Source organism: Rousettus aegyptiacus, unplaced genomic scaffold (genome assembly GCF_014176215.1).
Source record: "Rousettus aegyptiacus isolate mRouAeg1 unplaced genomic scaffold, mRouAeg1.p scaffold_m13_p_5, whole genome shotgun sequence".
NCBI lineage: Eukaryota > Metazoa > Chordata > Mammalia > Chiroptera > Pteropodidae > Rousettus > Rousettus aegyptiacus.
Genome location: NW_023416308.1, coordinates 112,995,393 through 113,137,843, shown reverse-complemented (window position 1 = coordinate 113,137,843; position 142,451 = coordinate 112,995,393). Strand labels below are relative to the sequence as shown.

Sequence of the window (142,451 nt, the reverse complement as noted above, 5' to 3'; positions counted from 1 at the left end):
AGTGACATTACTACAGGCATGACGACAAAATGTAAAAGATGAATGACTACACTCACCTTCTCTCCTCTTCGTTCCGTCTATCCTGGAGCGGATACCTATCTTGAGTTCTGCTTTGGAAGGAGTCTAATCCCGCTTCAGTAACTGCTTCCAATCCCCAAAGTGCTAATGAGTTTTGAGAGCAAACTTGAGGCTCATTGGTTCATCAAAGAAAAAAATATCTGCCTGGTGCATAAAATATGTGTTTGTGGGCGGAAGAGAGCAGGGAAAGGTATATAGGGAGAAGAGGGGGTATGTGATCTTCAAGGAGTTCTTCTGGTATCTGCTAATATCTGCCTTCAGGGTCATTCTGGAAGTGTTTCAATTCTGAGGTTGGGGATGAATTTGAGAGATTTTTTCCTCTCTCCTTTGAGATGTTTCATTACCTTTGCCCTTGAGGGTCTCCTTTGAAAGAAAAAGGAATGTATCACCCCAACTTTGCAGACTTGTAGTTAATTGATCTCTGGGGTGGGATGGAGTACACATGCTTATCTAAATGCTCTGAAAGCAATGCTTATTAAATGCCATCCCCATGGCCAGCTCCCTCAATCCCCCAAGGCTAATCAAGCTCTCTTCTGCTAGGGCATGACTAACAAACCCTGGATAGCCACAGGACGCAGGACGTAAACACCTGGCCATATTGCCTATATACTTCTTCTCACTTCTTTATATAACTTCTCTGGCCTGAAGGATGTTAAATGGGAGAAAACTCGAACATATGAAGCTCCTACTAATGCTCAGTGCTGTACTAGGTGATTTATGTATGTTAAATAATTAAATCCTCCAATCCTCCCCCCACCACCGCAGAAGAAAAATCTGAAATCCAGAGAAGCTAAATAAAGTGCTCAAAATATTACACCTAGTAAGAGATTGAGGCAATATTTGAACCCATGATTATGTAACACAAAGCTCCGCATATGAATGTAAGGTACATCCATTTACTTCGGAACTCAATCGCACATAAATGTGTTATATCCCTCAATTTATAAACCCACTCTCTTTTCACAGAAACCTACTCTCTTTCTCCAAAAAAGAGATATTAGATATTACGCTTCCCCCCCTAAATTATTTTTTTAATTTACTGTGATACAGCATGATATAGCATAAAGATGTAGGACTTTTATTGTATGCATGGCAGGCCACATAAAATAAAAAATAACTTGGGACCAGTCACTCAACAGAAAGGAAGCCACTAATTCATGTTTTTGGAGAGGGAGGGAGAAAAATAAAAGGTTTGAGTCACTTGTTTCTTAAACTGAATTTTGTTGAGAATTAGAACAGGGACATTTGAGTTGGCTCAAATGAAGCTGATATTCTTGAACCCCCAAATACTCTGAGCCTTCCTAGCCATGAGAAGGGTTTCTCTTAGCCTTTCTAAGTGACTAGCCTTTCTTTGCTCAATGACTGTTTCTTAACCTCATGTGAAGCAATTGCCTCACAAAGGGGATGCTACTCACCTCAAGACCTACCGACCATCCCTCATTGCTGCCAGGCCTTAATGAGACTCAAAAATAAGGATGCTCCCAGAGGACAACTGACCTTTGAGAAGAGAAATGATTCTTCACAGGCTTGAAAGAGATCAGTGAATTATTTGGGGGAAAATCCTAGGGGAATATATTTAGAATGGACTCTAAAAGTGTTAGTGAGAAAAATAGACTATAACATTAGATTGGGTAAAATTTATTGATCCGCTCTGGATTTTGCATTTATTGATCACTGGGGAGTGACTGCAGCACTTCGTTTATTAGATTAGACCGTAGCTTGTATTCGGTAGGTTGAGATGGCAAATTTTCCCTGACCCAATTCGGAGAAAGAATTCAAAGTCTTAGGGAAATAGATGTTGAAGACAGTTTGTCATGTATGATCAGCACACTAAGCCTCTTCCCAACCTTGCTTACCTAGAAGGCTAAGGCGGAAGTCCCTTCCTTAAGGCATCCAGGACCAACTGAGAGAGGGGAGAACCAGCATCTCTGAAAGGCGGCATGGTGGGATGACTGTGAGAGATGCTGTCATTGAGAAGATGTTCTGACTTCATCGTGAAGGCAGGTGGCAGTGCTGAACCTCCAGAGATTGGATGGGCAAAATTAACGCAGCAGGATTTATAAGTCTGAGTCTAGCTTCGTACACTTATCATCACGCATTTGCAGTTCACCCATATCGTCGTGTGTATAAACCATCCATTACTTTTGATCACTGAGTAGCCTTCCATTGTATGGATAGGACTCCATTTGCTTAATCACTCTACAGTTGAGGGACATTTGAATTATTATTATTTTTTCCCTTATGGGTCATTTTTAAAAATAAACTTTTTACTTTGATAACATTGTAGATTTGTTTAAAATGGTACCATGCATGTGCACCTGTGACTTACCTGTTCTCAGTGATATTGCCCTTATCTTTAGTCACCATTTTCATTATATGCTCAGGGAGTTGCCCATCATCCCGTTCTGGTTTCTGTTCTAGAATTGAACTGCATGATAATATTGAGTTCGGGTACTTGAAGAGCACATGGTACAGGGCTTAGACCATGGTGTGCGTATAATGCGTTCGAGGATGATCAATTACTATTGCAACGCTGGGTTCTCATGCGGATGGATGGATATTAAACCCTGGTCACTCTTAAAACTGACCCTACAATTTAGGCATATGTCCACCAGGTGGCAGCACGGTTCCATAGCGGCGTCTAAACTAGTAGGCGTCCCTGCACATAAAGGTTTATTGATAAGTTATCTCTGTTGTTATGCTATTTGGGTTCTTAGAGGTATTCTGCCTTAGCTCTTGTTTCAGAGTAAAAAACCAAGGTCAAGAGCCTGAGCTCCCACAGTAGAATAAGAATTCTATGGCTTCTATGACTTCCATGACTTCTCACATACTACTTTTCTCTTGAATATATATTTAAAAGATCTCCAAAACCTCTAAATGTAATTTTACCTTGTACCTTATTTTTGTTTGGAATGCCTGGTGAAAAGACTTTGGATCTATATCAGATCGGTTTTTTTTTTACCCGTCATTAGTGAAGGAAATGCAAACTGAGATAACTTTTCAAACTCCAATTTGAGAATCAAGATTGTAACACCTCTGGATTTTTCTCTGGGCTTTCCTCTGAAACAATTAAAATAGCTTCATTAAAATAACTGCTGAAATGTTAAACAGAGATGAAACTAATCATATTTTAGGAGAAGCTGCCAGCGAGCAAACCCTAAGATGCATAGAATCCTAGTGGGATAAATTTTGAGTTGAATCTCAACAAAATGTCTACTAAACATTTGTAATTCTCTATGGAGTTAATATCCTTTTATGTGCTAATTGGTTTCATACTTTTTGATGTTCATTGAAAGTACTGCCTTAAATTCTTAAATTTAATCATATTTGAAATTTGATATTTTAAAGTAAGGGTATGGAGAGTTTAGTTAAATCCAGGTGAATTTAATAAGGAAACTTTCTTCCTCATGCTTAAATTTCTTCTAGAATAGGGTAACAGATCAAGTGTCCTCTTCATTTTCCATATTGCCGAATTATTTTGAGAAAAGCCTGGGGGGATATATTTAGAATGGAGACATTGCTAATTTACAATTTGTTCTTCATTCCTGAGCATCTCAATCTTACTTTGTTAAGTCATCATTATTGCTATAATCAGAGTTGGCATGACAGATGAAATATCTTATCCTCCTATTTTATCAGCCTTTTCTAATCCTAAGAAAATGTACAGATCATAATTAGTTTACTTTTTAAATTATCCTGGATCTTAATTCAGAATCAGAACTCCCCTGTAGTTAGTTGGGCTTGAGTCTCCCAGCCTCAGTTTCTCCTGTTCATTGCCAATGCTAGCTAAGAATGCTTCTCCTGACCAAGAACTTTCTCTCCTCTTGTTCGCAGTTGATTTTGGAAGGCACTTGACCCTTTTTCTTTCATTGATCTCAGTTGCTGAGTTTCTTTCCCTAAATTCAGCCTCCTACATTGTATGTCAAGAATCTTAGTATAGTCCTTCATATAGGAGATCTTTCTGTCATTTAAGTAATTTTTCAGACTAAGGATTGCTAACTTGATCTCTATGAAATAGATTAGCTCCTTTTTGTAGACTTTATTCCTGTAGGAAAAAAGTTTCAAAAAAAACCCCCAGAAAATCAGCATCTTGAAATTTCAGATTTTCAGCGCTTGAGAGATCCTTGGGGAGTGAGCCCCATTTCCTCAGCCCCGGCAGCAGTGGGAGGGGTTAATTGACTCACTCACAATGTCAAGTACAGGTAGTGGCAGCACCCCAAATATTAAAGAGTAAAGGAACCGTCTCATCAATAAAAATGAGTGCCGGTGAAAAGAAGAGCAGCTTTGGGCCGTGACCCTAGAGACAGAGTTAATAATATTTTTAGTTAATTCATGGGTTGATTTCTGTGCATCAGGCACTATACTAAGACCCTCTTATTCACATTCCATTTCGTTATCACAATAACCTTTTAAGGCAGGTTATTCCAGTTATGACAGCAGTTTTATAAGAAAGGCAATTGATATTTAAGATATTTAAAAGCTGTACATGGTTTTACTGTACCATGTGTATATGTTTAACTGTATGTGGATAAACTGTTCATGTTTGACTATACACAGATAAAGTGGCAGAGCCAGAATTTGAATCCAACTCTCTCATTTTAAGCACTGTATTTTCGTACAAGGCTTAGTCTGTTTGTGTGACGTTTGCTTGCAAGGAAAGGTCTCTTAAAGCAGGAGGCTGTCCACCAGTACGAGACGGAGTCTTCCTGGACTCGGATCAGGGAAAGCTCCAGGGAGACTGAGGAAGGAGACTGTCAGGAAGACTCTGGTGAGGGGTGCTTGGCCCCACTCCCCATCACCCCCAGAGAACAATTAGCACTTAGAAATATTTGGCTCTAATGAGCTGCTGGGCTTTTATTTTGGACCCAGGAGTGAGTGACAGGGCAGCCACGAGGAGAAAGAGTGTGGCAACCCCTGTCCATTCAAATAATAAACTCCCAAAGGCCATTCTGAAGACATGGTAATAAAGGAGCAGGGATTCCAAAAGTAGATATTACTGTTTGCATGCGGGCAAACTATAAAAAACTGACCCAGAAACCAGGCACAGAACAGTGGGAGATGCATGTGAACTGAGGTATGCAAATAATATATTTTTTTTTTTGGAGCAAAGCAAACAATAATTTCGTAGAGTGAGATTCTCAGGACACTTCTGCCTGAAGTAATTCAGTAAGTCCCAGCTCCTTCCCCTCCACCTCATTCATTCAAAAAATGACAGTTATAAGCTTACAGCCTATTCTACATTTTATCTGTAAAAGGGGCCGAGTAACTCTACCCACTTCCTGGGAGGATTAAATGAGTTAATAGAAATCAAGTCCTTAAGAACTGTGCCTGGTGCTCAAAAGCTCTAAGTAAGTGATTCTATCATATGTTATTATTATAATTACATAATATTATAATTAAGCATGCTTATAAACCAAACACTCTGCTAAGCTCTGAGGTGAAGCAGTGAAAAAAATCTATTTATTCAACAAATATTTACTGTGGCTGTGTCCCATACACTGTTCTAGGGACTCAGGACAGATCAATAAACAGAACAGACAAAACTCCTTGCCTGCCTTTGAGTGGTTTATGTCCTCTGTGGCAGGATTAATAGATTAATATCATAGTGAAGTGTAGTGTCGGCTCTTCTTGGTTTTGACTGCTCAGTCAGTGATGATTGTGGGAGATTTAAAATTTTTAGAAAACACAAAGCTAGAAGGAGTATTAATTTTATTTTAACAGCTTTATCGAGATATCTTTAACACATAGAAATTGTATATGGTTAAGGTATACAACTCGATGTTTTTATATACATGCATACATTATGAAAAAATCACCACAATAAAGCTAAATACCTTATCCATCACTTCTTTGGTGTTACCCTATGTGTGAGTGGTGTGTGTGTGTGTGTGTGTGTGTGTGTGTGTGTGTGTCTGCATGCACATGCATGTGCAGTGAGAAGACTTAAATTAAGATCTATCCTCTCAGGAAACAAGTATACAAAACAGTTAATATTAACTATTGTCACCGTGCTGTTCATTAGATCTCCAGAACTAATTCACTCTGAATAACTGAACCTCTGTATCTTTTGGCCAACATGTCTCCACCCCCCACTCCTACCCCCACCCCAGCCCCTGGAAACCACTATTCTACTCACAATTTCTATGAGTTGGACTTTTTAGATTCCACGTATAAGTGAGATGATGCAAAATTTGTCTTTCAGTGCCTGGCTTATTTCATTTAGCCGAACGTCCTCCAGGTTCATCAATGTTGTAAATGACAAGATTTCCTCCTTTTTTAAAAGGCTGAATAATATTCTATTATGTACTTCTCTATAGATACCTGTCTTATCTCACATTTTCTTCACCCATTCATCTGTCTATGGATGTTTAGGTCATTTTCATATCATCATGGCTATTGTGAATAATACTGCAATAAACATGGGTGTGCAGGTATCTCTCTGAAGTATTGATTTTGTTTCTTTTGGATACATACCCCAAAGTGGGATTGCTGGTTGTTTGGTAGGTCTATTGTTGATTTTTTTGAGAAACCTCCATACTGTTTTTCTGTAATGGCTGGACCAATTTATATTTCCACCAGCACTGTACCAGGATTCCTTTTTCTCTGCATCCTTGCTAGCACCTGTTATTTTTTTGTCTTTCTAGTCATAGTCATCCTGAAAGGTGAGGCAACCTCTCACTGTGGTTTTGATTTGCATTTTGATGATGGTTAGTGATGCTGAACACCTCAGGTTGAACAGTTTTTACTGTGATAAACAATAAACACAATCAGGTAGCTGCAATTGGTTGCAAACGTGCATGGGCAATCGATCAAGTTTTATAAGTTGACACGGTTCCTAGCAACTTTAATTTTGCCATCGAGTCTTCCCCAGGGCGCGGCTGCCTTTTTACATCTATTTACGTCTCCTCCTTTTGACCTGACATCAGTGCCAGCCTGACTTTCTTAATGCGAAAGGTGGATGAGCTTATCTCATGTGTTGAAAATAATAATCTGGTCTGGCTTGATGACATCAAAGTTGTCCCTTACCTGCCCTTAAATATTTAATGAATCCTCTCCAGCTTTTCTTGCTCAGGAAATACTGATGTCTGCTTGCTCCTGACCTCATGGCTTAGGCAATTTCAGTCAACTTTGGTGTTGCTTCCCCACTAAAAGGTTTGTTCAAAGCCCTTCTATCCCATAATGGTGCTGGTTGGCTTAGTCCGAATTTTGACCCTTGTATGCAGTAACTTGTATAAAAACTTATCATATAATTAGAAAAAATTTCTACTTCTAAGTATATACATATGTATATGTATATATATGACATATATGCATATATACTTTTTTTCTCTTAGTCCTATAACCTGAAAGAATGGATTATTTTTATTATGGGTTGAATTTCCTCTCTCAAGATGAAATATGTCAAATATTATAGCTTGTTGTCTTTAGCTCCTCTTCTGGATTCTTATACTAAAAATATGTAAAATATAACTTTACATATTAATAACTTTGTCATTAATCTGGATTTGTATTTTCCAAGTCAAAAAGTCTCACAAGTCCAAAGGAAACCCAAGTCCAAAGGAAACTTGAAACTCATTTGATTCAACCTTCCCATTTTTCAGTTGAGAAAATGAGGCTCCAAAGAGGCCAAGTGACTTTCCCACAGTCCCCAGAAAGTGGGGAACGGAGCTGCTGACAAGACTCCGATCGCTGCCCGTCAGTCACTCTCTACTCACTAGACCGATTCCTGGTTAAAAAGCTATGCAATATATGGCTTTTAAATAGTGCCAAGAGATTGTCATAGGCTGACTTTGCCTAGCAGGTGGCTGGGACGTTAGTTCACTTGGTGTGAAGCGTTCATATGATCTTCCAGGAAATACCACTCACATAATACCACACACAGTCGAATTGCTCATAGGATTGCTTCTTTCCTTTGTGGAAGAAGCAGGTCTATGGCTGGAGGAAGGAACAGCACAATTGTGACAAAATTTACCCTCCTGGGATTTTCAGATCATCCTCAGATGAAGATATTCCTCTTTGTGTTCTTTCTGGGGATTTACCTCCTGACGCTAGCCTGGAACCTGAGCCTCATTGCCCTCATCAGGATGGATTCCCACCTCCACACGCCCATGTACTTCTTCCTCAGTAACCTGTCCTTTCTAGATACCTGCTACGTGTCCTCCACAGCCCCCAAGATGCTCTGGGACAGCATCACAGGACAGAAAACCATTTCCTTTGTCGGCTGTGCCGCGCAGTACTTCGTCTTCTGTGGGATGGGGCTGACGGAATGCTTTCTCTTGGCCGCCATGGCATACGACCGGTATGCTGCGATCTGCAACCCGTTGCTCTACATGGCCGTCATGTCCCACACCCTTTGTGTAAAGATGGTGGCTGGGGCCTATGTGGGTGGGTTCCTTAGTTCTTTCATTGAAACATACTCTGTCTACCAGCATGATTTCTGTGGGCCCAACGTGATCAACCACTTCTTCTGTGACCTTCCTCCCGTCTTAGTTCTGTCATGCTCTGATACCTTCACCAGTCAGGTCGTGAACTTCATCGTGGGGGTAGTTGTTGGAATATTATCGATCCTAGTGATCCTCATTTCTTATAGTTACATCGTCGCTGCCGTCCTGAAGATCAGCTCAGCTAAAGGTAGGACCAAGGCCTTCAGCACCTGTGTCTCTCACCTGTCTGCTGTGACCCTCTTCTACGGTTCTGGTTTCTTCATGTATATGCGACCTAGTTCCAGCTACTCTCTAAACCAGGACAAGGTGGTGTCTGTGTTCTACGCTCTGCTGATCCCTATGGTGAATCCCATCATCTACAGTCTTAGGAACAAGGAGATTAAAAACGCCATGAGGAAAGCTGTGGGAAGGGATCGAATGCTTTGCCATGGGCGTTCATTTTTCTCACCCTGAGTTGATGTTTGCAGTGAGCTGTGAGCTGAGTCACTTGTGCAGACTTTAATGTGGTTTTGGACTAGTTGATCTACACAGTGATTTTTTCCCCCCGTTTTTCAATATTCCCTTAGCCAATTTGCCTATTGGTTATTGGTAAACAGTTTGGCCTTTCTTGGTTTCTAGAGCAAATAACATTGCATAGATTGAGATTATAAATCAGTTTAGCAGAAAACTTCACCATGACAAAGACTGAACAACCTGGAACATCAAAATAGAGTTTGTGTCTGTGGGAGGAAAACGTTGAAGAAATGTTAGTCCAGCATTTAGGATGGTGATTCTCAAGGTAGGATCGGACAATATGGCATGATAACCTGAGGCGGGAGATACTTTCTCCAAAAACAGTTGTCTTCTCCTCTCGCGAGGTTCTAACCTGCTTCCTTTAGGGTACATGAGCTGCACAAGACAGACACCCTCCCCTGTTTCAGGATCGTGGCTGTCGAGAACCATTGTGATTGATGGGGATATGGGACTGACTTAACGTGTTCAGACAGGAAAGAGATTGAAAACTTCTGGTTAGGGCCTTAATGGCTGAACAAATGGGGCAAGTCCCTGGCTAATTCAATCAACTATACAAAAAAGTGGCCACTGATGATTTCTCAACTAGAGGATCATCATTTAAGCCCAAAGTGACAGCTTTCTGACCAACACTCAAAGTTCCTTAGGAATGTACAGGAGAGGAGCACACCTTCATCGGGGGTGAAAGGTGCTCCGATTTCGCCCATGCTGTGATAAGTTCCAGAAGAGAATTTAGCCAAGGATTTGAAGAGAATGATTTTTCTTCTCCACATTTCCTCAGAACTTGTTATTTGTCCTTGAACCAGCAGTAAAGAACTGGAATAAAGTTATTCAGCTGTGGCCTCTGTTGGGTAGGCTGTAAATGAGTACATAAGTGTCTACTTGTGTGTCCTTGGACAAGTTACTTGGGCTCCAAGCACCTTAATTCCTTATCTGTAAATAGTAATAATAATAGAAATTATCTCATAGGCTTGTTGTGAAGAATTAAATGAGTTGAGACATGCAAACATGTAGAATAGTGCTAGGTATATAGCAAATGCTCAAGAGGTGATATTATTATTATTATTATTATTAATTATACTGATTTATCACCATCTGAGTCAAAGAAATAGAAGACATTTACTTAGTTTGGTAAAAAAATCTCATCTTTGTAACGGCTTTGATGCAATGGAAAGTGGGCCTGCAGAGACTATAGCAAAAAGTAATTAAGAGTATTCACTAAGTATTAGTATCCTCAGACCTGAGAGTCATCTCATCGCTGTCATTTTGCAGGCATGTGGCCTTATGCAAGTTACTTACAAGCTCCATTTTTCTCATCTGCACAATTAGGACAATAATTGTATCTGCCTCATAAAATTCACACATCGATTAAGTGAGACAATGCATGAAAAGGGATTAGCCTGTTGCCTGGTATATGGTAATACTTAATAAATGTCAGCTCATATTATTAGTCAATTAGTCAACATTATTAATCAATTTTGTGTGAATTAAGAGAAATCTAAGATCATGTGATAAAAAGAGACAAATTAAGTAGCTTTGCAACGTCTACTCAGCTTGGGACATAGTGGTCTCGGTAAAAGGCACGCCACACACCCCTCACCTCTGCTACTTCCTTTGCATATAGGAAATTGAAAGAACTCAAGTTCACTGAACCTCTCCCCTTCAGCTTACCTTCGGTGGCTAATCTTAAATTCACCTAATGCTAAAAGTCACTGGAAAACAAACAAATAAATAATACCTCATTTTAGAATTAAATGGAGCTGTCACTAATTTACTATAATCTGTAATTTTTTTTTTTTTAATGAACAAAGATTCCGACTATAAGATCTTTATACTATCTCTCTTGTTTGGCCACACATATGTTTGTCAATAATGGAAATATTTCTTTGCATTTGGAAGAGATAAGTTAAGGTACTTTGTAGTCTGCCCAACTACCAAGGAGGAAATCATGTTTATTCATTAACAATCATTAAATCTAGTGGGGATTGATTGCAAGGCTTGAATAAAGCAAAAATGATCTGGGTTTTACTGTAAGCCACATGTTAAACAAAACTTCCCAAATGAGTGCATTTATTATGGAACATACAAACAGACATACACTAAACAGAATATTTTGGGCACTAAGAAAACCAGGCGTTTTACAGCTATTCGAAGCAGGACCAGGTAGAGCTCTTTTCAGGCAGGATTAACTAGCTGGACGTGAATTCGGTTCAGCAACATGACCACACTCCAGGGCGTGGCACTCATCTTTGCAGCCTCTGAAAATCTTTTCCAGATGGGCTGATGTTTACCAAGCTCGGAATGGCAAGCTGCATAAACCACGATGCCACTTTTAGTTCTGAGTAAAGACCAGAGCTGCCAAGCTTGTGCTTGCGCCAGTGGCGCAATTCTGTCTTGTTGAGGAAACCGCGTGGAAAAACAAATTACAACTGAAAGTCTAATTGGAGAGAAAGGAGTCGCAGTGGGTAACGTGTACCGTTGCCCGATGAGCCCAGCGGTGTGGTCCATGTAGATTGAGGGCCTGGGTCAGGGCACTCCCAGGTTTCTCCCCAGACATTCATTGTCCTGTTTTCTAAGTGACCATCTTCCCCTCTAACCACTATGTTATTTGCAGATTGATTAATTGACAACTTTCTCTCTCTCTCTCTTTTTTTTTGGTCTAAGAAATCTTTTGTCTTCAAAATGCCTCTGCTACACATTTTTATTTATTTATTTATTTATTGTTATTTGATTTTTCCATTTAATTTTTAGAATTTTCAGAAACCTGGCTATTGTCCGTATGTACCACTAAGTTTTTGGGCAGACATATATGATTACTCACTCACATACTCACAAGTCAGTGACTGATGCATGAAATGGGCTCTGATGAGATTTTTAACTTCTTTCTAAAGACTGATATGATAGTCTCATGATTCTAGTTTTAAACCTTGGTTTAAACCTAAAGTTTGCCTATTCTGTGATCATTTATGCAAATGAGGAAACACTTGCCTTTTATTTTCCCGTGTCCAGATAACTGATTTGGATCTTCCTGACCTACAATTGAGCAGGAAGAGCCTGACTGTCTTGCACATAAGGAAATATACCACATATCCTAGCATTATCCCGTCAGCTCGATCTATGGCTACCTTCCCTGAATTCTTGGTGGAATGGGTCTGCAGAGACTATGGCAAAGAGTGCTTTGCAACATCTCCTAAATAACTGGGGAAGAGAAACCAACCGTTTATACGTGCCCTTTGCTGCTTTTTATTCCGTCTTCACTCTTCTCATGCTTGCCTCCGCTCTTCTAATGCTGACCTCCTACATGCCATGCTGCTCATGGATCCGGCCGGGGATGAGACCCCGCTCTTTTCTACAAATAAGGAAATAGCCATCGCAGGCTCTTGCAGTCGTGGCTTGGAACCGTTCTAAACCAGATGTGGCAGCATCTCCCATCTGCGTTGCCAGGCTAGATGACAGGCACCATCGAGCTGGAGACAGACGAACCACACCCTTTGGTGAGACCACGCTCTAGAAATAAACAAGCATCTGGAACTCAGGGAGATCTCAGGGGAGAACAGTGGTTTCATCTCTCAAAACGAAGTTTTTCTGAAATAGAAACATGATATCAGATTAAACTTAAATGTCAACATAAATAGAAAAAGTGGCATGTGTGAAAAACTATCACATTGACATTGGTATATTCTTATTCTAATAAACCTATTTTTAATGCAAAGGGAGGCTGGGTTGTTTTCATCTTAAAAAAATACTTAAGGAGCAAAAATACTTAAGGAGGTCCCTGTATCAGACATACACTGAAACTCATCGTTCATTTTCTAACAACTGTCAGTGAAGGCAGTAGCCTGGCAGGGCCGCCCTCATCCATCAGTCGAGAATACAATTGGAAACGAGACTCTATCTGGGGCCGAGGTGCAGCCGGGAGGTGTCCTGCGAGCCTGACGGAGGAGAGGTGGGCTCTGTGAACCCGCCTCTTGGCGCACCTGCCCATCCAGTCAACCTCCACTTCCACTTCCTTTTCCTGTCATATCCCTTCTCCGAGGCTTGAGAACCTAACAACTTAACCTGCCTAAAAGAAGGGAATGGTCAGGGAGGTGAAGATAATATTTCAAAAATAATATCTAGTAGCTGCTGCATACAGCAAAGTGAAAAAAAAATTTTAAGTGTTGGATGTAGATAAAACAATGACTAAAAACATGTTAGAAGCATGAGCACAGCTTATTTTTTTTAATGTATTGCAACTGAGTGTTCAGCTTTCTCCATAGTCTGGCCTCTTCTATCTTTTTGAAGATGTCCTTTCTCTGTAGTGTCTAGGGAAGAAAAGCCCAGACCTGGAGGACCAAACGACCAAGGCTTAGTCCCCTTTGGTGTTGAGTTACAAAACTAGAATTGCTTCTCTTTCTTGCATGTTTGGAGAGAGAATATAGCACAGTGGGGAGGAGCGAAATGGAAAGGGTATTTTCTTGGCATGTGTTTGGGGAAATTGAATATATTTACTTTGAAAAAGTTTCCTACACACTTTGCCTAGTTCTCCCTCTTTTCCTCCTTTCTCTGTCCATCTTCATTCAATCATTTTCTCTTCTCATCCTTCCTCTCCTACCCAGCAGCTAAAGCCATGGGAAGGAAAGACAGAGCTATTTATGTTTCTTTCCTCCTACTCCACATCACTGTAAGATCCTTCTGAACATGATCCATCCATCTAAAAGTAAAAGAAGAAGAAGAGGAGGAGGAGGAGGAGGAGGAGGAGGAGGAGGAGGAGGAGGGGGAGGAGGAGGAGGGGAGGAGGAGGGGGAGGAGGAAAGGAAGGAAGGAAGGAAGGAAGGAAGGAAGGAAGGAAGGAAGGAAGGAAGGAAGGAAGGAACCTCATCCGAGAGAAGAAGGTAGAGAGAGTTGAAACTATCTCTACTGTAGTGTATGACTCAGCTTTGCTGGAGGTTTGCTGTTTCCTGGTGTTTTTCCCAGATGGTGGTCTCTGATAATTGTTCTTATCCTTTGGTGATGTGATGTATTTTATGGATGGCAAGACTGAAGTTGGAAGGTTGATATCTCGGTATCAGCCCCATGATTCTTACAGAGTAAAAGGAGGTTTCCTTGATAACAAATGTCTCAGCAGATTAATAATATGAAGGGACATCATGGAGCCTAAGTAAGGGACCCATGAACACAGTTGGCTTTTCTCTGTCACCTAGGAGGGAGGTTTTGTACAGCTTGCATGGTTTTAATTGCTCCTTCTTTGTTGTGGGTTGTGCTCCCAAGTCCTCTTAGAAGTGGTACAGAAGACTCATGGCATTTGAGGTCTTTTCTTCCACAAAGAGGTCATTTCTGAAGGAGGCTGAATGAGTCAGATATTGCTAACAAAAGACTATGCCCTCATCTTAGAGTACTGATGGCGTGGGATCCTCTCAGAAGCCAGGGGCTAAAATATCTGTTGGCCATTTCCGAACACCTGAGTATCCCACAAAGCAACAGGAGTTGGGTCACAGGAGAGTTAATCTTTTCAGAACACTTCTGCGAGCCATTGGGGGAGGGGCTCTGCTCTAAAGAGTATCAAGGGCCGGGAGGATCCAGGAAGAATTTCAAAGATTTATAAATAGCTGAGTATCATTGTCCCGGAAGTCTAAGTTTTATAAGGGGTGTCTTCCTTGGCAGCTCGTTTAGCCTGAAAAGCAAATCTGCCGAAGTGTGATGTAAATATGTAAGCTGCGCCGGTACACTTCGGCATAAAGCTGAGCTGGAAAACCTCTGACTCATTTGATCAGTGTCTGCGATGAGAGGACACAGACCCAGAGGAATAGTTGTGGGTTATTTTTGAGGGACCTATACTTTCAGAATTGTTCCACTTAAAAAAGGCCAGTGGGAGCTGTCTGCAGAAGACTGTGGAGAGCGTTGCTCCTGAATCGGGCTTTCTGTCTGAGGCAGTGCCACTGACATTGAATCCAGCATAAAAACCCGTTGCTATGATTAGACCCAGGTAGACAACAAAACCCTGTTTTAAGAAGAGAGGTTCTGCTAGCTGTTATATGCAGAGAAATGATAAGAACCTAGGGAGCCACACAGACTGGTCTTTTCCTCACTGATTTTCTTTATTTCTTTTAAAATGTTAACCATCCATTTGTATTTCATTAAAAATAAAATAATGTATAAAATTAAATATGTGAAAGCTAGAGATAATTTTAAAAGAAGCACTTTGTAACTTTAGTCCTGAACAGAGTCAGAGATATGAGAGAAAGAAAGAGACAGAGGGACAAAGATACAGGGGAGGGGAGAGGAGGGAGTGAGAGATTAATTCGGGTTTATTACCGAATAACTTGTTTCTTCCACCTTCCACCTTAATCCTCCATGTGAAGTGGATTGTGAAAAAGAGATGGAAGGAAGGAATGGAAGGGAGAAGGGGGACGTTAAAGTAAAGGTTGGGGAGATTCTCAGAGGCTGGAAAGATGTCAAAGCCGTTAGTTTCTGGGCATAGGAGGGCCTGGAGCATGATCCGCAGTGGCTTCCCAGGGACCATGCAAGCCCTCTGAAATGGTGGCCGTCATGGTGTGTGGGTAGGCATGACCCGAGTCCCAATCTGAGGCCTTAGGTTTGAACAGGGAACAGCAGAGCCACCAGACTTGGTGTTACCATGGAGACTCAGAGTCCAACCAAGAGGATTTAAAGAAAACTTAAGATTTTTTTTAGATGAGAGTTATGGACAAAGTTTCATACATGTTACATTAGTATTTATAGAACACTTTACACTTCATATACTTTCAGTGATAGATTGGATGTTGCTTTCTATTACCATGTGAGGTTGGCGGGTGAGAAATTATCACCACTTTACAGGTAGGAACCTTGCACATGTTGAGGTCTGCCATGTTCTTTTGAATGTAGCAACAATACATCATGAATCTCACAAAGAAAGATTTTTGAAATATAAATGGTTCTTATTGGTAAGGAACATGTCTCCCATTGCTTGGCCATGGCGCCCAAATTCTATGCTTTTAGAATTATATCACCAAAAATCTGTTCAATTCAAAGGATTAAATTATCACTGTTCTTACCAGGAGGACTATAAAACTACTAACCTGTTTTTAAGGGTTCAGTGAAATAATTAACTCATTGCCCAATCTCTTCCTTTTCTCTAGAAGTAGGACTAGCTGAAGTAAATTAAAACAAGAATGAGATCTTCCTAAAATATCTCTGTATCTCTATAATGGCAGGATACAGGAGTTCCATTTAAAAAAAAAATAGAAAACAATGGTGTGGGAATGATCTTAAGTAGATATTTTTAATGAAGGTTTAGTATGTCAGAAAGAGAACTCCAGTTGAGACCGCAAAAATTATACCTGCTGTTAATAGAGATGTGCCGTGTGCTACACACTCTGATAAATGCTTCATAATTTTATCTAACTTGATTTTATGATGAACTACTCTATGAAGTAGCTATTGTTATCAGCCCCATTTTATAGTTAATAGCACTGAGGCTTGGAGAGATTAATTTCCTCAATTTGCTCCAGAAAGAGCTGGAAGAGCTGGAATTCAATCCAGATTGCCTGATACAAATGCTCATCGTTGTATCATAACCATGATAAATCATGGCTCTGTCATAAATTATTTTTATTTTTATTTTATTTCTCACTGCCTCGGTTTCTTCACTTATTTGTAGGAAATAATGCTATGTCTGTCTCACAGGGCAACTGTGAGGATGATTCAGGTCAGGGCGTTGAGAAAATGTATATCTAAAAATGAAAGTACTTTGTAAACAGGAATGTGTCCACAGATGTAATTTATTGTTATCAAGCTGTATTACCAGCTAGCATGTCACCTTGGGCAAATCCCTTAGCTACTCTGGCTTCACATTCCTCACTTAAAAATTGAGGATATGGAACCTGATGATCCGGAGGTGTTTTTTGGCTCAAAAGACTTCAAGTTCATTAAAAGAGAAGTTACAATCATGAGGTCATGATTGGACTATGGGGAAGTGGGGAATAGATCCAGAAGGGACACAGCAAAGCGGGGCATGAAATTAGCAGGGACAAAAACTCCATGACAACCATGACTCCTGAGAACAAGTCTCTGGAGACTTTTCTCCCTTTAATTGTCTTTACTCCTATCGTATTGGCCCTTAATAACACGTTTATGCCAGTTGCAGGCACCGCTCTTGCCATGGGTGGACAGCCAGTTTTGTGACCCAAATTTCCCATCTTGGAGTGCAGTAGGGCCCACCTGGAAAGTTCTTTTGAAAAGAAATAAGTGATTTCAACCTTTGGCAAGAACTCTGTCTTCCTGGGCCATCTGGGTCAAGGTGAGAGGGAAAAATTTAGAGAGAACAGGGGATTCTGTGCTATGTCAATATGCATGTAAATTTTCTGTAGGACCTTGGTGGAGCAAGGTGATGGTCTCCAGTCTCTTCCAATCTCCAGCCTTCCCTCTCCCTCACTTCTGCACCCCCAATAAATGGCTCTTTCTTGGGTTCTCTTTCTCTTCACCTAAATTATCTGATGTTCAGTGAAAAGATTAATCTCTAACCTAAAATTTCAGGTTTTACTCTAGGATGATGGGAGGATGCTGAGTTCTAGTTTGCAATTTCTTCATGATGCAGTCTGAAACTCTGTTACCTTCTGATTTTCACCTGTACAATGGGGATAACAGGATCATCTAAAACCTCATGGAACAAGGTCTATAAAGTATAATACATTATAGAAGTTATTAAGAGAAGGCTGAATCAAAAATAATATTTTATTGAATTTTAGGGATATTTCCTAAGATCAAAGCATGCTCATCTATGTTTCCCAACTTTGTCCATCCCAAGGACCCTTTTCACTTAATTTTTCCTTGAGAATTCTATTTTTTAAATAATTAATTTGATTTCCATTTAAATATATAGCTTGTATTCATAATTTCTGAGTAGCAAAATAATGCTGGTCGCTCTAGTACTTATGTACAATTTCACTGGCCTTTTGAAATACTTCAAATAGTTATCCATTGTCACTGGTGGGTCTGGAGACACTAGTGTGGGTGACATAGATATCAGAGATGCCCCACTCCAGGCACAGGGAGTGTTGGTATCACTGACCCTCTTAGCCTACTTTTACTTACATTGTTCTTTATTTAGCAACATTCCTGGTTTTCTTAACATGATTTTTATATCTTGCACAGCCTTGCAAACTCTCCATGCCCTTAGTAGATCAGAACCAGAAAGGGTTTTGGTTAGCTAGATCCACATATCCAACAAATATTTGTATCAGTCACCTTTCCTTCTCCAACTGTCTTGGGAGATGGTAAAGACATGCTAAAAATTAATCAAAGATATTGAGTATATTCAGAATATTTTTTCTTCCTCTAGCTTACTAAATTTTAAGAAGATAAATTTTATTGTGAGGAAGTAAAACAATCCCCACTTTTGATTGTTTCTCTTTCTTTGTTGAACTTCTCGTTTTGTTCATGTATTGTTTTTTTAATTTCATTTAGTCGCTTTTGTGTTCTCGTAGTCCACTAAATTTCCTTAAGAGAATTATTCTGAATTCCTTGTCAGTTTGTAGATCTCCATTTCTTTAGGGCCATTTATTAGAACATTATTAATTCCCTTTGATAGTGTTATAGTTACCTGAGTTTTTACAATCTTTGATTCTTTACATTGGTGTCTGCACATTTAAGCAAATGGACTGTACTAGTTGTTTTAGAAGAGGCAGTTCTTTACCAGTCAGCTCAGCTTGGGCTTTGGATAGTAGCTTCCAACTGGTCAACTGGTAACCTCAACTGGTAGCATCCTTGGGCAGGTGGGGCTTGCTTTTGGAGTCTGATTTTTGGTGAGGCCACTGCACTAGTTCTGAGGGCATATCATTGGCTGTGAACAGTTAGATAGCACTGTTGGTTTGGTTTTCTGGCCACACGTGTCTGTAGGATGGAATCTGTTGTTACCTAGCAAGACAGAGCTGGTGCCACACTTCGCAGGAGGGCAGACCTGTGACTTAGCTTCACTGCCTGGGCAGGGCTGAAGAATGAGCCCCAAGGATGGTATAGGTCATTGACTGGGGTCCTGAATCAGGCACAACTGCGCACCAAGTGTCCTGGCCACATGGAGCCATCACCTCTGCTCTGCAGGCAGGCATCGCCACTGGCTGGGCTCTCTGCTCATGTGGCACTGCAAGCAGGGCTAGGAATGGGCTCCATAGCTTCCTAGGTGCTTTGGTAGGTTTTCTACGCAGGCGGGGCCGAAGGCTGCATTCAGCAGTGGATAGGGCACTGAATTAGCTTCCCTGTCTGATCATGGCCACAGAACTGACCCCGTGACTGGCAAGTCTCCTTGTTATGGACCCAATCAGGCAGAATGTGCACCAAACGTCCTGGCCCTATGGGGTCAGTGGCTTGGCTCTGCAGATGGGCAGAGCCATGAACCAGGCTCTCCAGTCAAATGCTGCTGAGCTATGCAGCTTCTGGGGTGGTCTGGCCAGGTTTCATGCTTGGGCAGGGCTTGGGGGTGGCACTCAGCAGTAGACAGGGCTCTGCATTGCAGGGCTATGCATTAACTTCCCTGCCTAGGCACAGTGGCATAACAGGCTTCAAGGCTGGCAGCGCTCATTTATTGGGGTCCCCAATTAGACAAAACTGTGCAGACAGGGCCACTGGATCAACTCTGTAGAAGGTCAGAGCCTCAGGCTTGGCCCTCTGCTCAAGTGCTGCTGGGCTATACAGCTTCCCACATGCTCCAGCCAGGCTTTCTGTCTGGGCGAGGTCAGGGAATACACTCAGCAGTAGGTGGGGCTATGAATTAGCTTCCTCGTCTGAAAAGAGTGTTTTTTGGGGGCCCACAGCTTTGTGCGCTATGTTAAGATGTGCAAATTATGACTTTCTGAACGAAGAGGCACAATCCACTCACATGGGGTTGACAGATAGCTCGCTCAGCATCTGAGCTCTCACTTTGAAGAAGTGAAAACCCTAGAGCCATGTTGACTGAAGGCACAGTTTCAGTACACTCATACAAAGGAAATAACGTGACAATGGTTTTTACTTATGTATTCCAGAAATGAGAAGTTGGGGTACAATGAGCCAGGGGTAGTCATCTGTCCCAGGCCATGAGTGAGAGCAGACAGGGAATCTTCGACCCCGACAGTGAAAAGTTTTCTCGTTTCTGCTGCTCAATGGAGGGAAGAGAATGGCATACCTGAGAATTGTAACGCTATCATTTCATTCGAGTCAGCGACAGATTCTCTTGTCTCTTCTCTGATTTTGGGAGCACCAAGCTAATGACTGGCAGAGGAAATATTACAGATGTCACCTATTTCATCCTCTTGGGGTTCTCAGATTTCCCCAGAATCTTAACAGCTCTGTTCGTTGTCTTCTTGTTTATCTACATGACAACTGTGACTTGGAATCTGAGCCTCATTATCTTAATAAAGATGGATTCCCACCTCCACACACCCATGTACTTCTTCCTCAGTAACCTGTCCTTCATAGATATCTGCTATGCGACCTCCACAGCCCCAAAGATGCTCTCCAAATTCTTCCAGGAGAAGCAAATGATCAGCTTTGTGGGTTGTGCTGTTCAGTACTTCAGCTTTTCAACCATGGGACTGAGTGAGTCTTGTCTCATGACGGCCATGGCTTATGACCGATATGTTGCCATCTGTAATCCACTTCTCTATTCGTCAATCATGTCACCTGCCCTCTGTGTACGGATGCTGCTGGGGTCCTATATGATTGGTCTCTCTGCTTCTTTACCTCAATTGTGCGCCATCCTTTGGCTCCACTTCTGTGGGCCCAATACCATCAACCACTTCTTCTGTGACCTGCCCCAGCTATTAGCCCTGTCTTGCACTGACACTTTCTTTGTATATATCATGCTTGCTATAATAACACTGATCTTTGGGATAGTAAATGCCCTTGTTATCATGATATCGTATGTCTACATTGTCATCTCCATCATGAAGATCACGTCAGCTAAAGGCAGGTCCAAGGCTTTCAACACCTGTGCTTCTCACCTGACAGCAGTTAGCCTCTTCTATACCTCAAGCACATTTGTCTATTTGATGTCCAGCTTTGGTGGTTCCTCCAAATTCGACAGATTTGCATCGGTCTTCTACATTGTGTTGATTCCCATGTTGAATCCCTTGATTTACGGTCTGAGGAATAAGGAAATCAAAGATGCCTTGAACAGGTTGCGAAAGAAGGAGTGTTGCTGAGGTTAAAGATTCTGAGATTTTTGACAGATTTGTCTTTGTCAGAATATCACCTTAACCCACAATATTATGCACATGAATGGATTATAACAAAACTCATAACCCTTTCAGACAGAGAATATAAATTTTGACACAGATAATATAACAAAATGGAGCAAAGCTTGCTCAATGCCACACAAATACAGTACCTTCAAGTCCCAGGGGTTCATTACTTTCACCGTACATGAAGAATGGCCTTGTCACTTTGTGAAACACCAAGGTTTAGAAGCTTGTCATTTTTTATTTGGCACTGAGATCGAGTCCTGTTTCATCTCAGACCCCTGACCCTAAAGGGGAGATTCCTGACAGAGGCATCCCGGAGGATAGGAACTTTGTCTCCAAAATATTCTGATGAAGAATAATCCAGACATGGTGGTGACCAGTGTTTGTTCTATGTTTTCCACCAGGATGTGAAGAGGTGGAGAGAGGGGACGTGCTTTTGTAGAGAAACCAATCCATACAACTTTCTTGGCCATGCATCCTGGGAAGATGGGTCTGAGATAGTTAATGTTTTTCTAAGGCCTCTCTCAGGGGCTAATCATCTAGTACCTGTTTGGTCACGTCCTAGTCTCCACCAGCTATAATCTAAGAAGGAGGAGGTGATTTGAGTCTTAAAGAAGAATGGCAGGAAGTGTGTAGTCCCTTTAGTGCCGTTTACTTATGAGTCTGATGGTGTAATTTCTTACATCTAGTGTCCAATGGGGATTTCTGATGGGAGATGATGTTCAAAATCCATGTCACAGCCAATAGCAATTTCCGATATTATGGGACTCAAATGTCTTTTTCTCTTCCCCTATTAAATCTGGAAAATTAACCCTTGGTTTACACTACCAAGTCATTTCTGATACTTTAATCATATGTCCAAGTTTGGTGCGAGGAGACTTGTGTGAAAATTCATTGCAATAATAGAGTTACTGAATACTCAATATTGCAGAGACTGATAACAGATTCTTTTCTATTTTCTGTGTTCAACATTTTATGTCCTAGAGATTTATGGTTGTATGGGGCGATATGAAGAATGGAGTGGTAGGATGGTTATGGTTACTTTCATGCTGATATTTCACAGGAGACCTCAAGGGCCAGGAGAGTAATAAATAGTGGGATAGGCAAGGTTCTCAACTCTGGCCAGTTACCACCATCCAAAAGAGGAAATAAAGCTTGTGGTCTTAATGGTCTGGTTAAAATGAGGGACAAGATGTATAACAACTTGTTGATTTGACAAATTGTCTAGACTCGAATAAACTGATATAAACAAGATATCATAACCTTTACATATTATTCTTGGAGATTCATTGGTTTCTTAATGAATGTTTTTGATACTATAGATAAAAAGGTACATGAAGCCTTTGCCAAATCTTCCATGAGTTTACACATGAACAGTGTCGAGAGAGAAGATTGTCGAACCACTGGGAGAGAACATGTGAAATTACCCTATGCCAAGGAAACTGTACCATGAATAAAGCATGTTTCTCCCCCACCGCATATCCATGCATAGGCATGTTCTTTGAAGCACCGCTCTTTAAAATGTGTAAAAATGTATGAGATGCCTATTCCTCAGGGGCCACGAGGGATTCCTCAGGATAGAGAACTCTGTTAGGTGTTAGTGGATGATATTTCCATAATATGGTACAGATGAACCTCTTGATGGGTTCAGATGAGCTCATGGAGGTGATGACTAGGAGCTGCTGATGGTGATTGGAAGTTAATATTCTGGGAGCAGCTGTGGGTGGGTGAGGTTCCTGAGAACTGCTGTCTTCCAAGAACTGCCTCCATGAGATGCTGTTGAGAATAATCGGCTAAAGATACTGATGGGGAAATACCATTAAAGTATTATTTTAAAGAAAAAAAACTGGGGAAAACAAAATATGGTTGCCCCTGAAGAACATTTAGACCCAGTGGTACATTCCGGATTCTACTCTTAGATGAACCACGTGTTCTAGACTAGGTCAGTCTCCGGAACAAACAAGATAGTTTAGCTTGCCTGCAGTAATTGTACAGAGATTTGGCCATGGAATATCACAGGTGTACAGACTTCACTAAGGGTTTTTAGACAAATACACCAAGGTAGATGGTAAGGATGAAAAGAGAAATAAGAAAAGTTTCCTGTCCTTAGGTCTAGTTAGGAGACAGACCCATGTATAAAATAATAACTTTTACATTTTAAGTGTAGTTCAGGGCAAGACGATTAAAACAGACCCACAGATATGCAAATCAAAACCACAGTGAGATCCCATCTCACACCTGTGAGAATGGCCATCAGCAATAGGACAAGTAATAACAAGTGTTGGTGAGGATGTAGAGAGAAAGGAACCCATATACACTACTGACGGGACTGCAAATTGGTATAACCACTATGGAAAACAGTATGGAGGTGTCTCAAAAAATGAAGAATTGGTCTACCATATGATCCAGCAATCCCTCTACTGGGTATTTACCCAAAAGACTGGAAAACATTTATCACCAAATATATTTGCACAGCAATGTTCATAGCAGCATTATTCATGGTAGCCAGGACATGGAAGCAATTGAAGTATCCTACGAAAGATGTTTGGATAAAGAAGATGTGGTACATGTATACAGTGGAATATTACTCAGCCATAAGAAGAGATGAAATACTGCCAATTGCGACAACATGGCTGGATCTTGAGAGAATCATACTAAGTGAAATAAGATAGACAGAAAAAGTTTAAAACCACATGATGTCAGTTATGTGTGTGATATAAATCTAAAAGTAACAACAAAAAAACTAGAAAAACAGACTCAGGGACATGGACAATAGAATAGTGGTTACCAAAGGGTAGCGGTGGGGTGGGGAGGTAGAAGAGGTAAAGGGGATAAAATATGTGGGGACAGAAATAAATCTAACTATGGATGGTGAACATACAATGCAATATATATATATATATATATGACTTACTGTTGAACTGTACACTTGAAACTTAAGGTGTACCACATGTCAATTAAATACATTTACATGTTGCAGTACAATTACCACTGGAACATTAGCTAACAACTCTATCACCATAGAATTATCGTTACTATTTTGCAGTGGAAACATTTAAGATCTGAACATTTAGCAATACAGGATTGTTGACTATAATAATCACAGTGCTGTGCATTAGAGCTCTGGAAATTATTTATCTTTTAACAGCAAGTTTGTACCCTTTACAAACACTCCAGGATTTCCCTGTTCCCTGGCCCTGGTTACCACCATTCTACTCTCCCTTTCTACAAGTTTGGCGCTTTTAAATTTCAGATATTAGAGATGTCATACAGCATTTATCTTTCCCTTCATGGTTTATCTCACTTAGCTTCATGCCTCAAGTCCCATCCATGTAGTTGCAAATGGCAAAATTTCCTTTTTGCACATAGCTGGATAGTATTTCCCTATTGGGTATTCCTGGCTCCCTTGCCAACTATTAGTTGACCATATATGCAAGGTTTATTTCTGGGCTTTTTATTCTGTTCCATTGGTCTGTGTGTCTATTTTTATGTTACCATCGTCTTGTTTTAATTACTGCAGCTGTAGAGTATAGCTTGAAATAAGGAAGTACGATGCCTACAGCTTTGTCCTTTCTCAGTAATACTTTGGCTCTTCAAGATCATTTGTGGTTGTATACAAGTTTTAGGTCTGTTTTTCTATTTCTGTGAAAAACACTGTTGGAATGATGATAGGGATTATACTGAATCTATCAATGGCTTTGGTTAGTGTGAACATTTTAACAATATTCTTCTGATCTATGAACAAAGATTATCTTGGGTCTTCTTCAGTCTCTTTTACTAATGTCTTGTAATTTGCAAGCACTATTTCACTTTCTTGGTTAAATTTATTCCCAATTATGTTATTGTTTTTAATGCTACTGTGAATGGGATAGTTTTCTTTATTTTTTTCAGATGTTTTATTGTTAGTGTATGGAAACAACTGATTTCTCTGTGTCGATTTTATATTCCGCAATTTTACTGAACTTGATTTTTAATTTTAACAACTTTTGGTGAAATATTTAGGATATTATATATATATATATGTAAGATAATATCATGTGTAAATAGTGACAATTTAACTTCTTTATTTTTTCCAATTTGGATGCCTCTTATTACTTTATTTTGCCTGATTGCTCTAGCGAGTACTCCCAGCACGTTGAATAAGAGTAGGGAGAGTGGGCATCTTTGTTTTATTCCTGATTTTACAGGAAAAGCTCTCAACCTTTCATCATTGAGTATGATGCCAGCTGTGGATTTGTCATATACAGCCTTTATTATGTTGAGGTATATTTCTTTTATACACAATTTGTTGAGAGTTTTTATTATGAAAGAATATTGTGTTTTGTCAAATGCGTTTCCCCTTCTATTAAGATGATCACAGGATTTTAATTTTAATTTAAAAGCGAGAGATCACATTTATTGATTTGTGTATGTTGAACCCTCCTTGCATCCCACAGATAAATCCCAGTTAATCGTGGTGTTCGATACTTTTAATGTGTTATTAAATTTGGTTTGCTAATATTTTGTTAAGAAATTTTGCCTCTATATTCGTGAAATATATTAATCTTCAGTTTTCTTGTAGCATCCTTTCTGGCTTTGGTATCGTGGTAATTTTGGCCTCATAAAATGTGTTTGGGAGTATTCCCTCTTCTTAAATTTTTGGGAATATTTTGAGAAGGATTTTCATTAATGTTCTTTAAATATTTGGTAGAATTCACCAGAGAATCCATCTAGTTCTGAGTTTTTTTTCTGTGGGTTTTTGATTACTGATTAAATCTCCCTATTGTTATTGATCTGTTCAGATTTTCTACTTTTTTTTTGTGATTCAGTCTTGGTAGATTTTGTATTTCTAGAAATTTATTCATTTCTTTTAGGTTATCCAGTTTGTTGACGTATAATTGTTCCTACTAGTCTTTTATGCTCTGTTGTATTTCTGCGGTATTGGTTATAATATCTCCTCTTTCATGTTTGATTATATGTATTTGAGTCTTCTCTTTTTTTCTTAGCCTAGCTCAAGGTTTGTCATTTTGTTTATCTTTTCAAAAACAGCTTTTAGTTTCATTAATCTTTTCTATTGTTTTTCTGATTTTTATTTTATTTCTGCTCTAATCTTTGTTATTTTCTTCATTCTGCTAACTTTGGGCTTAGTTTGTTCTTCTTTTCTGGTTCCTTGAGGTGTAAATTTAGATCGTTTATATGAGATTTTTCTTTTTCTTAATATATGTGTTTATCACTATAAACTTCCCCCTCAGAACTGCTTTTACAGCATACCATATGTTTTGGTGTGCTGTGTTCCATTTTCAAGTGTTTCAGGATTTTTTAAAATTTCTGTTTTGATTTATCTTTGACCCATTGGTGGTTCAAGACTGTTTTGTTTAGTCTCCACATGCTTTAAAAATTTCCAACTTTCCTCTTGTTGTTTTTGAGTTTTTTATCATTGCGGTCAGAAAAGATACTTGGTATGCTTTTAATCTTCTTAAATTTGTGAGACAGGAAGAGAGCTCTCACTAGAAACTGACCACATTGGTACCTCGATGTCACATTTCCAGCCTGCAGAACTGTGAGAAAATAAATTTCTGTCATTTAAGTACTCAGTCTGTGGCATTTTGTTATGTTAGCCTGAGTTGACTAAGACAAATAGTAATATAAATACTTAAGATAAAAATAAAGGAAATTGATGATAATCTTCTGGAAAATTGTATGTTATGAAGATTGACTCAATTGCTAGAGAACAAAAATATACCAATAACCATAAGATAAAAATTGAAGTGATTAAATAACTTTCTGCAAATAGACTGTGATGCTGGACAGCTTTGCTGGTTTTAAGAACATCTCGTGCCAATGTTATGGGAAAATTACCAGAATGTTGAGAATGATTAAAAGCTACCGATGTGTTTTAAAATTGGCTTTCTTTTACCCAAGAGGCTTGTCCTCTCTGACAGAGTAGAGATTCGGGAGAAACAATTAAGTTTTAGGGGAGAGATAGAAACAACTGACTGGCTAACCCAATAAGCCAAATCAACCATGGAAATATATATTTTTTAAGTCAGAATTCCCTCTCAATGGGTAGGGCTTGGAGCAGTGAACCTGGTCATTCACTTTGCATAAATGAAGGTTCTGTGAGTAGAATATATACAGGCACATGGGGAAGGCAAATGGCCTGAATGGCTGCTCAGGGATATGAAAGGAAAAACATGGAAAGATTAGGACAAGGAGGTCTGGGGTAGAGGCATATGGATGAACATATGGGAGTGGGGATAAGTGTAAAGATCTTAGTGTCATACTTTAACACCCACCAGAGTGACTCACCAGAGAAGAGACACTGAACAACCAAGTAGAGAGATTCAGCCTGGCGACCAGAGCCAGCCTTGATTGTTGGCCACATGATGGGCGATGATGAAAATGACCACAGCAGGGTGGAGGTCCTTCACGAGCCCTAGACCATAGGTTTTTAGTTACTCGGGTTGCTGCCAAATGGATCAAAAGGCTCAATGGCTCAAAAGACTCATCCTTGTAAAGATTTCTCTTCTCCCCAATTAACATATGGATTTAGTGAAATCCCAATAAAAATCCCAACGTATTTGTTTGTAGAAACTGAAAAGTCGATTACAATGAATAAGGAAATGCAAAGGGCAAAATATACCCAAGATGTTTTTTCCTTATGAGATACAAATTATTGAGAAGCTGCATTAATTACACAGAGTTGCATTGCTTCAGAGACAAATAAATAGACTAGTAGAAAAGAGAGTGTCGAAAATTGAGTCCTGCGTACATAGATGCTTGATTTATAGCAACGCTGGGACTGCAAGTGAGTGGGGGAAGGACAGGCTTGTCAGTAGAAGGTGCTCAGACAATTAGGTATTCACATAAAAGAAAATAATGTATCTTTACACATACAAAGCACAAAAATCATTTCCAGGTGGATTCAAGAGGCAAAGGTTAAGGTAAAATGAAAATCTAAAAGAACACTAACTATAAGAAAAAAGATTCATAAATTCGGTTACATTAAAATTAAGAATCAATTTCCACCAAAAGATACCACATGAAAGTGAAAAAACAAATCAGAATCTGGAAGAAAATATTTGAACACAAATACTTGACAAAGGTCTTGTGCCTAGAGTATATAAAGAAATGCTACAAACCACCAAGAAGATGTAAGACACAATAGAAAAATGAGTAAATACCCTAAGCAAACATGTCACAAAACAGGTAATCCAAATTGCCTGTAAACATATGGAAAGGTGTTCAGCTTAATTAGCAAATGGAGATATTGAATTTAATACCATAATTTGATATTCTGTTGGAGAACTAAGAGATGGGTGAATGTTAAACAGTCTGATAACACAAGTATTAAGGATATGGAGCAACAGAAACTCTCCTAAGCTACTTTGTGAAAGTGTAGAAGCACACAATCAGTTTGGAAAACAAGTTGAAACACTTTGGAAAAGTTGAAGATAATGCATTCAGTACAACCAAGGAACTGAGCTCCTACGTGATCGTGTTGGAAAAATTTTCACATGTGTGCAAGAAAAGGCACAAAAAAGAATGCTTATAGCAGCACTGTTAGTAATAGCCTGTAATGGAAACAGCACATGCCAATTAACAGTAGAGAGGATAAATTGTCATGCAGTCATATAATGGAATAACACACAGCAGGAAAAACATGAATGAATTAGATGCACACACAGCAACATGGATGAAACAATATTTAGAGCAAGAAGGCAGACACAAAAGAATATATACTAAAGACTTCCATTTATATGAATCCATTTATTTAATGTACATTATATAAAATATACATTCAATGTAAATACGTGGTAAAATTATTAAGAAAATCAAGAACATATTTTCCCAAAGCCAGGATGGCGTTTTCCTCTGGGCGAAGGGGAATTATGATAAAGAAGAGGCTTAGAGTGTGTTCTGGGTCATTGGCAATGTCCTGTTTCTTGATCTGGATGTTTGCTTTAAAAATGTTTTCAAAAAATGGTCCATATATATTTTATGTCCGTTATGTACTCATCTGTATTTTTATTTACAATAAAAATGAAAATAAATACATAAATTAAAAAATAGTACAATATTTCTAAAAAGGCAACCTCATAACAAGAGCCCTTAACATACTCTGTTCCTTTTATCACATTTTATCACATTTCAAGGAAATGTCCTTGTGTACTATACAGACAGAATTTACACACTGGGCTAAAAACCAGACTGGAGCCAAAGTGCTTGCCTTTGATCCACGGCTGTCACTGATGAGTGAGACAGCCTTGGGAAAAGTCACTTAACTGCTCTGTTTTCGCATCTGTGACAATGAGCATCCTAACAGTACCCACCACCTAGGCTGCTGTAAGCATTGTTACTACATGTGAGTATTGATCTATGTATTCTGCGAGAGCTTAGAATAGTGTCTGCATTTAGCAAACACCATAAAATGATAACTTTTAATTAGACCGTGAGAGGGTGAGAAAAGGATAGAGAAATGGGACCAGTTGAGAAAATTCCCCACTAGTTTCCTTCACTCAACACTCATGAGAATATGCAAAAGAAAATATTATCTTCTGCTAATTGCCTCTTCTCCCTACTCAATGGACCCTAAGGAAACATTTTAGAGAATTGCTAGTTGGAAGCGCCTCTGTTGAAAAAACTATGCTTTCTTGAGGACCAAGGGAAGGCAGCAGCGTGGGCAATGCCCCAGATTTTACCCAGGCACAGAATTGTGAAGAGCATCTGGGTAAGCAGGGACATGTTAGAACAATTTGTCTTCACTGCCTCCAATTCACCATCACCGTTTGTTTACCTTGTCTGCATTTTCCTCCTACCTCTCACTGTCCTGCTCTCTTAAGCCCCCCATGGTCTTCAAGATAGCGTTTTGCAGTCCCCTCTCCCCCATCATCTTCTGTCCTTCTTCCCTTCCCAGATATCTGTTATTCTTCTTGTTTTGTTTTGTTTTGTTTCATATCACCTCCACTTCTCCCAATACAAGATTACCCATATTTTAACAGGAACCAAGATCTTTCAGCTAAAAGTAAGACTACTTGTGTGGAATGTAAAACATTAGCCAGTTTGTAGGGTGGGCACGGAGGAGTCCATGGCATGTTATCAAATGACCCTCCTTTTTGCTTTTATTAACCCCAGATTTGAAAGATTCATCTGCCATGTTGCCTCATGATGATGACAGTGATCTCTTACTATAATAACAACTCTGTGGGAATCTCTGCATTAGGCACTATTCCAGAGCCTAAGTAAGCACTCACAAGAGCCCTGTGAAGAGTGGGCTATCACCATGTTATACAGGATGAAAACGAAGCTCAGAGGGAGTAAGACATTTAGCCAAATTCAACACTATAAAATGTTGGAGAAGTTTAACCTCCCTCTTAATAATGAATTTCTCCATTTTTATTAAGGACCAATAATTTTTCTTCTTAGTCTGAAATAGAGAAACCACTGTAAATTGCTACTATTCTCATACAAAGCAAATGAGTTGGGTTGTTTAATTTCTCTATATGGTATAATTTATAATAAATGTACACATTTCCATTGGCTTTTGAAATTTTGGTAATGGCTTTCTATTGGCATTTTTGTGGCCGCTGATAATTGATAAATATGATTCTTTTAAAAATAAATTTATTTATGTTTAAATATTTTTTTAATTGAAGAAACGATATAATTTTTTTCTCCTATCTACCTCCCCACTCCCTACTCCCCTCCGGTAACCACTAATCCATTGTCCATGTCCATGGGTCTCTGCTTGTTTGTCCTGTTCATTTGTTGCTTTTAGGTTTATATCCCACATAGAAGTGATATCATGTGATTTTCAACATTTTCAGTCTGGCTTATTTCGCTTAGTATGATTATTTTGACTCACCAATAATTGATATTGGATCTTCATGTCTCTTTTGACCCTTAACCTTCTTTCTTTGTTCTAATTAAAATAATTGGGGTGACATTGGTTAATAAAACCATATAGGTTTCAAATGTACATTTCAATAATACAGCATATGTATATTGCATTGTGTGTTTACCACGCAAAGTTAAATTTCTTTCGTCATCATCTATTTGAGCCCCTTTATCCTTACCTACTTCCCCTCTCCCCATTCCCTCTGATAATCACTAATCTGCTGTCTGTGTTCGTGAGTCTCTGTTAGTCATATTCATTTGTTGCTTTCAGTTTTAAATCCCACATATGAGTAAAATCATAGGGTTCTCAACTTTTTCTGTCTGACTTATTTAACTTAGCATGATTATCTTAAGATCTTTCATGTTGTCACAAATGGCAGTATTTCATCTTTCCTTATGGCTGAGTAATATTCTATGGTATATATGTACTATATCTTCCTTATCCATCATCCATTGAAAGGCACTTGGGTTGCTTCCATGTCTTGGCCACTGCGAATAATGTTGTTATTAACATTGGGGAGCACATATCTTTGCAGAGAAATGTTTTCAAGTTTTTTTTGGGTTGAATACCCAGAATAAGGATTGATGGGGGAAAAAAATCACCATCTCAGATATTATCTAATATGTTTATTTTTCCAAAAAAATCTTGGATGGGGCTAGTTTAAGTCTATTTAAAGGCAGAAGGTGACAAAATGCCATCTGAACATTCCCATTTAGTATGAGGAATGAGATGTTATTTTCAAGGACTGAGAAAACCCAACATTGTTTCATTCGTGTAGGTCATTTATGTTGGAAGGGTTCACTTTACTCTTAGGCTCTGACAAAGGCTGTGTATTCCCACAAGAAACCCATGCTCGCTCCTCTATAGAGTGTGCAGACTACTGAAGGTGTTCACAGAAAGTAGCAGGAGTGAATATGACCCCATTTTTTAATAAATAATACTACTTGCCTCCATTCTGTTCTGGTTTCCAGTTTTAAAACATATCTTTACACAGTGGTGTTAAAAGTAAGTTGAATCGCTTATTTTTAAAATGTTTTTTATTTTTATTTTTTATTGTAAAATTGTCACACATGTTCAGAAATACATACAGCATAATTGTACACAATAATGGTATAGAGAGAACACTTGCATAACCACAACCGATATCAGGAAATGTAGCATTATCACCATTCCAGACGTCGTCTCTGTTTTTCTGAATCTCAAAAGGCTCTGTCTCCAGCAGATGTAACAATTTCATTCCTTTGCTTTATAATTTTACTGTTTGTGTAAACGTCACTAAACAATGTTGTTTGGTTTTGCCTGTTCCTGAGCCTTTGATTTTTGCAATCCTATTGAAGTATTATTTTGTGTCTTGCTTCTTTCGCTTCATTTTATATTTGTAACTTTCTTCCATGTAATCGCACAACTCTAGTTTGTTCATTTTTATTTTGATATAGCATTGCATGTGTGATAAGACCACAATTTCCTTATCCATTCCACATGTTTCCATGTTTCCAATTTGAGGTTAATACAGTGTTGCTATGGGCAAATCCACATATGTGCCCAGTGCATATGTGCATCAGTGTCTTTAGGTTATGGAGTAGAATTCCTGGGTCATAGGGAATTACTTTGCCACTGAGTGTATCTTCAGTCTTCCTGCTTTTAAAGTGATTATCTTAGGTCTAGATCCTGGGAAACAAGCTGTGAGGCTAAGAATTGCCTGCAGGAAATCTATTGGAGAATGCTCTCAGGATCAATACTCCAGAGGCCATAAAAGCAGAAAGTGAGGTGTTGCATTGTGATGCAAAGACCTCAGTTGGTCCTATGGGGATGCTTGAGACCTGGAGCCTCTAGCCGACCTGCCTTGAGGTGGGGCATGACCTTCAGAGAGGTCCCAGGAAAGGCGCACAGCCGAGAGTTAGCAGCTATGAAAATCTGTCCAGAACAAATGCCTTAGTCCCGAAGGTGAACTGTGCACGGCGCATCACTGGAGCCTCCAGTACAGTCCATCACTTGCACATTCAGATGTACTTGCTTGTGTAATAAACATTTTCTCCCAATTCTGGTTAATCTCTTTTCCTGGAGAAAATTAGAAGATTAGTGGGATAAACTACAGCTCCAACACTGCATCAGGTATTGAGTCAACTGATATCATTGTTTGCTCCTTTATCGTCCGTCCATTCTAAATCCCTTTAAACCTCAGCTTCTGCTGGTTTAGGTGGCTTAGGGTGTTGAGTTGACCCAGACTTTCATCCCTTAGGATTCTGAGTCCCTGGTCACCATGCTTTTCTCAGGCCATGGCTCCTTCACTTGTCTATTTATTGTGAAAATTGGGCAAGGGGTTAAGTACAAAAAGATTCCCCATTAGATCACGTCAGTACAAAAATATTCTTGCTTGCCCTCATCATATAACAAGCAAATTAGTTTCCTGGTTCATGATAATGGCTTCTTTCCTTGCTTGCTCTGTCTTGGCAAGGGATCCAAATGTGATGGAGCAGCAGGTATTGTTTTAAAGTTTCTTGCTGTGTTCCTTGTGGAACCGTTCCTCTTGAGGAAATCAGGAGGGTTTTTTTCTGGTGTGTGTGTGTGTGTGTATTTGTTTATTTATTCGTTTGTTTGTTTTCAAAGAGAACAGAGTGTTCAGTTCTATGTTTCTACTCGGGAACAAATATTGGTGTGTGTGCGTGTGTGTGTGTGTGTGTGCGCGCGCGCGTGCGCGCGCTCCTGTTCCTATGTTAGGTTTCTTTTCTTTTTTAATGGGAAGAAGAAAAATATCTCTTTCCTCCTCCCCTTTCCTGGTTCTCGCTATCTGCCTTCCTTCTGAGACCCCCTCCTTTTGTGCTTTTTTCTGTTTTTGTTTAGCTAGGAGCCCATATTCCCACATTCCTGTTTATAATCCTTGGTTCACCCAGTTTTCTGTTTTCAGTAAAGTCTTGTTACATCAACAGAACAAAACAAAACCCCTCAAGCTCCAGATCTTTCTTTACTATGGGCACAGAACCCAGAATTATAGGTACTGGAAGAACAAAATCACCAAATATGTCACCTCGAGTAGGAATGATGATAAGTACGTTCACTCTGCTTCTACCTTTTGATTTCCAGACCTACGCAGTCTACCTCGGTTGGATAAGGCAACAGAGAGTGGTTGTAGATTTAGTGCATTTATGATGGCTTCTAGAGGATACCCGGCCTCACGTGTCTTCTTACACTCGGCACCTGAGTTATCCCTGGGGTTCTTTGCTCCATCACTCTATCAGTCCAGCAGCTTCTGGATGATGTGGTATAGGAAGCATCAGTGGATGCCATGGTCATGTGCTCATTGTTGCCCTTCCTCTGCTACAAGGTAGATGCCTCGGGTGGGTGTGATGTTATGTGATCACCCTTGTGGCGGGAGATGAAAATAAAATCAAGTAATTCCAAAGATGAAATAGTAGTATTTTTAAAAAGGGGATGGTTGATAGATGAGCTTTTCTTGTATTATCGATCTTAATGAATGATATTTTATATGTGTTAATTATTTTATGAAACCATAACAAGGCAGAACAATGTTTTGTTGGCCTGTACTCTCTATACAGGAATCGGTGCCTTAAAGCAGGTGCTCCTTCCTCCCATTACAGAAATTGAAACCTAAACATTAGAACATGGGTGAAATGTTTATATTCCAGCTAGTACAACCCTAGTGAGTTGCAATTATTTTTTCAATTGTAAATATTTTCTACCATTATGCATACTGATTGTTTCAACAGAAGGCTGAAGTTTTAAGCAGCATGGTATTTTCTTTTGCTATATTGGACTCTTTCTCTCTCCTTTACATTATACTGGTATGATTTCATGACTTTTCTACCCAATCGGTAATCTGTAACAAAGTTAAGGCATGAAGTATATAAATTGTATCTTTTCAAAATAAAATATCATAATTTTCCTCCTAATAGTTAAAATAAAATATTCTTACTATAACTTTGTAGATACTACAAATAAGGTATAATAAAAATGATATTGCACATACTCTCATAACCCAGAGACAACCACTGTCAAATGTCTTTACATAAATACTTAGGAAATTTTTATACATGTGTAGGTATGTATATGTAATTTGTTTTATTTTTTTAATATACGCTATTCTGTAACCCAATTTTTATTGTCAATAAATATAAACTTACATTATCATTTAAAATGATTGAGAAGTATTTAAACAATCCTTTTTGTGATTCATTTGTATATCATATAACCATAGTTACCACAGTCGTTTTAAATGAATGAAATGCTACCACTAGTATCTTTGTTATTTAAAAAACGTTGTTTTATATTCATATTATAGTAGCTTTTTTCTTCATCAAGGGCTAATAGAAACTGTATTCTCCAGAATCTCTCATGTTGAAAAATATTTTTCAATTGCCTTAATATTTGAATGACAATTCGTTTGTTATAAAACTTTTTAACACACTATTTCAGAGGAAGACTTTTGTAAGCATTACTTCACTATCTTTTACCCTCAAATATTACTATGGAGGAATCCAATGCCAATCTGATGTTTTTCCTTACAGGTAACTTGCTATTTTTCCCCTAGTCGTTGAAAAAATTCTTTTCTTATCATTAAAGTTCTGTAACTTCACCAGGAGATGACTTGCTGTTGCTCATTATGTATTGATTTTTCTTGAAACGAGATGTGTACGTTCAATCTGTAAATCTAACTCATTTAATTAAATGTTAAAAAATTTATTTAAATAAGTTTATATACATTATATTGGTTATATGAGTTTCAAATGTACAACATAGTGATTCAACATTTTTATATCTTACAGTGTGATCACCCCACTAATTCTACTAATCATCCGTCACATTGCAAACTTACCACACTTTTATTGACTATATTTCCTGCTCCCTTTTCACCTCTCTCCTCACCTGCTTCTTTCTGGAAATGATCCCTTTGGTCTCTGTTTCTACGAGTCTGTTTTTGTTTTATTTTGTTTTGTTTGTTTGTTTGTTTTAGATTCCATATATGAGTGAAACCACATGGTATTTGTTTTTCTCTGCCTGACTTATTTCACTTAGTGTAATACCTTCTAGATCCATTCATTGTGTCAAATATGGCAAGATTCCATTCTTTTTTATGTCTGAATAATATTCTGTGTATGTATACCACAATTAATTTATCTATTCATTTGTTAATGGACATTTAGGTCGTTTTTATTGTAAATAATGCTGCAGTGAATATGGGGGTGCACATAACTTTTTGAGTTAGTGTTTTGTTTTCTTCAGATAAATACCCACAGTGAAATTTCTAGATAATATGGTAGTTCTGTTTTTAATTTTTTGAAGAAACGCCATACTGTCTTCTACAGCAGCTGTACCAATTTACAATCCCACCAACAGTGCATAAAGATCCCCTTTTCTCTGCATCCTCGTCAACACTTGTAATCTCTTATCTTCTTTAAGACGGCCATTCTAACAAGTGTGAAGTGATACCTATGTTGAGGTGCATTCCTTCTATACCCAATTTGTTTAGGGCTTTGATCCTAAAAGGGTGTTGAATTGTGTCAGGTGCTTCTTCTGTATCAATCAAGATTATCATATAATATTTATCTTTCATTCTACTAATGTGATATGTCACATGTTCCGATTTATGTTTGTTGAATCATCCTTGCATCTAGAGATGAATCCCACTTGATGGTGATATGTGATCCTTCTAATGTACTGTTGAATCTGGCTTGTTAATATTTTGTTGAGAATTTTTTCATCTGTATTCACCAGGGATATTTGTCTGTAGTTTTCTTTTAATGTCTTTATCTAGCTTTGGTTTGGGGGTAATGCCAGGCTTATAAAGTGAGTTTGGGAATGCTCTTTTCTCTTGTATTTTTTGGAAAATTTTGAGAAGGATCGGTATTACTTCTTTAAATGTTTGATAAAGTTCATTCGTGAAGACATTTGGTCTGGTGTCTTTTTTGTTGGGTGCTTTTTTTTTTTTTTCATTACTACTTCAATCTCCTTAGCCACAAATGTATAAGTTTTCGATTTCTTTATGGTTCACTCTTGATAACTTGTATGTTTCTAGAAATTTATCCATTTCTTCTAGGTTTTTAAATTCATCATTTCAGATAGTCACCAGAGCTTGTTGTCCAGATCATTGGCCAGGACCTGGCTCTGTTTCCCAGCCTTCCTGTCCTTCCATCTATTCAAGAACCAGCCTGGGATCTTGTACAGGCATAGATTCTGCATAATAGTGACGATCCATTCACCTTACCCTCAGTGAGCTCTCCTGCCCTCTTGATGAAGTTGCTGTCCACTTTCCTCGACACCACATAAACATATCTTCATCCCACACCCTCAACTGCAGTGATGGCAAAGGCTATTTTCTGCTGCCCATTGACATTGGTGTTGAGTGCTCACAAAATGTGCTGGAATTTCTCAGAGATCACTAGAGGCATGACAGTAGCCACAGTGGTGGCAGATAGGCTTCCTGCGGAAGATTCTTGTTATAGTTTTTGACTTAAAGTTTATTTTGCCGGATATAAGTATAGCTATCTCTGCTCTCTTTTCAGTTCCATTTGTTTGAAATGTATTTTTCATCCCTTCAGTTTGAGCCTTTGCATGTCCTTAAATCTGAAGTGAGCCTCTCCCAGGGAGCATATGGTTGGGTCTTTTTAAAAATCCATTCAGCCACTCTTTGCTTTTTGATCAGAGAATTTAATCTACTTACATTTAAAGTAATTTTTGATATGTAGGGACTTACTAATGCCATCGTATTGCTTATAGGCTATTTCATAGTTCCTTTGCTTTTTTCTTCCTCTTTTTGTTTCCTTTGTAAATTAATCATTTTCCATAGTGTTATATACTTTGCTTCTCTTATCTTTATCTCTTCTGTATGTAGGTTTTTGCTTTGTGGTTATCACGTGGCTTGCATAAAACATCTTAGTGTTAAAATAGACCTTTTAATGTTATAACAACTTCGATCACACACAGAAACTATACCTCTTTATTTCCCCCTCCCCCACATTTTATGGTTTGCTATCATAATTTACCTATTTTATATCGTGTACTCATTATCAAATTATTGTAGCTACAGCTACTTTTTGAATATTTTTGTTCTTTAACATTTATACTAACATCAAGTGGTTAACACATCATCATATTACAATATTCTGATTTTTTCTATTTATATGTGTTTATATTCTCATCTGTTTTCATGTGACTAATTAGTGTTCTTTTATTTCAGCTTGGAGAACTCCTTTCAATATTTCTTTTAGGGCAGGTCTAGTGGTGATGCACTCTCAGCTTTTGTTTGTTTGGGTAAATTTTAATTTTTCTTTCATTTTTGAAGGCCAACTCTAATGGATAAAGTATTTTTGGTTGGCATTTTTTTCTTTCATCACCTCGAATATATCACCCCAATCATTCCTGGCCTCCAAGATTTTGCTGAGAAATTCACTGACAGCCTTATGGATATCCTCTTGTATGTGAGATTTTTTTTTTCAATTGCTGCTTTTAATTTTCTCTCTTTGTCTTTGATTTTAGACAGTGTTAATATAATACATCTTGGATAGGTTGCAATTTGGGGAGAATTGATAAGCTTCATGAACTTAGCTATCTGAATCTCTCCCAGACTTGAAACCATTATATTTTTAAATAAGACTACAGCCTTTTTCTCCCTCACTTCTTCTCGAGTCCAATAATGTACAGTTTGTTTCTCTTAATGGTAACCCAAAGTTTATGTAGGATTTTCTTATTCTTTTTTGTTCTTGTTTCTCTGTTCTCCTAACTGGATAATTTCATAAAACCTGTTCTTCGCAGATTTTTTGTTCCACTTTGTCTGATGATTTTTTGTTCCACTTTGTCTCTATGGCATTTTTCATTTCATTCATTGTGTTCTTCAGCTCCATAATTTTTATTTAGTTCATTTTTAGATTTCTGTCTTTCTGTTAAACTTCTCATTTTGTTCATATATCATTTTTCTTATTTCATTGAATTGTCTTTCTTCATTTTCTTGTAGCTCACTGAGCTCCCTTAAAACAATTATTTTGAATTCTTACCATGCAAATCACAGATTTCCATCTCTTTGGAGTTGAGTACCAGAAAATTATTGGATTCATTTGTAATATCATGTTTTCTTGATTTTTCATGTTCTTGAAGTCTTGCATTGCTGTCTTTGCATTAGAAGAAACATTCATTTTCTTGTAGTCTTTACTGACTGGCTTTGGGAGAAAAATACTTTCCATCTGGTCTGTTATGAATTCTGAGGCTTTCTCAGACTTTTCCCATGCATATTCCTTCTCCCTTAAGGGGGAATTTATAATCTTGTAGGCCTCCTTTTGATTCTGCAAAGCCAGGCCAGGGGCTAACAGTCTCCCCTTTGCTTCCCCTAGCGCAGTGCTAAATGCTCAGGTTTATGAAGTTTTTCTCAGGCCCACAGAGTCAGGTGGCTTTCTGTGTGTTCTCACTGGCCATCTGTAAACCTGCTTGTTCTTCACTTATATTTACACAGATGTTCATATTTCTTAAAATTCGTGCAACCTACTTATTTTTTTATTCTGAATATGGTAAGTTCAATTATCTGAAGCCTGTTTGGTATGATTCTGTGAAGCGTCTTCCACTAGCTCTCAGTCAGTACCATAGTCCTTAGGTGCTTAGTGATTTTTGATTATGAGTTGTTCATTTTCCTGTAATTCCATCTGTGAAAATACTTGGGATGAAATATACTTGAGAAAATACGAAAGCTTGGGATGAAAGTGGGTTTCTCCAGAGAGGATTTGCATTTACTTCTGCCAGGTAACTAGAGCAGTGTTACTGTGGCCTGTAGACTGGTACCAGTCTGCAAATGACAACAAGATAAGGATATTGCCCCAATTGTAAATCTACTACAGCACTGTTTAGTATAGCTACTAATTATTTCATAGTAATACTTTCTTGAGCAATGCTCGAGAAGCTGTGAATTTGTTTATGATGCGTCAGATCTCCTTATCTCATACCTAACTTGTAACAAGTGATTTATGGACTGGCAATATTGAATTGCACTAGCCTAGAGCATTACCATCCAGTGTTTCATTAAACTAAATTCCTGTTTGAGGTTTTTCAGGTATTTTAAGTTGTGTGAAATTGGACTGCACTAGACATTAGTTAAATGTCTTATAGTTACAAATTTCCTGAAGTGATTAAAACGTTGTCTCTACTCAATGCCAAGTTTTAGACATATAACTTTCTTTGTGTTTCCTTGGGATGATGGTTATTTGAGCTTTTACTTTTGTATTAATAGTATATTGCTTTGGAGGTCCCAGATTTATATCAGAATATCCTGTTACATTCTCCACCCTGACTGGGCCCTTGTTCTGGATACCAAGTGTCATGAAGTAAAAATATATTTAAGTTTAGGTCATCTTAGTTTGACAAATGTCTTTAATGCCAAACCAGGTTCACTGTTCTGCTACCCCACTGGGTTTCTCAAATGTAACCTAGTGTTTGTTTTGAATGGTACTTACCTTTTAAAAAACCAACTAATCGATGCATTTGATCAGGTTTCTAAAATATTTGATCCAGCATTTTTATTTGTTAGTTTGAATAATTAGTCCTCCATGTATGATCTCAACATAATGTTTAGTTTCTCTCTTTATTTTAGAATTCTTGCATAGGTTTCATTTGCTCTTCTGCTGCTTTTTCATTCATCATCAATGGGATAGGTGTTTCTAGATATATATTTTTAAAATGCAAATGGGGGGTTTATATTTATATGGATGTTCTTTTCTCTATGTAGTAGTTTATACATTGATAAAAGATTCCCAAATATAAAAAATAAAAAGTTATATGGCAGGGTTTTTTTTTTTTTGTATCATATTTATAGGGCAATCATTCAAGTTAGAGAACTGAATGGCAGGGTGACATCATCCATTTAATTTTTATCACTTAGGGATACTGGACTATCAAGTGACTTCTTTTGTTATTTCCCTTCAGATCTCAGAAGCATCATGGCAATGGCTGAAGGAAGAAACAGTACTACAGTTACTAGGTTTATCCTATTGGGCTTCTCTGAATTTCCAAGGCTTTCAGCCATCCTATTTTCAATATTCCTAGGGGTCTACCTCATGACAGTGTCCTGGAATCTGGCTCTCATCACCTTGATCAAGATAGACTCCTACCTGCACACGCCTATGTATTTCTTCCTCAATAAACTTGCCTTCTTAGATATTTGTTATGTTTCCTCCACAGTTCCCAAGATGCTTTCAGATTTCTTCAAAAAGCAGAAATCTATCTCCTTCATGGGCTGTGCCATGCAATACTTTTTCTTCTCTAGCCTGGCTCTGACTGAGTGCTGTCTCCTGGCAGCCATGGCTTATGATAGATATGCTGCCATTTGGAACCCTCTGCTCTACACAGCCGTCATGTCCCCCACCCTCTGTGTGCAGATGATGGTAGGATCTTGTATAGCTGGATTCTTTGGCTCATTGATCCAACTGTGTGGCTTACTTCAGCTTCACTTTTGTGGACCAAATGTCATCAACCATTTCTTCTGTGACCTGCCCCAACTGATGATCTTAGCCTGCTCTGACAGCTTTTTCTTGCAAGTTACAGTCTCTGTTCTCACAGTGATCTTTGGCTTTGCATCTGTTCTAGTTATCATGATATCCTACGGTTATATCGTTGCCACCATTCTGAAGATCTCTTCAGGTAAAGGCAGGTCCAAGACCTTCAACACATGTGCTTCTCACCTGACAACAGTGACTCTCTTCTTTGGCTCAGGTACCTTTGTCTATTTGTGTTCTGGCTCTGATGATTCTCTGAGCCAAAACAAGATGGCCTCTATTGTATACACTATGTTGATTCCCATGTTAAATCCACTGATCTATAGTCTAAGAAACAAGGATATCAAAGATGCTCTAAGCAGATGGAAGAAGAGAATATTCTTCTTGAATTTTTGATTATGGGGTGGCTTTTCGGGCTTAGGACACAAAACATACAGAACAGTGTATGAAAACGGCTATTGTAGCTCTTGTAAGTCTTACAATATATTGTGTAACTTTTCATAAATATCTGTTTCCCCTCTACTCCCTGGGAAAGGATTGCACTTCACTTCTTTGAAATTGGTTTTGGCTATGTGACTTGTTATAAGAAATAAAATGTAAGCAAATGTGCCGTATCTCAGTTCCAGGCAGAGGCTGTATATATGTGTGCTTTTTAAACTTCTTCTTCCCCAGGGCTCCCATTAGCGGCTGACTCATAAAGAGTAAGATGACGATACAATAGAAGTGCTCCCAGCTGACTCAAGATGGACATACAGTGTTAGCAAGAGATAAATCTGTTTTGAATTATTTGCTACTGTAGCATACTCAGTCTACCATAGCTGTTGTAGAAATTTGTACAGGTAGTGGTGTGTTATTTTAAAAAATAAACTATTAACATTTGTATGTTTATTTAGGGCCAGGCAGTTGGTGTCCAGGAATCTGTAATTGCTAAGTGGAAGAATAGCAGTTTACATTCGGCATTATGAAATATTTGGTACCCTGTCACCTGAGATAACTTGGAAGGGAGACTATATGGGAAAACAGAATGCTTGTAGCAGGAGTTGGCTGCTGTTGGATGTAATTAACAAAATTATGCAAAAATGGGATGAGCTCACAAAACAATTGGTCAGTTTACAGGCAAGAGAATATAGAAATAGAGTCAAGAAATTTGGAGACTTGAAGAGTTAGAAGAGATTTTCATATGCAATTAGTAAAGATAAAAATTAGAAGGACTTTGAGAAAAAAAGACCAATAAAACTCAGCCTTGTATGAAGAACCAAATCAAGAATATGGTCATCATGCCCCATTGCTATAAACTCTAAATGGTTGAGAGTCATACTCAGTAAGCTTTTTAACTTGACAAAATGATTCACATAAAAGAAATTTAGGAAGTTAGAATGTGACTCTTGCAGAGAAGCCCTGTAGGTCTAAGATGCCTATCTATCTATCTATCTATCTATCTATCTATCTATCTATCATCATCTATCATTATCTATCATCTATTGAAAGAGCTATCTAGAAATTGTAAATGTGGCTATTGATCTGTGGAGCTAATTTGAATAAGTAGATAGGAAGACAACTATTAATATGGACTAATAGAAATATGGCCATCAATTTTCAATGACCAGGAAGAAGACTGAGACAACTGATTAGCCCCCCAAGGAAGAGACATTCTTTAATTTCCTTTTCAAATGTGTCCAAGGAGGATAAAAGTCTAAGTAATGGCTTTACAGAAGATGGAACGAAGTGGCATGGAAAATGATGGGTTGGGGAGAATGGAAGCAGTACCTAATCACAGAACAACCCACACTTCCAATATGGGGGTTTCACACATCTGCCTCGTCGGATTTTGGAATTGCTATAGACCAATGAGTGACATATGTCTTTTCTTCTTTCACTTTCTAAAGAGATGTTTATTGCCATTATCCTATCCATGTTCCACCATTGTATACTAGGTGTGTGGAAAACAGATAGTTTCTTGTTTGGTCTATATGTTTCCAAACCAAGAAGACCCATACAGACATTATTAATTCCTGGAGTCTGCTGAGAACCCTTAGATTCATTCCCAATTGAAGAAGATACTAATACAAATATGACTGAAAAAAGATTATTACCTGGAATATATAATGGACTCCTATGAATAAAAAAGGCAAATTATCTAAATTAAAATTGGCTAAATAAATCAATAGGAATTACACGAGGAAGTACAAGTGATCTGGAAACATATTGGATGTTAAACCTCATTAATAATGGAACAATGCAACTTCACACCTACTATTTAGGTAAAAACTAGGAAGTAGGGACCATATCAAATACTGACTAGAGTGTGCAGTAGCAGAGTCTTCATCTCTGCTGATGAGAGTGTGCAATGAGTGGTGCCTCTACTTTGGAAAGCAGTTTGTTGCTATCTCATAAAGTGACTGTAAAGGACAGTGGGGAAGGTAAATCCTTTTAGTAGTCAGAGTTCTAAGAAGCATACTTGGTTGTCCAATTTGTATCAGTGGAGAAGCGCCTGAGTTAAGGATCTACCTGGACTCCTAAGCAGTGTCAGAGAGCTTGACTTGTTGATCAGGAGCCCGGAAGGAGTAAGACTGGAAGACTGCGGTCAAGAACATCCAGGAAAGAAGTGTATGGATGGATTTATGGAAATGGGCACAAAGCACACACATACTTTTCTCACATGTTAATGTTCACCAGAAAACATGCCTTGCTGTGGAAGTTCCCAACACTTAGCTGGACAGGTTGACAAATATTGTGGACATTGCCCAGCCTCTCTCTTTGTATACACGATTCATGGCCACCATAAACAGACAGTGGCCATGGTGGAAGGGTTGAAGGCAATGCTTGAGCTCCATCAAGGCCAAACTACTGACATTACTGGATGTAAAATGTGCTAGTGGATAAGCTGAACCTGAGCCCTCAGCGAGGCACCAGGACTCAAGCACGCGAGCCAACTACTTGATGGTAGGTGTACTATAGTGAACCCCACCACCCTGGAGGGGAGAGTGATATATACTGACTCAAACTGACACATACTATAGATATAGGTCTGCCTTCCATGCCTGCAGTATCTGTGCCAGTACCACCACCTGAGGGCTTACAGAACACCTAAGCTATCCCATACAACATTGCCTCAGCTCAAACCTAGTTTATGGCAAAGGAGGCAAAGCCAACAATGAGAGTGTGACTCTGAAATCCACTGATCTTATTATTGTATGTCTTATGCAGAAGTATCTGGTTTAAAAGCTGAATTATGCTAGAGAAAAAAACTTGTAGTTAGGACACTATTTTCTAGAAAGCTCTATGTGCACTAAACAAATAGTTAATATATGATACCTTTTCCCAGTAGCTTGACTACATGACTCCAGGAACTGGAGAATGGGCACAGGATTTTCACTCCTTCACTACCATTCCAAGGGACTCACTTTTATAATTTGTGCTTTATTTTTACATAAGCTTAGCTTTTACCAAGTTATAGGTCTTAAGTCCAAGGGGCAAACGCCTCCGTCAGGGGACACAAAGATTTCAGTGAACTTGAAACCGAGACTTTCGCTTGATACTCGTAGATCAGTAGGCAAAGAAAGGACTTACTATATGGTGGGGATAATTATCATGAGGAACTGGGGTTGCTGCTACACAACAGGGACTGGAAGGAGTATGTCTGGAACGCAGGGGATTCACAGAAGCATCTCCCGACGCTTCTGTGCCCAGGAGAATGGTTAATAGGAAATTGCAGCAACCAAGAACTAGCAAGAGCAAGGCGATTAAGGACTCCGACTTTTCAGGGATATAGGTGTGGGTTAACCCTCTTGACAAGCAATGTAGACAAGCTGAAATAATAGCTAAGAGTGAGTGAAATCTGAAATCAGTGGTGGAGGGATGTGGTTAATCAGCTGGGACGTCAGAACTAGCTGCCACGTCAAGGACAGTAACCTGTTTCACTAACCCTAGCAACTGTACCTCCCTTCTTGGGAAGGAGTGAGGGCAACTAGTTCCCACAACAGTGGAGCCTCCGTATTGTGTGATATGTTTTGGTGTCAGATACAAGGGGAGGGCACGAAAAAATCTGAGCGGTGCAAAGTTTTATTTGTATCAGATGTTTCCTCTCCGTCTCTTCAGATCCCCTTAGTCTCACCTGTTGTTTCTGGAGCTTTTTGTTACAGCCCAGCTGTTGCCGTCACAACCAATCTGTAAGGCCTCTAACCTGTTTCATTTGGGCACTACCTGACAGTGTCTCGCCTCATGCTCACTCCCTTTTCTACACAAAATACTAGCTGCATCTTTGATCGAGGAGAGTAAAAAAAACAAAACAACCTTTTTTTTTTTTTTTTGCTGTTATCTCATTCTAAAAAATTTGAACAGGTATGTATACATTCTTTAAGAAGAGCCATCTCATCTCATTGCTGTGGACAGTATTAAGGAGAAAGAAAAATCATCGTCCGCAAGAAAGACGCACAAATGTAAAACTAGAAGTTACATTTAAATAATCAGAATAAACACCTGTGCAATTTACGTACTGGAGAGGAAAATAGAAGCAGAGGAAGGCTTTTAAAAATCCACTGATGTGGCACACGAGGTCCAGGGTAGATTTGTGGGACATGTTAACATTAGGTACTGGGACAGGACAGCCGGCGGGGCAAAGCACTGCTGGACTTATGAAGTGGCTCAGAACGGAGACATGTGTCTTCTAAATTTGGATACTAAACACATGAGCAATCTTACATATGGGACAGTCTTGCTAAAACTATCAAAACTGAATCATTTGATCATGCCCTATATGCAACTACCAATTTACATGAACTACAGAGGACGGAAAGACATATTAAACTATATTAGAAAAATGTAAACTGTGAGAAATTCCAAAGGAAAAATGAATTTGAGATAGTGGAGGAGGGCGGGGGAGGGTGAAAATCAACATGTTAAAAGAAGACGAAACTCCTCCAGAAAGGAACAAAGTCCTGCCCACACCTTGACTTTAGCCTAGTGAGACTGATTGTGGATGTCCGACCCCCAGATACTGTAAGATAATAAATCCGTGTTATAAGTCAAAAATTAAAAATGTAAAGTTCGTTTTAGCCTTCAGGTATACATACTTGAGTGATGAAACTATAAAAAAAAGTCAGGAAATGATTATCATCACATCAGAATGGTGGGCACCCTTAGGTGGGAGGGAGGGGGCTTTACTGGGATAGAGCATATGGGGGACTTCTGATGTGGGTAGCAAACCGTTATCATCTCACATGCGTGACAGCTACAGGGATGCTCTCATAATTCATCAAATTATGTTTTTATGTTGTTTTCTGTACGTGATTATTTTTAACACTAAGGTTAACATTTTTCAATAGAAATCATATATAACGTCATTATAGTTAAGGTCGATGAGGTCAGGAGTATCTGGATTGCATTTATATCATGAAAAATAAAACAAAATACAAGGTAAAGTTCCAATATATTAAGAAAACCGTTAACGAAATTAAAAATTTGGGTAGTGTATTTTACAGCCATTGAAAATGTAAAATGTTTTAAAAACGTAAAAATAATATTGCGTAACAAGAGTTTAATAGGGAATTGTACCTATATTACCTCAGTTTTAAAAAATATAAACAGAGGAGTTATAATGATGATAATATAAGTAATGATACATTGCTAGCATTTATTAAATCCTTCCAGGAACTGGGCAGGTATTTCAGTTAAGTTCACCACAACCTTTTTAGATAGCCGTGTTATTATCACATCCATTTTACTGACTAAGTAACTGAGGCACAGTGAGATTAAGTAAAAGGATCAAGGTCGCAGGGCTCATAAGTAATTAAGACAGAATTCGACCCAAGCAGTTTCATCTCGAGTTTTCTTTACAGTTTCATCACTTGAGGGTGCATACCTAAAATGAGTTTTGCCTTTTTTATTTTTGACTTACAGCCCAGAGCCTGAGCATGTAATCACCGACAGTTCTGATAAAGACTTCAAATGTTGGGTGACCATACGACCTGGTTTGCCTGGGACAATCCTGGTTTGTGTTTACTGTCCTGACATGATTATTAATAACTCCTTTTCATGACCAAAGTTGTTCATTTTGGGTAACAAATGACAGGATCGCCTGTCTTGAGAGTCCTTTCCAGATGTCATGATTCTGAAGGTCTGAAAAAGGAAAATTGGAACTTGAGTTATTTAGGTCACAGAGGACACGTGATGGTGTGGAGAGATATCAGCTGGGGGTATTTCTCGTTTGTTTTCCTATCCATCACTCTGGAGAGTAATTAGCTGAAGACAGTTTCCTTTGTTAATTGCCTCTTCTCTCTTCGCACTGGATCCTAAGGATACATTTAAGAGAATCTTTAGTTGGAAGCCTCTCTCTTACAGCAATGGCGAGTAGGAGCCATGACCAAAAGCACAGAGCCCAGGGAAAGTAAACATTTCCATCCTGAATGCTCATAGGATGTCCAGCTCTTGGAAGAACTCTGTGCACAGCTGGGCATCTAGAGCGAGGTCAAGATTCAGTTCCAGGAGAAGGCAGCTGTGGAGGCAGCACCTCCCACATTTCTCCAAGACAACTGTCAGAATATCAACAAGAATATCTGGGTGGGTAAAATGTGGAAGAGCTTGCTTTCTTCAATTTGGCTTTCTTTTCTCTTCTTGCAACCCTGTTCTCCCATACCCTCATCCCGGAGACCTCATGCATCTAGTTTCGATGACTGTTTTTACTTTTTTATTTTTTCATGATAACCATGCTCCTTCTCCCCTATCCCAATGGGATTATTTGAATTTTAACAGAAACCAAAGTATTTGAACCAAAATAAGAACATCTAATATGGAATTTCAGACATTAGCAAGTAGGTGGAGTGAGGAATGTTACTTAGTCAGTAAAATGGATGTAATAATAACACGGATTTGTTGATAGCTCACCAGCCAGGACAAGGAGCCCCAAATTTTCACCAACCAAAAAATTCCATTTTTTTCCCCTGCAAAAGGTTTTTAGTTAGCAAAATATTTTGAAGATGTAATCAGTACTCACTATTAATATGACTCCTATTTTTTTGTAGTTTAGCACTCTATTACATACTTTACATTTATACTTCAACTGGTCGTCACAAAAACAACATGGAGGGATGATCATTCTTCCCTTACAGGTGAAGAAATGGGGCACAGAGAGATGAAGTGATTTGCCAAATAATATAAAGTTGGTAAACGGTGGAGCCAAGTGTGCTCTACTTCTCAATAAATAATTTAATTCCCCATTTCTGTATATCAGAGACCAGTAGAAACTTGTGTGTAATCTGAAATAGAGTGGCCAGCGGAAATTGATATAATTTTACTCCAAAGCAATTGGACGGCCTTAATTTGCACAAATATATGATTTTAACAGTTTTTTGAAGTACTAAAACTCGTCCTCCACTGCTGTCATGGCGGACCTGGGGGGTTATTAATTGCTCTACCAGTGGATGCTGGGGGCAACTCATGTTAGCTACAGCTGATCCTGGGTCAGTGTGACCTTTGACCCTACCTACTTGTATTTTTTTTTCTTGTTTATACTTTAAAAATGATCTTCAGACTTCAAATGATTTACGGATTTAATCATATAGTACAATGCTAATGACTAGGAAAATAAAGATGAAAGAAACACACCTTTTTCATGTACACTTGCAGGATAGCAGAACTGTTGAATACCCAACCTTGGAGCCAGTCTACTAAGCGAATTCCCAAGTCTGCCACTTATTAGCAGTGAGGCCCTGGGCAAATTCCCTAACGTCATGTGCCTCATATCAAAATAGGGTTATCATGAGGATTAAATGGATTAACATATGTATTAGAAGAATGAGTAGGAAAGTAAGTGCTCGATGAGTATTTATAATTATTATAGACAGATAAACAAAAAGGTAGACATTTATGGTACTGTACCCTAAAAGTTACAGTTGATTTGTCCATTTGATGTTGAAAGCCTGTCAGTATGCAAACTCTTTTTACGATAGTTAACGTATCTCATTTTTCAGTAAGAATCAACATTTATTTCACATTCTGTAGCCTCTTGTTTCTGACTAATTCATTTAAGGGTCTAGTTAGGACTTAAAGGGGACAAGACACAAGTGAACTAGCCCAACCCCTACCTCAAATCCTGAAATATGACAATCATCAAGTCAATGAGCTACACCTTCCCCATCGCTGCCCTGGCTTTGCAAGTGGGTCATTTTGTGCCTTAAGTTTTCTTATTATGAGCTTCTTTTCTCTTTACTTCCTTCCTTGCTTCCTTCTTTCCTTCCTTTCTTTTTTCCTATTTTCAAGGAGTAATAAAGAGAAAATAACTATTAAAGACTGGACATACTTTCCTTTGCTAATTTAAGAAGTTTACTTTGGGCAGAAATTACTAATCTGTCACTGTGAACATTGCAAATCACAACAACACCATTCACTACATGAACGGCTACATGAAATTTAAAGATTTATATACTGATGGAAATACATTATAACATAGTAAGTCAAGCTCACTGAGAGCAATGACCTCAGTTCCCTTGAGAATATTATTGTCTCCGGATGGTCGGATCCCTTGGCTCCTGAGGCTGGTGCAGGAAAAATTATGATGCACAGAAACACTTTACATAATTTTTCCCGCTTTAGCTCAAGCTAGAGAGAAACTCAAACTCTGCTTCTCCATGATTGAAGACTTTCTAAACATGCACATGAACACAGGTGTGCACAGGCACGCACGCACACGCATGCACACACACACGCACACACGATCCTCACCCAAATTGGCATGATGGTATTTCAGTGAATGAACACCCCCTTAAAATTCTCTTTTAGTCCCATGAGTGAGATTGTTTTTAAACACTGAAGAAAGTCTGTCGTGATTCTGCATAGTTTAAAGATTTATGTACTGATAGAAATAAATTATAACATTATCGGTTGGAAGCATCAGCTTAATCTTAAGCTCTGACAAAGACTGTGTATTTCTTCAGCACTATAGGAGCATACCCTCATCTAGAGCATGCAAGCCTTGGGAGGTGATCGCAAAAAATGCAGGTGCTGAGTACGGCTTTGCTTTCCTAAGACGTAGCTACATTCATCATTCACCATTCTGTCAGCTTTCAAAACAGTTTGTACTCTGGTAAAATCTCATTTAACTTATTTATTCTTTAGAGCAGTGGTTCTCTAAGTGTGCTGTTGGGACCAGCAAGCATCAGCATCACCTGAGAACTTGTTAGAAATGCATACTGTCAGACTCCACTCCAGAACTACTATGTCAGGAATTCTTGGAGGTAGGGCCCAGCAATCTGTGTATAAACAAGCCCTCAGGGCGATATTTATGCACATTGAACTGTGACTACTCATTGAAATCACTCGCGTTTTAGCAAACACGAATGCCTGGCTCCCAGCTCCAGAGAAGATGATTTAATTGGTTGGAGATGCAGCCTGATCAATGAGGCTGTTTACCATACACGGGTTCTTTTCTGCTCATTTCCTTCACTGAATATGTATTAACATGAATAATTATTTCAATAAGATATCTATACCAAATCAATAACTATACTTTCTAAAACAAAAATATTTCATGAAAGAAGTAGCATTATATTACAGTACTGAAAACAGTTGGACTCTGATATCGGAATCATTTTTAATTTTTTTTCAAATTAAAAAAGATTATTCTGATAAGAACACTTAACATGAGGTGTATGTAGCCTTAACAAAATTTTAAGTGCACTATGCAATATCGTTAACTACAGACATGATGTTATACAGCAGATCTCTAGAACATATTCATCTTGTGTAACTGGAGCTGTATACTCACGGAACAGCAGCTCCCCGTTTCTCTCTACCCCAAACCCCTCCCCGGCAACCACCATTCTACTTTGATTTCTATGCCTTATTTATGTAAAGTTATGTGCTGTTTGTCCTTCTGTGATTGGCTTATTTCACTTAGCATAATATTCTCCAGATTCATGCATATTGTCCCAAATGTCAGGATTTTCTTTATTTCTAAGGCTAAATAATATTGTACGTATATATCACATTTTCTTTCTTCATTCATCTTTTGATGAACTTTTAGGTTGCTTTCATATCATGGCTATTGCGAATAATGCTGCAATGAACATGGGTGTGAAGTATCTCTTTGAAATCTTGATTTGATTTTTTTTTTTTTTGGCTATATATCCAGAAGTGGGATTGCTGGATGATAGGGTAGTTGTATTTTTAATTTTTTGAGGAACCTCCATACTATCTTCCATAGTGGCTATAACATTTTACATTCCCACCAGCAGAATACAGAGGTTCCCCTTCTCCACATCTTTGCTAACATTTCTTGTCTTTCTTTTTTTTAATAGTAGTTGTCTTCACAGGTGTGAGGTAATAGCTCACTGTAGTTTTGATTTGCAATTTCCTGATGATTAGTGATGTTGAGTGTCTTTTCATATATCTGTTATCCATATGTATGTATCCTTTGGAGAAATATCTATTCAAGTTGTTTGCCTATTTTTAAATCAAGTCATTTGTTTTGTTTTATTTTTGCTATTGAGTTATAGGAATTTTTTATATATTTGAGATGTCAACCTCTTATGAGATACATGGTTTGCAAGTATCTTCTCCCATTTCACAGGTTGCCTTTTCATTCTGTTGCTTGCTTCCTTTGCTGTGCAGAAGCGTTTTAGTTTGATGTAGTCCCTTTGACCTATTTTTACTTTTCGTTCTTATTCTCTCAGAGTCAAATTCATGAAATCATTGTCAAGATCAATGTCATGAAATTTTCCTCTCTGTTTCCTTCTAAGAGTTTTATAGCTTTGTGTTTTATGTTTAAATATTTAATCCATTGTGAACTGTTTTGTGTACAGTGTGAGATAAGGATCCAATTTTATTCTTTTACATGTGGATCTGCATTCAATCTATTGCAATGTAGTGTGTTAGGTATGAGAAAATGTGGCACACAGATATGTAGTTGGAAAAGGAGGAGTATTTAATTATGCTCATCTTCACTTTACATGTATTTTTTTAATTAAATTTATTGGAGTGACATTGGTTAATAAAATTATATAGATTTCAAGTGTACAATTCAATAATACATCATATGTATAAGGCATTGTGTTTCTCTGGTATCAAGTGAAGTTGAGCATCTTTCATGTGTCTGTTGGCTGTGTCTAGATTTTTTCTTGGGAGAAGTGTCTGTTGAGGTCCCTGGCTCATTTTTTAATTGGATTTTTGTTGTTGTTGAGTTGTATGAGTTCTTTGTATATTTCAGATATTAACCCCTTATTAGAAGTATTGTTTGCAAATATCTCCTCCCATTCAGTTGGTTGCCACTTTGTTTTGTTCATGGTTTTTGTTTTGTTTTGTTTTGTTTTTGCTATGTAGAAACTTTTCAGTTTAATGTTGTTCCATTCATTTATTTTTGCTTTTACTTCCCTTGCCTTTGAGGTTAAATTCATAAAATCCTCTCTAAATCCAGGGTCCATGAGTTTAGTACCTATGTTTTCTCCCACGTAATTTGTTGTTTCAGATCTTATATTTAGATCTTTGACCCATTTTGAGTTAATTTTGGTGTATGGTGACAGATAGTCTAGTTTTAGTGTTTTGCATGTGGCTTTCCAACTTTCCCAGCACTATTTGTATGGGATCTCACACACACACACACACACACACACACAGACACACACACACACAGACACACACACACACAGACACACACACACACACACAGACACACACACACACACGCACACACACAAATAGCCAAAGCAATTCTGAGAATAAAGAACAAGGCCAGAGGTATCACACTGCTGGCTTCAAATCATACTGAAAAGTGACAATAATCAAAAGAGAAAAAAAGACACACAGACCAATGGAACAGAATGGAGAGCCCAGAAATAAACCCCTGTATATATGGGCAAATAATTTTCAACGAAGGAGCTAAAAACATACACTGGAGAAAGGAAAGCCTCTTCAATAAAATATTCATTTATGAAGCTAAGAATTAGAAACAATCCAGAAGTCCTTTAATAAGTGAATGGATGAACACATTATGGTATATACATACAATGGACTATTAACCAGCCATTAAAAGGAACCAACTACTGACAACCGTAACTACATGGTTGAATCTCAGAAACATTATGTTGAATGACAGAAACCAGACATAAAAGAGTGTATACATTTTTATTCTATTTATTTTGAAAATTCAGAGTGGGCAATTCTAATATACAGGGACAGAATGCCAGTTGGTTGTTGCTTATGGCAAGAAATTGGCAAAGAGGACTGAATTGAAAAAGGCATAAGGGAATATTCTGGAGTGAAAGAAGTGATCTACATCTTAATTGTGGTGGTAAGCAAATGGGTGAAAAACTTTGTCAACTGCACACTTAAAATTTATACATTTTATTGTGTATAAATTATACCTCACTTAAGTTGATTTTTAAATTTGATTGTCCTTCTGCCCTCGTTACACTAATTAGCATATGTAAATGAAAGATTAATAAAATGCGTGGTAGTGTTGTTGTGTTTTTTTGACACAATTAAAACTAGTTTAAAGATAAGGCAGTGTTTTCCTTGGTTTGACCCTGAGGATAATGCTTTCAAGATTTTACCATTGAGTATATAATTTATTGAGATTTATTGTAAGATTTCTTTACAAGAATAAAATATTTCCCTTATTTGCTATCTTTTAAAAGTCATATCTGTTTTGTATTAGTTTTATCTATTTAGGTGATTATATTGCTTCCTTCTTTAATCTCATAATTATGTTAACTGGTGAATTACATTAACTGATTTTCTAGTTTTAAACCAACCTCGCTTTTCTGGAATAAATCCAACTTGTTCATAATGTTGTATTATTTTTATTTTGTGTCGGGTTCAGTTTTCCAAAAATTTTTTAGAGATGTTTCTAATCTATTAAGTTTGTAAGTGAGTATGGCTATAATATTCCTTTATTATTCCATTCTTGTCAGGTTTCGGTATTAAGTTATAGTCCCACAAAAGTGGTTAGAAATTACTCAGATTTTCATACTTTGAAAAATTTTGTGTATGACTGAAATTGTTGTTTTTCTTTAATTCTTTGTACAACTTGCTAATAAAACCATTTGGGTCTGGAGTTTTCTTCATGGGAAAAGTTTTACTATTAATTCAATTTTTCTAGTATTTACAGAATATTCAGATTTTCTATACTTACTTGAGTCAATTTTGGCAAGTTACATTTTCCTAGACTTTGTACATTTTATTTAAGTTTTAAAATATATTGACAGAAAATTATTTAGAGTTATATCCCCTTTTCCATTTTTTTAAAAATTTTGGTTTACTTTCTGTCACTAATAAATTCAAGAATCAACTTTCCTGACATATTAAGAATCAACTTTTGATTTTGTTGTATTATTTTGAAATTCATTATACTTAATTAAATTTTTTTATTGTTTCTTAATCGTCTATGAATGATAGTCAGATCATTTGTTTTTAGTCTTTTATCTTTTACATGCATTTAATACAACTATATCTCTCTATGTACATATTTAGTTAAGTTCACAAGATTTGTTAAGTGTTCTCACTCCAGAAAAGAAATGATAATTATCTGATGTAAAAGAGGTGTTAGCTAAAGCTATGATGGTAGTCATATTGCAGTATATAAATATATCCAATCAACACATTGTACACCTTAAAATTATACAATATTGTAGGTCAATTTCGATAAAACGTTTTCAGTAAAAAATCAATTTTCAATAAAAAAATTCACAAGATTTGATGAATAATATTTTTCATTACATTTAAGTTACAAATATTTTCTAATTTCTATTATAATTTATTTGACTTCTGATAGTTTAGAAATATGTAATTAGTTTCCAATTATGTTTCTTAATGATCAATTTGTTATTGCTTTCTAATTTAATGACATTGTAGTCTCATAAAGTTATCTGTATGACTACTCTTTTAAAATTTAAATTTTAAAAGTTTTTCACAAACTCAAAGAGCGCTTCAAAACTATATTATGTGCATGGCACACATTGTACATAATGGAACTAATTTAACCTCAAATAAACCCTAGAAGATAGGTTCTGTTACTGTTATCCCTGTTTTACAGATGAAGTAACTTAGGCAGAAAGATAACAGACAACCTGTTTAGAGTCAACAAACTCACAGATGACAAACCAAAAACAGCTGTGTGACATCTAAGGCCGTGCTCTCAGTCACTAAGCTATGCACAGAAGTTATAACCCCATTAACAGTATTCTAAAATTTCCAAAGCATCTTTTAAGAAGGGTTTTCCAAATGTTAGTATACTTTCTTTTGTCTTTGTAAGAGCCTGATGGGTTAATGATAAAAAGTGTATTTATCCCTCTTTTTATATGTGGGAAAATTGACACGCTGAACCATTATAGATATTTGGGGCAAAGTTAACCAGTGTTATTCTAAAGTGGCTTAATATTTCTCTGATTCTGTGTTCAGTGTGGGTAGAAGGTAGTTGATTTCAATAGAAATTGAGATAAAACTGACTTAGAGATTTATTCTCTTCTTTCCCTGCAGATCCTAGGATCATCAGTGCAATGACTGGGGGAAGAAACAGTACAAAGACTATGACGTTTATTCTCTTGGGATTCTCTGAATTTCCTAAGCTCACCACGGTCCTCTTTTCAGTATTCCTAGGGATCTATCTGATAACAGTGTTCTGGAATATGGGCCTCATCACCCTCATTAGGATAGACTCCCGCCTGCACACACCTATGTACTTCTTCCTCAGTAATCTGTCCTTGCTGGACATCTGCTATGCGTCCACTATAGCCCCCAGAATGCTCTCAGATTTCTTCAAGAAGCATAAATTCATCTCCTATGTGGGGTGCACCATGCAATACTTCTTCTTCTGGGGCATGGGTCTGACTGAGTGCTGTCTCCTGGCAGCCATGGCTTATGATAGATATGCTGCCGTTTGTAATCCTCTGCTCTACACAGCCATCATGTCTCCCATTCTCTGCGTGCAGATGGTGGCAGGATCTTATCTAGCTGGATTCTTTGGCTCATTTATCCAACTATGTGCCTTTCTTCAGCTCCATTTCTGTGGGCCAAATGTCATCAACCATTTCTTCTGTGACCCGCCCCAACTGCTGATCCTGTCCTGCTCTGACAGCTTTATTTTCAAAGTCATGATGACTATGTTCACAGTGATCTTTGGGTTCACATCTGTCCTAGTTATCATGATATCCTATGGTCATATCGTTGCCGCCATTCTGAAGATCTCCTCAGCTGAAGGCAGGTCCAAGACCTTCAACACCTGTGCTTCTCATATGGCAGCAGTGACTCTCTTCTTTGGTTCAGGTATCTTTGTTTATATGCATCCTAATTCTGGTGATTTTCAGAGCCAAAACAAGTTGGCATCGATCTTATACACTGTTATAACCCCCATGCTAAATCCACTGGTCTATAGCCTGAGGAACAAGGAAATCAAAGATGCCCTAAACAGATGGAAGAAGAGAATCTTTTCCTAGTGTTACTAATTATTGAATTTATTTCAGATGTACAGTGTAGAAAAAAATGTCAATTAAAATATTGACCCATAACTCTTCTAATTGTGGGCTGAATTACAGTTGCTATACTCTTCTTATGTAAACCCATTATGGGCATAAGGACAGGAAAATGCGTGAGAAGTATCCGAAAGCTCAATATATCCATTCTTTATCAGCTATGACATAATGCATCAATAGGCCAAGCAACCCACAAGTACTTTTGTAGCTAGTAGTGGTGATGCGCCCCTTCACCTTAAATATTCCTTCCTTATCTAACATACACTACCTTGAGGACCGGAGGTGCCAGTTCTGATCAAGGCTGCCAGGTTAAAACTTTTTGTTGTAACTTCTTGAAATTATAGATTAATTTCTCCATTTATGTGTTTATTTGAAACAAAAGTAACCATACCAGATCAAAGATTTGTCATCTTCACCTGAAAAAGAAATTCGTTGTAATGGGAATACTTATATGTCTTTCATATTTAAGGTTTGGTTGACCAGTTGGCTCTTTAGGGTAATTCCTTGTTTGCTCTTGCTACAAGGTCATCTTTGTTCTTCCATCTTCACTGTGTACCCAGGAAAGGGAATCAGAAACTGGCACTCTGCCAAAATTAGGTGATCCGGGGCCTAATTGTGGCACCTCCAACAATGTGTTCCTGCTACTTTTGTTTTCAGTAGAATGAGTCTCCATTAGGAATTTGTTTTTATAATAATTAACAGATGGGAAGTGGATGGTGAAATTAGCTACAAGAAACTGAAATTCTGGTGCATATTAAAGTCTAGATTTGGCTGTTTCTCCTTATACCCTTAGTTGGAATTGCTACGAGTCACAGGCAAATATTGGGGGGTTCAGGCTGGGACAAAAAGAACACTCCTATTGTTTGTCTTCTGATAGGATTCTGATTCCCATAACTTTAGGCCAGCAATAAGGGATATATTTTTGGTAAAAGGCATTATGTATACTTCTTCCTCTGTACTCAGAAGGAAAATTCAAAATCCTTATGAGTTTTCACGTAGTAAGAACTTAAAGCAAACCTTCCAGGCCACTGTAGGCAGCACAGCTTTGAAGGTCCTGCTTCTAAAACTTTATATTCCCAGGGTAGAATTTAACTTCATGGAGCTTGGAGGTGAATGGGAAAGTTCTTTTAGACAACAGCTGAGTTGATAGGCTTTAGTCAAGGAATGTCGGATCTGAGGCTATGGACCTCGTTTTCCTCTCATGTCTTTTTCAGCACTAACATCTGTTAGTGATTCTATTTGGACCTTCCTCACCTTTGGCCCCATGACCAAGAACTCAGGTGAATATCAGACTGGAGTTAAGAAAGAGAAATAACTTCCTAAGCGTCACACATTCTGCTTTGTTAGATCCCTAATATTTTTATATCACAGATGCTTAAGATCTCCAAAGAGAGATAGTGTTTGGAGTCAGTGTCATAGCCAGCAAAAAAGTTTCATTATGTGAAATTTGAAGTCTCCTTAATTAAGAAAAACACAATCCTCAGAGAAGTATGAAGACCCTTCAGTCAGAGGGGCCTCTTTCCACAGAAGACCTGCATCCCTTTAATTCTGGTCTTCAAATCATCTGTATGATGCGGAGATTTAGGACACACATCCCTGTGCAGGAGTTTATCATGAACGACCAAGAGGTTAATTAGTCATGACAGACTAAATAAGTAGACCCCTGGACAGTACAGCGTGTTTCTCTCTTTGTAACTACATGTGAAACAAGTGTACTTTACGTGATGTCGTACTAGGGGTAAATGGTCTGCATCTGTGAATTCCCCCGCACAGTATTTTCTGGGTTTCTAGGCTGTGGAAGGAACTCAGCACCATGCCCGAGAAGAGAAGGGCTCTGAGATAAAGAATAACGAATTTCGTGTTCGAAGATGTATTTTCCTCGACGCATTAGCAGAAGAAAGGGGATCGGCAGCTTCTAGGATCCTGGGCAGAGGCTAAAAGCTCTGCCTTCAGCACTGACTGCTGTTTGGTTGTTCTGTTCATCACTGTACACCTCAATTGTTTTATGTTCTAAATTTGGAGACTAATGTTATATGAACCTAGATCCCATTTTCCATAAGTGCTCTAATATTTTCGATGGATGAAAGTCGATGTCTAAAGGTCAACGGGTAAGTGGGCTTGAGAAGAAGTCCCTGCTTCCCAGGCTGAGAGCCATCCCAGGTAGTGGTTCAGTCGATTGCAACACCTGGGAAAAAGAGCACCTTCCAGAAGGTTCACATAAGTGAAAGGGTGTCACAAAGAGCTACATGTTATATGATTCCTAATGAATTCTTCAAAACAGGCAGGTCTATAGAGACAGAAAGTAGGTGAGTGGTTGTCTAGGCAGGACAAGGTGGAGAGTGACTGCTGATGGGTATGGAGTTCCTTTTCATGAAAATATTCTAAAATTAGATTGGGCAGAACTCTGTGAATATAGAAAAAACCCACTGGATTGCACGCCTTAAAGGGTAAATTTTATCATATGCGAAGTACGTCTCGGTAAAACGGTTTAAGTGAAAGACGAAGAAGGAAAGACGCTGGGACGTGCACAAGACCGAAGGTGACACCCTTGCGAAGGCACCGTTTCTGTCGTGGGTACTGGTTCCTTAGAGATCAGATAATGAAAGGGAAAAAGGAAGTGTGCCACGGAAATGAAAGGTCCTAAGAAAATAAAAAGTCAAGGAAAACGCTGACCCATCTCTGTTGCTGAGTGAAGTCGCCACCTCCAAAGAGAGTCGCCCTTTCCTGCACCAACGGAAGAGGGAAGCTTGTGTCCTTGTTCGACTCCTGCACAGCCCTGCCTGGTCTCAGACCTTGGGCTCCAGCAGAGCCACGATCGACTATGACTGCCTGGATCCTTGCAATTCCCCCACCTGCTGTCCTGTGCCATGGTCCAGGAAATTTAAATACTTCTCTTCAAAACTTGTCTTCATCCTGAGGGTTCACAACCTCTTTGTCTGTCCCTTTTATCTTCGTAAACATAGAAAGAAATTCTGACTATGAGAAAATTCCCCCTCAAACTAAGCAACGATCTCTTTCCAAGTGACTTCAACCTATTACCTCTCCTCTACAAAAGGAACATTTTTAGTATCCTCCCTCCCTACCTCATAAGATGCCAAAAGAGGTGATATTTTGCTTGAAGAGCTGGGTGGGGCTAAAGGACTCCAATATTTCTCCTTACCCTGTTCAGGAGGAAGACAACAGGTAGAAAACCTAGCTACACTGTTCTCAGACTTCTGACCTACAGACCTGCAGGAGATAATATATGTCTGTTGTTTTAAGCTGCCAGATTTGTGTTAATTCATTATAAGCAATAGGAAACTAATATCCTCATTGCACGTTTTATTTTGCTTCTCTGTAAAACTGCCCCCTTCTGAAGTTTGCAGTTGATATCCAGATAACCTATTATTTTTTCTAGGTTCCTTTGTAGAAAAATTTTTCTGTTCAATTCAGAATAGCCACTGAGTATCTGTTTGATGCTGGTCACTGGAAACCAAAGATGAGTAAGAAGTTAAAACCCTAAAAGACCTCCAAGAGAAAGAATGCAAGTAGACACATAACTATTATCTGAGTCACAAAGTGATAGAAGCCACAAGGGAAAAACAAATACAAGCTGTGAGAGTTTGGAAGAGAGAGAAATCAGCTTGTGAAGAGTGATGTCTTGAGATCTTAGTAAAAGATACAATACAGGCAGTGCGCAGAGGGAATCTTATCTTTCTATGCGCCACATCTGACAGAGAATTTCAAGACTAATTAAAAAATTTTAAGACTAATTAATGATTCAGTAAAATAAACAGATACTTGATAACCCATAGCTGTCTCTTCTTCCTTCCTCTCGCCTCCATACACCATCAACGTCTACAAAGAAGGATGTGTCCCCTATTCATCTGGCTTCTTATGGCCTCTCAGAGACAAGGCGTCGCCCACCATCTGGCATCCAGCTGGATGGTGCTCTGCAGTGAACATTTATCAACCTAACTTCCTGCCTCTGATCACAGCTGCCTCTTCTTGGAACTGAGCCCTGATGAAAAAATGCGACTTTTAAGATCCAGCCAGTTCAGGGTGGTTGTACATTTCTCAAGTCATATCAACTCTGGACCATTTTCAGGTCTATTTTAAGGGACAACTCCGTGTTGCAATGTAGGACAGTTAATTGGATGCATGAGTCCCAATGGCTCCATGCTTGTCAGTGTTCCTGGTCTCAGAAAGGCTTCTGTAGGAAAGGCTTTGGGTAGGCTCTCTCAGCAGGGGATGCCACAGCAACAAGGCTTCCCCAAAGAGGCTCTGCCCTTCCCATCACTTCAAACAGGACTGAAGCATCGGTGTCTCTTTAAAGAATAAACAATAGACACTGTGTGTGGAGGCCCACATCTGTCTGACATATGTGATTGGGCAACTATTATCTAGGTTTTGTCATGCTGGTTTATAGATCTATTCTAAGACTGAAAATAAATTGCAGAGAACACTGTCTCCATTTACCCTGGATCCAGAAAAATATATAACTTTCATGTCACTGTCTGTGAGCTAGAAACGACTATTTGCAAAGGCAGACAAGATCAGCTTTAAGCAAAAATATAACTTTGTCCTTGGCGCCACTCCCTCTTGTATTGAACCCCTCCCTTCCTGGTTCTGAGTTCTTTGCTTTTCTTACAACTGCTTGTGTCTGTGTTCTCACGTAGACTTCCTTTGTGACTGGAGGAACCAGCTTAACTTTGGGTTCTGCCCATGACTGTTCGTGATGGGAGCAGCCACGACTGAGACCTCTGCCTCAGAGCGTCCATCTCTGGGGCCTGTCCTCCAGTCTCCAAACCTGCTCCAGGTTCCCTGATAATGAGAGTTCTTCCATGTGACATTGCCAGGTGCTGTACCGACTCTTCCTCCTCCTTCTTTCATCGATAAACTGTTAACTCACTCTCTTTGCCACCTGGCTATACTCAAATCCCCCTTGAGCCCCGCTCCGGATACCCCATCTGGGATTCGTGGGCTATCGAAACTGTGCTGGGAAGATCATACGTTTCTTCCTTCTTGCCACATCCAATGGCTTTTTGTTAATTTTTCCCCCCTTAGATTTCTATGCCATGTTCATCAAGCATCGCTGGATGACGAAGGCTTGGAGGCTCAAGATAAGGAATTCAAATGTCATTGGGCTATTAGTGAGCAGCAACAAATGAACAAATATTCTTAAACAAGGATGGGCATGATTGGATCTGTGTTTTAGGGCGGTCTACCTGCTTGTTAAGGAAGAATGTTGAACTGGAGAGAGTCTGAAGGCAAAAAGAGCAATTCGAAGATGCTGGAAGATCATGAACAACTGGGTTAAAACCATCTGTTGAAAAGAGCTCAGGTGGAGGTGTTGAGAGACCTTGTTGACTCCACCGATGATGTTTATATTCTGTAACTGTAAAAGAAGAAGAGTGCACTTTCTGAAATTTTGCCTTGACAAGAAGGGAGGGAAGAAGGGAGGGAAGGAGAGAGGGAGGAATTAAAAAAATAAATCACCACAGTCTTCCAGCCTCCTAGCCTTACACCCGCCACTCTGTAACAAGAAGTAAGACTCAAGAGGTTTGTTTTGTTTTTATTATTATTTTTTAGTCTAGTAAAGATTAATTGCAGATAAAGGACTGCACTGACTATGATGAATATCGAGTTTTAAGCATGTAGGCATAAGGCCCAGGCCTGGGAATTTGGGGAGGGTGTAATATTTTAGCTTCACAGGAGGAGACTGTGTCCCTGGTAGAAGAGAAGTGGGTGGGGGTTAGGAGCAGAGAAGGGAAACTACAGATTTTTCTCATCTGGATGCAAGCTGAAGAGCGGCCAACAAAAACAGGGTGCGGCCGCCATCTTTCGCAAGTCCTTGAAAGAAGCTGCAATGTCCTGTGGTCTTGCACAAGGCCCACTGCCTTCTATTCCTTGCATATCTTTCCCGAGACACACAAATAGACTTCAAATCTCTTCAAGTCGGATATTTGGTATGTCATCAACAGAACACAAACATGAGGGAAATCTAGCCCTAGTCGAACAGCAAGGATTATTTTCTTTTAAACTCCCCACACATAGATCTTCTGGCAAATGAAGTCTATCAAGTGATTTTTTTTCCGCCCTTGCCACCTGTTTTCATGTCCTTATAGGTGGCGGTGGGGTGTAGAGGACTTGAGCATGGACTTTGGATTCTGGAAGTCCTAAGTACGAATTCCAGCTTTGCCACAATCTTTCTGCATATTTGGCAAACACATCTTCAAAATTCCATTCTCTCATCCGAAAATGTATTCAAGAATATCTTCTGAATATTCTGAGATAAACGTGCGAAGGCCCTGTCCCTACAACCAAAAGCGTAGTCCTGCTCTATTTTCTTTTCCCTTTGTCTTTATTTCACAGAATCGCAGAATCTGAGAGTTTTAAGGAATCTATCAGGTCAACTAATTCAGACTCTCTTTTTCTAATAGTCTATTTTTTATTCTTTTCAGTTTTATTGAGAAATAAATTACATATAACATCGTATTAGCTTTAAGTGTGCCACATAATCATTTGATACATGTATATATTGTGAAATGACTACAATAAGTTTAGTTAACATCTATCATCTCACATAGTTACAGATTTTTTTCTTGTGATGAGAACTTTTAAGATCTACTCTCTTAGCAACTTTTAAACATACAATATTTATTTACTACAGTCACCATGCTGTCCATTATGTCCCCAAAACTTATTTATCATATAACTGGATGTTTGTGCCTCTGACTTCCTTCAGCCGTTTCCCCGACCTCACCCCACTGTCTCTGTCAAACACCAACCTGTTCTTCTCTTCTGTTTCTATGAGTTTGGTTTTTCTTTTCTTTCTTTTTTCTTTTTTTCTAAGTTCCACATACAAGTGAGATCATCACTGTTAAGTGTAGTATCTTTTCCTTATTTACTTCCAGTGATAAAGAATTTACTCTTTTCCAGGGTATCTACTCTGCCTTTGGACTGTTCCATCATTTTCCTAGAATTTCTCTCCCCTCCACGCCACTCCACTCCACTCCCCTCTCTTTCTTCTTCTCTCTCTCCCTCTCTCTCAATCTCTCTCTCTCTCTCTCTCTCTCTCTCTCTCTCTCTCTCTCTCTCTCTCTCTCTCGCTCTCCCCCCCCCCCATTTAGTCCTAGTTCCAACTCTTGGAGTCATCCAAAAGATATTCTTACATTGCAGAGATTCTGTAAAGTACCCAGTGCTTTACAAAGGTAACTGCTATTGATGAAATAGTTACATATTTCAAAGCCAAGAGCCACTCTTGGCTTTCACTGCCTCTAGAGATATCTTATTGGAACCAGGTCAAGGACTAAGAATATGGTGAAAGCAGAGCCAATAGAAATCAACCCAGCTGAAGCTGGCATCCTCTTTACCCCTGAGCCCAGGCATGAAGCCAAGCCGTCAGTAGGCGGGCATTCCCTGGGACAGGTCATACCCCACAGCCTAGAGGGACACAGCAGCACCTAGGAGAAAACTGGCCTTCCTTTAAAGCTCCAAAAAGTCCTTCTCTTGGTGGCCAATTTAAAGTAGCTACCACCAAATTCTATTTATTTCCTTGTCTGAGATCAGTGATCCATGTGCCAGCAGAGGTGGGGTCTGGTCCAAGCTTCTGGTCTTAGCCAACTGACGCGAACTCAGAGTTTAAGATGTTATAGGTGAGTCTGCCCTTTGTCCTTCCTTAGGAATGGTTAGTGGTGATTTCTAGAATCACATAATGGGAGAGTGAAGGAGGGGAAGGTGGAGGAGGCAAGAGGCTGCCATCCTTTCTCCCTACCACTCGACTTTATTCAGAGGAGCTGGACTTGACTTGATATTCTGGAATTCTGCAAAATATTTTGTTTTTAAAAATGTTCTGCTATTTACAAATGGAAATAAAGAAGGAAAGAAGGAAGGAACATAGACTGAAAAACACTTACCTAAGCTAATCTCTTTATTGTAGAGACAGGAGATGAGAAGTGTAAGATTCAGAAAGACAAATGATTTTTCCCAAGGTCGTACAGCGAAAAGGAAGGAGGAACAGAAATTGGATCAGCATTTCTTCTTTTTAGCTTTCAAGATAGTGCTTTTTATGCTATTCTAGACTCATGAGTGTGTGCATATGTAAGTGTGTCTGCAATAAAAAAAAAATCACTTAGTTTCCTTAGATTCACTCTAGTTGCCATTGAGACTTCAGGTTTTAGAATAAGGGAAAGTAGAAAGAACTTTTCCTGGAGGATGGGACACAGGTCCTAATTTCACCTCCTGTACCAAGTAACTGTACAGATATCCGCTTTCTTTTGTCTTTGGTTTTATAATCTATAATGGAGAAAGACTAGTAGGCTAACAGATTTCTACCTCTGCTAGTCAACTGTTTTATTCATTAAGGTATATACCCAGAATTTTCTGGATATCTATGTGGTATTTAAAATAGGGCCACTCCAGCCTTAAGGTTAGGTCTTAAGATAAGGGCAAACTTACAGTGTCTATATAATAAATATTAGCCAATCAACAAGTAATCATTGGGCACCTATAATGTGCCTAGCACTGTGACAGATGAGGGGAAAGAATGGACAAAAGCAAGAAACGCTTTTTTTTTTTTTATGTGCTAGTCTTTCTAGGTTTTTTTTTTCATCATACCCTACAAAGTCATCTGAATAGCAAATACCCCTTATACCTCAAATATATCATTCATTTGGGAATTACCACATTAGAAGTTCATTTCTCTTTTTCTTGGTAGCTTTGACTTTGTTAAAATGTGAATGGACCTGCCCAGGTTGAAGAGAAGAAAAGTCTTTACAATGATTTTCAGTGTTCAGGTTTGATATAACCAGTCATATTTGGTCAGTAGGAATGAGGAAAAGATCACCTCTATTGCAGTGACACATATCATACACCCCGAATTGCCCACTCCCATGGTCAGGTTCTTTTATGACATTTAGGAAAGAGAACATGCTCTGGAATAGAAGAATCAAGGGTTTAAATCTTGGCTTAGTCACTTACTAACAACTTGAGCTGTCATGACCTCCTTTGGAATGGTTGTAAACTGCATTCATTCAGCAAACATTATTTAATATCTTACTAGGTGCCAGGCACGGAAGTTGGAATGCCCTTTCAGGCTCTCCAGTCAAGAATACGGACAGGACAAGTCGGCAACAAAAGTAAACACGCAGTGTAGCAAGTGTTATGAGGTAAGCCAATGAGTTTCTACGCATAGTGCGAATAACATACGTATGGAACATTTGGCCAGCAGAGCCATTATTATCACGGACAAGCACATGCACCTGGGTTTAGGCAGCAGGGACAGTGGCGAGCACACCTTGGATTAGGGAAGAGGAGACCCGAGTTCAAATCCTGACACCATTGATCATTCACTAAGTAATAAAAAATATTTTGTTCCTCTTGGAAACCTGATGTAAGTCATTTCATTTAATCTTCACAATCTTCGAGGTCTTTCTGGTTTTTTTTTTTTTTTTCTGTTTTACAGTTGAGAGAAATCAAAAGAGATTTAAAAATGATGTGTCAGCCTGACCACGGCTGCACAGCTAGTGAGTAATCATGTAAGGGTTAGAGACTGGCTCTGTCTGACATCAAAACCATGCTTTGGATGACCATAAATAAGATAACGGATGTGAAAATGCTGTAAAAATAAGTGGTGCTTCTCAGATCATGCAAACTAATACACACACACACACATACACAGATGTAATGTATGTGACATACATCAAATTTATATAAAGTATAAGGTATTTACATATAATTATAAATCGCATAATTCACATAATTATAATTCTTTATATAATTTATATAAATTATATGAACCTTTAATGTATGTCATGTACTCTATATCTTTACCTCCAGATCATTCCGGTCAAAATAATCAGGTTATTGATGTGGTAATCATATAAAATAATTGGCAATCAGCTTTATTACATTCTGAGCATGCCATAGACTAGATACCATAGACTCTTGGTGTTGAAAGGAAAAAGAATCAAGATGTATTTTGCTGAAATGTACCTTTGGTGATAATTGTCAATGTGAGAAAGAGGTGGGGCATGTGGGCACCGACTGTCCACCACGCCTGGTTTCTCTTCCCCTCCGTGCCGCAGATTGACAGGGACTGTCGGATCTCAGGGGAACCTTTGTGTCTAAATCGACCTGTCTCAATGCAAATCACCAACAGCTTTCTACCTGGCTTTTGAAGCAACTTTCTGAGCTTCCTTCTTGGTCCCTTCGCGCTGCCATCCACCTTCTCTACTGCTCTCTGTTATAGTAGTAAACACACATTGACAGCTAGTTCCCTGTTTACAAAGAAACAAGTAAAATTGAAAAAGCAAACAAAAACAGAACTTTCACGTTATCTCTCTTTTCCGTAGGAGAAAGGTCAAACTGTCTAACGTGATATTCATTCATCAAATAGTCGTTGAATATCTACTTTGTTCCAGGCATGGGTCTAGGTGTTTGAGATATTTTAATGAACAGAAGATGAAAAAATTCCTTAAAGCTCTGGTCTTCATTAAGCTTACATTCTAGTGGGGGGAAACAGACAACTAGTAAACCAATCAATTATGTGTCATGGTAGAAGGTGAGAGGTACTATCAAAAGAACAGAGCAGGGTTAAGGGGGGCTGAAGTCTGTAAGTGGAGAGAAGGTTGAAATTAAGTATGCGGATGCTCACACATATATACAATTACATACACAGTATGTGCAATTACATACATGTGAAACAAACAGATGTCCTTGCCATCTTGGCCTCTGAAGATCTTTCACATTTTGCCTACCTCCCACTGCCTCTCAAAACTAGACTTCTATTATCTTCTCTTAACGCTCTTTACCCTGTGCTCCTGCCACGCCGACATGTTCAAGGTTCCTCAAGCACGGGGCCCTCCTGAGCTTTTGCAGATGCTCTTCCCATCTTTATTGTAAAGCCCTCTGAACCAACTACCTCCCAAGCCCCTCACATGCCGGTTTTCATGCCGGTAACTCCTTACTTGTTGCTGGAATCCTCCTCAGACACATCTCCTCTCAGAAGCCTCCACCTGCTGTGTCTAGGATCCAGGGTGCTGTACAAACACTTCCCTTAGAGCCCCTGTCACACTGTGCTGCGATCTGTTTCCTGTCTGTCTCATGCATTAGGAGGGCTACCTCAAACTTAATAGTAATGCTTTATTACTTTCTACATCATCCACATTTAGCTCTATAAACACATGGATTACAGTGTTTGATCGGTCAATAATATTTGTGCAAACTGAACATTAGCATTTGTTGAATTTTCTTCACCCCTTTCTTTAATCTTTAATGGAGATGCCAGTTTTCCGCATCTCTGTGTGCTTCACTGCACTGCTTTAAGGAGGAAGAACTCCTTGACCCCATAAAACCTGGTCAGAAAAACTATGATGATAAGAAACACAAAATTGTCTCCCTGGGCATTTCAATTTTTGACATGTTTATTTTCTTAAAAAAAAAAAAATAATAGTGTAAATCTGAATGGCTCAATAAAACAACCGCCATGCTTGGAACAACTGAAAGAAGGGGCTATTTATTCCAAGTACTAGTAATAACTTCCTTCAGTAAAGTGGTGACTTTGACTGTGAAGATGAAGATCCAAATAATTCAAAAACGCCCGTCTGTTCCGGTGCCTGTCAATTTTCCGTAAAGAAATGCATCAGATAAGGGTGATTAAGACCTCCATGAAATACCAAATAAACACTATAAAGGGAAATTCTGTGTCAGATAGAGGTAGGACATTTGCCTCCCAGTGTCTTTTCCGACTCTGGGAGTCCATGGTTCCGTGACAGAATGAAATGGCTTCTTTACTTAGATTTTCATTGTCCCAGGCATCTCCCTTTGGGGCTCTGAAGGTGGAGAGAAGATATATGGCCGTGGGAAGGAATACCAGCGTGATGACCAATTTCATCCTTTTGGGATTTTCGGAGCAGCAAGAGCTACAGGTTTCCCTGTTTGTGCTGTTCCTGGGGATCTACTGCATGACTCTGGCCTGGAACCTCGGCCTCATTGTCCTCATCAGGATGGAGTCGCACCTTCACTCACCCATGTATTTCTTCCTTGGGAACTTGTCCTTTGTTGATATTTCATACACGTCCTCTGTAGCCCCTAAGATGCTCTGTGACTTCTTCAAGGAGCGGAAGACCATCTCCTTTGTGGGCTGTGCTGCCCAGTTTTTCTTCTTCATTGGGATGGGAGGTACAGAGTGCTGGCTCCTGGCAGTCATGGCGTATGACCGGTACGCGGCCATCTCTAACCCTCTGCTCTACACAGCCCTCATGTCACCCACCACCTGCGTGGGGATGGCCATTGCAGCATACACTGGAGGATGCCTCACCGGATTGGTCCAAACCAGCTCCATATTCCGGCTCCATTTCTGTGGGCCACGTGTCATTAACCACTTTTTCTGTGACCTGCCCCCCTTGCTGGTCTTGTCTTGTTCTAGTACCTTCCTCAGCCAGGTAGTGAACTTTCTTGTTGTGTGTGCAGTTGGTGGGACATCAGCTCTTGTTGTCCTGGTTTCCTATGGGTACATCATTGCTGCCATCATGAAGATCCATTCAACCCAAGGGCGGACGAAGGCTTTCAACACCTGTGCCTCTCACCTGACCACAGTAATCCTCTTCTATGGCTCTGGTCTCTTCTCCTATCTGCATTCTGCTGCTGGCTCCTCACGGGACCAAGATAAGGTGGTGTCCATGTTCTACGGAGCTGTGATTCCCATGCTGAACCCCATCATATACAGTCTGAGAAACAAGGAGATCAAAGACGCGTTGAAAAAACTCAAGGAGAGGAAGAAATGGATGTTCTCTTTGTGCCTCATAGTCCCTTGAAAAAAAAGAAAAACAACCCTGATTAAGATTCGCTATATGCATTATCTCAGAAGTGGCTCCCTGAGCCCACACTCTGAGATAGGACAATCAAGGTAGTGAATTTGCAGCAGAATTGAATGTGGACTTTCAAGTGTCTTTCATTCTCTTTTATAAGACGGTTCATAAGCAAAGGACAAACATCTCTAAAGTTCTATTTCTTTAATTGTGGCGTCTATAAATCCTGTTGAGTCATGTCAGCCATCCCTGAGTCACGTCAACTTTGGCTTTTAACTATTCTTCCTCAATCCTTTTCTCAGTTCGTGCTGTCCTTTGATTTGCTCTCTGATCACTTGGTTCGTTGGCAGTTTAGGTACAGCAAGGGCTGTGACCGAGACTGACCTGTCCTTTGTACAGCCTTCCTCGATCCTTGACCCTGCCAGATGAGGTCAAGCATTACCGCACTGTGTCCCCGTCCCACACGGGCCTCTGTTTCATCTGTCGGAAGCTAGGAGACTTTATAATTTCTTCCTGTTATCTGTCTTCTCCCCACGGTGTTAACATCTTTGACTAAGCAGCTCTCTGTTGTTTCTCCAAAGCATAGGACATGACTGGGGCAAACTGTGTGCTCTGTAAATATTTGTTTAATAGATGAATAAATAAATCCAAATTCACTCGACAGATGATTTAGAGATTTTATACCAAATAAAATAATGTTAAGGGAATTAACACTTATTGGATGCTTATATGCCAGGCATTGTGCCCGGCAATTTTTTTAAAACTGTACTTTAATTCTATAACATATGCACAGATTCTTTTGTTTAATAAATTAAAACACTATAGATAAGAAAATGTCTCCTTTGACTATAACCCTCAGTTTCGATTCATTCCTGCACTCCCCAAGAGATAATGACTGTTTATGTTGTTATGTAAAATAATACCTCTTCTGCATATTAATATTCACATATACCAATCCAAAATATATAATACTGCTTTCTGTGGCTCTGTGTGTATTTACATACATGGTATTGTCCTGAATGATCATTCTATACCTTGCTTTTTTTTTTTTTTCACTCAACATTACTTCCTGGAGCTCTTTCCATGCTATACATTCGAATTGACCTCGGTCTTTTTAATTGTTTCATAGAATTGACATAAAATCTATGTGCCTTTTTCTCCATTGATGGACATTTAGGTAGTTTCCAGTTTTTTCTAGTTTATTACCATTTGCAACGTGCATGTTTGTGTATACCTCTTCATGCTAGTATGCAATGTTTATGGTAGAAACTGAGAAGATGACTTGCCGCTTACAGGATATGTCAATTTTTAATTTTCTAAATTTACTTTAAATTGCCAAATCTCTAACGTGCCTACTGGTGGATGCTCCTGCCAGTAGCGTGCTCGGGCACCTATTTACTCAAACCCATTAGACCGTCATCTCGTGACAAAGCAAGTGCTACGTGACACGCAGTATTTGCACAGTGATTTTTGTGAGCACATCCACATTTGACTATATCTTGGAGAGCTTTCAGAGCTATCGGTGACCCCCTGTGACTAGTCTATTCCGCTCCCCTCTTTTTACAAACGAGGAACTGGAGCTCTGAGCGGCGAAATAATTTGCTAATGACTCACAGCTGGTTAATGAAAGCCCTCCTCTCCAGCTGGGCAATCTTTCCATTTACCACACAACAGCTGGTCGTTGCCTGCCAACAAACTATCCAAAAGAAGGTGAAAGGCCCTGTGAGGCAGAACGCAGGATGGTCTGAAAACCTTTTCTTCACAGTTTCGCAACACTGATTTCCTGTTTTCAGGGAAGTCGTGCTCCTTCAGCTCTGCCTCAAGAATTTTATGGCTAGGGAAACTGCTTCCTCTCCTCAGAATTACAAGGTCTCTGTCGGCTGGAGGAAATGTTCGAGGACCAGGCTGGGTGCAGGCCTCGGCCAAGAGGTGACTTGAGGCGACCCCCTTTTACATGTTTTATGTGTTAGTTTCTGTGTAAGCTTGCATTTGAAAATAAAGGTCCCACTGCTAAAAATTAGGGTTATGATCTACAAATTTAATAAAATCCTCCAATTTTGTGAATGAGGAAGTGAAAGTTCAGCCAAAAGAAGTCATTCGCAAGAGTGACAAGGCCAGGATTCAAACCAAGGCCTCGTGACTCCTTGTGTCTCGGCCATGCCCTTTTCTCCACACGTGTGCACACACGCACACACACACTCACACACACACATACACATGAACTCACACAATTCACACACAAACATACACACATGTTCACACATACACACATATGCTAATATACACATTAGCACACATGCAAACACACTCTCACACACGTATACACACACTGCAGAAGGAAGAACTGCTCCTCGCTCCGTCTGACTGACCAGCTGCCGCTCTCCTCCCTCTCCCTTCTCTCAGGAAAAGTTCCGTTCTGGTCACCTGGTGACAGTGACAACAGCAGTTCTCGTCTTTTCCTGGGGTGCGGGGAGAGGGAAAGGCAGATCACCCTGGAAACGGGCGCGCTCCCCGGATGGAAATTTCTTACCCCTGGAAGGAGGTCGTCAGACTTCCACGAAGGCATTCTTTCATTGGAAGCACGGGTGTGATGGCAGGAAACTTTGTTCCCCAGAGTCCTGATGCTTCGATATCCGTGTGGCCACCCATCGCACCTATGAAAAAGTTAAGCGTACAAAATAATTATAACGACAGAGGATGTGGCAGGTTGAGCTGACACACGAAAGACGCTTCTTAGACGCACATGGACGTGTTTCTCTAAACACAAAGATTCAAGCTCAAAACCAAGAAAGGGAGCTCTCGAGTGCCAGCCAGGAAGAGCAAACTCAAAATCAGGGTGGTGCGTGGGAGGCGAAGCCGCAGGGCTGAGGAACTTTTTGACCCAGGCATAAACCTCATCGCAGTGTACTTGGGGGTGATCCAGGCCACTGGTCTTGAGTGCAACGCTCAAGATGGGCTGGGATTGTCCTGGGAGTCAAAGGGGCTGTCCCAGCCACCATCTGCAGATGAGAAACAACCCACCGACTTGCCCGTGGAAAATGGCTAAGATGCTTGCCATCTTCCAAGTTGGGTCGGAATCCTAGTCCTTTGTTTACACAGTGGTGAGGTTTGAACTCACAATGACGCCGAACCAAGAAATTGACATAAACACCAGTCCAGTAGGAGCATGAGGCCTCAGCAGAGACGAATTTAAAACCAGCTCGGAGGGACAGCCACCCGAACCAGCGCAAACGGCCTCCACGGGGCAAACCTCAGTGCAAACGGAGCTTGAGAGTCAAAAATTACAAACCGCACAAGGGAACAACTCACCAGTAGGAACAACAAATGGGAAAACGTGCATGCCTTGATCTGTGTGGACAGAATGTTCTTAAAAGTTTTGAGTAAAAAGTCTCAGCCATAGGTTTCAGTTCCAGCGGGTTGTAATCGGATTGGGGACTCGTGGACCATGCATCATGCAGATGCTGGAAAGGAGCTCAACAAAGTTTCTTATTTTACAGAAGGAGAAACCAAAACTTAGAGAGGGGAAGTGGCTTGTTAAAGGTCACCCTCAGATTAGTCGTAGAATGAGGAACAGCATTGAGTCTCTGGAATTCTAGCCCTACGCTTTTACTATCCCGCACTGCCCTCATTTCCAAAAATAGAAATTAAAACCTAGCTTTAAGAGAAGATGAGGAAGAAAGAGGATCAGAAAGGCCTACGCGAGACCTGAGAAACCCCAGAACCAGGGCCCCGGTCCTTATCAGCAAAGCTCAGATTTGGCTCTCTAATAACTAGAATTTTTAGATAAATCCCTCCTCTCTTCTTTTTTTTTTCATTATGCTGACCTGTTTCTCTTGCCTATTGTACCCCTACTTTCCTTAGTCCTTCTCCTGACTGTCAGCATGACGGGAATGTTGTCAGAATCCAATTCTGACTGGATCAGGAAGAAATTTGCAGGAAAGAGACAAGGCAGGTCAGTTCTGATAGTTATTCCTTCTCAGCCTCAGAGTGTAGGATCGGGAAGAGGATTAGGGTCAGGGAGAGGAGTGAGACTGGGTACCTTTAAGGTGGCCTCTCTAGCTACAGGTACTTGGCAAGAATGGGGACCAAGGTGGATATGGAATGGATATGGGTCAGTCATGCAGAACCAGCGGCTTAACTACCAGATCAGACAGGAATAAGGCAAAAACTCTCAGCATATAAAAGCTCTCCCTCTGGGCTCTTATAATTTATTATGCAGGACACTGGGTTCACACCATCCCTAATTCACTCAGGATGCAATTACAGAACAGAAAACTAAATTATTTTAGAGTAAGAAATACAAATAGCATAATCTAGAACCAGAGTCAGTGCTCAAAAATATTGAAGTAAATTGAAACAAAAATCCTATAATAATGTTGATTCAGTTTGATTATTCATTCCCAACCAGTCTTGGCCTAATTTTCCATGGAAATGTTTGAGAAATGTTATCAGCTTTGTCTGCTTTATTCAATAGTAATAAGTATTGATTGGGCATCTGCTGTGGGTCAGATACTGCACTAGACTCTAGCAATACCATGTTGAACTACAAAGAGGAACCCTCTTCCCAGAAGGACCTTACAGTTTATTAGAGAAGTCAAATGAGAAGTCCATTAAAATATACAGTAATGAGTGCAAGGGCAGGCACGGAGCAGGACATTATCATATTAATTAGTGCTCCTTATCAATTAATGTTTCATTGGGAGATATACTCCCAGGGCAGCAAGTGTTAGGGGGAGGGAGCAATAAGGCAGGGAAAGAGACAAAGCAAATCTAAGGAGGACTCCTGAGCCCATCACAGCTTAAGGAAGGACACAGACCATTGCTTAGTCCTGCAAATGTCTTCGGATACTTCCCAGGAAACCACTGGTCCTCAGAGCAGCCCTTTGTGGTGAGAAAGGAAGAGCAAACGGCCTGCTGGATCCCTCGTATCTGTCGTCTCTAATGCAGCGATGCCACTAGTGTGTGGAATGAAGTCCCAGCTCCTCTGACCAACGCCTGGAGGAGCCGCGTCCCACATCCAGTGGCCCAGGGCTTTATCTGAGCTCAAAAATGAGGAAGGAGCCAAAGTCTCTTCAGGGTCAGTACTTTTTTAGGGTCTCCGACACATTATAGAATGCTCAGTTAAATTTGGATTTTAGATAACCAATGACAATTTTTTCTTACAATAAGTGTGCCCCAAATATTGCATGGGACATACTTATACTAAAAATTATTTGTTGTTTATCTGAAACTTATATCGAGTAACACCATCCTCTCGTTGAGCCTGGGGCAAGAGGAGACTCTGCCGGAGCCCAGATCTCTCCCGGGTGGGAAGCCGAGCCGTCTTGGAGGTGAGGGGATGGGGGGACGACCCGCAACTCCCCATTCCTGTCTCCCCCTCCAGTAAACGCCATTCTGCTTCTGTCTCTAGGAACTTGCTTATTCCAGATGCCTCTTATCCATGGAATCAAACAATATTCATCCTTTTGGGTCGGTCTAGCCCCAATATTGACAGGCCTCAGTTGCTGACGTAACATAATTTCTGGGAGGTGGATTCTTGTCAGCTTCAAATATAAACTAGATGTCCCTCCTAAATGGATTGTCTCGTCCTGTTTTTTTCTATCACCTTGGGACCTTATGGGTCTCTCCTCTGCCATTGACTGTTCTGGACTCTCATTAATAGAGTTCTAAGACTGCATGTTTCTTGCATTCATTCATTTATTCATTTAATCTTTCATGTATTGACTATCTAATAGGGGCCAGATGTTCTTCTAGGCAAGACTGGTGTTCAGTGACCGGGTTGCGAAAATACTTAAATATTGTCTTCTTGTAGGTTAACACGTGCATCTTCAAGCCCATCAGATGCCCTATCCACGCTTATCCCTGCCCTGAAAACCCTTGAAGTTCCCCGTGATCTATCAATAAAATAATTGGCCTAGCAAAAGGCCTCTAGGCCCCTCACACTGTGGTCCCCATGCATTCTGACTAGTCAATAAATGGGATAGACATAGTTACGCCCTGACAGGACTTCCAGGTGGGTGGGCATCTAAGCCGCCCACCTTCTCTTGCTCGTATCTGATCTATAACTTCACTGTCATGATGGCCACAGCACAGAAGTACAATCTCAGCCACAAGAGGATCAAACAGACGGTTTGGGCTTCGTTGAAGCAAAAGTCTTCTAAGAATCAGAACTGATCATGGACAGGAGGTGGGGAGCCACCCTTCCCTGGAGGCACACAAGCAGAGTTTGAGTGACCCATTTGCAAAACCGTATAGGAGAAAGACTCAAGTCTCAGCCTGGGCGCGGGTCCTTTCCAATCATGGGATTCTATATTTCTATGATTCTAAATTGGGGGTCAGTAAACAACAAAAATCCAGCCCTCACCTGTTTTTATAAATTAAGATTTATTGGAACACAGCCATGCCCATGCATTTACATGGCATCTACTTTTGTACTACAGTGGCAGATTTGAGTAGTGACTATGGACACCATTTGGTTGCAAAGCCTAAAATATTTACTAGCTGGCAATTTACAGGAAAAGTTTTCAACCCCATTCTAAAAGACTCCTAGGATGAATCTTTGATGAAGCAACTAATCAGTTCTAATTAACCTGAGTTATTAATCCAGACGCAGTTACTATCAGTTCTTTAAAGAGATGCGTGTCTTTGTTTAGGATATTAGTAAAAAAATACTCGGGTGGTCCCACTGAGTCCCTATGGCTTCCCATGCTGTCAAATAGGTGACCAGGGAAAAACTGAGCTCCTGAGATGCTCTAACATGCCTTTCCCCTCATTCCCACCCTGTAAGGATTGACCCAGAGTCAACCTGAGGACTGCAGCGACAAGCTCAGCAAAGCTGAAAGCTGATATACCTTGATCTTCTACCTGGGTCATAGAGAGGTTTACATGGGTGATTGTAGTCGATCTGCTTAACAACTTCGTCTATAACATAGAGGTAGATGCTGTTGTTTGTGGTTCACCATTGAGAAGATGAAGGCTTAGGGAGACTCCAGAATTTGTCCAGAGTCACATATGGATGGAGCCAGGGTGTTGCCTAAATTTCCGTTCTGAAAACTCTATTTCACATCTGTGTTTGTCAGTCTAGTAGCTGAGATATTTTGAGTGGCTATATAAAGTAGAACAAATTCTGTAAACTGAAAGACCTACTCCCCAGTCAATGCTCTTAATTTCTTATTTAAAACACACACTCTCTCTCTCTCTGACACACACACACACACACACACACACACACACACACACACACACACGAGACAATAGGAATATTTCAATGGAAGACCCCAAATTCCCAATTCCATGCAATTTTAAAGAACCACCTCACCTCACTCACTTGTTTTTTACCTTAACCTATTCATGGCTATTTCAGGTAGAAAGAAAAATGGTGGTAATTTTTACTTTGTCTCTGTTTAAAGTCCATCCAAGATCCTATGGTACAAGAGGGAAAGATCGAGCGTTAGATAGGTTTTGTGTTACCCAATAATGAAATACATATAGAAATATGAACTCTGCTAGCAGTTAACCCAGAGAGGTCCCATGCCAGTTACTTCTTTTGCTCAAATCATCCCCAAAGAGGAAGTTACAGGACAGGAAAGACGTGGGGACTGAGAAGTGAGGACAGAGGAGAAAACCCACTGTGCTTCCAGTCCTGTCCTGTGCCAAGGCTCTGTGCCGAGCTGAGATGAGCTGAACGAGAGACGACCAGAGGCCCTCTTCGTTCTAGGCCAACGTCAGCGGGAAACCTGAAGGCCCACGGGGAGCGGAAACGGGTTGGTCCGCACCACTTCGTCTCTGTGGAACTCGCCTTGGAGGGTAGACGGAGAGGGACAGGCGGCTCCAAGGGCCGGCTCGGTCAACCAGACTCTTAAAAGAGCATTAAATCGGACACTGGTGACTCCAAAAATGGCGCTTACTCTGGGGGTCTGACATATAACAGAGGATTAATAAGTGTTTACGTAATGGATGGATGAACTAGACTTCCATTAGAACGTCTCGGAGGACCGTGTTGAGAACGACACCGACATAGCCTCAGAGCCGGGTGGAAAGGAAGCTCGTGACTGAGGAGTGATGTCTGCTGTGAGGTGGAAGGGGGAGGGAGGCCTCGAGGCTAATTCGCGGCCACAATAGGATTTCTTTCTTCTCTAGTGCAGTGGATGCATCATCACCTTAAATCACAGACTGGTATCTTTCTAACCTAAATATGGAAATGACAAAGAGAAAAAAAAAAAGGAGCAGAAAGGGAATAGTTGATGAAGAGAAAAAGAATTAGGAAAATTGGGGAGAAAAGGTGTTACTAGAAGAAGAAATAAAATGGCGTAAGGCTGGCTTTTAATTCCCACGCAGAATTTCACATGGACCTTCTGTTTTTACACACAAAATTAAAAGGAGTCAAGAAATCCCTGTGTTCTTATTTTTGTGGCCACAAACAACCCTGATGGGAAGAATAGCCTTTGAAGGGAAAAAGCTGACAAAGCAACTCGGAAAAGATCAGGTCAAGAATCAACAGTTCGGAAAAGAAAATGTTGTCACTTTGTTTTTGTTGCTGCTGTTGTTGTTATGATTTTTCAAATGAAACTTATGGGGCGACATTGGTTAATAAAATAATGTAGGTTTCAAGTGTACAATTTTGTAATACCTCATCTCTATATCTCATTGTGTGTTCACCAATTGAAGGCAAATCTTCTGTCTGTCACTCTGTTAACTGATACCTCCTAAATTTTCTAGAACCAAGTTTATCCGGGGTAAATAAAAGGCACAGTTCTCTGATCTATTTAGTGATTTGATTATTGGTCCGTTTTCAGACTGGTTTCCTAGACTCCTGCTAAAGAATTAAGCACACCCAGCTGTACATCCTTGCCCCAAGCCCGTTTCAGACCGCAGGTGAAATGCAGAAGTGGGGACCACCTGGACCAGACCCAAGCCCGCAGAGAAATGAATCTGAGGCCTGAATCACGGCTTAGCCCTGCATGAGATGGTGCCACGAGGCGGCCCGTGCTCAAACTGAGAAAGAAAGCAGACGTGGGACTTCCCTCTTGCCTCTTTTTGGAGGAAGTGAAACTACAGTTCTGCAACACAAATGAATAAATACCTCTTGTGAAAAAGTTGTGTTTTTCTTCTAGAGACCAGAGTTCAGTTTTCAGACCCGGGCCCAGGAATGTGTCATCTGAGAGTGTGCGATCGCAAATGTCATTTCAATACAAGAAAACGTTGAGAAAATCACTGGTGAGCAGAGTGAACGGTGGGGGCAGCTTTAAGGTGGGCCAAAGCCCCCATCGTTCACACGTCTCCTTCACTGTTTCCTTGGGAACTGAAAAGAGAACTTCCTTGAGCACAGCAATCAAAGAGTCACAGGCTTCGGATCATTTCGGGTATATGAAAATTCCAGAAATAATTCGCTTTTTTGAGTTATATTTAGTGCCGGTTATTTTCCTGAGTGCTAAAGGGACGATTACCCAGTACTCACCCCTATATTTGGTACTTAGCTGATTCTCAGTAAAAATTTGTCAATTGAGTAAAGACACGTTCATGATTGAAAGCTCAAAAAAAAATATGGAAAAGTAAGAGGAAAATATTTAAATAATTCATAAAACCTACCAACCAGATAATAATTACTGTCAATGGGTTGTTGTATATGCCTCCAGTCACATGTATATCTGTACACGGCTGAGATCATGTTGAGTATATATCATGCTTTTTTCACTCAACATTATGGCATAAGAATTTCTCATGTTATTAAAATCGAACACATAACTATGGTGACTGTAAATAAAACACTTTGTCAGAGGGATGCAATGTCCTTTTATTCTTGTTAGCTCGTGTAACTATTTTAAATTGTTTGCTGTGACAAAAAAATGAAAAGGAAGGCTGTCCGACAAAACGACAGCAGCTGGGTGTTTCCAGACCCGGGGACGCCTCAGTACAGGATGAGCGATATTTGCCTTGCTAATTTTCTCATTGCGGAAGAGTGAGTTCTCAACAGGGTTTATTAAAGAAGAAAACAATGGGTGAGAAATCGTTAGCATGTCTTCAGAACAGTCTAAGTGAGAGAGTTTTCTGATTCTAATGAACTAGCCCAGAAACGGTTTCAAGAAAAGTGTGTGAATATTTCAAAGACTTACTGGAAGTACTAAAAGGCATTTGACTCTAGTTTTTCTAATTCTCGGATTATGCTACTGAGCTACACATTCATAACTAACCGATTTGTAAATTAGCTAGGACATCTCGTTCAGAGGCTTGCCTCTCCGGCCAAGGACGAGCTGGATACTGGTTCATGAATTAATCCTTCTCGAGTGTAAGTGAATTCCCAAAGCATGGCAACCAAAACATGAAAAGACCCAGAAAATGGGTATGTCTGAGTTTATGGAACACAGTATAATTATTATTTTAATAGTAACTAGTGAAGCTCAGCCTGGGAAGCTAGGCAACTGGCTCCGTTATTTCAGAAAACGCTGCAAGTTGCATCTGTGGCAATCTAGGGTAATTCAATTCCTTGAAACCGTTTTTCCAGGATGGGTACAGGTGATAGTGTAGTGATACTTGGGAATCGAAGCACGACTTTTCCAATCTCGGCACCGCATCTGGTTTATGGTATGATTGGAGGCGCCATGAGGGTGCAACGGGGAGCTTTGTTAAGTCACCTGGATTCCCTGGCTACCCCTAAAGGTACTGAGATGCACCCGAGTGTCCCAAAGACCTGACAGAGCTTCGGTCAATCCTGATATTAGATCAACGGGGCCTGGAAGCTCTATGCTAAATTACAGGGTCTAATGCCCTAGCATAAGAACACTAATGAAAATTCACGAAATTGTGTTCTAATGATGTAACAGATGAATCGATGCTTTAAACAAAAATTGAGCAATAAAGAGCCGTATTCTTCTTTATGCACCTATGCTGATTACATGCACTTAAATGAATGACGGAATGAAGAATTAAGGGTATAACATCGGGTACCAAATTATTGCCAGCCACGCACATGCACACATGCGCGCGCACGCACATGCACACACACACGGTGTATGGAATGTGTGTATATATATATATATACATAGTCTTTGTCCACAGCCTGGTTTTGGTAGGTCAAAATCTAGGTTACAGTGTGGATCTTCTCTTCGCTTGTACATCTCTTTTGGAAAGAAAGCAACACCACAACGTGGGGCCCCTGGCCTCACCCCGACGCTGAGGACAACGCAGGCGGAGGTACCCAGCGTATCCTCTCCAGGTCCCTTCCACTCTGCCCCAGATAACGCCATCCCCACAGCCGGACTATCAGGGCTTATAACGAGGAAACTCCACAGGAACCCGTGTCTAAGATTGTCACTCCTTCCTTCCATGTGAGCAACCTTCACCCTCAGGTGCACGGGAAACCCATGACGTGGCCTCGACCTACCTCTAGCCTAGGTGTGGTGAAGCAGGGCATCTCCGCTCACTGCTGCATCTGCAGTGTGAGGAAACAGGTATCGGAGTTCCGGGAAAGCTGTGAGGGAAGATTCGAGACATCGACAGCATGACCAAAGCAACACCAAAGCTTTCTTTCAAAGCCGAAAGCGCGTGCGGGGAAGCAGGTGGCGTGTGGTTGTACTTTTGTGCCCACTACTGCTGTAGCGAAACTGACCGGGGCCGCGGAGAGGCGGGGGACTCGTAGGGTCGTTGGGCGTTAAGGATGTAGGGCTGCATTTGCACATCTGGCACAAAATAATTTTTTCAAAGTGCTGGTAGACCTTAGTATTTCAACCGACTCTTACTTCCCCATTTCGCAATGAGATTTACCTAAAGAGGAACCAGTAGATTTAGGAGAACTATTGAATTTTGTGTGTGTTTCAGCAACTACTTTCTTTCACATTGGTTCAGTCTGCACCAAGCTCCCTGGCCGCTGCGTGGAACCAGCCAGCGGCTGGGGCTGTCTGCACCATGAACAGCCTCGGCGGTGCCGTCCTCTTCTGGGCAGTGGCAGCCTGGGCTAAAACAGAACAGCCTCTGGGAGAGAGAGATGAGGCTGGGTTTCAAAAATGCAAGAAAGACCTAAAGCTACCTGTCCTGGAAGTCTTGCCTGGAGGGGGCTGGGATAATCTGCGGAATGTGGACATGGGCCGGGTGATGGACTTGACTTACACCAACTGTAGGACCACAGAGGACGGGCAGTATATCATCCCCGATGAGATCTTCACCATCGCCCAGAAAGAGAGCAACCTGGAGATGAACTCGGAGATCCTGGAATCCTGGGTGGACTACCAGAGTGTCACCTCCTACTCTATCAACGCGGAGCTCTCTCTTTTTTCCAAAGTCAACGGCAAGTTCTCTCCTGGCTTCCAGAGGATGAAGACCCTTCAAGTGAAGGACCAAGCTGTGACCACTCAGGTGCAGGTAAGAAACCTGATCTACAGGGTCAAAATCAACCCCACTTCAGACCTAAACCAGGAGTTTAAGAAGTTGCTCGTAGACATCTCCGACCGTCTGGAGAACAACCAGACCCGGATGGCCACCTACTTGGCAGAACTCCTGGTCCTCAACTATGGCACCCACGTCATCACCAGTGTGGATGCGGGGGCTGTCCTCATTCAGGAGGACCACATCAGATCCTCCTTCCTGCAGGACAGCGAGAGCAGCCGGAGCACAGTGACCGCCTCGGCCGGACTTGTCTTTCTTGACATTGTGAACTTAAAGTTCGAGGAGAACTACACCTCACAGAACGCCTTCACCAAGAGCTACCTCTCCAACCGAACCCACTCCAGGGTGCAAAGCATCGGTGGACTTCCCTTCTATCCAGGCATCACCCTCCAGGCCTGGCAGCAGGGCATTGCCAACCACCTGGTGGCCGTGGATCGCTCCGGCCTGCCTCTGCATTTCTTCGTCAACCCTGACATGCTGCCCGACCTGCCAGGGCCCTTGGTGAAGAAGTTGTCTAAGACGGTGGAAAACGCTGTCAGACGCTACTATGCGTTCAACACCTACCCCGGATGCACAGACCATAACTCGCCCAACTTCAATTTTCAGGCCAACTCTGATGATGGCTCTTGCATGGGGAAGATGACCAACGTCTCCTTTGGTGGGGTTTATCAAGAATGTACCCAGCTCTCGGGGAATGAGGCCGTCCAAGTCTGCCAAAACTTGGAGCAGAAGAATCCTCTCACTGGTGGCTTCTCCTGCCCCTCGGGCTACAGCTCCACCCGCCTGCTGTCTCAGGTCCTGGAGGAGGGCTACAACAGCCTGGAGTGTCGGCGGAAGTGCACCCTCCTCGTCTTCTGCAAGACGGTGTGCGAAGACGTGTTCCGAGTGGCAAAGGCGGAATTCAGGGCTTTCTGGTGCGTGGCCAATGGCACCGTCCCAAACGCCTCGGGACTCCTTTTCGGGGGGCTCTTCAGCTCTAAGAGCATTAACCCTTTGACGAACGCACAGTCGTGCCCCGCTGGCTACATTCCACTGAGACTCTTTGAAACCCTCAAGGTATGTGTCTCTCAGGACTACGAGCTGGGATTTCGGTTTTCGGTCCCCTTCGGTGGGTTCTTTAGCTGTGCCGTGGGGAACCCGCTGGTGGATTCTGCCATATCCAGAGACTCAGGGGCACCTGCTCCGAAAAAGTGTCCTGGGGGCTTCAGCCAACACCTCGCCCTCATCAGCGACGGCTGCCAAGTGTCCTACTGCGTCAAGTCCGGGCTTTTTACAGGAGGGTCTCTGCCCCCTGCCAGGCTCCCTCCTTATACCCGGCCGCCTCTCATGAGTCAGGCTGCCACCAACACTGTCATGGTGACTAACACTGAGACTTCGAGCTCCTGGATAAAAAACCCCCAGACCAACCAGTGGAAGCTCGGCGAGCCGCAGGAACTGCGCAGGGCCATGAAGGTCCTCCACGAGGACGGGGCCGGCCTGTCGGGAGGAGCGGCTGCCGGGGTCACCGTGGCGGCCACCACTGTCCTGGCAGTTGCCATTGCCCTGGTCATCTACGGCACCCGAAAGTACAAGAAGAGGGGATACCAGGTGATCGAGGACGAGAGACGAGGTTTGGTTTCTGGCGCCGCGGACACAGGAGAGCCCGCCGAGGCCGCCCAGCCTGCCCTGCCCGCCGAGCAGGAGCAGAGTCCGGCCTGAACCCCTCCCAGAAGCCGTTTCACTTCCCCGCAGAGCTTCAAGCATCTTTCCTTCCTTCTCTCTCCGTTTCTGCCTTCTTAACTACTGAAGTGGCAGGTGCAACAGGTATCACTTCGTGACTTCTTTGGGTCTCTGGGTCAGGAAGTTCATAGAGCTACACGGACAAGTTTGGGGCTGGGTTTGGGGAGCCGTTGTGACTTTCTAAGCAAAGTCATCTCGGGGACTAAAACGTGAAGGCAGTGTCTTTTTTTCTTTGTGCACCAGTAATTATCTTCACCTGAATGCATACACATAAAAGCAGAGGAGAAAGTTGACAGTTGAATTTGGAAATGAGGCATTTATTTAATCAGAGGTCAGTTTCCAATTCACGAGCTTTCAGAATCCACTTTCAAGTGTTATCCTCCTACTTTGTTTGTTAAAAGTATGTCCTACTCCTGGAGGCTGACAGAGCCCCCAGAAGGCAGAAAGTCCTGCCTGACCCAGCTTGTCAGCTTTGAGGGCTCTGTGTTGATGGGCTGGGTCACCTCCTCTCGGTCACCTCAGCATCGTCTGAACAGAAAACTGTCGCTTATACCAAGCCCATGTTTTCCAACTTCCCCCAATTTAAGATTTTCTTAGATCAGACCACTCTTGGACTTTGGACTAGAGTCATAAAGTCCTCAGAAAAATATTTCCACTTGTAAACTTCTATTAGGATGTCAAGGGAGAAGGGGTAGGTTGTAGAAAAGGAGTAAGTGAAGTGAGGATAAAAACTGGAGAAGATTCCGGCGTTCAGAGGAAATTGGAGCTCTTACCCACAGCCAGCTACCTGGCTTCTTCCTCTTAGCCAAACGAGGCAAAGAAAGGAGCGTAGATCTGGATGGATTAACCCTGACAGCTTTCTGGTCTGCGCTGCCAAAGCACAACCCTTTCGTCCTCCATGAGTGGCCCTTGTCCTTCCTGACTCACACACACACACACACACACACACACACACACGCACACACGCCCCATTCCGACATGAAGTCTGAATTTTCCTGAGGGTGGGAGACAAGGAAAAAAAGCAAGAAGTCAGAGAAGCTCACACCTAAGTTTTTCATTCTCCCTAAAACCAGAACAGAGTAGACTTCAGTTACGTGCCCTACCTTTATTTTTTTTCCAACAGAAAGGGGGCCGACATGATCAAATCTATATTTTTAAATGACATACTTCTTTCAGTTCCAAGTCGATTTGCCTGGGGCACCTAACAGGACACATGATTGTCACCTGACACCTGGAGGCTTCGCCCGGTTCTAATACCACCCTCACCCAATTGTAATTCTCAGGGTGAATGTATTCATGTTCCTCCACCACATTTTTTAAGTTATGTATTTCTTTGCCAAATCAAGTGTCATTAGTGAGTGATCTTCTGTGAAGGATAATTTGTCCTCTCGTTAATATTGTCAGTCAAGAGCTTAGGTTGACACTAGGTCCTTCTTCAGGGAGGAGCTGCCGGAAGTATCCCGGCCTGTGGGAAGAGGGCGAGGAGACTCCTCCTTCACCTCCCACTGGGACACAGAGGAGGGGAGGGAGTCACAGGATGGGAGCCCGGCTCCGGCCCAGGCGGGCACACCAGTGTCCGCAGCCCCTTCGGCGAACCCCTCCACTGCAAGCATTAAAATGTTCTCTGAAACCTCTGGGTGTTTCGTGGGCAAGTTTCAGCCACACTAACCACTTTTCTGCAAATACCGACTTTCCCATGAATTCTTTGAAGATGACGGAGTCAGACCAAGGAGAGCCGTGGGCTCCCAAGGCTTTTAACGGGTCAACTACCCAGGGAAATGGAAACGTTTTTCACGAACTTGTATTTCGACTGACAAAATCACGCATAACTATGCCTTACACTGCGTACTTAAGGAACACCTGGTCCGAAATCAGAACGTGGGAGCTTGCATTGCGCATTGATTGATTAAGTCCTTTATCACCAGGTAGAAACCGGAGAGGACAGTTCCCAGGCTCTGCTTCCAGGACTGGGGCGGGGGGGGGGGGGGAGCAGGGGGTCTGTGGAAAGGCTCCCCCACTTCCAAGGAAAACCACACTCTGTGGACACTCAGAAATAGAGACACACTTGGGGAACGAAGGTGACTTTGGAATATCAGAACTTTATTTTCATGTTCTCAGGATGGTCAATACTAAAACTTTTTTTTTTTTTTTTTTTTTTTTTTAAAAACAGCAGCTTGGAAACTGTTGGAAATACACCCTAGTGTGGTCAGGTGAAGGGACTTTAAGAAGCGAACACTCACGGGGTTGCAAAGGTCTTTTATGCCACAGATTCATCTAGTTATTTCCCTTGCCACGTGGTCTGTTTTCTTTAGAAGAACAAGAAGTCAAACCAGGTCGCTTGGTCAAACGTGTGGGTGGAAAAGATGTGAAAAAAAGAGAGAGGGAGAATAAAGGGATTCCCCCCACCCCATCCCGTGGAAGAGCTTGTGGTTGCTGACAGACTCAGGGAGGTACCCCAACTTCTTCACAGGTGGGGGCCCTGCAGAAAGCGGAAGGTCGACAGCAGTTCGTGGTTGTTCGGTTGCCGTTTATTGTTCTGCACATACACCTCATGAGCACCAGGTGGCGATGTCCTCCCACAGAGCAACACCAAGGACTTCAAAACACACCAGCTAACAAGGATTTACATGATCAGGGCATACACCTGCCCCCTCCCAGAAACCCGCCCCCAGTCAAATGCCAGCGACCACAGACAGGGAAAGGGGCCAGAGCCCTTTCTCGTACCACGCGGGGACTTCCCCCCAGTCCTCTCATGCACACGACTGCGACGCCAGGACGAGTACTGCCGACCAAGTATGACACAACAGCGAAGTCCAGATTTTACAAAAAAACAAAACAAAACAAAACAAAAAAGTGGGGGAAAGGGATGGAAACACAGAGGTACACACGACCGCGTACACACACTTGACCCTTAAGGGATGGGCATCTGACAGTCTGTCTCCAGTCCCATCTGCCATCCCTGGAGACGCAGGGAGGGGGAACCTGGGCAGCTGGTGCCGAGACTGTGAGAGGGAAGGCGTGGACTTCCTTGCAGGAGCCAGAGCACTCAGCAAGGCGTCCGATGGGGGGGGGGGGGCGCCCTGTGCCGGGGTGCTGGGTGCACAGGGCCTCTGGGGGGGTTCTCCCCGAACCCGGGACTGTGCCTTTCCAGGTTGGCACAAGAGAAAGGGCAAAGGAACGCCTCCCCGCTCGGCTGGCACAGTGTTAGCAAGGGAATTCGAGATTCCTTCTGCCCAGAAAGTCCCGTAAGATGATGAGGTAGCCCCTGCTGAGCATCCTCAGGAGGAAGAGATGCGGCCGCAGTCACGACCAACATCCCGAGGGAGAGGCCTGAAGGTATGAAGACTTAGTCTCAAAGTGGCCCTGCCCCTGGCACACAGCTCGGGGGCCCCTCCCCCACCCACGCCTCCTCCTGCCTGAGGCAGGAAATCAGCCTCGCCCCGCTGCCCAGGGACACCAGTTGTCAAGGCACATCTGCCTGGCTTCTTCCCTGCCTCCGCCCGCACAGGGTGTGTTTCTCCTGTTCCTCAGTCCACTTCTTCGTGCCCGTGGGCGGGATCCCAGCAGACCTTGGATGAGGGGGCTGAAGGCGGGGCCTGCCCTCAGCCTCCCCCACGATCTCTGGTGCATGGTAGCCTGGCGGAGGGCACGGGGCGTGGCATTAAACACTGCAGGGGTGGCTCTTTCGTCGAGTCCAGGCACCTCCTTCCCCGACGGCAGGGAAGCACCCCGTGGTGCAGTGAACTTGGGACCATCCTCCTGGTCTGCTGGTGACATAGAATGGCTGTGACTGACAAGAAGAGACGGGAGCTAACGCGGCAGACACGCGCCTTCCCATCAGAGCTCCCTCTGCTGGAGCCGATTACTGTCCCCGTAGGAAAGGCTCAGCACCAGCATGTCCCGAGGACAAGGGTGACACTCGGGCGAAAACAGCAGGCAGCTGTGAGGCTAGTTCTCAGGAAAGCCTGGTCCCCGCTTCTAACTTAAGTACCATTCGTGAAGGTTCTTTTGTTTCCATTTCTCTAGCATCCAAAACCTTCCACGTATTATGAAATATATATGCATATATATACGTCGAACCCCCAAAACATGAGGTATATAAATTCAAATGGGTGTCTAGAGGAACGTCCTCTAGACACATAGTTCAAAGAACCCACTTTCAAAGGGGGAATCGGGTTTCCCTTCTTAACCTCCCATCTCTCCTCCCTGATCCCCAATCCATCGCTTAATGGGAGTCACAGGCAAGAAGACTGTGGGGGAGGGGATAGTCAGGGTCTTGGACTGGACCACAGGGTGGTCTTCACCCTATTACAAAAGAGCTAAAGCGGCCCTGTCCTCACTCCGGGTCACTCTGCAGGGGACAAGGGAGATGAGGGGCCAGCACGGCCTCTGGGCTCAGATTTGCGAATTTGCATGGACACAGATCGAAGACCTCGGAGACACGAGACTGGCTGGAGGCTGGCTCAGATCCAGTCTTGAAAGAGATATAAAAAGGGGTCAGTCCAGCCCTCACCGTACGCATCTCCCCAGACACAGGACCCAAGTTTACTGCGGGACGGGGTGGGCCAAGGGCGAGAGAAGTTAAGGGACCACGGCCCGGCTGTGTGATCCCCATTAGAACTGGGGTTTGACATCTTGCAAAACAGCGTGTGGGAACGTGATGGGAGCCTCCTCCAACCCGGCCCAGAGGTGCACGCGCACACACACACACACACACACACGCGCGCGCACGCGCACGCACACACAGATGGCACAGAGCCCAGCGCGGGCTCCACTCACAGTGACTTGATGAGACTCATGGAATCTTTGAGCTGGTCGGGATGCGTTGGGAAGAAGGCTATGGGCTCCTCTCCCTGAGGGCAGTTCAGATGCTAAGTGGGATGCAGGCTCTGGTCCGATCAGAGGGTGGCACCACGGGACGCCACCCGGAGAGGAGTCCCAGAGCCCGGCCATCCACACGAGAGAACCAGACGTCTCTTTGGACAGGGAGTGGGGAGTGGGGAGGACCCGGAGAAGCCCAGAACTACCGTGAGAGCCGTGCGCGCTCCCAGAACTCTCTGCCTCTCTGATGATGCTCTTGGCAAGAAGCGATTCCTCGTCGTACACCGAGGCATCGGTTTCTGATGTCACAGCAGTGTAGCGGTTCACCCCTTTGCCCCCCAACCTTGCACAGTGAGAGCTCCTCACCTCCGGTGGAGGAGAGAAAAGCAGAAACTCCACTCTCAAAGCAGAGCGGAAGCAGCAAGAAGCCAGCCGAGGCAACGGACCTCGGGCTTCACGGGGCCAGGGTGTGGCCCGCCCACGCACTGTCCACACCTCAGTGCGCTCGCCATGGCCCCCGCTCCGGGGGCGAGGGGTGAGGGGCGGTGTTCTCGCCAACCCAGCACCGAAACGCCACGGGAACAGACCAGGGATGGGCCCCGTCCCATGTCCCCTTTGTGGTGGATGGTTTATGAATGATGTCCCCTCACTCCGCCTGGCTCCCCCACTGTGGCTGGAAGGAGTAAGGATGGAGACAGGACAGGAGGAGACATGAGGGAGTTGGGAGGGCAGGACACCGACTTCTACCTTGACTCTCCCCACTTCCTGTCCTGCAGCCCCCACAGCCCCACCCCCCAAAGCCCGTGCAGCTCAGTCCTTCTCCTGGGCAGTGCTGTCCTCAGAAATGCCCTGGGCGGCCAGTTCAGCCAGCACGTTATCCAGGTAATTGGCATCTGGGTAGCCGTGGCCAGTGAGGTTGGAGCCAAACTCTGTCTTGTGGTGCACCTCATTCCAGATGACGGTGTCCGACTCGCCCGTGGTGCTGGAGGTCCCGATGGCGAAAATGAGGCGGCGGTCCCAGGCCACCAGCAGCAGCTTCAGAACCTATGAGAGGAGAGGCAGGAGATCCAAGTCAGATGTTCAGTGTCGGGCAAAGACTGTCCCTTGGATGGCAGACCGTCCTCCCAAGGGCCCCGCCCCTTCCTGCGTCCCTATGCCCTATGCGGCACTGGGCATGGACAATGTGGATGTGGAGTCAGGGACCGGCACGGAAGCCGTGGCTCTGTCACCAACGAACCGTGTGACCCTGGACAAGTTCTAGCGCCGCTCTGAGCTTCAGTCTCCTTATTTATAAAACGGCAGCGGTACGATCTGCCTCTAACGGTTGTGAGCGCGTGAGCAGGTGCCACAGGAAAAGCCCGTGAGAAGTAGCGTCAGGCGCACACACGACTCGACACACGTTAGCTACCGACATCACGGGCTGCATTTTAAAAGACAGGATCTAGGAGTTCGAGGCATGTCCGATCTGGGGCCTTTCGAAGCCGTGCCCTCCGCCTCCGCCTCCACCTGGATGTGGTAGTAATTCACCCACAGCTAAAGCCGTGGCATCTTTCTCCAATGTCACGGTTGAAATGCTGTGACCTCTTCACGGCTACTTCCTATTAATTTTCTCATCTGCTTCTCACAACCCCCTTTGGAAGCAGGCCTGGCAGGTGCTATTATTGCCTGTTTTACACGTGAGGCCCAGAGCAGTGTTTATATATATATATATATATATATATATATATATATATATATATATATGTATGTTTGTTGAGCAAGACAAATAAATACTTAATGCCCTGGTCAGCGCGAAGAAGGCATCTGATAAAAATGCAAACCGAACGCTCGTAAGCGTGGCGTGGTCCGGAGGCGGGGAACAGGAACGGGAGCAGACTCTAACATCATGAGCCACCGTTCCCTGCCCCAGAACACTGCTCCGCAAGCCTTAAGGTGCCGTCGGATCACCTGGGACCTTGTTAAAATGAACTAGGTTCAAAGGCTCTGCAATTCTATCAAGCTTCTAGATGTTGCCACAGGTGCCGATCCCAGCGAAGCAGCAAAAAAAAAACCAAAAAAAAAACAAAAAAAAAACCCGAAAGAAAAGATCCTAAAATAGGTGAATTATTGCCGCTCATATCTAGGAGAGGAGAAGGCCAAAGCCCCACCCCCACCGACCTACAAAAACAGTTCTAATCACACCCACTCTTACCTCTGCATGACTCGACCATGACCTTGTTACCACGGGCATCTGGAGTTAAGAGGGACCCAGTTCTCGTTAGCCTGTGCCACCCAGGGAGCGAATCTAGGGGCCCTGGCACAGAAGTAAAGAACCCGACGCCCCGCTCTTACTTTTCTCCCTTTCTCGCTGTCTGGAAGGTAGCAGTGTCGCGGGAAGCCACGGGCGCTGAAGCTCTTCCCAGGATTCGGGTGTTCCGGCCCCTGAAAGCAGAAAGAAAGCAAGCGAAGGGCATTTACCAAAGTATTTCTGATGAGGGGATGCGGGCCGTGCCTAGCTCAAATAATGATGACAAGGATAATGGCCGTAGAGTCTAGACAAGAGAGCAGAGCCAAGAAACAGGCGGAGCGGTTTAACATAAGCCCTTTGGAGTCCTCAGACCTGGGCTCGAACCCGGAGTTGTCACCTCCCAGCCATGATCACCTGATCACCGGAGCCTCCTCTCCGGGCGTGGGTCCCCACCCCTGAAATAGGGCGGATGTGGAATTCCCATCTGAGAAGCTGTTACGAATGTTAAGTGAGCAGGAAGCCTGCGGCAAACTAAGGGCTCAGCAAAAGTTTGTCATCCAGGCATCCTCCATTCTGTTTTGTTTTACAAAAGAGGAAAACTGCTCACCCTCAGAGGGAAAACGACTTCCTTCCGTGGTGTTACTGGCTTTGCCAAAACTTAAGGTTTCCCCCGGCACATTCTGGGCTTTTTACACCACACGGCTCAGAATAATGTGAGCCAAGAGCCCGGCAGTCACAGTTACCCGAAGCGTTCTTGTGCATTTTCTCCTTTGTCTTCATGGGTTCTTGTTGGCCTTCCTGTTTTTCAATACGGGTTCGCGACTAAAAATCCTCTAACGTCATTTCAGCTGTCATCACCCCTTCCTATTAAGCAGTCTCAGGCCGCTGGGTGGGGATGAACTTGAAGCAGCATTTAGCCACAAATCAGGCTTCCTAGTCAGGGTCTAGAATGGCCCACAGGCCCCTTTGAGAAATTCGTGAAAAGCGAAGGGTTTTTTACCCTGCACACGAATGTCTGCCTACAGTTTCCGAACACCCCCAATTCCCTCCACATCTGTAGAGCCCTATTTTCAAGCTCCTTCTGGATGAAACCGTAATACTGATAATTCCATGCTTGTCCGGGCACCTGCTCACACAGGTGATCGGTACGTGTGTCCTGGCTGAATAAATGAATGAGCAAATGCACGGATCAATGAATGATAAACCTGCAAGGAAATGGAGATTTTTTCAATGTCTGTTATTATGAATCATGGTTGCAAATTTTTTTTTTTTTTTTAATTCTGTGATTTTAATTTTTAAAAAATTTTTTTAATGGTTCAAGATCACCTCCGGTTTGGCAAAGTGAACAGCATGAAAAGTGCCGTGGGCTGTGGGAGAAGGGGAAGGACCCCGTGAGCGAGAGCCGAGCGAGGCAACAGCATCTTCTTCCCGGAGTGGAGAGGCGGACCGGCCTCCGGCGACATCGGCCGCGTCTGCAGCATCCCCAGGGCCCGCGGCTGCGTCCCAGCCCGGCTACGGGCTGAAGGGCCAGTTCGGCCCACGGCTCTGCCTGCTCCTCTCTTGCCTGCAACTCGTCTGTCGTGCATCCAGCACAGACGCCTGCCTGGCGCGGACCCAGCAAGGCTGCGAGGGCCTGGCACCTAGCTGCTCCGAGCAGTCACGACTCTGCCTCAGCCCGGCTCTGGGTTTCTCCCCTAGGGAACTGTTCTCTGCAATGAGGGCCGAGCGCCACGGTCTGATGCCTCACGGAAGCACGAGCTTCCAGTGGCCTGAGAAAGGGCAATGACATTGTGACCTTGACCGGGGAGGCCCCAGAGGAAGCACTCCCCCATGGCCCTTTAACACCGCCACCTCTCTCCTTTGCAACTCTGTTGTCTCCCTTTGCTCAAAACACTCTCCTCCGTTTCTCTACGCCTTTCAAGGCTCCCCTGGTGACTGCCCTGCCACAGAAAGTCTCCTTGTACCCTGTAGTCACACAGACACAGGCCGTCTTCCCTGCCCTGACAAGTGGGGTGCTCCAACAATGATGGTGACCAGGTACTGAGCACTGTGGTACTGTGCCTGGTACCCCAACACACACGGACGTACACACACCCCCACACGGTATCTCTCGTCCTCACAAAACCCCGGCGTAGTAGGTGCCTGGCTGCACGGATAAGGAAATGGAGTCAGGAAGGTCAGCGGCTGCCCAGAGTCCCCAGCTAGTGAGGGTCAGCCAGGAATGGGAAGCTGGCCCGTTAGACTTCCAATGTCTTGTGTCACCCTTGCCCACACTGCCGCTCACGACTTCTAGCAGGGGTACACATCCTTTTTCGCTCAGAGGCGTGGCGATGCATAGTTCTTTTTCCCCGACTGGCCTGTTGGTCCCTTGAAGAAGAACCGTGTTTTTATTCAGTTCCTCTCCATTTCATTTCTTCCACATCACTGACGACTGGTTTAGTTCTCTGTTGACTTCGTTGACGTCTTCCTCCCACTAGAATGAGGACTTCCGGTGAAGGACTGTGTCCATATTACTCTCTGTTTTCCCTCTCGCATCTAGAACCAGCCTGGCCCATAATCCACATTCAGAGTTTGTTAAATAAAAGACATGATGGAAGAAGGAGAGGAGGAGGGAGGGAGGGAGGGCGAACTAATAAACACGTACGAGAGAAATAAATCCAGTAAACACGCGAGGACGTTTAGAAAAAGCGGCAGTGTATGAAAGAAGGGACACGTTCGTGTGTACTGTCGGGAAAATTGTTCGATTTGTCTCTTAGGACTGCCGTTTTCAAAGAATCCAGAGAAGAAAGACATGCGCACAGAAATCGAAGGCAAGGGATGTCTATCAAATTACAAATGTAAATATCATTTGACAAGAAAATTCCACTTCTGGAAAATTATTCTACAGGTATCCCTGCATGCGAACGTGGGCACTCATTATAGCATTACTTGCTGCAGTAAAACATTGGGGACAATCCATATGTCCATCAAACAGAAATGGCTGAATATGAATGACAGTCCCTCGACGACACAACGGGTTATTCCGGTTATTCCGCAGAGCTAAGAAAGAATGAGGAAGCTCTCTGCGATGACATGCAAAGATCTACAGACTGTACCATTAACTGGAAAACGCAGGGAGAGTGCAGAACGGTGTGCCCAAGATGTCACGCTTTGGGTAAAAATGCTGCTTGTGCACAGAGTCCTGGAAGGAGCCAGAAGAAAGGAGGGACGATGGTGGAGAGGGGGGGACCCGGTAAGACCCGGCAGATGGGGGATGAGAACGAGAAGGAGACTTTTCAGGGCAGAACGTCCAGGTCTTAGACAGCGCGGGCTGCGGTAACAAAACACCGCAGACTGAGTGGCTTTTGCCAAACGAAGTTCACGTCTCACAGTCCTGGAGGCTGGGGAGGCCCAGGCGAAGGTGGGGGCAGATTCAGCGCCTGGCGAGGCCCCCACGTAACGTGTTTGGTGTCACGGGTTTGCAGCTGGAGGGGATTTGCTTCGGGATAAACGTACCTGGAGGGTCCCCCGTGTCTGATTTGGGCGATATTTAGACGAGGCTTTGGACTTGGGCTTTAAAGTTGATGCCGGAACGAGAGTTAAGAGTTTGGGGACTGTTGGGATGGAATGAATGTACTTCGCACAGAAAAAGGACATGAATTTTGGGGGACTAGGGGGTAAAATGTCATAGACAAAAAGTGTGTGTCCCCCAAAATTAACATGTTGAAACCTACTCCCCAGTATGATGGTAGTGGAAGCTGGGGCCTTTGGTAGGTGATCAGGTTTGAGGGTGGAGCCCTGATGAATGGGGTCAGTGCCCTTAAAGAGGACATCTACAGAGCTCCCTCTCCACGGTCACCACGTGAGGACACAGCAAGAAGACGGCTATCTGCGAGCCAGAAGGAGGACCCTCACCAGCAGAAGGAGGACTCTCACCGGACGCGGAACCGGCCAGCACCTCGGTCTGCGGCTTCCCGGCCTCCGGAAATAAACCTCTGTTGTTTAAAAGCCACTGATCTGTGCCGTTTGGTTACAGCACCTTGAGTGGACTAAAAGAAACATCTACCTGCAAACATCTAAACCCGAGACAATGACAGCCAACGGCGGAGGTGGGGCTCACCTGAACGCCAGGGGGGATGCTGTAGATGATCCGGATGGTTTTGCAGTCTGGGTGGCCGGGCAAGGAGTGGGGGATGAGGTGGTACTCCATCTTCCCCGGAGGCTGGGTGCCTGTCTTCACCCCATAGATGGTCTTACAGGTCGGACACTGCAAACTCCCATCCTGAGGAGACAAGGCCGGAACAACGAGATTGGAGAACGGTTTTGGTAATGACCGACCTCCAACCCCCAAAAGGACCAGAGATGAAGGGCCAGGGGACACAATAGACCTTCGGTGCCTCCCTGCCCGGCTACTGAGGCCACTTCTGCTTTCTCCAAAGTTGCAGGACGTGTGTTCCACACACAGCCCCGTACTCCACGCTAAGGGACAGGGAAGAGAGACCCTGTCCTTGAGAAGGAGACCAGGCTTTGCAGAGCACCTCAGGGCTCTGTTCAGAGGTGCGTAAAGGGGGGGTACTCTGGATACACTGATGCACATGGTCTCACAGAAGGCCTGGTGAGGTGTCGCCTGGAAGGGGAGGAGGGGGGGAGTAGAGCCTGGACAGGCTCCCAAGAAGAAAGGGAGTGAGGAGAAGGGAGGCCTGAGTATTCAGGGAGCAACGTGTGTAAAAAACGCTGTCGCACAGCTGGGACCAGAGCTGTCCAGGCCACCTGCATCTCCTGGGGAAGGCGGGGATTCTCTCTGCAGAGCTATTTAAGGACGTTTCAATTCAAGCTCTACTCGTTTAAAGGCATAACTGGTATTCAGGGCAACTGAGGTCACTCCACGTGATCAAAGGACGGAAATCCCAAGCTCGGGGTCAAGAAGCCAGGGTCCCACTCTCCGCTCTGCCCTCAACTGCTTCATGTGTTTGGGTGAATCGCTCCTCTCCTCTCTAGGCCCTTTTCTTTCCCCTTTTATGTAAATAAAATAGAAATAAAATTAATAAAATTAAAATAAAATAACAAAAAACAAAGAACAACAAAAAACTAACAAAAAAAACCTACATGCTTCAAAGTACTAACGCCAATGATAATAAAGGATAATCTTAAGAAACATTTTTAAAGCACCGTGGAAATAAATGCAAAGAAGTACTAGATGATTCTTGCTTACAGTCATCGAAAGGGAATGAATATGCTGAGAACCCCCTTTAAACCCCAAACAACCTCTTAACATGCCAAGCAAGTCCCAATGTCACCTTTTCGTTCAGGGTCAGGAAGGTGAGCTCGGGGTCCCGATGTGCACTGTCCATCAATGATCGAATGTGCACTTCCCGAGACGCTGAGAAAGATCCCCAGCACTTTGGGAAATTGAATCATAGGGCCATATAAAGGTAAAAGAAAACTGTAGCCATAATTAATATAAAGGAGATATCGATTTGAATCACGAGAGTAAAAAAATTCCAGTAAAGCAGTAACATTCTATTTCTATTTTCCAGGTGGAAAATGAAGTCTCTGAGAGTTGAAAATCTTGCCCAAGGTCATTCAGCTACTAAGCCAGGGTTCAATGTCAGGTCAGCTGCCTCTCTTGCTTCCACTCCTTCTCACGGCAAAGGAAGTACAGAGCAGCCCCCCAAAGCCATACTTTTTTTTTTTTTTTTGAATGAGTAAGAGGTTGGAGGATGTCAGGGAAATCTCAGACTCTGATGCAATCCATTCTGGGCCTGGAGAAATGGGTAGGGTTCGAATTCATGGAGATGAAGAGAGAGGGTTATTTCAGGCAGAGGAAAGAAGATGAGAAAAGTCAAGGACTTAGAAAAATCTGGGAAGTCGTAAAGAGAGAGTTATCACCGAGGCCACTCCCAGATCCCCGGAAACTAGCTCTCGTGGGAGGATGAGACTTCACTGTCCGTAAGGGACAAGACGAGCATCACCCAAATCCAACAGCGGAATCGTAAGGGGCAACCAGGTATATACCTTGGCAAAGTCTCTAATGCTTTTGAAGAGGTAATCAGGGTGTTTTGAAAATGTCCAAAGAAAAGAAATGATAACTGAAAATCACTAGCCCCAGAAAGGAACACTCACATCGGGCCCAGTGCCGTGATGAGAACTTGCTTCTTCTTCACTGATGGGGGGGCCCACTTCTCCCAGCAACAGGCCATGACAATGGACCCCGACCCCCCCCCCCAGAACCTTCAGGGACAGACTGTACACACTTAGACCACCAGGCCCAGCGTAGAGACGGGGGGGTGGGGGAGGGGAGGGCGGGCACCGGGTAAGCACAGCAGAAAGGAAAGGTAAAGGCAAATTTTGCCACATTACAGTTTTGTGGAGGACGGCACCTGCTGAGAACAGCCACGGGCATCACTCCTGGGCTCCCTTTAAGACCCCCCGGATCTGGGCACAAGCCCGATGGGGCCTTCACACTCCCGCCCCCCCAGGGCCCGGCTCAGGAGGTGGCCGCGGCCGGCACCCACCTTGTTGCCATTGTTGTACATGGCGACCAGGCAGTAGATGTGGAAGCTGTGGCCGCATCTGGACAGCTTGCCCACCAGGTCGGGCTTGACCGTCGGCTGCGGATTCTTGTAGCCGGAGGAGGCTGTGAGGCGCTCCATACAGATGGTGCAGTCCTGGGGGGTGGCAGGGGACAGAGCAGAGAGGCCGTCAGCCCCTCACCCAGCCCAGCAGGCTCCAACATCGGGTCGCTGGTTCCCGCGTGATCCAAGGTCAGGTGAGCTGTCACTGCCCCTCTCCCGGAAACCCCACAGACCATGGTACATGGACCACTGGGAATCTGAAGAGAGGGTTTGTCTTGCTTTACACAACAGAAAGATTCCTGAAATAATTCCTGGCGTCAGTCCATGTTAATTCGGGCTGGCCAACAAAACTACGTTCTCCTCGAGGCCTGTGACGATGTGTCGTCCTTTCTTGGTATCCTTCTGTCGCTAGTGAAGGAAATGAATGTTTGCTGATAGACAAACATTATTTAAGCTGAACTTCTGTAAAGAAATGATAATTCTAGGGTACCAGAGGGGCTGCTATTTAAATAAGTCTACAACAGGATTTCTTCCCTGTGGCACGGTCATTGGGAGTGGGGTGATCCTTGGCTGCCGGGGACTGTCCCAGGCCCTGAAGTGTGTTTAGCAACATCCCTGGCTTCTACCCGCTAGACGCCAGCAGCAACCCCTCTACCCCTAGAGTCGTGCACGATCGCCTCTGGTCGTGAACCACTGAGCTATAGCAAGCCCATTTCGAAGTCAGTCCCCATATCTTAAATTCAGAGTGTCAAGTTGAGGTCATTTAGGATCGACCAGCTCTCTGTTGAATGGGGAGGTAAGAGAGGTTCAGCTGTCACTCAGGGACACTGACCCTGGAGCCCGGGCGGGCGTCCGCTCTGACAGGCTCCAGAACTGTCTAGATGTGGAAAACTCTGGCAGAGGAAATGCTCGTGGCTGGTGAGGGCGGTGAGCCCTGCCCTGCTCCGCGGCACTCACCTCGTCGGGCGGGTGCCGGACTTTCTGCAGATACTTCTTCAGCACCTCTTCTGGGGTTTTACCTGTGGGAACAGGGTGATCAGTGGGCCACTGAGACCGGAGACCGAGATGAGGGATCAAACAGCCTTGCCACGCTGGGCATGGCGGAGAGGAGAGTTGTCAGCCAGACTTAAAGCAGGAAAGGGAAGGAACTCATTTTGCAATTGGATTGAAAAACTTGAAAGGGAATCGGGAGAGAGGAGAGGACGAGAGGTGGTCTGAGGGGGTGGGGAGTGTCCCCGCACCTGCCTTTAGCTCCTGCACTGCCTTCCCTCACGTCCACCTGCCTGTCTGCAACAAACCCACTTTTCAACTGAGACAGATTGAGCGGGTTTCTCTTCCATATCACCGAAGAGCCTGGACCTGCCCAAACGATGAGATAAGATAAAAAAAGAAATGAAAGCACTCTGTACACCACTAGGCTTATTGCATTTATTGGACAGTGTGCTAAAGGACCAGAAAGCTATCACCACGGCTTCGGGACAGCCTTCCCTGGCCGTTGATGGCGCGTCCTGCAGCAGGGAGAGCCTGATGCCCTGGGAAGCACCCTAACGGGTACGATGATTCTGGAAGTTCTTCTGGGACTGGACCCCTGAGAGGCAGCTCAGCCCGGAGGCAGAGGGGTGGGGAAGACACAGGCCGGAAGGAGGCATTGACGGGAAGAAGGGTGGGTGCCTCCTTGGGCGTCCCTCTTAACTTCTCCAAGCTTCTGTGTTTCACCTACAAAATGGGGACGGGCGATGGCACCTGGTCAAAGGGTTGCGCTGACAATTAAATGAGCCGCTGGACGTACAGCTCTTTAGCGCATTGCTGGCTTACGGGTACACTCCGTGCCATTAATAGCAGTAGGAAGAGCGGAAAAGTGCAAAATCCTGTCATTTCCTATCAGATTACCAGCACGGCAATCGAGTTCATTCCAGCAGTGAGATTTCGAGATTTCGAAGGGCTGGAAACGTAGGACAAGGGTTTGAGGAAGTGGATGGCGCGACAGCCCGAAGCTGGAAGCAGGCCCGTCCCCTTCGCCATCCTGCCTCTCCCATCAGAATTAAGCCTCCATCAACTGCGAGCCCACGTATCACCTGCCAGGCCCTGGGCTAAGGGCAATTCTACGCACGATCAAAACGAAACTTGCCAACACGTTCGCAAGGTGGGGGCTTAGCGGCGAATGTCAGAACATTTCGCCACCAATCCCAGTGGCCAGAAAGACCCAGCCACGGTGCCGGGGCGGGCACAGGTACTGACCCCGTCGTCGTGGGAACGCGGGCAGGGAGGAAGGGGCTTCCGGAGGAGGGTTCAGGTGCAAAGAAGCGTCTGGAGGCTCTAGAGGGACACAGGGCAGTGCCTACTTCCCAGAGGTCAGGGGTCACATTCCAGGGCATCCCTGCTGGATACTGGTTATGAGAGTTTCCACCCCATTGTAAAGGTGAGAAAGCGGAGGCTCTGTGAGGTCACACGATTTATGAGCGACAAAGTTGGAACGTGAGTCCAGTTTGTTACGGTTCCTATGCCAAGGTGATCTCCCTCTCTAACGAATTTTATTTCTATAATTCCTTGCTGCATTTTTGTATCGTCTCCATCTGAGCCACACGCGATCCACTCTGGTGTGATCACCAGGACAGGTACGAGTTAGGCCTGCCTGGCAGATACGGAAATTAAGGCACAGAGCCGTAGGGCCCGGGAATGACCCTCAGGGGCGGAGGCAGAGCCGGGGCTGCGAGCCCGGTCTCCGGCTCTCAGCCTCCCACGAGATAAGGCGGCCGCTACCTTTCTTGGCTTGCTTTTTGGTGGTCTTGCGGCTTGTGTTGGAAACCCCTGGGATGGATTTAATTTCGCTCTTGCTGACGGGGGGCGGGTGGAGGACCAGCTTCGGTGGCCTGGTGAGACACACGGGCAGCCCCGCTGCGCTCATGAGGATCCCGGTGATTCCTGGAAGTGCCGGGCAGGGGTGAGGAAGGACCGACTGGTTAATTCCCCAGGGCTCCCCGAGGCCCTCGCTCCCCATCAGCCTATACTCCCTCTCCCTGACGGAATTCTCACAAATCACGGAGTCTCCTCTTAACCCTCCGCTTTTCCCAGAAACGGGCCCATCCACTCATCGTGGTCATCGAGCTTTGCTTTTAGAAGTCAGTTCCCCCCAAACTCTTCCGCCCCTTTGGCCCAACTCCCCACACTCCCCTTTGTTTTAACTAACATCGAAATTCTCACTCTTTTACAAACGCTCAGCAGCCTCTTCCTTGCATTCGGTTTTCTTTTCTACCCTGAGCGAGACCGGTCCGGGTTTCTCTTACCTGCCAAGGCGGGATTGACGGGGCTGGACCCGTGTAGGTTCTTCACTGGGACAGTGGGGACCCTGCAGAAGGAAGAGCAGAGGCATCACGGTTTCGCCAAGTGGGACAAAAACGCGCCAGCGTGGGAACTCCAAAATGTCACCCTCTGGAGGTTCCTCTTTCTTACAGAAACTACTTATTCCTACTAAAGACACGACAGGTTATTAACTCTGCAGCCAGAGGCGATACCGTCAGGCCTGAAGTCAGGCCGGGTCACTCCACACCCAGAACCTCGGAACGCGGAGGGGCTCCCCAGCTGACGCGAAGTCCCGGCGAGGCCTCCGTGCCAGCACGCCCCACCCCGTCCCCCCATCTCTCCATTTCCCCCTCTATCGCTGGCCTCTGTGCTCGGCTCTAGCTGTTTCTCCCCCGAGCCAGGGACGCTCCCGCCTCAGAGCCTCCGCATAGGCTGTTCCCTCCGCCCGCAATGCTCTTCCACCACAAGCCCACTTGGCTCCCTCCTGCGACTCCTCCGCTCTCGGCTCAGATCTCACCTGCTCAGTGAGGTTCCCGAGACCCTCTGATGTAACACTGCTACCCCCTCATCCGTCCCGCCCGGGGACTCCCGAGCCCTCTTACCCTGCTCTAATTTTTTCTTTCGTTTTTTTTTTTCTTTCCCCCCATGGAACTTATGAGCTTTTAAAATAAGATATTGCCATCTAGGGCCAGGCCACCCTGAACAAGCCCGATCCCGTCTGACCTCGGAAGCCAAGCAGGGTCGGGCCCGATTAGTACTTGGATGGGAGACCGCCTAGGAAGACCAGGTGCTGTAGGAGTAAAAAATTTTAAAAATTAAAAAAATAAATAAAGATTGTAAGCTGCCAAGGTCCTAGCAATCTGTGTGAGGTCAACCAAGGGTTGCCTCGTCTAAAAAAAATTGAAAAAATAAAGTAAATAAAGTAAGCCGTTGCTTATTATCTCCCCTTCCAGAATCCAGGCTCGCCCAGGGCAGGTATCTTTGCCGTTTTGTTCAGAGCCTAACACTAGCAGGCATTCAATGATGATTTGCTGAAGGAATGAAAAAAAAAAAAAAATGAGTTCAAACCTGGGTGTACATAAGAGTCACCGAAAACTTTTTAAACAGACAGCGCCCGGGGCCTGCATGGCAATGTCCAGCCGCAGGGTGCAAGGACTTGCATTTCCACGGGCCCTGCTGGCAGGAAGGAGGCAGACGCAGCCCATTGCCAGCCAACATGTGGAAACCATCGCTCCTCCGACAGCTGCCGCGGCTCCTTTGCCCTGAGAAACGTAAATACCGGGCAGAGCCTCCTCCTCATTATGTCCTTCTCCCAAGCGACTCAAGCCAAGCTGGAGAGGATGCGGCGCAGCTGCCTGGGAAAGATGAGGCCCCCCCACGGCGCCGACTCGAGCACCGTGGGGTGCGCGGGGCTGGGTCTTGCGCCATGACCCCCTGCCACCCGGGATTCCACAGCTGGGCTTGGAGGGCCATGTCAGCTTGGAGAAGCCAACAGAGTGGGTCACAGATGGCTCCAGAAGCCAGCAGTTCCGCTATGAGGTGAGGGTGCTGCAGGGAGAAAGAGCGTGTTGATTTGTTTATGATGTGTTTATCTGTCCACTCGCTGTGAGCCCGACTTCGTGCTGGACACAGCCCAAGAGGCTTCACTCGTGTGTCACAATCGCTCAACACGGACAGAGCCCACCTCGTACCGGGCGCGATTCTAACTGCTTGCAATCTGTCATCGAATCCTTCCGGCAACGTGTGCAAGAGGTGTTATTATCATGAACCCCACTTTAGCAGGCGAGGAAGTCGAGGCACAGAGAGGGTCAGCAAACCTGGGAAAGATCGCACAGCCAAGAATCCGAACCCAAGACATCTGGCTCCCGAGCCCACCGTTCCAGCCGCTCGCTGCGCTGTGCCCTTGCGTCTGCATCATCTTGCCATCTGTCACCCCACGTCTGTCACCCCACGCCGCAGACAGAGAACGCAGAGCTCAGACAGAGAAGGAACGAACCCATGGCGGAGAGGGCACAGCTGGAATGGACCCCGAGGCTGAGCCGTGGGTCTGTCTGTCCCCCACGCGCCCGGGGCTGCTTCCCCGGCTCGGCCGCGTCTTCTGGCAACCACAACAGGTGCACTGGGCTTGTGAGGAGGACGTAGAAAGAACAGACGTGGAAGTGTTTGTGTCTCGGCAGGCCACCAGAGGCTACTTGCCTCAGAAACTGTCCGCAGGATAAATCGAACCCAGATGGGGGAAGGAGAATTTAAAACAAGGGAAAGCCGACCAAGAAAAGAGGCCCCGATGAAATTCTGGACTCTAACCCGCCCCCCTGGGCCAGGCAGAGTGTGACGGGCGGGAGTAAGGAACATGGGGTTCGAATCCCAATCCTGCCAGTAACTCCTCATCATGTCCCTTAACGTCGGAGTCTCGATTTCCCTACCTGTGGGGGACTGGGGTCAAAAGATGCCGGGGAGACGTCTTGATGATTTCCCACCCCAGTACCTAAGAACTAGGTGGCAGCCTAAGCCCTGGTACCCCGCCCAGGGCCCAGCCGCCTCTCTTCCCGGCTCCATCTGGAGAGGCTGGGCGTGAGGGTCCGGCCCCCTGTGCGTGTCTCCGGGCTCCCCACCAGAGGACAGCATGCCACCCAGCCCCGCACCTGCCTGTCCCCCTCGCCAGCTCCAAGGCCCCCACTCCCGCTGATAAGTAGTGTGATCTGGGTGACAAAAGCTACCTTTGTTCCCACAAACTGGACTGGCAGGTTTCCACACCCAATCTGCCTAACCAGGAAATAGTCTGACTCCCCGGGGCGGGGCGTGGAGCACACCCCGCAGACAGCAGACAGCCGCAGGCAGCCCCAGAACTCTGGGTGGGGGCAAGGTCTGAAGAGAGGGAGGGCCTGGTGCGTGGGGACTCCCGGGAACACTGTGGGAGATGTGGGTGTCCTGGCCATGCCAGGAAAGGGACAGCATGGCAGAAGGGCTTGTCACTAGGCTCTGGGAGCCACTGGGAGTTAGGGAGAAGGGGTATATTTGTTTATGAAATACGGAATGGTGTAGTGGGAGGAACCCCCACAAAGGAGCCGGAAGCCTGCCTCACCCTCCAGCTGTGCAGGGACCTGAGCCTTTGAGAGAGCCACACAGCCTGTCTGCACCTCATCTGCAGCTGTAAACAGGGCACCCTCTCTCCCCAGAGGGGCCCCATGAGGATTTAGGATCTAGAGCAAATACTTTGTAAATAGCCAAGCCTTATGCAAATTTGGGTGATTATTTACATGTTTCTTTCCCAACTCTAAGAGGAAGTTGGGCTCGATATAGTCTTTTCCTGCTATAATATCACAAATTTTCTCAGATTCTTGAGGACTTCAAGTGGAAAGGGCCAAGTCGAGGGCTGGGCAGTACCTAGGATGGTTGAGTTGGTGACAACTGGTCATCCTGTCCCCATGGTCACTGGGTAAAATGAAAACCATGGAGACTGGCCCAGGTAGTGCACATGGATCAGAACCAGCTGGGGCCCCAGCTTCACATGCCAGCCCTCCTTCTAGAAATCAGCAACCCAATGGCAAGCATGCTTCCACATCCTCCAGGCGGCTCGGCTCGGCCCCGCTTGTCAGCCAATCAGAAGACACCGCACTGGCCCCCATTCTGTTGGGCTGATCCCAGTTCTGGAGGGTATGAGTTTCTCATCTCTGTCCCTAAAATAAAAAGCTAAAGAAAGAGAAAAGCTGGCAGGGTGGCAGGGGCGGGGGTGTCGCAGGCCGGAGAATAGCTCTGCGGGTATCTGTGAGCAGCGGTGCTTTTCCTGGGGTCCTGAGCCAACCCCGGAATCCTCGGGCAGGACCAGGTCTTGTCTCTCCAGCAACCGAGGCCTCGCTGGAGAGAGAAGAGCCTCAGTTCTGCAGGACGAGGCCAGAGGGCCGACTCCCGCCCTCTGCCTACAGCCGCCTCTCTCTCTCTCTCTCTCTCTCTTCTCTTCAGAAGCCCCCTGCTTGTGTCTCTGAATAATTCACAGGATCTTTTGTTCCCCCCAAACCCTTCTCTGCATCCCACCTCTCCCACCCTCCCTGGCCTTCCTTTTTTTTTTTTTTTTTTTTTTTTTCCGTGGGAAAGTTGCTTGAAGAGGTCATGGGCAGAGAGGGGAGGGGGAAGCGGCCACTGGACAACAGAAGGTCGACGGCAGTGTCAGACAAAGGGAAAAAACACGCCAATTAAATGGCCAAGAAAGACGGGAGGAGAGGATGGTAGTGGGGGTGAGGGAGGTGGCAAGAGGTGAAAAGGAAAGGGCTGGAAGAGAGAGAAGGGGAGGGGAGGGCCTCTCGTGTCAGGGAAGCGGAGCAGAGAAAGGAAACCCAACTTTTTCTATAGCCCTTTTGAAACCGCATTGCCCGGCCCTCCACCCTATTCTCTCTCTCTGGCAGAGGGACTAAAGCAGAGAGAGAAAGAGCTGCCCACGCCCTCACGGGGATTTAAAGCGATCTGGGGTTCCTGTCCTTCTGCTGTGGCGCGGGGTCACCTGGCATTTGTTAAAGGCACCAGAAGTGAGGCGACGGCTGCTTAGCTGTGACTTCGACAGTCACCTAGGGCATATTCCGTGGATGCCCGTGAATGATAACAACGGCAGCAAGCGCAGCAGATTCTGACTGAACGCTTGTTACGTCCCGAGCACAGTGCTAACTCTGTACACCAGATACTTCATCTAATCCTCATGGCAACTCTGTAAGCCAGGTGCTATTATTGTCCCCATTTTTCAGATGAGCAAGCTGCAGACAGAGGATGCAGAGCTCGCCCCAAGTTACACAGCAAGGAACTTGGGTTCCGGCCCACGCAGTCAGGTTCTGGTGGCTGAGTTCTCATCCACACCAGCGGCTACCCTGAACTCTGTCCGAGGCCCAGGGATGCCATGGTGTGACTGTGGAGAAATTGAGCAGAGGGACTTTCAGGTACCAGATACTCCCGAATACTTCTGACTGCTTGGAGGAAGTCATATGAAAGTCCCACGCTTCTGACTGGCACTTGACCATTTATTTATAAATGGCCTTTGCGTACAATGAGGAGGTGGGTTTGAGCACAAACAGCCGTGGACCAGGAGACCAACACCTGGGTCCCAGGCCCTAACGTGGTAGCACACAGCTCTGTGGCTCCCCTCGGGGAGTTATTTCTGAGCTAAGTGCCATGCCTGCCACTTGCATCACAAGGTAAGGGAATGGGATAAGGCCGCCAAGTGCACCTGACAAACCGTAAAGGGGTAAGCTCCCTGAGTGGGGCGGTCGGGGCAAGCGCGGTGACCTCCACGTCTCACACAAGGACATTGTACGGAGTCTGTGGCTTACCCTTGGGGCGGTCCGTAGCTGACCCTCCTTCCTGTCTCCTCCCAGCGCTGGGTCTCTACGTGCAGAGAACCCCTCTGGACGGCCTGAATTTCACATTCAGGTGTCCACCCTAACACTACCTACCGCCGGGGACTCGGGGGCTGCAGGCAGGGCCAGGCCCCTCTGAAGAAAGGGAAGACTGGGAGGCCGATCTCACAAAAAACCAGGCGCTGGCAGGCAGAAGTGGTGGGTCCCCCGTGGGCCTGGGTCTCTCTCATTCTATGATCGGGTAGACCAAGCAGATCCTAAAAAGCAATAATCGCAGAACCTACAACATCACCAGGTTGTCCCAGAAGCAACAGACAAGACACGGAAAGCGTCCGGCACACGGTAAGTACTCACTGCTATGGGCTGAGGGCTGAGGAGGAGGCTGAGCAATCCATGTGAGCCGGTAAGGGCCCAAGCTCAGCCACACACCGAGATGTCTTGACTGCAAACCAGGAGGTGCTCCTTCTGGAACCCTGCAGTGCTTCCCTTGTAACTCACCTGTTTTCACCTTTACAGAGCACGGGACTGGGGCCCCTCCAGTTTCCAGAGAGACCAGAGGAAAGAGACAAACCCTTATTTGGCACCTACTGTATGCCAGGCACTGTGGTGCATATTCTGACCCCGCCGGGTCAGAAAGTCTGGCTCTGACGTCACCCTTCCTAGAGCGTGACTCCGGGTCTCTGCCCACGACTAGCTCCGTGCCCCTGAGCAAGCGAACTTCTCATGTCCTCATGTGTAAAACGGGATCGAAATGCCTGCTTCGCAGAGCTGCCGTAACGATGAAATGAGGCCATAAAGCCCCCAAACTACAACATGGTGGCAGTGCAATGAATGTCGCTGGTCATTACCAAGTACTGACCCCCCCCCCCCAACTGTGGCCCCCAAAGGCTAAATCATCCTCCCTCATCTACCACAAGGCTCCGCCTTCCACCTGCAGCCAGGGGGGCAGAGGACCAGAGCGGAAGTCGGGGCAGCCCCTCCTCCATCTCTGCGGGGGAGGCGAGCCCGCAGGTGCTATCCACCCCCCATCGCCCCCTGCCCGCTGGGGGCGCCGGCCGTGGAAGCACCTACCCAGAGGCGATCAGCACCCGGGACTGGGCGATGGCCAGTCGCTGCAGGTTGGTTCGGTTCAAAGTCGCCAGGGCCACCCTTCCCGTCTTGACGCTGGCTCCCGGGGGGCTGGCGGGAGAGCCCGCGGTCGCCCCTGCCGGCGTGCCGGAGGCTTGTCGCCGGATGGGCTGTGACGGGGCGCTCTTTATCGGGCCTCGAATGGTGCCTGTGCTGTCCAGTGGCTTGGTCCCCGGGCCTGGTGGCGGGGGCAGCTTGACCACTCCGGATGGGGCCACGTTCTTGCGGGCCGCGGGGGGCTGCAGGGGCCCGGCGCTCCCGTTGACCACGGCCGCCTTGACGCTCATCACCAGGACGCACTGCGGGCAGGAGCAGGGCGGGCCGGGGGGCGAGGCGGCCGACCCGGGGTTGGCCGGCCAGGACTGGGCCTTGGGCAAGGAGCTCGTGACCATCGGGTAGATGAGGTCGAGACGCCGGCGCACGCGGCGCTGGCGCTGGGTCTGCCGGTTGATCTGGCCCATGGTGCTGAAGTCGATGACGTAGCTGAAGCCGATGGAAGTGAGGTCGATCCAGGGGTGCTGCTTCTCGTAGGCGTGCTGGATGGTGATGCCCACTTCCATGTCGTAGGGCGTCCAGGAGCCGTTGTCGTTCTCCCACTCCCACACCACGCCCTTCCCGGGGGCCGAGGACGGGTCATAGTAGTTGCGGCGAACCGGGCGGAGGGTCCCTGCCGGAGCGGGACACAGCAGAGGGTCAGCAAGGAATAAACTCGAATTGTGTTTCGTTAATAAGTAAACATTAAACGAATCCTCCTGCATGCGGCGGAGACAGCAGCTTTGCACGAGACTCAACTCATTCCCGCCTTCCAGGAGGCTGCGGTCACACCAGGGTAAAACGGGGCGTTCCAAGGGAGACCCGTGCAAACGGGGCCAGTACCAGAAGGAGCACCTCCTGGTTTCGGCTCCACACGCCTTGGTCTGCAGCCCAGTTTGTCCACTTACTAGCTCATGTGGATTCCTCAGCCTCCTTGTCATCCCTCAGAAACAGAACAATCACGTCTTTGCCGAGTCTTTGTGAAAGTTAATCGTGACTCACATATTCATTCAACGAACATGCATTTGTGTTTCCCAGGTCCTGGATTTCTCCTATGCCCTGCGGCACATGAAGCCCTCGAATATAATATCCCTTCTCCCCTGTCCCTTAATGTCCCTGCCCCAAGGATTATGGAGGAAAAGGACACAGGGCCATGGGAACGGAGAGGGCGGAGGAAGACTCTGCCTCTATCCAGGAATGCTGCCCAGAGGCGGTGGTGACTGAGCTGGTGTATTATGACTTTGAGAAGAGAAATCAGATTGAGAGCATTCTCTCAAATTTCCCATCATCGACTCTCGTATCGAGAATAATGGTCATAAAAAATACTTTTCTGTTTATCAGATGTCTGCCTTTCAAGAAGCTCAAAGCCTCCAAAAGAGAGGGTCATCTTAATCTTTGTAGTCCTGCTGGGGCGGGGGGCCTGGGACAGGGTTTCGGTAGGAGAAGGGTACGGCGGAAGTGAGCCTGCAGGACCGAAGGGAAAATGAAGCCCGTAACTGTCTTCTCCTCTACCCGCCCCATCCGTGGCCAGACCACAGCTCATTTCAAGGTATCATCACTGAGGCTGAGGACACCTGGTCCAAGGCAGGTGGGGAGGCCAGGGAGCTCCGAGGAGGCTCCGAATCTGTCTGCCTGAGCTCCATCCATCAACGTGGTGGGAAAAGGCTCCCCTTCTCCGGCCTCTGACTCACCCTTCCTCTGACCCAGAGGGAGACACCAAGACTTGGGACAGAATCCCATTCAAGGGGGGAAGAAAAGGAACAATGGCTATTCAGGCCTTTGCCGGGGTCATAACCTGCCCCCCACCCCGTCTCCAAGCCCCTAATGACCCAAAACATCAACATGCAGAGGCAGGAGGGAGAGGCAGAACAATCCCCTATTCAGCACCAGGCCCTCTGCAGGGGACGTGGAGGACGGGAGGAAAGGGGGGCAATAGTCCCCTGGTTGGCCTCCATTTCCTTCCTAAGCAGCCAGCTCCCTGGGGAACAAAGAGGACAAGCTTTGTGTCCCACAGCGGAGGCTCCGTCCCTTCCAGCTGCGTGATCAAGCCTCAGTTTCCTCATCTGTTCGGATAGCTACTTCGATGGGTGAATTTGGATTAGATGCAGGAATGACGATAAAGCACTGAAATAACACCTGTCACATGGCAAGTTGGTGATTATGGTTGTAATTTATTTTGTATTAGACGTCTAAGCAGGATGGAGGACTACGGGAAAGTTTAGTTCAGGGGATGCTGTGTGTATGTATTGGGGGGAGGAGGAGGAGGAAAAGGAGAGTTTATACATAAAACTTACATTTGTACAATATTATTTAGAAAGCATTTTTGCCTATCTCAGATCACACAGACTTCATGGCAAGCAATCCTATGAAACATCTTTTAGAGATGAAGAAATTAAATTTAGAGAGCTTAAATGACATTGTGTTTTTCCCAGGATAGCAGGGACATTGTGTTTGACCAATTCTCACAGACGTGTTTGAAAGGCATGTTTGCAAGTGCCGCCAGTCCCAGATGCCGGAGAATTGCCCCAGAACTTCTGGAGACTTTGCTGTGGCTCCGACACACCTTTCCAGGTCCGTCGTCTTCCGTGCTTGTGACCTCCCCTATTCGCCAGGTCCCTTCTACTGAAATACCCTCCTTGCCATTTTTACTTAGCGAAAGTCTCCTGATGCTGTTTGCCATCCCCGTCTTGAAAGGTTCTCCCAGTCCGGGCCCCACCTTCGGGACACCAGCATCACAGTATTTTTCACACCGGAGCCCTCAGTGGAGGCACAGCGAACACCGCAGGACAGCTCCTTGCACCGCCGCCCACTGCAGTGACCGGCGGTAACGAGGGCTTCCTAACGTGCTGTGACTGATGACTTCTGACTGCGTCGGCATTTTGGCATGTCATCATTTCTCGCATATTGCTGAGCGCTCGCTAGCTGCTCCAGGCGCCCTTCAAGCAGCTTACAGTCTAACACGAGACAGGTGTGCCGATGACTGACTAAGAGGCAGAATGGCCACAAGCAAGCTACCAATAAAACGCACGTTGGCTGAGAATCTGACCACGTTCCCACTGTGCTTACATCCTTTCTACGACCCCCTGAGGTCAGGACGGAGGTCCCCTCCATCCGCCAACCTCTGTGGCCCCCTCACACGTAATAGACTCTGCCAACGTTTCTGCCACCCTGGCCTCCTTCAGTCTCTGCCTACTGCCCGTGCTTCTCTGGACCTTTTCACAATGCTGGTCCCTTCTCACAAGCTCATCCTCTTCACTACCCATCCTTCAGGTCAAGTTCCCGTTCCTATTTATCTTCATGTGCCGTTACACACTTCTCTCTGTGATCGATTTGCTGAATATTTCTCCTCAGTGGCCCCCCAATCCCAGGAGCATGGGTGTCCATCCAGGTGTGTCTGCCCATGGCTGTACCTCCTGTACCTGGCATGTCCTATGGGCTCAGTAAATATCGATTAAGTAAATGAAGTAATTAATGATGGTTTGGTGACCATTTCAAAAAATGGATGACAAACAGCACAAGACCTGAACGATAAGCAGAATTTCAATAGGCAAAAACGGCAAAGGAGGGCGTTGCGGTTGAAGGGACCTCGTGCATGGTTGGGGCGGCGTGTCAGGGGACTCCGAGGGGATGCGTGAGGTTAAAGCAGACGTGGGTCTGTCAGGTGTAGAGGAAAGTATAAGGCATGGAGGAAGATAAACCTGGAAAGGTACGTGGAGCCGGAGCGCAGAGGGTCTAGACCGCCAGGCTGTGGCGGGTTTTATTTGTGGGTAACGAGGAGCCAGTGAAGTTTGCGACACAGAGTAGTGACAAGACCAAAGCTGCTCTGTTAGTTAGTTCTACGTGAGAAGAAAGGACGGTGCCGGGAGTGAAAATGAAAGGAGGTGGAGAAAGCCTACAGAGAGGAGACGGGCACAACTTGACCTTGAGCGGCCGAACGCTTCCCCAGAGCGGTTCCAGGGTCGCCCGCTTCAGAATCTCCTGGGCTACAAAGCGGCGGTGCCCCTCAGCCCTGGGGGTCAGTGTCTCCAGGGACTGGGCCCGGGAATCTGCATGCGAGCCCGCCCTGAGTCTTCATCATGCACACCCTGACGTTCCAACTGCCGGGTCACGTGCTCTACGTGCCTGAACATCCTGGGCACCCGAATAAGATTCTGAATGACGGAATGGGTCAAAGAGTCCTCAGGCCTTGACCATGGGCCAGCGGTAAAAGGGCTACCAGAAGGGTTAACAGGCGGGGTGTCAAGAGGAAGAGCTGGGTTTGGGAGGGAAAAGCAGCGAGTTAAGCTCAGCCCTAGCAGCTTATTCGGCGACAGGAGCAGACCTCAGACCAAAGATGTGCAACGAGAGAGATGGTGGGGGTCTGTCTGACTGTTCCCAGGGTCCACTCCGTCTGGACCCGTCCCAGACCTTTCTGTCATCAGGACGATGGACTAGATGATCCGAGGAAACCCATTTGGTCCCAAGGTGCAGTGACCCAAGGAAGAGGCCTCTAATGGTATACAGAAGGAAGAACGAGAAAGAAAAATCACTTTTTTTTCTGGCAACCCGAACACCTGCTCTCCAGAGCACTCAAGATGGTTTGGCTCCTGGGGAATGGGAGACGACCCCTTTCAGGTGTGACGTGAGGTCTCTAGGGCGTTTCACCCACATCCTGCCTCATAATCCCCGCCCCTTTTACCCGCAACCCCTCTCCCCCGCTAGAATGTTCCAGGATGGCGAAGACTTCGGTGCTGGTTATCGCTACCCCCACGCGCCTGGCACCGGGCCTGCACGAAGGAGGCGTCCACGCATGCTCACCCCATGCAGGAGCAGAGTATGGAGCATTTAACTGGGAACCTCAGCTCCACCGTCAACTAGCTGTAGACCTCCGAGCGACTTACTCTATTTCGACTTGCTTCCTTTCCTATAAAATGGACACAACCAAAGGTCTTTCATACTCCCCGGCCTTTGCCTCCTCCGTTCCTGTGCTCGTGAAGGACAGACGGGTTTCTTTTTGGGAGGAAGGGGGGCTGAAAATCAGCTCCTGTCAGAGCTTTTCATCTCTCTCCACCCGACCCCCTCACCGCATTAAAGCCATAAGAGAGGCCAGAGTTGCACAGAAAACTCTGAGCTGGAAAGGTCCCTCCCTCACACCATGCCACTTCTAAGTGGCATCCTCACCGTTGCAGGGGCCAGATGCATTCACCTGCCCATGTGCATGATGGGAAGATGGGAGCCAGAGGGAATCGTAAGGCTGCTCTTCATTCTACAGAGGAAAACGAGGCCTGAGCAGCTGAGGGCCTTGCTCGAGGTCACGCCAGAAGCCAACGAGTCCAGGATGAGAGCCCGTCATGTCTCCCCTTCCCAGTCTGGGTCTTCCCCTATCCCGATGCTGGGGCCCTGGAGAGGGCAGTGAGCAGGTGTGTTGGAAGACACAGGGGGAAATGATGCTCCAGTCCCTGCCCTACAACAGGAAAAGGTCAGCCCAGTCAAGGTAAATGACCGTAGGTGGAGAGGAACCAACTAAGGCTTTTGGAAGCAGCCGAGACTCAGTCGCCTCTGTCTTTCCTGTCTCTTCCCTTCCTCCAGATTCTCTAGCCCAAAATGCCACAGAGGAGACCAGCCTAGCATGCAAATAAGCTCAGACTGGGAGGTAGTCTGGGGGACAAAGGGCCCAGGGCAAACAGAGGCTGGCAGAGGGTGTCTGCAACCTCCTAGACATCTCCCTGGAGACAGGCTGGATGAGATGGGAGCCCAAGGGGGCAGGCAGTCTGAGGACCCCCTCAGCAGCAGGGCAGGCAACTTCTGAAAAAAACAAAACAAAACAAAACAAAAAAAACGACAACAAAGCTCCCACATCAGGAAATGTCCCCGCATGGAAGAGCCAACGAAAAAAGAGAGGAATCGCCTCTAGGCAGGGGACTTCCAGCTCTCTTTTGTTTATGGGGATGTTTCTGGTTCCCAGCTTCAAACTGTGGCTTGAGTTGGTGGTGGTGGGGAGGGGGGGTGCCAGGGGTAGGGGATTGAGAGAAAGAGAGACGGTGGGTAATTTAATTAAACATTGCCAGGGCTTGGCTGAGGTTGCCTGGGAGCCAGTAGTTTAAAGTTCCTAGCCTGCCACCTCCTCGTCAATGAGCTATATTGAGAGGAACTCTGTCTGTTGGCAGGGAAGGACGAAGAGGGGGCTCCGAGCCCAGAAACCCAGAGATCCTATTCTACTTTGACAAGCTCTGCGACAGACCCGGCATTCCTGGGAATTCGGCCCAATGCTGCCAGCACCCAGCACAGGGCCTGGCACGGAGGAGGGAGGTCCTCGGTACCCGACCACCGGAATGAGGGAGCGAAGCCTTGGTCATGGGAATGTGTGCCTCCAGGACAGACAGGACTGCGAAACACCCCCCGAGGCCGCGTTTAAAATGATCCGGGGGGGCCAGGTCGAAAATCTGAGGCGACCCCTGGCACTCAGCCCTGAGGTCCTGGTGGCTGGCCTTGGACTAACCTGCTAGCCACCAGGCAGTGGCCAGGCTGTCCTCAGGGCAGAGTGACCGGCCCTGGGGGAGATATCTAGCTTCTGTCCTTCAACCCGGTTTCCCCAGAAGTTCATTTCTGTGGAAAGGACCCCCCATCCCCCAGGCCATGGCGCTCCCAAGGTACCATGCCCATCGTAGATACCCCTTAGCACGGACTAAACTCTCTCCCTTCCCAAATGCGGACAAGGGCCGGGACCCTTGTGTCAGCAGCATGGTTTCTCCATCTGCTGCGGAGATTTCATTTCGAATAGCAAAGCTCACAGCCGCCCGTTTATTTTGAGCAGGACTGGAATTCCCTGTCAGGTGTCCTAAGGGCTGGTCTCCCCGATCCCACCTCCAGGCTCAGCTGTGCCCCTCTGCGGGCGCACATTCCGCCCCCCAGTCCGCCCTCCACCCTCGCCTCCTCCAGCCCTCTCCAGACTGCACACATTCCCTCCCTCCCTGCCCCGCGGCCGCGCTTAATCCTCTTTCTCCTTCTCCCCAGGTCTTCCTCGTTCCGCCTTCTCCTGTCACTCTCAGCTCTGCCTCCCGCCACCGCCACCCCCCCCCCCCCCCGCCCTTTCCACCGAGGTTTAAGCCCCTCCGGACCGGGTTAACACTTCTGGAAGGTTTCCCCCAGAAAACTTTGCTCATTCGCCCAGTGTCTGCAAAGTCCTTGGCAAAGAGGTTGTTGGGAGTCGTGACTAAAGACGGGGGCATGAGAGCGGAAAGATACCCCTTTCCCATGACAATCCTAATTAGCCCACAGGATGTGGGGTTTTCCGAGGGGCTTAGACGCCCTGCTCCCACAGCTGTTGCCGGACCTTCTGGGACTCTCGCCGTCATCCTGGGTAGTCCCTCCTCCCGACACCTGCCTCTCCAGCTCCTCCAGTCACACTCATGGGGAGCCCCAGCCAGAAAGCCAGAAACAAGCCCCGACCCCCCCTGCTGAGGACACGAAGGGGAGACAGGCTTGTCCCAAGTCATCGGTGAAGCCTAGGCACACCGGGCCGCGCACAGACACGCAGCTCCGCCCCGCGCCTCCCGCCCAGGGCCAGCACCCCCCGACCTCCTCCCTGTAAGCTCTCTTTCTCGCTCTGATGGGAAAGCTGCTCGTCTGGAAAGTGAGATCGTGGTGGCTGCAGTGGCGACCGGCTCGTCACGCGAAGACGCGAGCGTAGCGCTCTGGGAAGCCAGAGGGCCCCAGAGGCGAGGGTTCCCGGAGGAAGCTCGCGGCCGCTTCTCCTTAGGAATCCGCCTCCTCCCCCGCGCACAAAGGGAGCAGCGGCGTCGCCGCCAGGCGGTGCGAAGCCGCGTCCCTCCCCCTCCGCTCTCGGTCGGCTCCGGCCTGTTGCTTCAGCAGTCCCAACCCACAGCATCCGGGGTGCTTCGAGCTCCGGAATCCCCCAACTCCGGCCTCTCCTCCCAGGCACCCCAGCTTTTTCCACTCGAGACGGCAGCTAGAGCCTCCGGGCAGCCCCTGCTTCCTCCCTCAGTTCCCACCCCCAGGACCCCGCGTGGGGAGGCAGCGGGGTGGGGGGTGGGGGGGGCATGCGGCAGGCCCAAGGGTGCTTGGGGCAAAGCGGGGTCAGCCGCCGTGTGGGCAATGGGAGCAGGAAGCCTTTGCCCCGGGCTGGGATTGCTTGTGGGCGGGGCACCCCCAGAATTTCCACAGTGGAAGGCGCGAGGCCACCGAGCGCTTAAAAGGGGACGTATAACGGCGGGGGTGGAGGGAGGCTGTTGTTAGGGTCAGGGGGGTAGCCGCGTTTGCATAACCGTAACACGGATGCTAATCGCGCGGACGTTTATGGCAGGGCTTCTCTAAAGGTGGTGGGGAGGAAAGCGCCCCCTCCGCGACCACCTCCGGGTGGGTGACGCCGGGGTGCGGACCGGGTGGGCCCCGGGGGGCTCGCCCGGCGGGAGACCTCGGGGCAGGGAGGGGAGGTGCGCGCGGGCGGGGCAGGGGCGGCCGGCTCACCCGTGTCCTGGCGGAACTGGTTCATGGACTGCAGGTCGATGATGTAGGGCGCGAGCCGGCTGTCCACCTGGCCCAGCACCACGCTGCCCCCGGCGCGGGGGCCGGCGCGGACCACCGCCTCGATGTGGTGGCTCACGGCCGGGCTGTAGGGACGCCAGCGGCCGTGCTCGTTCAGCCATTCCCAGACCACCACGGCCGAGGCCAGGAGCATGGCGAGCCCGGGGCGGCGGCCGCGGCGGCGCTGCGCTGTCCGGCTCCCGGGCGCGGCGCGCCCGCCCTCCTCCGCTTCCTCCTGCGCCGCCGCCTCCGGGCCTCGACCGCGCCCCCCGCCCCGCGCCCCAACGCCCGCGGCAGCCTCAGCTCCGGCCCATGGGCCGCTCCCCAGCCGCGCATCCACCGGCGCCCGGGCACCGGGGCCGCCTGGCTCCGACCGCGCGCCGCCGCCGCCGCCGCCGCCGCCGGGCTCCGCCGCTGCAGCCGCTGCTCCGTGGGGTCGAGTGGCTTCATGCAAATGTCCGGCTCTCCGCAAACAAGCCCCCGCCTTGCAAAGCCACCCGGCGGGCGCGCGGCCAGACCCCCGCGGCCGCGAGCTGGCGCTGACGGCGAGGCGAGCACCGAGCCCTCGCACCAGTTGCGCCTCGGGCTCTGCAGTCGCCGGGGTGGGACCCGCCGCGCGCCCGCGCTCGGAATGGCACGCTGCGCTCCCCTCCCCTCGCTCCCCTCCCTCCCTCCCCGCGCCCGGGCCGCACCGAGCGCAGTGGCCGCCTCGGCGAGAGCTCCCCCTCCCTGCGGCTCTGCTCAGTCGCTTCCAGAAGGAATCGCCCCTCCCAAGCGGGGCGCTAAGGCAAACCCGGCCTGCGGGGGGTTCCCCAGTCCCTAGGCGCCGAGAAGCGACCCCCCATGACCCGGCCCCCGGGACCGCAGCTGTCGCCCGGCCTCAACTTTGCAGCCTCGCTCCCAGGAACGGGATTCCCTTTTTAAGATCTAATACAGCGTGACCGGGGTCCGCAGCGCGAGCTCCGAGACGCGCAGTGTCTCCGGCTCGTGCACGCACTCGCACACTCACACTCACGCACACACGCGCGTCCACACCCCGACGCCCTCCGTGCTCGGGCTGCTATTACCTCATCTTCCCCCCGCATCCTCAGCTGTCCGTCAAGGATGCGGAGCCACGCCCCCGATTGGGGGGGCCGTTGCCCTGGAGCGCACGCGCCCCCTGCTGGCCCAAGACTCCGTGTACCGGCCGATGGCCACACACTACATACTGCTCAACTCCAACTTCTGCTAATGAGACACTTTCCAAAGGGATGCAGCAATTTGGTGAATGATGGATTTGTATCGGCTGTGTCGAGAGCAAATGTGGTTTTCCTGGCCTGCTTCGACGTCGCTAGAGTCAAGGAGATACATGCTAAATTGATTTTATCTGCAGGGTTTCTGTGACCAAAATAATGAGACGCTAGGACAGACACAGGCTAGACATATTTATTTTGGTCATCAATAGTTAGTGTGGAAAATAATCTGAAAGGGCAGGTTGACTTCGCAAGTACATGTTACTGACTGAGAACACAAACTTTGTTTTGCTGAGTTGCAACCACATAAAACAATGAATGTATACGATTAAGATCCGGGGTAGGATATGGAAAAATGAAAATAGATTATGCGTTAGGGACTGGGATTATGAATCTTTGTGGAGCAATCATTTCCTTCCGTAATAGCATACAATCTTTTTTTTTGTTTTGGAAGTTCGGCTTTCTCTGTCTCTCTTTCTTGTGCTTCCTTGAATTACAGTTGTCCTTTCTGTCATCATTAGTATTTTCTGTATCTCTTTCATCCCTTACCTCCCTTCTCACAGAATTCCACATCCGAAGAAAAAGAAAAAATATCATACATGCTCTTTTTTGACTCTCCCAAATCACCAGGCTGGAGACTACCTCTGAGTTTTGTTCTTGCTAGCGGTGACTTTGCCTAAAAAAATCTCCCCAGCATGACTGCCAGAAACCTCAGTCTCCCAATCCAACTGGATCAAGACCTTTCATTAAAAGACCAAATTTTAGGGTTCGAAGGACAGAAAGAAAAGGAGTAAAGGATACTTCAATTAATCCCACCAAGAGCCATTATTATTCCCATTTCACAAATGACAAGGCTTAGAGAATTTATGCAATTTGTCCCAAGTTACACATTTAGCCAGAGGGGAAATTGATATTCACAACTTGGGCTCCCCACAAAATAAATAACACGTGTTTTATGGCAAGGAGCTTGTGCAATAACAGGCAAGGCATGTGGCAATGTCAAAGTGTCTCGGTGAGAAAGAGGGGAAAGGAGAAAATCAGGTTAGAGTATTCCAGAAGAACGAAAGTAGAATTAAAGAAAAAGGTAATCTAAAGTTTATTGAACAATTCTTACTTCTCATCATGAGAAGAGGGTATGAAGAAAATCTGGAGACTTTTTTTGTGGTCTGGGTAGTGTAAATCCAGAAACTATCAGTAGTGATTTAAGGGGATGCAGGAAGTATCAGAGAGAAAACAGGACCTGACCAGCGAAAAAAGAAATTCCCAGGTGGAAAAAGATAAGGGGGTAATTAACAGATGTTAGAAAGGCTGTTAGAAAGATGAGTGGAAAGCAGGAAAAAACTGGCTCTAACCTATGTTCAGCCTGATTTTGTGTCCGGTCTTTCTGTAGCTGGCATGTTAATCATGGCAAAGTATCACAACAGAACAAACATAAATGCTTAATAACATGCGAGAGAGTTTGTGTCAAACTTGATTCACCTGCAAGCAGGTGCGACTATTGAAATGACTTGGCCTTAGTAATTACAGTTATAATGTATGTGTATTTTTGATGAGCTATTAGAACTTATAATTCATAATAACCCACTTGGCAATAATAATTTATAATGATACATCAATAGTACTAGTAGTAATATATTTATATTTCTTAGATCTTCCAAGACAATCCTTATTTCAAATAATTTGTACCATGCATGAAAACCTCAGACACTCAATTTTAATATACAAACCATACCTCCCAAATTGCCTCCTCTTCTCACTGATAAGTGGCAGAATAATCTTTAACCAAATGATGTGCCCAATTTGTAATTTGTGATATGGGAACTATAATAAAACCTCGCTAATTAAGACTGATTGGAATAAAGCCAGTCTCAACTGTTCAAAGGTATATTTTGATGATACTTCAAAAAATGCCATAGTTGTTTAACATCAAGTTTCAATGAAAAAGTCACTCTCTTCTTTTTCTGTGGACCGTTCACAGACAAAAGTCATCCCTCCCACCCCCTACTCAGTTACCTATTGCTCTGTATTTACAAAGCGCCCTATAACTAATTGTTGAAAGAAGCAACAAACATTTCTTTTGCACATAAATATGCAATTTAAGGAGGACTCAGGGAGGACAGCTAATCTCTGCTCCACACGGAGCTCAAGGCAGCTTGAAGATGGCTGGGGCTGGAATGATCCGCAGGCTTGCTCATCCACATGTCTAATCCTTGACGCTGATTGTCACCTGGAAACTCAGCTAGGGCTACAGCCTAAGCACCTGCCCACGGCCTTGTCAGTGTTGCTGACTGCCTCCTTCACAGCATGGAGGTAGTTCAGGTACCAATGAACGTTACTCAAGAGAAAGAGATGGACAGAAGCTGCATTGTTTTCAATTTTAAGTCCAACACCATATTTTTTTCTTTCACGGATTATGCCATGTCGTATTTAGGAAGACATCACCAAATCCAAGGTGTCCTAGATTTTCCTTTGTTGCCTCCTGGGAATTTCATAGTTTTGTGTTTTACACTTAGGTCTCTAATCCATTTTGAGTTAAGTTTTGTGAAAGGCGTAAAGCCTGTACCTAGATTTATCTTTTTATTTGTGTGTGTGTGAGCACGTGCGTGCACATGGAGATGCCCAGTTGTCTTAGCACCATTTGTGAAAAAGACTACTTTTGCTCCATTGTATTGCTTTGTTCCTTCGTCAAAGATCAGTTGACTACATTTGTGTGGGTCTGTTTCTTGGATCTCTTTTCTGTTCCATGGACCCACTTGTCTATTTTCTCACCAATACCATACTGTCTTTATTACAACAGCTTTGAAATTCTGAAGTTTGGAAGTGCCGGTCCTCCAACTCTGTTATTTTCCTTCAGTATTGTGTTGGCTCTTCTGGGTCATTTGCCACATCTCATAAACATTAGTATCAGTTAGTATCTACAAAATAACTTGGTGGGATTTCGATTGGCATTACACTGATTATAGATCAATTTGAGAAGAACTGACAACAATATCGAGTCTTCCTCTACTGGTACATGGAACATCTCTCAATTATTTAGATTTTCTTTTATTTCATTCGTCAGAGTTTTCCTCATATAGATCTTGTACTTATTTTGTTAGATTTGCACCTAAGTATTTCCCCTTTTGAGTGTTGGAAAAGTAAATGGTTTTATGTTTTACATTTCAAATTCCATTTATTCACTGCTGGTGTATAAGAAAGCAACGACTTTTGTATATTAACTGTGTGTCTTATTACTTTGTTATAGTTGCTAATTAGCTACAGTTTTTGTTGTTCTCGATTCTTTGGGATTTTCTACATAGTACATAGACGATCATGCCATCTGTGAACAAAGATAGCTTTCTTTCTTTTTCCCTAATTGGTATCTTTTACTTTCTTTTCTTATCTTATTTCATTCTCTAGGACTTCTAGTCTGGTGTTAGACAAGAGTAGGGAAATGGGCATCCTTGCCTTGTTTCTGACCTTAGCAGGAAAGCATCTCATTTCGCACAGGGAAGTATGATATTCACTGTAGGTATTTTTTTTTCTATGTTCTTTATCTGCTTGAGGAAGTCCCCCTTCTAGTTTGCTGGAAGTTTTTATAAAGAGATGTTGGATTTTGTCAAATTCTTTTTCCCCTGCATCTATTGACATGATCACATGGTTTTTCTTCTGTAGCCTGTGGATGTGATGAATTACATTGATAAATTTTTAATGTTGAATCAGCCTTGCCTGCTTGGAATAAATCCCATGCCTTTGCTGACTTTAATCAATATCCTTTTATTACAATAAACCATAACCGTGAGTATAACAGTTTTCTGAGATCTATGGATCTTTTATCAAAGTGTTGAACTTGTATTTGAACTATATAACAGTCTTGGCCAACAGGGAGCTCAGGAGCTAAAATGGCCAATGAAAGACGCCGTACATTTGTCATGTAACCTACATACTCATAGGTTCCAGGAATTAGAGTGTGGGTGTCTTCACAGGGATGCTCTCCACATAGCTCGTGCAACTCACTTATGATCTTTTGACCTGCTCATACTCAGTCCTGGGTGAATCGCCTCCGTATTATAAGAGACGGTGTTTGGCCACACCTGACATTCTGACTTGGTAAGTCTGACAGAACCCACCACGTAACGGGCAGTTCTGGATGCACACTCACTTTATGTCCCAAGGCAGGTGTCCATCTTTGCCAGGACACTAGCATGCTGGTCGTTGTTATTAAAAAGGCACATATTTCCACTGCCAGTGACGTGGCCTTGCTCCCGAATCACAGTCGTCTGCACTGTGATTCTCCCATTCGGGCTTGCCATTAACTCCACGTGGCATCTTTTCCCATGTCTGATGCCTCTGATACCATTGAGTCAGTTAGGCTGCATGGTCCAAGCAGTAGAGGTGCTTTTTCCACCATGGCCGGGATCTTCTGCAGACACCTTCCTGATCCAAGCCTCGTTTAAAGCTGGCAGCCTGTAAATGGGCTAAAGCAGTATGCTTGAGTATAGAACACGCTACTTTCAGAAACCAGGGAGGCAGTTCTTCTTTCTTCACGGCGAGCTATGAGAGATTCAGTAACCAATCTTTTACTCTGGACGAGGTGTCCCGGCATGTCCCGGATTTAGAGGACCTCCGCTTCTTCATAGCGTCCATCGCCATCATCTGAAATGTGTGTGTACCGTGACCTCTACCGTGTTGGCCACTTCTTGCTCATCTGGCCCGATTAGCATATCCTCGATAGCGTGGGTTGAGGTGGTGGTCTGTAGGAAGTACAAATAGTCCAGACCTTTTCTATCTATATTACAAACTAAAAAAAATACATACTGTTGTCTGTTCTGTGTGAGTTGAACTGGCTATGGTCCCCTTGATCTGACGGTGACAGAAAAAGAACACATTCATCCCCTCCGTGGCCGCAGACCAGGCACCCAAGTGACTGAATCTATCACTTGGTTGGACTTTGTGGTCGTCAGCTGTCATTCTCGAGAACTTACTAGGTTCTCGCGGGGGCCAGTCTGCTAAGTTAAATGCGTGTACGACAGAGAGCATTATTCCTAGAGTCTTTAGATCCTTAAGGATTGCACTGATTTTTATGCCCCTCCTCCCACCCGTCAGCCTGGGTGAGGCAACGAAGAGTGGAGCAGAGTTTGCTAAAAACTTAACAGGGTTGATGAGATAAAAATTGGGAGTTTGCGACTTGATAAGGGAGGGGGCGCTAGTACGCATACTCCTCCAGTTGGGTGGGAGTCCCCGAGGGCTAAACTGTAAGAGTGGAGAGGCCAGAGGTGGACAGAGAGCCCTAACATTCTGTGACTCAGTCTCAAGTCACTTTTGTTGAACTTGAACTATATAACAGTCTTGAATTAAAATGATCTTATTTCACTCTGTCTATTGGAAGACACGGTGACCCCCTTCCTGGAGGAAAAACACAAAATCCAAGTGACTAAGTAAGAAATAAAGTTTCCCTAGGAAAGGCAACTGCTATTTTTTTTTTTTTTCATGTAAAATCCAAGAGGACGCTAAGGCCGGGTTGAGACGTTTTGGGTCTTTCTTTTTTGTTAGTCGATGAGTCTGAGTTGAACCACCCCAACAAAGGGAACGCCAGGTGGAAGAGACCTCCTGGGGTCTAGAAGTCAGTTTTAACGCGATTTAGCAACGGGTCATGGCTTTGTTTTGAAGGGGCGCACTGTTGGCCACATCCAGCAGGTGGCGATGTTGTACCGGGAAATGGCCTCTGAGTGCCTGGACCCTTACCTGTCTTTAACCAACGCTGGGATTTCCCTTTCTTTTGGGTGAGTGAGTGAGTGTGTGTGTGTGTGTGTGTGTGTGTGTGTGTGTGTGTGTGTGTGTGTGTGTGTGTGTTGGGGGTGGATTCTGTATTATTTTGGCTGGACTATTCCGAGGAGACAGCGAAATGGTTTGGGGACACCATTGTGTATGGCCTTTCGTCACCCCTGTAGACCCGATGCTCTTAGCTCCGTCTCTAATTACATTCTTTCTCCCAAAGCAGCTGAGGTTTTGGGTAGACGGGGAAAACAGGGACCCGGAGCTGGACTAGAGTGAATACGTGCGTAGATGTTTGGTTTTGAGCGGCTGGCAGTGGTTTGGGTTCAACCAAACGAACTTCTAATGTTTTGCTTCGCTCAGGGTTGAACCGCAGCAATTGGCATCACATAGTGAGGGTGGCTGGTGAACTCGTGGAGGTGGCTGGGAGAACGGCACCCCTGCTCGGGGCGTGGGAGCGCCGCGCCCCTTTCCTGCAGAGGGCGTGGGAGCTCCACGCTCCTCTCCACACACTTTGCCCCTCGTGACACCTCAAGTTTTAGGGTCCCAAATGCCCGTACCAAGCAGTGCAGACGGGGTCCCATTCCTCGATTGCCGATTCTGTCACGTTTCCTTTCAGTGAGCACTGTGGAAAATCCAGAGGTTTGCCAGAGAAGATGAAGGAATTGGAGAACCCTGTGGGCTGCCAAACAAGTGACTAAGGTTGGCTTTTGCTAAGTAAGAAGGGAGAGGTGGACCCAAATGAGGCCCTGGTTTTGAAATGGGTTCCAGCCTGGAGGGAAACCGGTGGGCTTCTTGGTCTTTTTTGTCCTCAGACCTTTGGGTCACCACCCATCTCAGGCCTTTTCAGATCTTGACGTCTATTTTTTCCCCCACGCAAGGTCTTATTGTGGGTCAGATCTTTCTCTCCTTCCCCTTATGAAGACATCAGTCACTGGGTTTAGGGCTCACTCCAAATCTGGGTTGGTCTCATCTAGAGAACCTTCACTCCGTTACACCTGCAAAGACTGTCTCCCAAAAGAGTCACATTCACGTTCACAGATACTAGGACTTGGACATATCTTTTTGGGGCACACAGTCCAACTCACTGCAACCTCTAACTTTTCCTGTTATGAAACCTAAATAGTAATACATCCCCACTCCCTGCCCCACAGAAGAGCCCCGGTTAATATCTCCCCTTATGTCTGTGCTGTCCTCGCTGGATTTCTGAAGTTCAGAGATCAAAAATGCCATGAAGATAATTCACTTCGACATGTTATGATAGGCTCGAAGGTAGGGGTGGCTGATCTTGTCCAGTTCCTTCAGCAATCTGCATGGCAAGGGGAGGAAGGATGCTCCAGATCCTCACACCTTCTGACACTTTATTCCCAGGGGAAGCCAGGAGATAGAATTGAGTTTAGGGCCCCTGGTGATCTGGATGGAGTTCCAGGTTCCAGTTGGTTCTCCAGTGAGCTCTGTGGCTCTAACTCAGGTTCTGGAGTGAGCGACACCTGTGACCCAAAACTCACCCCGCTGCTCAGTATGACTGTCCACCTTAGATGCCTTATTTTCTCATCCGTAAAACTGAGATGACAATCTCTACCCTCTGAGGTTGCGGCACAGTTGAATTCTGGTTGACTGTTTAAAGTTTTAGCATGACCCTAAGTATAAAGCGCTGTGTCAATGTTAACTACCACGATCACGTTATCGATGGAAGAGATGAAAGAAAATCGAGAGAAATGAAGAACTGGAGAGGAGGTGTCATGTTTGGGGAGAGCCACGAATTCAGTGAGACGTGTTGACGGTGTAGATAGATATGGGCGATGGGGAGAGATGAGCGACCCAAAATCCTTCCGAAGACATTGGACTGGTAGGTGGTGGGGATGGTGGAGCCGTGAATAGAATAGATCCTGGGAAAGAGGCAGATGGGGTGTGTGTGTGGGGGGGGGGTAGGGGAGGACTCTCCATGGCTGGGTTTTTAACAAGTTGGGTTTGAAGAGACTGTGTTCAGTAGTTTGACTTGCACATTTGTGCTTCTGAGTAATATCGGGGTGAAAATAACCATCATAAGATGATCTAGAAAGAGATGCTAGGGAAGCCGAAACAATAACCGTAATTGCCAAGTGGAGAAAAAGGGATGAAGAAGACTAGAGATGGGAACCTGAGGGAACATTTGGATACTATTAAGGGAGAGAAGAGAGAGGAATGGTTTGAAAGATGGAAGGAAAGTCAAGAAGCCATAAAAAGCTAAGAGTAAAAAGCCCAACGAGACAGAGGACTAGGGGTTGTCAGGGACTAAGGCGGGGAAAGGGTCAGACAACAATGGGGTAACTTCTGGGCTTTCTTTGGGGTGCTGGTGTTGCAATGGTGGTAGCGAGAATCTTGCATAGGTGAAACTTATAGGACAGTATGCCAAAATAAAAGAGTGCCTTTTCCTGAATAACGATTAAGAAGTGAAAAGGAGAGCCTGTAGGAAACTTGAGAAAAGACCAGTGGGTTTGATCAGAGGTCAGACATTCCAAAGAGCTACTGTCCTTTCTCCTACCTTTAGAATTTCGCATCCTTTTCCCTCCCTCTCTCCTTCTCCCAGTCCCGTCGGAACTCTAAAAAGTATCAGACATGTTCTTCAGACCTTAAACCAACTCTCCCCATCCAGCCCAAATCAAGAATTCATAAAGTCACCACTTTGAGAGTTTGAAGGACAAGGGGAAAAGGAATTGGGGTACGTCATTTAATCCTGCCAAGAATTATTAGCATTTCCACCTTACATTTGAGAGGCGGTGTAGAAGAGTTAGAAGAGTTAGGAGCAGGCGCCCTGATGCCAGACTCCCTGGGATTCACACCCCGCTTCTCAAGAGGTGTACAAGCTTGACTGAGTTCCTTGGCTGCTTTGTGCCTCAGTTTCCCCGTTGGTGAAATGCAGATAATGAAAGTACCCATCTCACAGGGCTGATGTGAGAATTCAGAGTTTGTGTTTCAGCGTAAAAGACGAGACAGGATAAATGAGGAAATAAATGTTTTGGAAAAGAAACGAAGGTAGCAATGAGAAATTTTTTTTAAAAAAGGCCATGTTTCAAGCTTTTTCCTATGTGGAAATAAGCAAAGACAGAATAGAAGTAGGCTTCAAGAGGAAACAGGAAAAAACTTTTTTCCCCTACTTGTGTTGGATCTTAGCCTCATTTTTTACTTGATATTTCTCTGTGAGGGCATCTGATCTTAAACATGGCAGAATATTTCAGCTGAATAAAAACACCTGGGAATAGAATTTGTTTATAGCATAATGTATTTGCAGCACAGCATGGAGAGGACTTGCAGTAATCAGCTAAAGTTGCAACGTACACATTATGAGAACTGCATTATGACCTAACAATGACAAATTCCGATTTCGTATATGCGCATGGACTGTATGTGTGTATATGCTGGTTGCCCATTGTCAATTTAGTAGCACCCCTACTTTTCTCCCAGAATCCTTGTGTGTTCTGAGTTAGCATTTGTCAACGAGAAAAACGAGAAAAACTCGTAAGAAACTGGGAAGGTGTAAATGAAGTGGTAGGCGTTATCTCTTCAAAGATCGTGGCACTCAGACAGGACTGCATAAGATTTCCACAAGCTCCTACTTGTAGGGTGTGTCTGACACGGCAACTTTGCAGCCACTCTGAAAGTTTCTACTTTACCATCATGATGACAAGAGGCGGGACCTTCTCTGATTTCCCCACATCAATCAGTCGCTTCTACCCGCCTCCGATGCTTTGCCTGACTCCTCTGGCTGCATCTTCCAGCTCTTCTCTTCCCCTGCTCCTCCCTTCCCCATACTCATCCAACCCCTCGTTCCTTATTAAAAACCTTATTCTTATAATAGTTACAGTGGCTTTATTCTCCTGGCAGAATCTAGACTGATACTGTCTATGTAGACATATGCTAGGTCATCCAAGACCACCCCAATTTCATGAATAAGTCCGATAATCCACTGTAGAATATCATGCATTCTGATGGTATTAATTTCTCTAAAATCCAAAAAACTGGAAATACCAAATGCTGGTGAGGATATGAAGTATGAACCCTTCTTCATTGCTGGTGGGAATGCAAAACGGTACAACCACATTGGAAGATAGTTTGGCAGATACTTAAAGAAGTTACACATAATTTTACCATACAGCCCAGTAATCACCCTCCATGGTATTTACCCAATTGAGTTGCAAACTTATGTTCGTTCACACAAAATTTTGTACACAAATGCTTACAGCAGCTTTATTTATAATCACCCAAAACTAGAAGCAACTAAGATATCTTTCAAAAGGTGAGCAAATAAACAAGCTGTGCTATATTCATATAATAGAATAAAAAGAAATAAACTATCAAGCAATGAAAAGACACAGAAGAACCTTAATCGCATATGGCGAAGTAAAGAAAGTTAATCTGTTAAAGCTACGTTACTATGTGATTTCACTTATTTCACATTCTGGAAAAAGCAAAACTCTGAAAACAGTAAAAAGATCAGTAGTCACCAGGCGTTCAGGGGAGGGGGGTGGATAAGAAGGGAGTTTTAGTGCGGCGAAACCATTTTGTATAATATTGTAATGGTGGATACATGACATTATGCACTTAAGAACCACAGAATTGACAGCATGGAGAGTAAACCTTAATGTATGCAATTAAAAAAAGCACTTAGGTCAAAGGAATGAATGCAGGTAATGACAAGACAGTTTATGTTACAAACGTATGGAACGAACTCACTGAAGGTGGTGGGAGGGAGGTGGTGACCTAGGTACTTCAGGAACGAGTCTGTAAGGCTGAGGACAGAATAAATTGGACATAAATGCTGTACTCTAGTTGATAAAAGTTATTTCCCATCCTGGTACATGTGAGCAACCATGATTCTGCTATGTGTGTATGCTGGAATTTAATGATTACATAATAAGGTGGGGGATGGTAGGAGCCAAGTTTCTAACTGTTGGAGAAATGGTTTACAGATAAGGAAACAGCATGGTGGTCACCAGAAGGGAAAGGGGGTGGGGGAAGGTAAATAGGGGTAAAGAGAGTCAAATGTATGGTGATGGAAGGAGACTTGACTCGGCGGTGAACATATAATACAACACACAGATGACATGTTACAGAATCGAACACTCGAAACCTGTATAACCTTGTTAACCAACGTCGCCCCAATAAATTTAATGCAATAAAAGATTAATTGCAGTCCTAAGATTTGCTATTGATTGACCCACACATTTTCCAAGTGTCAGATATTGGGGATAATGTGATGAACAAGTCTTGGATCCTGCCTTCAAGCAACAGAACTTAGAGGATGATGTGGAAGATGGAAAAAAAAAAAAGGTTACACTACTTGTCATGTCATAAGATTATTACTTAATCTTATCCTATTGCTTTACTTGAAAATAGGGATAATCATCCACTTCATAGATTTGTTAGGACAAGTTTCCTCATGTGCTTAGAAAAATGCTTTCTGTATAAAAATTGGTCAATAATATTAATTTATTGATAAAATTAACTATTTTGGACTTTAGAGAACTATCATCAATGCCTATAGAATAACAACTCCATGGGTGATTCTCGTAAAGCTAGGGAATAGACTGAAGCCTCACCATCCTCAGTCCTCATCACTCACCATTTCTACTTCCTGCTGAGTTATGCATACGCTTTCATACCACGTTCCATAATTTTGTTTCATGTGATGGAGGATGGACTCCATAGTAGGGCCGAACTCAATGATGCTGGAGTGCCCATTTTGGTAGTTATAAGCAAAGCCAGCGCTATGCATGGCCACCAATGAACCTTTTGCATCAAACACTGGGGAGCCAGAAGACCCAAAATAAAAGGTGGTGTTATAGGTAATGAGATCATTCCTGTGAACAATTTTCTGGAAACTGTTTTGCGTGTGCATGTGGATATACTGTGTATCAATGAAATTCTCTGCTTTTCTAGCCTGAAGATGCTCCTGATATTTCTCTTCTCGCTCACCCTGAGGGATTATAGCACAAGCATCAGTAGACTTTACCTCTCCAGAGGGATGGCCAATAATATATATCAACCCATTATGTGGCACAGGAACAATTCCATCATATAGTCCCAAAGGTACTTCTTGTCCATTTTCCTTCAGTTGCAGAACAGCATAATCAAGAGTTTCATCAGATACCTCAAACCAAGGTTCAACGCAAAAACATTTCTCGTCTTTTCTTGGGCTATCTTCGTAATCAAATGTCACTGTTACACACTGACCAATTATGTCTGCCCACTTACTTTGCTCTATGCCTTTTCCCACAATGTCGTCTATCACATGCCGACAAGTCAAAACGTACAACCCTCTGAAAACAAAGCAGGTGGCATGTCCCGTGTTCCCATTGTTGTCCCATGCTATGTACCCAACCGAACTACTGAGACGAGAAAGAAGTTTGTGCGTTTTAACTGCAGTAGAGTTTTTTGTCAGTTTCCCGAAGTTCGTTTTATGCAATTGAAATAATTTTTTCTTTTTCTTCATCTGTTTATTGAAGCTTTCTTTAATTTTTTCACGCTCTCTTTCCAAACTGGGGTACTGGTCCATGGTTGTTTCTGTCGACACACAGGTGTTTCTTGCCTCTGACTCGGGATTCTGAGGGGCTGGTGCCCCAGAGCTCATCCTTTTCTCTACCTCAATCTGAAAGAGCTTGCCCTCTAAGTCATCGACAACCAGCTGTGTGTTTTCTACAATGGAGTCCAGGTTTTCGATGAGTTTCCAATAATCATTCTCCAGAAAGGAAAGGAATCTGCCATCCTTGCACACAGCATCCTTGATGGTTTCTCCTTTGAAAGCGAAGACGCAGAGTTTGTACCCTTCTTTGTGAAGTTCCCCACGTTTGACGATCTTTCTTCTCCTCTTCCCAATTGCATGGATGAAAAATTTAACACAGTCAGTAGATGCCCTGTCATGCCGGCCAAAGATCTGGCTCTCTTCTTTCTGCTCACTTTTACTCTGGGCGAATGTAATTACCAGGTGGCAATTATCAGGAAGACAGCTCAGGGGCATTCCAAGGTTCAAGTGCCCTTCGATTCCTTCCACGCCACGCACCAGCATTTCTTTGCCCTGATGAGTCTCGGTCTCTTCTTTGACAGCCTGGAGAGTGTTGAGTGCCTTGTTCAAGCTACCGCTCTCTGTAGGCCTAAGGATGTGTTTCATTTTTTTGTTTTTCCTGTGGTGTACATCCAAGGTAATCTGAATTTCCTTATTTATGGTTATAGCCTGGTCTTTGGGTGTTTGAGCTTGAGTGTTAGTAATATCTTTTGGACCTTTTCTAGAGCCCATCTTCATCTGAGGAATGCTGGAAACATCCTCTTGTTCTTTATTGACCTAAAAAGAAATGTTAAGTACTGTAAAACTATGAATACAACCCTTGTCTTTTGCTTCTCTTCTTTGTATGCAATTCACAAAATTTCTATAGAAATCTCAGAACCAATCTCCGAATGTCAGTGACTAGAATTAAATCAGTTTGATTTGGGAGCCAAAACATAAGCTGAGTTTCCTGTCCCATCAGTCACATAAGCTTTTAATACTGCTACGCTGGTGCATTTTTCTGAGAAGTACGGGGAAAGATACAACTGTTTAATAGGTGCATCAAACACAGAGATGCTTAAAAGACCGCCAACTCTTTTGTAGTGTCATTTCAGGCCCTGTTTACTATTTTCCGCTGTGAAAGTTTTACTTTTTCCAGGCCCAGTGATGGACGGCACCAAAAATTTGTTCCTAAAGCACCAAACTCAGCAAGAATAAGGGGACCATGGTTTATTATCAGGCCTTAAATGTTAAACAAAACCCTCATCAGTTAACCAATCATTCATTCACAATAATATAGTTATTTCTAACAATCAAACCCTGATTCACCTAGCAACTATCATGCCAAGGACTCAAATTATTTCCTCTACTATGTCCACTAATCTCCAAATCCTGTGAAATGAGGAACGACAAATATGGCTTCTATGTCCTTTTAATGGAGAAAGAGAGGCACAGGAAATTATTCCTATGAGTGTTTTTTCTTAGGGTTATATAATAACCATTAACAAAGTAAGTATCAGAGTTCCAATACTTCGTCCAATATTTTTCCCATTAGAATATATATATTCTAATAAAAAATATGCTATATATGGTCTATATATGTATATATGTGTGTGTGTGTATTTTTTTTTTTTTTAGGAGAGGCAACCCTTGGCTGACCTCACAGATTGCAAAGACCTTGTCAGCTTACAATCCTTTATTTTTTATTTTTTATGCCTATAGCACCTGGTCTTCCTAGGTGGTCTCCCATCCAAGTACTAACCATGCCCAAACTCTGCTTAGCTTTCGAGATCAGACCAGGTTCGGGATGTTCAGGGTGGCATATCCGTAGATTCATTTAGACTATATGTTCTTTTCTGGTAAATTTCATATCCTCGATTCCCATTTTTATAGAGCATTATCTTAAAAACTAGGGATGGGGGAAGGCAGAGGAATTACATAAGAAGGATTAATCAAAAAGCATAAATTCAATAAAAAATGATTCCTATGTCTAAATGATACATTTTTGCCAAGTCATAGTCATCATGGCATGGATGTCAACAGATGCCACTTGCTGGGAATAGGAGTAACAACGCTGGGATTGTGGCAAAGACACAGTGTAAGATCACGTGTGACAATGCCTAGCACAACGAATGGCGCCTTAGTAGGTTAACTCTGTTTTCCTTCTTCGTATAATATTCTGGTTCAAAAAAGGAACACAGGGTGATATATATTTACTCTAGGCATACCTACGAACTCTCAAAGAGCATCCTTTTGGCCTAATGCCTTCAGAAACATCCTCGTCATACAGCCCATCACACACTGCTTGATTTCTAACTATTCAAAGGATTCTCAGGCAGATATAGACACTTTCAAAAGGGAAAATGGGGTAAAACATGGTTATTAGCGTGCACTGTCGTGGAGTAGGAGAGAGAAAAACAGAAGTAGATTGGGCTTGATTTTTCTAGACACTTGGGTGTTCTAGCTAGAACTAGGATAAAGGAAAAGTTAAAGGCTTTTAAGTTGCATTCGCAAATGCTCGCCATTTCTCAGCCTGCTTTTTAACAAATTTTGAGGTGCGTTTTAGACTCAGGAAGGGAGTGATGGTTTGATATGATAACAGAGCCCGGGTCGTAGTAAGACCCCCTACTCAATGTAAGTCAAATTAAGTCCAAGTCTTCACTCCACTACTGCCTTACGCAACAACTCACTTCTTTCCTCTCCTAAAGAAATGGAGGATAATAAACTCCTCCCTGCCTGCCTAACAAGGTTAGAGTAAGGATATGTATTTTAAAAGTGTTTTATAAACTGTAATGCACTATACAAATGCAGGTTTTTATTGTCATCGAATAGATTGGCCATATTTGCAAAGCAGATATTTTCAAGCTGTGAAATAACACTAATTTTTTCCCCATGTTTTACTGTAATACATTATATTTGATTTGTTCCTGTTGTTCAAGAAATGTTATAATAGCTTTTGGTTAAAGCTATTTGATATGGCCAAGATTTTTATTAAAACTCCTTTTTGCCGCCACCCCCCAAAATGAAAAGAATAAGATGAATGAGAAAGATTTTAATTTATTTAATATTCCCTGCATAGAATGAGGTGATTTCTTGGCATGAAGACTATGTAACCAGTGTCAAGAATGGCTGTCTATTATTGATATATTCCATAAACAGTAGTTACAAACATACCTGAGAAAAATACTGGTCAATTTTCGTGTTATTCTTTAAAGCGGCGGAGACCTTCTGTGATCTGCGTTTCTTAGAGCTCATGATGGCTTGAAGATGAATAGACAGTTTAGCTGAAACACTAAAAAGGTTCAAGTGAGAGCAATATCTTCATAGCGATTGTAATTGTATAGCAGATAAGATGAATGGGGAACCCATATCTCAACTTTTCCCCTTAGCTGCAGCCTTGCTGTCCTCAGAGATGTCAACTTAGCAAGCAGACAGTTTTATCTGCCCACTATAATCGCTCCAACAATAAAATCTCCCGTTGACAAAGCACCATACTAAATACTCCACAAAGATTATCTCTCACTGCCAATGCCCACAGATGCCATCCAAATAGGTATATCTGCATTTTGTACATGAGGAAACTATAACTCAGAGAAGGTAGGTCTGAGCCACGTGGCAGAGAAAGAATTCAAAGGCAGGTATACATAACCTACAGATGGGTTTGCAGTTGGAGAAATCGAAAGTGTGTTCTAGTTACATTGACGTTAAAATCTGGCCTCCAGTTAAGTTGGAGATGGCACAGGGATGGCACGAGTATGGAAAACGAATGGGAAGAGAACCACGGAGACAAAATAAACCTTGAGAGTTTGCCTGGGAAGGTAGGAACGTTGGCTGCTGCTTTAGTTTATCTTGTCGAAAGAGGTATTTTCCTTTCTCTCTTTCCTCCGATGTCTCCCCAGAGGAGAACGAACAATGTAAATAAAAGAGTGAAATCTTCGGTAGTGATAAATTCTGCTAAAAAGGAAGTCGTGGACAGGCAGGGGCCTCCTGTCCTCAGTGTCCCAACACCTAAGACAACACCTGGCACACAGTAAGCGCTCGCTAAAGATACATTTATAAAGATACATTCGATGAACGAATGGAGTATGCATATGATGTACTATGCCTTGTTTTGTATGCTTTTCATAAACTACCTTTTATCATTCTTACAACCCTGTGAGATTAGGCTATTTACTCAAGGTCACAGAGCTCCTGCGAATATACTTTTGATGACTTTTAATTATGAACATTTTAAAACAGAGAAAAAGGAGAATATAACAAGCCTCCATATACCTATCACAGACAGTTAATAATTGCTCATTTTTTGGCAAATTTGTGTCATCGTTTCATTTTACTAGACTATTTTATAGTTAGAGACATCCTGGCATTTTAACCCTGATTATCACTTTCCATCTCTAAACATTTAAAACTCTTTCTTACATAATCACAATACTAATTTATTCAGGCTAAGATCCAATTGAGGTAGAAAAGCTGTCTTTATTATATTTCTTAAGTTTCTTTCATTCTGAAAAAAAGAATGAAATTGATTTGTTGAAGAGAACAGAGAAGTCATCTGGGTAATGTTCACCTCCTGGCTTACTTCTTCATGTAGTTTAATTTATGCTCTAGCCCCTGTAGTTCTTGTCAAGTAGACTTTATCTAAAGACTACACTTTTAAAGAAGATGTGGTACATATATACAATGCAATATTACTTGGTCATAAAAAAGAGTGAAATCTTACCATTTGCAACAACGTAGACGGACCTAGAGGGTATGATGCTAAGTGAAATAAGTCAGACATAGAAAGAGAAATACCGTATTTCACTTACATGTGGAACCTAAAAAACAATATAAATGAACAAACAAACCAGAAACAGACTCACAGATACAGAAAACAAAATGCTGATTGACAGATGGGAGCCGGAAAGGGGAGCAGGTTGAAAAAGGTGAAAGCATTAAGAAGTACAAATCAGTAATTTCAAAATATTCACAGAGACGTAAAGCACAGCATAGGGAACATAGTCAATAATATTATAAAAGCTGTGGATTGTGGGAAGTGGATATTAGACTTACTGGTGGATAAAGACTTCACAAATTACATAAATGCCGAACCGCTAATATAAAATAATTGTAAATTTCAACTGTAATTGGAAAAAAGGAACGAATAACTAGCCTCTAATTTAACTGTTTCCTAAATATATTATTAAATACTATTTAAAATTTTTGATGTTAAAAAAAAGAGAAGACTAGGCTTATTCTCTCAACCATTGCATTATACAGGAGCCCTGGCTTCCTCATTTACAGGTAATGAACTCAGAAAACTCACTTCGGACTCTCCCAACCTTAGTTTTCTGTTCGTAACATGAGGGAATGATTCCAGATGAAATAATGAATCGAAAAATGCTGTATAAACATTAGTTTGTATAACACTATCTGGGTTCAAATTTCAGGTTACCAATGGCTCATTGCATGACCTTGGGCGTGGGACAATCAGCCTGCATTTATGTGAGGATTAAAATGTACTGAATGTTAAGCCTTCAGTACAGGCGCATAACAGGTTGCCCAGTAACTATTACTGCTGTTAACATTATTATCAATGTACTTAGCACAGGGAGACCCTTCACACAGCAGAGACCCTGGGGAAACAAGAACAAGCTGCATATAATTGCGGAACTGGGCTGCGCTGTGAGGTCCTTCAAGGCGGGAAATTGCCGCCCAACAACTAAGGAACATGTGCGGGTTTGCAGTGTGTGCAGATGGCTCAACTTCTGTAATTTGAGAGAGGACCCGAGTTCTCTAGAAGTATTACACATTAACCAAAAAAAAAGAAAAAGAAAAAGAAAAAAAAAAGAAAAAAAGAAAAGAAAGAGAGAGAGAGAGAGAGAGAGAGAGAGAGAGAGATAGAGAGAAGAAAGAAAGAAAAGAAGAAGAAAGAAAGAAAGAAGAAGAAGAGAAAGAAATAAGAAAGGGAGGAAGGAAGGAAGGAAGAAGAATGAAGGAAGGAAGGAAGGAAGGAAGTGAATAAGAAAGAAAGCCCTCCCTCCCTCCCTCCCTCCCTCCTCCCTCTCCTCCCTCCCGCCCTTCCTGCCTTCCTTCCGTCCTTCCTTCCTTCCGTCCTTTCCTTCGCTCACTCCTCTCCCCGCCCTCCCTCCCGCCCTCCCTCCACCGCCGCCCCCTCCCTCCCTCTCCGCCTCCCTCCCTCACTTCCTTCCTTCCTTCCTTCACGTCCGTCCTTCCTATCCTTCCCTTTCCTTCCTTCTTCCTTCCATCACGCCCGCCCTCCCGCCCGCCCTCCCTCCCCTCCCCTTCCCCCTCCCTCAAGAAAGAAAGAAAGAAAGATAAAGTGGGCAGAAAGTTTTCCCCTCCACTGGGATGAACATGCGCCCTCCCAGCGCAGGCCACAGAAGGTTAAGACCAGGTACCCCATCCCCAACATGCTTCGCGTGTTATATCAAAACTTCAAGCGTTCTTAGCTGCCCTATCCTAAGCCTTGCCTTTCAGTTGGAGAAGTCACGGCTCTGCTGACATAAAGGACGTGTCCAATGTCCCCCAGTAAAGCAGCCTCTGAAACAGAACCTGTGCCCTCTCGGCCCCGCAGGCGGGCAGCGCCGTCCGGCCCAGGCCTGGGGGTGGCGCGGCGTCCAGCCACTTCCGCGGCCGGCTCGGCCGCGCACCCCCGACCCTGGCCCAGCGAACACCTCCAGAGCCCGCGCGCTCACCGAGTCCTCCGCTCACCTCGCTCGCCACCAGCGTCAGAGACTCAGAGTCAGAGCCAAACCAAAGTCGGGTCTTGGCGGGGGATGCGAAGCCACCGGACCGCGCGGACCGCTGCCGAGGAGAGCGCGCCCGCGCTGGCTGCAACCGCAGGACCGGTGGAGGGTGGCGCTGAGCTTCGCAAATTTCCCGCCTGGGCGGAGCTGAGACTGCGCTGGCAGTCGGGTGACTTCCACTTTCATATCCCCCCCCCCTCCTTCCACCTCCCCCCCCACCCCCCCCCACCCCCCCCAACCCCCCCCCCACCCCCCCCACCCCCACCCACCCTCGCCGTGATCGTCCTGCCTAACGCTCCCCCCACCCCACCCCCGCCGCTCCCCGCCGCCGTCTCCTTCGGATCTTTACTTCTTTGGAGACCTGGGGAAGCGGGAGCCAGGTGAAGTATGCGATGTGGGTGTCCGTTTCCGATAGTCCCGCCAGCCTGAAACAGAACCTTCCGGACTCCTCAGTCCCCAGGTACAGCCTGAGAAACAGACATGTGGGATCCTGTGCCTGTCCTCTTCCCTACGAACGTTTCTTTTACACAAGTGACAAGGACAGAGGCATATCGTATTATCATTAGCAGTGTTGCCAATAAGGCGGATTTTCGCCAAGCATAAGCGCTTTCAGATTTTTGGTCACATAATCAAAAAGATTCCTCCCAGCGACGAAATCAACTCGGTACTTGGAGAGCTCAGCGAAAAAGAAACTGGAGTTTAGCCTAATGCGAGATTGACTTTCCCATCCTCGGGTTCAGAGGGCGCCTCTGGGGGCGAAAGTGGAGGAGCCCTCAGATGAACACACACCGTTTCTGAGTTGAGGGTGCTGGGCTGCAGCAGCGCAAATTGCCTAGGTTTTGCTGAGGCTTCCAAAAGTGTCAGATGCCGACTCCCGGAACTATCACCCCAACGACCTGCTGATAAGACAGCAGGGTGGGTTATTTCTTGAGATGCCGAAGTCTGGTTTAAATCGGGTCTTCGGTGTGGAGGACGGGTTAGGACGCGGTAAACGCTGACTAACAGGTTTGGATCTGCAGATGGGACAAGGCCAAGGAGTCCGGAAGCCTTGGAGCGTGCAGGGTGCTTTGATATTTTCTAGTGAAGAGTGGTTGGGTATTTGAGGAAGTTGTTGGAATAAACAATAAAGAAATTTGCAACTCTCCTGTGCCTGGTCAGTTTATGTTGATGGCAACAGTGAAATAGTAAGTCACATGAACGTACCTAGTGAGCTACGTAAATCCAGACGGCTTTGTATCTCTCAGTGGTGGACACGTCGGAGAATATAACGTTTGCCACGTAGAGTGTTTTCTCCTGGAAAGAAGCTTACTCAAGAAAACACATTTTAAATGGCGTTTGTTACTGTTTGTAAAATGTTACTGTTTGTGAATGAATTCTGGAAGACAGAATTGGGACACAGAGAGATTGATCCTCTGAGGAAACGTTTTCATAAAGTGAACATAGGGTCTTACAGATGCATCGGACTTTAAATGAGAACATGCTCTCCCTTGGGTACTGCAAAAGTCACACACATCTTTCATTTTACTGTGTTCAGTTTACGTTTCCAAGGACAGAGCTCAGTCTCCCTTTCAGGAACGGCGGTGTCCAGGCAGGTGTACAGCTTTCCTCCCCACCCCCAGCCCTCTCCTCCAGCCGGAGTTTTTCCTGCATCGTGCCCTGCCAATGAGTTTTCTCGAAGTTCCAGGTCCGCTCCTAAGAGGGGATTCCGTTCCAAACCCAGCAGTCACTCACTGGAGACTTCAGGGAACCTTTCCCTGGCACCAGGAATTCCGCGTTCTAGGAACCCGCCCTGAGTAGAAAGCGGGAAAGGGCGAGTGTGGACCCAACCCTTGGCAAGTGGATGGAAAATCCCGCGTGTTAGGGGTTTGGTGGTCGGGGCGCATGGGGCTTTAAGAGCGAGATGGGACTCGAAGCAAGGGAGCAAGAGGAGGAGGTCGCTAGCTGCGGGGCCACTGAGGAGGAGGCTCCAGCCCTGCGCCCTGGACCTCGTTGAGGAAGTCCGAGGTGGGGGCAGAAACGTGGCCTCTGGGTGCCCTGCAATCCCCTCCTGAAGATCCTGCCAGGGGAGGAGGCTCCGGGGCACTAGCCTGGCTGCACCAGCGCGTCACCTGCTCTCGCCCATAGGAGGCGCTGCGTGTGGGTAGCAGTGGGCCTGGACGACTTCCCACAGGGAGGCATTCCTAGTAGATAGGACAGGTTCCACAACTGTGACTATCAGGAAGAAGCCACGAAGGTAGGAGGAGCACACGACCTCATCATTAAGTTGATTCTCCAAACGTTTATTATATGTGCAGGAGTTTACGATCTGGATGAAGAAAAACGATATGGACCCCAGCCGATAATCAAAGAACTCACTGGCAAGGGATGGCAAAAGCAGCCTGATGTTTAAAGACCTGCATCAAGAGCAGATGTGTAAGAGAAGGGATCAAGGTCACGAAGGTGACAGCTTTTATACAAAGCGATAGGGCCGAAAGGTGCCTTGGTAGTAATTTTGGGGAACTGACCTTGAAGTGCACACAATACACCCAAAGTAGCTAAAGCTAGCTTCCTCTTCTGTGGGTTCCCTGGGCCTTGGTTATAGTCACCTTTAATAGGACAGCAACAGTACCAGGAAAAAACCCCAAATCATTAGAAAGCTTTACCACTTAGTTCCATTCTCTGAATGGTTAAAGATTTCTAACACTCCAGAGAGATGCATGCAGTGATCACCAAAGAATTAAGATCTGGCCGATTCTTTTTTTTTTTTTTCAATGTGGCTTCTAAAACAGTAAAAATTTCAATGACAGGTAAGAGGTGGTAAAGAATACCGGCTTTGAAATTGCCTGGCAATCTAAGCTATCCTGTTTTGGAGAGAGCTAGCTTGGTGACTCCCAAATGTTGAACCGCATCCAGCCATGAGGTCTGATTTCTCGGCATTTGTAGATAAACAGTTAAGAGCACTGCCAAAGTACAATACAGAAGAGAAGTGGCAAGTCACCCTCCCACCACTACCCGGAAGAGATGCAGACTGGCGCCTAAGTATTAATTTGCAGAACCGTGGGGAGAGGCGGAACCAAGCAAGGATTGACATCCCTTCAGCCCAATGGCAACAGGACAAAGAGGGGATTTACCCAATCCTCAGTTCTCTTGACACAGAGCTTGAAAGCCTTTGGGCGTATCAAAAGTCTTTCCCTCTGCTGAGTGCGGGAGAGGTGCTGGGGGGGGGGAGGGGGGAGAAGGGGGAGGGAGGTTAGCAGAAAGCTATATAAAGGTGGGGAGCTGGTCATTCTTTCTCAGGAGCACCTCCAAGAGCCATCTGTTGGTCAGCTTACCTATCCAGACCGCCTCAGCCTCACCGTCCTTGCAGTATGTTAATGACCTGCCTCACTTCCCTAGGCAAACAGGGGCTCAAATACTCATTTCTCCATCACTCACAATAGCCTGGATTATTGTAAAAGTGTAAAGGGATTCTCGGTGCGCGGCTAAGGAGTCCACTTTCGTTAACTCAGCTACCAAGAGTTTCTGGCACTGGAAAAGAGAGACCAGGCCTCTCCTTAACTATATTCACGTTATTTTAAGTTACATATACCAACATATTACACATTGGGAAGTTTGATTCCTTAACTTCGGGTTCCTTCCCTAGCTTTTTGTTTTGTTTTTTATTTTAATAGGAGCAACAGTGATGCCCGAGCCAGTTGCAGGTACTTCCTGTTCCCGGAAGCCCACCGATTAACTTAACTCGCCCACCCTCTCCTCCCTTGCTGGCGACTGGGGAAGTGGTGGGACCCCCTGATGAGACTGACCAGAGTCGTCGGCAGATTTCGTTTTGAGCAGCTGTCTCTTCGTTCTTCACTGACTGTATAACTGACGTTCACAATAAGCAAACACAAAACCAAAAACGGGCTGAAGCCAGCGTAGTCGGTGAAGATGGATCGGCATGTCACTTACCATGCGGACCAGCCTCTGGTGTTCTCTCTGCGGCCGTCCTTTGCAAGGATGGATGAAGTGCCTGAGGACCAAGCCGCAAAGACAGAAAGGTGAGCGCCGAAGAGCCTCGCCTTTGGCTGATTTTTGTTTCCCCGCTCACCATCTGTTGGGGTGGAAGTCCCATGAATATGCTCCATGGGACAGCGGTACTCATCTCTCATTGACTTGAGTCTGAAAGCTATGGACCTAAGTTCTTCCTCTTCTTTCTTTTTTCGGTCTTTTTGGAGGAACTTTTATGTGTGTGCCAGGTATAGTGTTAAGCACTGGAAATGTAGAGGGATGTAACACTGTCCTCACCATCTAATAAGTTACAATCTAGTCGGTGAGAAAGATACGTAAAAAGAGTTATGACTCTTGTGCTATAATCCAGAAGTGAACAGGACACAGTGGTGGTCCAGAGAGGGTTTCGGCCATGCTAGCATAGCCGTGGTGACATTTGAGCTACAGATCCCCAAATCAGATGTGCTCGCGGTCTCAAAATCCCATGGTCTGTGTGTCTGACTCCTGCATATCCCAATGATAGGCTATGCCTAAAACCTGATGGAGAATGCAATTTACTATAACCACTTAGAACCATCGTTCATCTGGCCCACTTGGTTGGACCCATCCTTGGTTCAGAGAAATGAGGAGGAGATCACAGGGCAGGCGAGCTCACGGAGTGACAAGACCAGGCTCTCAGGACTGACACCGGGGTAGGAGGGCAGGCTTCGTTCGTGTACATTTTAAAAAAATTAAGTTTGAAGATGATTCTCCCATTAGGAGACTCCATAAATGATCACCATGGAGATTTAGTTACAACAGCAGGATCATGTGACTCGAAATCTCCATGCGTAGGGTCGTGCCGGGGGTACTGGGCTCCCGAGATTTGACGGGAGGACCCACAGCTCTATGAAAACATCTGAAAGAATTCTTTTCGTTAGTCATACCTCACCTTTCGTTGTGCAGTTCCTGCTTCCAATTTCAGTAATACCGAGACAGGAAATGTTGATAGATATGGTCTGACAAGTAAAGGATGAGTGAAATGATGAGAATAGAAACTAAACTTTTTGGTATTCAGATAGTCACGAAGAAAGGTTTGTCCCTTGAATAAGCACGCTGGGCCCCTGAATTGGCTTATAAGCAAATAATTATAATACAGTGTATATCTCACATATTAGTATTAGATAGAACAGTGGCATTTTTTTCTCATTAAGTCCACATCTCTGCCAAATTTTTTGATTGATTTTACCAATAAAAGCCCCTCACCTTTTTCTTAAGTCTGAAATTTTTCATTTTTCTTTAGCAAATTTTGTAGAAAATGTTGAGGCTCAAAACGATATAACCCGCCTCCAAAGAAACTTTCCCATTCGTTCTGGGAGGTGGCTGGGCTGGGGTCACTAGCGATCCCAGATACCCTTAACCTAATTGGGATGGAGATGATTTCAGACTGACTTGTATCCCAGTGAAGGCTGGAATGTTCTGGGACGATTATTCCTGGAGGGCAATACTTCGTTCCCACTCAAAATCTCGTGGTGTTTACTGGGACCCTTCCCACCTGAGAGGCCTTAAGCTCTGACTTTTGTCCCTGCTTAGCTTCATGTTTCTCTTCAAATGTCTCCTCAGCTGCTCAGCCTCTCAGACTTCTCCTCCAGAACTGACCTGTGCCTCTCAGGAAAAAGCAGCACTACCGGCAGCTGTGGCCCGTCGGCCTTCCCTCCTCACGTGGACATCAGCCGCACACCGCCCAGCTGCTCTGGCAATGCACTGTTGCCGTCACACAGACCTTTCCTATTTTTTGCGTATATTTTCTGGTTGGTCAGTGTGCCTCTGCGTGTTTATGCGTGTGTGTGAGTGTGTGCGTGTTTATGTGTGTGTGTGTGTGTGCACGTGCATGTAGGGTGAGAGGATCGGTCTGAAATACTCATTGCACCACTACTAGAAGGAGAATTCTGAGATTGATCTTTTATGTTGCTGACATCCAGTGGCAATTAAATTCACAACCTCCTCCATCTCACAGATGAAATTTAGGACATTTATTCAAAAAGGGTAAGATTCCTAGAACTGGAGTCACGACCTTTGGAGGCTCTTAAGACATTGAGAATATCCACTCTTAAAACTCGCACCCGATTCTGGCTGCTGCAGTTACTCCTAGTATCCCCTAAAGGTGACAGCTGGACTCTGACACTGCGTGTGGCCAATGCTGCAGCCTCCCACATTCTCTTTTATATGACCGAGTTTGCCAAAGATGGGGCAGGAGAAAGATGGCCTTCGTCCATTTCTATCTCTCAAATGATGTGACAGTGCTTCAGTGTGGAGGAATCTGATTTACATCCAGAATCTTCATTGCCAGTTTGAGTGGGGCATTTAGCTTTTAGCTTTCTGAACTCTGG

At 44.3% G+C, this 142,451-nt stretch overlaps 8 protein-coding genes and 1 pseudogene across 15 annotated transcripts; 7 read left to right on the top strand and 2 right to left on the bottom strand.

The window, feature by feature from the left end:
- The first annotated feature begins 8,009 nt into the window (after positions 1-8,009).
- Positions 8,010-8,975, top strand: LOC107497319 (olfactory receptor 5A2). The gene has a single exon (XM_016118995.2). The coding sequence runs from the start codon at positions 8,010-8,012 to the stop codon at positions 8,973-8,975; it is 966 nt and encodes a 321-aa protein (XP_015974481.2).
- An 11,056-nt stretch (positions 8,976-20,031) lies between these two features.
- Positions 20,032-24,945, top strand: LOC107497317 (olfactory receptor 5AN1). 2 transcript variants are annotated; one of them, XM_036221489.1, is made up of 2 exons: positions 20,032-21,175; positions 24,730-24,945. In XM_036221489.1, the coding sequence occupies exons 1-2, from the start codon at positions 20,252-20,254 to the stop codon at positions 24,757-24,759; spliced, it is 954 nt and encodes a 317-aa protein (XP_036077382.1). In that variant the 5' UTR covers positions 20,032-20,251; the 3' UTR covers positions 24,760-24,945. The 2 variants fall into 2 exon arrangements, with proteins under 2 accessions (XP_036077382.1, XP_015974479.1); XM_016118993.2 differs by lacking the exon at positions 24,730-24,945 and having other exon boundaries at positions 20,032-21,187.
- Positions 24,946-40,933: 15,988 nt separating this feature from the next.
- Positions 40,934-42,435, top strand: LOC107497312 (olfactory receptor 1440-like). The gene has a single exon (XM_016118988.2). It carries the CDS (start codon positions 41,036-41,038, stop codon positions 41,984-41,986), a length of 951 nt encoding a protein of 316 aa, XP_015974474.1. The 5' UTR covers positions 40,934-41,035; the 3' UTR covers positions 41,987-42,435.
- A 13,638-nt stretch (positions 42,436-56,073) lies between these two features.
- Positions 56,074-57,040, top strand: LOC118602810 (olfactory receptor 1440-like). The gene has a single exon (XM_036220541.1). It carries the CDS (start codon positions 56,077-56,079, stop codon positions 57,010-57,012), a length of 936 nt encoding a protein of 311 aa, XP_036076434.1. The 5' UTR covers positions 56,074-56,076; the 3' UTR covers positions 57,013-57,040.
- Positions 57,041-61,269: 4,229 nt separating this feature from the next.
- LOC107497334 (olfactory receptor 5A1-like) lies at positions 61,270-71,977 on the top strand. Of its 2 annotated transcripts, none has more exons than XM_036220540.1 (3): positions 61,270-61,886; positions 66,092-66,197; positions 68,844-71,977. In XM_036220540.1, exons 1-3 carry the CDS (start codon positions 61,858-61,860, stop codon positions 69,843-69,845), a joined length of 1,137 nt encoding a protein of 378 aa, XP_036076433.1. In that variant the 5' UTR covers positions 61,270-61,857; the 3' UTR covers positions 69,846-71,977. The 2 variants fall into 2 exon arrangements, with proteins under 2 accessions (XP_036076433.1, XP_015974500.2); XM_016119014.2 differs by lacking the exon at positions 61,270-61,886 and adding an exon at positions 64,414-64,685.
- Positions 71,978-81,623: 9,646 nt separating this feature from the next.
- Positions 81,624-86,093, top strand: MPEG1 (macrophage expressed 1). Its single transcript, XM_016119011.2, has one exon. It carries the CDS (start codon positions 81,741-81,743, stop codon positions 83,913-83,915), a length of 2,175 nt encoding a protein of 724 aa, XP_015974497.2. The 5' UTR covers positions 81,624-81,740; the 3' UTR covers positions 83,916-86,093.
- A 349-nt stretch (positions 86,094-86,442) lies between these two features.
- DTX4 (deltex E3 ubiquitin ligase 4) lies at positions 86,443-116,502 on the bottom strand. 3 transcript variants are annotated; one of them, XM_036220539.1, is made up of 10 exons: positions 115,805-116,502; positions 107,249-107,972; positions 100,823-100,884; positions 100,299-100,460; positions 98,784-98,897; positions 98,496-98,557; positions 97,479-97,631; positions 95,084-95,245; positions 91,089-91,178; positions 86,443-89,801 (listed from the first exon to the last, which is right to left on the bottom strand). In XM_036220539.1, the coding sequence occupies exons 1-10, from the start codon at positions 116,013-116,015 to the stop codon at positions 89,568-89,570; spliced, it is 1,974 nt and encodes a 657-aa protein (XP_036076432.1). In that variant the 5' UTR covers positions 116,016-116,502; the 3' UTR covers positions 86,443-89,567. The 3 variants fall into 3 exon arrangements, with proteins under 3 accessions (XP_036076432.1, XP_015974499.2, XP_015974498.2); XM_016119013.2 differs by lacking the exon at positions 98,784-98,897 and having other exon boundaries at positions 115,805-116,501; XM_016119012.2 differs by lacking the exons at positions 98,784-98,897; positions 115,805-116,502 and having other exon boundaries at positions 107,249-114,247.
- On the top strand, positions 101,519-101,637 carry LOC118603244 (annotated as a pseudogene).
- Positions 116,503-127,047: 10,545 nt separating the features above from the next.
- FAM111A (family with sequence similarity 111 member A) lies at positions 127,048-136,247 on the bottom strand. Of its 4 annotated transcripts, none has more exons than XM_016119058.2 (3): positions 136,066-136,247; positions 132,542-132,659; positions 127,048-130,165 (listed from the first exon to the last, which is right to left on the bottom strand). In XM_016119058.2, exons 2-3 carry the CDS (start codon positions 132,620-132,622, stop codon positions 128,432-128,434), a joined length of 1,815 nt encoding a protein of 604 aa, XP_015974544.2. In that variant the 5' UTR covers positions 132,623-132,659; positions 136,066-136,247; the 3' UTR covers positions 127,048-128,431. The 4 variants fall into 4 exon arrangements, with proteins under 4 accessions (XP_015974544.2, XP_036076262.1, XP_015974542.2 ...); XM_036220369.1 differs by having other exon boundaries at positions 132,542-132,627; positions 136,082-136,247; XM_016119056.2 differs by having other exon boundaries at positions 136,082-136,246.
- Positions 136,248-142,451: the final 6,204 nt, after the last annotated feature.

Bases quoted from the DNA above. Each gene is read 5' to 3' on its own strand.
- LOC107497319 (XM_016118995.2), top strand. From the start codon at position 8,010: ATGGCTGGAGGAAGGAACAGCACAATTGTGACAAAATTTACCCTCCTG.
- LOC107497317 (XM_036221489.1), top strand. From the start codon at position 20,252: ATGACTGGCAGAGGAAATATTACAGATGTCACCTATTTCATCCTCTTG. The intron at 21,176-24,729 runs GAGTGTTGCTGA...TTACCATCGTCT, and splicing joins TGAACAGGTTGCGAAAGAAG to TGTTTTAATTACTGCAGCTG.
- LOC107497312 (XM_016118988.2), top strand. From the start codon at position 41,036: ATGGCAATGGCTGAAGGAAGAAACAGTACTACAGTTACTAGGTTTATC.
- LOC118602810 (XM_036220541.1), top strand. From the start codon at position 56,077: ATGACTGGGGGAAGAAACAGTACAAAGACTATGACGTTTATTCTCTTG.
- LOC107497334 (XM_016119014.2), top strand. From the start codon at position 64,606: ATGTGCCAGCAGAGGTGGGGTCTGGTCCAAGCTTCTGGTCTTAGCCAA. The intron at 64,686-66,091 runs GTGAGTCTGCCC...ATATCTTACTAG, and splicing joins CAGAGTTTAAGATGTTATAG to GTGCCAGGCACGGAAGTTGG. The intron at 66,198-68,843 runs GTAAGCCAATGA...TCATTGTCCCAG, and splicing joins AGTGTAGCAAGTGTTATGAG to GCATCTCCCTTTGGGGCTCT.
- MPEG1 (XM_016119011.2), top strand. From the start codon at position 81,741: ATGAACAGCCTCGGCGGTGCCGTCCTCTTCTGGGCAGTGGCAGCCTGG.
- DTX4 (XM_036220539.1), bottom strand. From the start codon at position 116,015: ATGCTCCTGGCCTCGGCCGTGGTGGTCTGGGAATGGCTGAACGAGCAC. The intron at 100,461-100,822 runs GTAAGAGAAACC...CGGCACTTCCAG, and splicing joins CGTCAATCCCGCCTTGGCAG to GAATCACCGGGATCCTCATG. The intron at 98,898-100,298 runs GTAGCGGCCGCC...TCGTTTGGGCAG, and splicing joins CAAAAAGCAAGCCAAGAAAG to GTCCAGGCTCTTCGGTGATA.
- FAM111A (XM_016119058.2), bottom strand. From the start codon at position 132,622: ATGAGCTCTAAGAAACGCAGATCACAGAAGGTCTCCGCCGCTTTAAAG. The intron at 130,166-132,541 runs GTATGTTTGTAA...ATTTCTTTTTAG, and splicing joins TTGACCAGTATTTTTCTCAG to GTCAATAAAGAACAAGAGGA.